At 41.9% G+C, this 144179-nt stretch overlaps 6 protein-coding genes across 11 annotated transcripts in view; 3 read left to right on the forward strand and 3 right to left on the reverse strand.

Annotated features, from left to right (window-relative positions):
- LOC123513740 (60S ribosomal protein L24-like) overlaps positions 1-9310 on the forward strand; it is a 12274-nt gene extending 2964 nt beyond the window's left edge. The window contains exons 3-7 of the mRNA XM_045271133.1: positions 7346-7431; positions 8195-8308; positions 8645-8692; positions 9008-9074; positions 9203-9310. Of these exons, the coding sequence (XP_045127068.1) occupies positions 7346-7431; positions 8195-8308; positions 8645-8692; positions 9008-9074; positions 9203-9283 (396 nt within the window). The 3' untranslated portion in view covers positions 9284-9310. The remainder of the gene's footprint in view (positions 1-7345; positions 7432-8194; positions 8309-8644; positions 8693-9007; positions 9075-9202) is intronic.
- Positions 9311-12252: 2942 nt separating this feature from the next.
- On the forward strand, positions 12253-28047 carry LOC123513467. Its single transcript, XM_045270630.1, has 13 exons — positions 12253-12295; positions 14073-14123; positions 14381-14443; positions 17067-17117; positions 17378-17435; positions 18698-18747; positions 19230-19280; positions 19539-19601; positions 21362-21412; positions 21669-21731; positions 21900-21952; positions 22127-22198; positions 27726-28047. Exons 1-13 carry the CDS (start codon positions 12253-12255, stop codon positions 27726-27728), a joined length of 672 nt encoding a protein of 223 aa, XP_045126565.1. The 3' UTR covers positions 27729-28047.
- LOC123513736 (flocculation protein FLO11-like) lies at positions 25283-51225 on the reverse strand. Of its 2 annotated transcripts, XM_045271125.1 has the most exons (17): positions 51160-51225; positions 47201-47233; positions 46877-47034; positions 44766-44924; positions 44027-44128; positions 42698-42893; positions 39615-39729; positions 39105-39323; positions 36763-36866; positions 34863-35411; positions 33717-33843; positions 33362-33488; positions 32547-32803; positions 32142-32371; positions 31807-31987; positions 30969-31293; positions 25283-30651 (listed from the first exon to the last, which is right to left on the reverse strand). In XM_045271125.1, the coding sequence occupies exons 1-17, from the start codon at positions 51170-51172 to the stop codon at positions 29923-29925; spliced, it is 3624 nt and encodes a 1207-aa protein (XP_045127060.1). In that variant the 5' UTR covers positions 51173-51225; the 3' UTR covers positions 25283-29922. The 2 variants fall into 2 exon arrangements, with proteins under 2 accessions (XP_045127060.1, XP_045127061.1); XM_045271126.1 differs by lacking the exon at positions 34863-35411.
- A 900-nt stretch (positions 51226-52125) lies between these two features.
- Positions 52126-81509, reverse strand: LOC123513469 (E3 ubiquitin-protein ligase RBBP6-like). The gene is made up of 20 exons (XM_045270631.1): positions 81368-81509; positions 76266-76432; positions 75957-76047; positions 75436-75490; positions 65934-65981; positions 64713-64801; positions 63791-63899; positions 63224-63339; positions 62912-63051; positions 62197-62326; positions 61056-61837; positions 60862-60996; positions 60590-60653; positions 59256-59366; positions 58634-58699; positions 58133-58237; positions 57569-57820; positions 57130-57213; positions 56535-56651; positions 52126-56199 (listed from the first exon to the last, which is right to left on the reverse strand). Exons 2-20 carry the CDS (start codon positions 76429-76431, stop codon positions 52515-52517), a joined length of 6345 nt encoding a protein of 2114 aa, XP_045126566.1. The 5' UTR covers position 76432; positions 81368-81509; the 3' UTR covers positions 52126-52514.
- A 49706-nt stretch (positions 81510-131215) lies between these two features.
- On the reverse strand, positions 131216-136931 carry LOC123513659 (methylthioribose-1-phosphate isomerase-like). 4 transcript variants are annotated; one of them, XM_045270958.1, is made up of 7 exons: positions 136777-136931; positions 136178-136356; positions 135185-135417; positions 134419-134627; positions 133933-134141; positions 133256-133412; positions 131216-132853 (listed from the first exon to the last, which is right to left on the reverse strand). In XM_045270958.1, exons 2-7 carry the CDS (start codon positions 136307-136309, stop codon positions 132738-132740), a joined length of 1056 nt encoding a protein of 351 aa, XP_045126893.1. In that variant the 5' UTR covers positions 136310-136356; positions 136777-136931; the 3' UTR covers positions 131216-132737. The 4 variants fall into 4 exon arrangements, with proteins under 4 accessions (XP_045126893.1, XP_045126896.1, XP_045126895.1 ...); XM_045270961.1 differs by having other exon boundaries at positions 136822-136918; XM_045270960.1 differs by having other exon boundaries at positions 136818-136902.
- A 1867-nt stretch (positions 136932-138798) lies between these two features.
- The window catches only part of LOC123513682 (probable cationic amino acid transporter), an 84221-nt gene continuing 78840 nt past the window's right edge, over positions 138799-144179 (forward strand). For both annotated transcript variants that reach the window (XM_045271026.1, XM_045271027.1), the window contains exon 1: positions 138799-138988. The gene's annotated coding sequence lies outside the window, so the exon portion shown is untranslated. The remainder of the gene's footprint in view (positions 138989-144179) is intronic.

The following is a 144179-nucleotide window of genomic DNA, read 5'->3' on the forward strand; positions in this document are numbered from 1 at the left end:
TCTTGTGTTGCTTCCAAAATAGCCAGAAAAATTGACCGGCCCTACCGCCCCGGCCAATATTTATGACGAGTACTGTATATCTATATATTTGGCTGTACGGGTACCTAAACGTCTCTTTCTATGATATACATTACATAAATACTGTGAAGGAGCCTTACCTGCAGTCAAAGTGGTCATCGCTGGGTATTGAGCCTTTATTTCCTGGGCTATTTCACCAAACACTTTCAATCGGAGCTTATGTTTGGGATAATCCACATTTTGTGGGTCCCAGAGTAATCTGTGCTCTTCTACCAGTTCGCACAAATATCTAATAAGACTCCTGGGCCACAATAATTCGTTCTCCATGATTTAAAATAGTTTTAAACACACGAGAAGAGCAAGCAGCAAATGGTGATCCAGTCGTGAGTTCCCGCGTAGCATCAGCAAGTTCACCATCAGCGGAACCCTGAAAACCGGGAACTTCCTGAGGCGGAACACAGTTTAGCCGAAGCTTGTTCCCGGAACATGGGTAAACATTTCTCGTGTGAACCGCGCTTTAAGTTCATAGTCTACCCAAACACCAAAGTTGATGCAATTGCTTAACAGGAATCTGTTGATTACCAATAAAATATGGAAGTGAGTCAGGAGCATTGTGGAAGTGTCTACAAAAACTAATTGCAACACATTTTTCAACAGAAAATGACAAGCCCCATGAAAGACTGGTCTCTTGGAGCTTGTTTACATCTCTGCATTAAGTAGTGGCCTAATTCAAAATCAGTTTTAGAGATTGGAGCTGCTAGATACAGTTTAAGATCGTCAGCAAAAAGGCAATATTTACAAGATAGATTAGAAACAACATAGTTAATGTAGACCAAGAACAGAAGAGGCCCAATCACAGATGCTTGGGGAACTCCACTTCCAACATGTACACTGCAACTTGTGAAACCTTGGACAATAACTTTCAGTGTTCTACCAGATAGATAATCGTAGAGCCACTCCAACCATGAACCTCTGATGCCAATACATTGTAACATTCTAAGGAGCAGTTGGTGATTAACTACATCAAAGGCTTTTCTATAGTCGAAAAATATGATATCAACAGAGAAGCCACGATCATAATAATAGGTAACAATCATAGGTTTATAAAAGTTGCTTGGAAACAGATTTACCAGACCTAAAGCCATACTGGTGGGGAGAGAGCTCTAACATTACGAGTGTTGCCTTTGCGTTGGCACTCCCGACTCCTTTATGGTTCTTTTATTGTATTGCCACTGTTTCCTAGTTTTTTTCTTTCCCTTGTATTCCAGAGCTGGTCAAGAGCCTCACGGTAAATTTACAATAATATGAACAGCTCACTTTGGGATGAAAAATTTTTATTCATTTTTTTTTCTGGTAGATTTTGACCTGTTTTGATTGAATATGCACTTCGTTTCCGTCGCAAATTTGTAGTTCCCCCCCTCTCCCCCAGTTCTTACGGAAACACAATTTTGCTGTAAAACGAACTAACTCTTTCTTGCTTATGTTAAATTTCGACCTGTTTTGAAGAAATATACTCTTTATTTTCAATGCAAAGCAGTAATTTGTTTATTTATTTATTTATTTATTTATTTTTTTTTTTTTATCGCCACCCCGTCTGTGGTGGATACACGAGCTTCCGGTAAAACAAAGCATTTTTTTCTGGTATATTTTTATTGGTTTTCAATGAATATACACTAACCTAACCTAAACCTAATTGTAACCTAACCTAATCTGACCTAACCCAACCGGTAAACCAACAGTTTCACCACCTTGACCTTTCTGGATGGAAAAAAAATTTTCTGGTAGATTTCGGGTTGCTTTTAATTAAAATACCACTTGTTTTTGGCGCAAATCAACTTTTTTTTTTTTTTTTTTTTTTTTTACAGCCCTGAAACATGATTTCCATAAAAAAACAACTGGTATATTAATTAAAAACAAGCTGAAATCTACCAGAAAAATTAGTTTTGTCCAGAAAAGAACCTTATTTAATCTAATCTAACCTAACCTAACAAAACCTACCTAAACCTAACCTCAATAAAAGATTCAGTTACCTTATTCGTCATCCGAGCTCTCATAAAATCTGCCGATGCCCTTGAAATAATCATAGCTACAACCTTCACACTGGGAGATCTTGCTCTAAAACACTGGATAACTGTGTTGTGGTCCCACCGTGAACTTAACCAATGGTTAGCAAAGAGAATAACCTTCCAAGGTGTAAAAATGTTCCTTTACAGTCACTTTATGCATAAGTACAGTGTTTCCTTTTAGTTTTGGGAATGTAGGAAGTGCCCATGCACCTCCCAAGTCTTTTCTCTTATAGTGCATCCAGTCCATGAAGTCCGTTCAGGGCAGGGCACATTCTGGAATTTCCATCAGTGCGACGTTGCCAGTTCGACTCCCAATTATCAGAGTAACTGTACCGACCCACCACCCATCTGTTAATATCTCTCTCTCTCTCTCTCTCTCTCTCTCTCTCTCTCTCTCTCTCTCTCTCTCTCTCTCTCTCTCTCTCTCTCTCTCTGTAATTATTATTATTATTATTATTTAGGTAGTGTGGAAAAAAGTCAAAATGAATAATAATAAATAATACTCCGGCGCCTTAGTTTTTTATCCATTTTCTCCCAAACTTTCAGAAAACCCCTTGTGTGTATATATATATATATATATATATATATATATATATATATATATATATATATATATATATATATATATATATATATACACACACACACACACATATACATAGTATATATTATATTTCATTACATTATGTTATGTGTAGGTAGTATTTATTTATTATTTATTTTCAACTTTTTTCCACACCACTTATGGGGTAAAAGTCTGGGCGCATTTTTTCTTTTCAGAGGTGTCCCCAGTAGGCCTAATCCTCTCTCAGCTGTTTAATCATTATCATCATCATCATCATCTTCCTCATCAGAACATTCTGTGATGTTAATCACAAATGACTCTACGAAATTTTCAGCTGCGATGTCTTGTTGGTCATCTTCACCTTGTATTTTTTCAGCATGTCACACTGCTTCCATCCAATTTTGTGGTGTGATGACACTCAGTGCTTCTGCCATGAGATCTTTCAGATTAGCCATTTTGAAAGAGTTCTTCTTGGCTACATAAGCCTTCACTTGTGCCCAAATGAGCTCAATCGGGTTATATTGGCAATGATATAGTAGCAACCTCAAAACGCGATGCCCCCGCCTCTTCCGCAATCTTATCGATTATGTATGTCGTGGTGACATCCACTTTCTTCGCAAGCTCTTGCAGCTGTGCTTTGGAAGAGTTTTCTTGGGGCTGGACTCCCTTCTTTATCAGCCACTCCAATAAATCTGAATTTCTCCAGGACGTTGCAGGCCTTCTTTCAAGTTTAACGGAATGATAAGAAGCATTATCCATTACGATCACCAAGTTTGGTGATATGTTTGGGAGCAGCTGCTTTCTAAACCACTCCTCAAATAGGGTCGAATTCATTTGCTTGTGATAGTCTCCGTCATTTTGGTGCTTAAAATACCAAGTCGGTGTTATTTACAAAGCCATTTTTAGTGCCAGCATGAAGTATGATCAAACGGCTACATTTTCCAGTTGGCTGTCATACTCAAGTGGCTTTGGATGACGTATCAATCCAACAGTTTGAAACTGTGTAATTTTGGTTCACCCAAGTTTCATCTAGGTATACGATGTTCTGGGAGGCCTGCTTAACTTTCTTTGTCACACAAGAACGTAGTGCGAGCTGCTGCCACATTACTCCTCTCCATAAGGAATTTGCGGCCATCAACCTTGGGATATTTAAAGCCAATCTCCTTCAAAATCTTATGCAGGGAGGATTTGCCGCCACTGAAAGAAATGTTTTCCTTAAGCTTTTCTCTAATCTTTTGTAGAGTCGGGACTTCATGCCTCTCATAAAAGGCCAGGACCGTTCTTCTTATGACACATTTATCAAAGTCATCCAGAGTCGTGACAGGTGCAGAGCATCTCCTATTCTGTGGAGATAAAAAAAAACTGTCCTTTCTGGTTATGTCCGGCCTCATTTGGAGCAGATTCGCTGAACAGTTTTTTCTGAAACGGTGGCTCTTGCAGTCCGAGCAGTTACTTTTGATGGTGGGATAAGGAATCCATTACAAGCTTTCTCTTCAAGGAAAAACTTGTTTACTTTGTACAGCATTTCCTTTCCCCTGCTATGCAGTACCTTGGACCGAGAGCGAGTAGGAGTTGTTGCTTCCATCTTGCTTGGTGACCAGGAAGGAAGTGAGCCGTGACGCCTGACCCACTTGGAATTAGTGAACCTGCTTATCTGTGAGGGTGGACCTCAAGGTAATTAAGGAGATCACTGACGGGGGTGACAGCTGAGTGTGAAAATTCTTTTCTTTACTAGCTAATCCTCTGCATATCTTGTGAATCTTAAAAGCCAGGCTTATTTTGATCAGAAGGATAACTTGTAATTTATTCAGATGTAAAAACCCACCATGCAAGACAGAAATCCGCCATGAAAACCGCCAGCCTGCCAACATCACAGTTTTCCCACCAGTGAAGATAGAAAACCGCCACATTTGGCAGGAAACCCGCTAACCTGGCAACTCTGGCCTGGCCTGACTCAACCCAGCGGAGAGAGGAAAGGAGACACCGGCCCTGCAATGTCGCCTAACGTTCCTAAGAAGACCAGGAAGTGTCTTACTCTCGAAGTGAAGCTGGGTGTTATTCACAGACAAGAGAGAGGCCAGAAAACTAATAACATTGCTTGCCACTATCTTGACTCCATCTACTGTCTACTATTTTCAAGTCAGCAGACTCTATTAAGAAGGCTGGTGAGACCTCATCTTCCTTGAAAGCTAAAAGAACCCCCTGAACTTATGACTCTACAATGGATAAAATGGAAAGCCTGTTTTTCTTCTTCTCCATGTGGGCTTTTCACAGGAATTTATGGGCTAAAGGGGATACTTGTGGAAATGTGGTACATAAGTTTTGTATGCGGTACCATGATGCGCACTTTGTTTACATTCCACAGGTTGCCGGTTAGTGTATTTTCTGTTTCACTCTCCCTCCCTTCATAAAGTTAAGATCATCAACAATATAAAGTTACATACATACATACATTAGTGTACATTATAATGACTTAAATTGAACTACCTAAATGTTTAACTTCATAATTTTTACTTTCATTAAACCTTTTACTGTACTATGATGCACTCTCGCTTTGCGTACTCTCAATGGAAGCTCAAATCAGGGGTTCAACTTGTTATAATCGGTTTGCTTAACGAAGTGTTTTTTAGGAACGTAACCCCTTCGTTAAGCGGGGGTTGCCTATATAATGACTAGAATATGATTATTATATACCAATTAAAAATTATGGAGGGCTCACACATCTACTGGAGTGATAAATCTGCTGTGTGCTCTAAGAAGGTATACTGATGTAATTTCCTTGTCTGGGTACCTTTGCCATAGCTTAAATCTTTGTTGTGTTCTGCTCGCCTCCACACAGCAGTGGCACGGCACTCTGCCGCATGAAACACCGTCACATAGGTCCCTGCTCTCCAGCATTGCTGCTCTAACACTCCCAACATGAGGCATGGATCCTGGGCTGCACTGTCTGAAGAGGTGGCTGCTGGTGTGGTGTGTGGAGAGAGGTTGTTGCTGGCGTGGTGTCTGTAGAGTTGTTGTTGCTGGCGTGGTGTCTGGAGAGAAGTTGGTGCTGGCGTGGTGTGTGGAGAGAAGTTGGTGCTGGCGTGGTGTGTGGAGAGATGTTGTTGCTGGCGTGGTGTGTGGAGAGAAGTTGGTGCTGGCGTGGTGTGTGGAGAGAAGTTGGTGCTGGCGTGGTGTGGTTGGTGCTGGCGTGGTGTGTGGAGAGAAGTTGTTGCTGACGTGGTGTGTGGAGAGAAGTTGGTGCTGGCGTGGTTTCTGGAGAGTTGGTGCTGGCCGTCCATCAACGTTTGTATAGCAGAAGCACACTTTCTTCAGTATTTTTCTTAATGTTTCAGTGCTGTCTGTGTAGGAAAGCTTATCTTTCATTTCTTCATTTCTTCATAAATCTTCTCTAGTGTGGGGATCTACTTTCTCATAAGATTCTAGCTCTTAGCTTCGCAGCACTTGTTTGTTGAACTCATCAAAAAATTTAGTCAGGGGCTTTCTGCACTGCCATTTCTTGGGAGATGCAAATCTGTTGTCTTGCTATTTTGCCTCTTAGTTGGTCTTTCCAGTGGTGGTTGTGTTGAGTTTTGTTGTGGCATTTAATTCTTTTATTTGAGGCAAAGAAGCTGGAGAAGCTGACACAGACATGAGACTAATAGGCTGCCTTGCTGTTTGGCAGACTTGGTCCTTATAGTTGTCCTCTCTGCGAGCTCCCTTTATGGCTTCGATGGAATGATGTGGGAGCACATTGTCTCTAATCAGCTGATTGATCGACTTGGCCCGCTGATTCTTGCCCCCATAGTTCGCCATCAGTCCCACCTCGCCTGCTGGCTCCTAATCCTTAGAGCCGCCACCTCTGCCTCATAGTAGATGGCAGGGTGCTGTGACCATTCATGGACCTGTCTTCACCTGTAGTTGGTTAAGACTCCATGACATACAGGGCATATAGAGCTCCTGTCGTCTGCAATGCTCGCTGCCATTGTGGAGGCTCAATTTGCATCCACAACCTCTCAAACATTACATATATCCAGCAATGTGGGGCTGATAAAACACAAACTCACAAACACCCTTACTTAAAAGAAATTTGAGTGATGGGGAATGTACCAATGGAGGTTGAAACCCCAGAGGTGGGGAAATATAAACAATAAATTCATAAAATATCTTAGTATAACCATTCTCAGCTGTACATCTTCTGAGTCATGTTTGCACCACACAGTCAGTGTCTCCACTGGTGGCAGCTGTAACACATTAGAGCTGTTGCCATGGTCATACTTCCTTCCCACAGCCTGAGCTATCCTGAGGTGAATGTCTGGCTTGATGTGAAAACTGTTACTGGTTTCAAATAAGTGATCAAGTTAATGTTTAAGATTATCTCACTATCCATTTCAGACCTTATGAGACAGTTTAAGGTGCATCTGTCCCTGCACTCATTATTCCCTCCTTACAATGAGCAGCGTCTGCTGTGTGTTGTCCATATTGTGGGAAAAATCATTTGAAAATTTCTTTACCATTAGAGAATAAGTAATGAAAATATATCAGTGTTAGGATCAATTTGCTGTGTGCATGTTGTTCAAATTGCTCAGAATAAGAAGCTCTGTATGATGATAATAGGAAATGCCACATTGAGACTGGCACAGGAGTAAAAATAATACCAGGTGACATTGACTGGTGTAGTATTATTGGTGGTGAAGGTGATGTTTTCTTCCCTCAGGTGTACGTGTTCATGAGTGCAAAATGTGAACGCGCCCACATGATGAAGAGAAACCCACGTGAAGTGAGGTGGACCATTCTCTACAGGTGAGTGGGTGTCAAAAGGTGTCTGGTGATTCAAGGGGCATCTGGTGGTGGTGCTGGTGGTAAATGGGTTTGAAAAGGTCTCTGCTGGTGATGTGGTGAGTAGGATTAAAAAGGTGTTTGGTGGTGATGTATGGGATTTAAGAAGTGTAGTGTAGTGGTGAGTGGGACTGAAAAGGTGTATGATAGTGATGAGGTGGGTTTAAGAGATGTCTGGTGGTGGTGAGATGGTTTGAAGTATTTGCTGGTGGTGAAGTGTGGTGATGGTGGTGAGTGGGTTTTAAAAGGTGGTGATGAGATGAGTTAAAAGATGTCTGCTGGTGGTTAGTTGAAGTATTGGGTGATGTAAAGGTACTGATTAGAGAAGAACTTGGTGATGAGTATGCATAGTGTGTGATGGTGACTAGTTAAAACATAATTGTAGGCTGGTTAGTACAAGGGTAATGCACTGGCCTGGCATTGCTAAGGTTGGCAGTTCAAATCTCGCTCAGGCTCATGAATTTAACCTTTTTACTGTGTGGTTACTGCTGTGGTTGGTGTGCCACAGTGGGGAGTTTGGGTCACCTATCTGATGTTCTGTTGAGTGTAAGATGTGATAGATATTGGAATTAAAACCAGTGAATTTTAACTTTCAACTTCAAATATTTATTGAGAAGAGAAGTGTTATGTTAGCCACTCATTAAATCACTTGGCTAAAATTATGTAGGTGAGTGTAAGTGCATAAGTATAGCAGTGTAGGTGTTGACCGGTGTTGTGTTACCATCAGGCGGAAGCACAAGAAGGGCATGGAGGAAGAGACGACTAAGAAACGCACTCGTCGCACTCAAAAGTACCAGAGAGCCATCGTCGGTGCTTCCCTCATCGACATTATGACTAAGAGGTGACGTCTGTTGATCCTTCTTTTTCTTTCATTATTCTCTTTTCTTCTTTTTCTTTCCTTTCTTTCTTTAATTTTTTTTATTTTTCATTCTCTCTCTCTCTCTCTCTCTCTCTCTCTCTCTCTCTCTCTCTCTCTCTCTCTCTCTCTCTCTCTCTCTCTCTCTCTCTCTCTCTCTCTCTCTCTCTCTCTCTCTCTCAGTTAAGTTCATGGACATATATGACAGGTAGAAGTGTCATGCTTCATACAGGGACTGCCATGTATAAGTTTCATGCCTGTGTGCAGCTTTCATTATTGTATAGAAATGAATTGATGGTGAGTGTTGCCTCTGTCTTGTAGGAACATGAAGCCTGAGGTGCGCAAGGCCCAGAGAGAGCAGGCAATCAGGTGAGTCTGTTGCTGTACACTCTAAGATTAGTGTTTCATTCACTGGTAAATTAGAACTCTGCTTGATTCTATATTCCCTCTTACCTGAGATTTATACTTGCAGAAGGAAGGTTTCAAGACTTTCCCAATTATGGGTAATATGTGGGAACTGGTGCCTTTTTAGCTCTTGGCCAGAACCATTCATATATAAAAAAATAAAAGAAATGAGTAAATCTTGTCTCATAGTGTAGTGTGGAGGGAGGGATGTGGTGTGGTTGGGTGTTGTAGTGGTGGTCCCCAGTGTGTATTGTTTTCTAATCCAGTGTTGTGTTTCAGAGCTGCCAAGGAGAAGAACAGGGCAGCCAAGGCAAGCAAGAAAGCCAATGCTCCTGCACCCACCAAGGTAACATTTTGTGGTGTTCTCTTCCTCACATAAAGATGAGTACATGTTTACAAATTGTTGATAGATGTTCCTCACTCGACACATGTACAAACTAACCCTTGTTGCTCATTTTCTTCACCGTTCCACAGTCCAAGAAGACCACGCAGAAGGCCCCTAAGATGCCTCGTGCTGGAAGGCCTGGACATGGAGGGCACGGCGGACGGCGCTGATTGAAATAAATATAGCTTACAAGTGTACTACTGTTTCTTATCCCTGGCAGGAAGTGTGTGTGGGGGATGAATAATGTGCATTTTGGTTAATGAGACCTTGGGGAGAGTTTAGAGTTCAAGGTAAGCATTATTTTGTTTTGTTCTGATATGGTACACTGGTGCATGGTGCCATCAATTAACATGATGAGAAGAATTACTGTTTGATTGTTATGAAACTTCATGGCTGTTTTTGTTTGACTTGCCTGCAGTCTACTGTTTTGGTGACTTGCAACCTGTTCTCATACTTTTTTGCCCTTGGCACCAACACAAGATGTCTTCCCAGGACAACACAGTGGTGAGTGATATTGAACTTTCTGATCACATCTTGAGCTTGAGTGGAATTACCGGTTGATCTACATGAAACTATTAACGGCTAATTTTATCTGACTGTTCCCTGCAGTCACTACTGTCTTGGTGACTTGTGATCTGGTCTCACACTTCTTGCTTTTCTTGCAGGAAAGCTCCCTTGGCACCAACAACACAGGAAGGCTTGCCAGGACAACAGTGGTGAGTAATGTTATTAAATTGTGTTCATTCCTTTCATTTTGATAAGAAATGAAGTTTTCGCAACTGGTAGTGAATCTATCAACATTTTCTTAATTGGTAATCATGATATCTTTGCTCATTTTTTTTTATTCTGATAAAAATACCAATAATCTGTCAATCCCCTGAATCCTGATTGACAACAACTTCTGATGCCACAAGCAGCTGCAGTGAACAGTGTGTATGTGTGACATGCTTGACATCAAATCTGTCTTTTCCAGCTGAGAGTGTGTTGAGGTGCATGCTGTCCTGCTGTCCTCTCCTACTGGTGCAGCCTGGCACAGGTAAGCTCACCAATGTGGTCTGGCTCAGGTCTCAGCTTGGTGCCGTTAATTAAGGAGGTGAGAGGAAATTCTCCCTGATATACAGGCAACCCCCCTTCACACAACGAACATTTCCTTTTACTACCATCTGCTCGTTTGACGAACACCAAACTCGCTTTAACGAAATTTTATCCAGGTAATTTTTTGGCTTGACTCCATCTACTGTCTACCATTTTCAAGTCAGCAGACTCTATTCAGAAGACTGGTGAGATCGTATCTTCCTTGCAAGCTAAAAGAACCACTTGAACTCGTGACTCTGCAATGGATGAAATGGAAAGCCTTGTGGAAATGTGGTACACAAGTTTTGTATGCGGTACAATGATGCGCCCTTTGTTTACATTCCACAGGTTGCCAGCTAGCGTGTTTCCTGCTCCACTCTGCCTCCCTTCATAAATTTAAGATCATCAACATTATAAAGTTACTTACATACATACATTATAATGACTTAGTCTTAAAAAATTAAACTGCTTAAATGTTTAACTTCATAATTTTTACTTTCATGAAACGTTTTACTGTACTATGATGTACTCTTGCTTTGTTTACTCTCAATGGAAGCTCAAGTCAGGGTTTAAACTTGCTGAACTTGGTTCGCTTAACAAAAATTCATCTAACTAAGGTTTTTTTTTTTTTTTTTTTATGAACCTAACCCTTCGTTAAGCGGGGGTTGCCTGTATATGTATTCTATATGATATAGACTAAATTATTTTCAATATCAGTGTTGCCTGAAGAGCTAGTGCTTCTTAAAAAAGACTAGCCTCAAATTCATCAACCAAATGCATACAATGTAATGGCTATAAGTAAATGTTGAAATGTTATATAGAAACATAAAAGAGTTGTAAATGTCCAAATAAACAAGATGATGTAGTTTGCTGCTGTTAGTGCATGACATCATTCCATGCATGCCATGTGGTACAATATGAGGACTTGACTATACATGCTGAACTGAATTTTGGAAATTCCACATACACTGAACTAATGAAGATGTACACATGTACATCAGTCCTTCAGCCAAACTTATGTCATGTTGTAAGCATGTGCAATATTTAAAAAATCCGCTAGTGAAGAGGCTAACATGATGAGAGGAATTACCGCTTGATTGTTATGAAACAGCTAATGGCTTATTTATGTCTGACTTGCCTTCATTCTACTGTTTTGGTGACTTGCGACATGTTCTCATACTTTTTTTTTTTTTTTTTTTTTTTGCAGGACAGCTCCCTTGGCACCAACACAAGATGGCTTGCCAGGACAACACAGTGGTGAGTGATGAACTTTCTTATTGTTTATGATTCTTTCCAAGAAGGGGAGTTTTTATAAGTTGGTCACAAGATATGCAAGTTAATCTTTTAAAAAATTAGGACGAGAAGTCTTGAAGTGCACAGGTTCGAATCCTGGCCACGGCCTGAGTGTAGGACGGACTTCCTTACTCGTAATGGTTCCCTAACGGATGGGCTTTCAGATAGGATGTCTCCTCAAGCCTGGAAATACCCATGAAAAGCCCCAATGATTAAAAAGAAAAAGGGTGGGGAGCAAGACTGATTCTGAGGTGTCCACATTTTCCATATTTTGTAATGGAGGACATAATTTTCTGATCACATCTTGAGCTTGATCATGATGAGTGGAATTACCGATTGATCTACATGAAACTATTTTGACGGCTGATTTTGTCTGACTGTTCCCTGCAGTCACTACTGTCTTGGTGACTTGTGATCTGGTCTCACACTTCTTGCTTTTCTTGCAGGAAAGCTCCCTTGGCACCAACAACACAGGAAGGCTTGCCAGGACAACAGTGGTGAGTAATGTTATTAAATTGTGTTCATTCCTTTCATTTTGATAAGAAATGAAGTTTTCGCAACTGGTAGTGAATCTATCAACATTTTCTTAATTGGTAATCATGATATCTTTGCTCATTTTTTTATTCTGATAAAAATACCAATAATCTGTCAATCCCCTGAATCCTGATTGACAACAACTTCTGATGCCACAAGCAGCTGCAGTGAACAGTGTGTATGTGTGACATGCTTGACATCAAATCTGTCTTTTCCAGCTGAGAGTGTGTTGAGGTGCATGCTGTCCTGCTGTCCTCTCCTACTGGTGCAGCCTGGCACAGGTAAGCTCACCAATGTGGTCTGGCTCAGGTCTCAGCTTGGTGCCGTTAATTAAGGAGGTGAGAGGAAATTCTCCCTGATATACAGGCAACCCCCCTTCACACAACGAACATTTCCTTTTACTACCATCTGCTCGTTTGTGAACACCAAACTCGCTTTAACGAAATTTTATCCAGGTAATTTTTTGGCTTGACTCCATCTACTGTCTACCATTTTCAAGTCAGCAGACTCTATTCAGAAGACTGGTGAGATCGTATCTTCCTTGCAAGCTAAAAGAACCACTTGAACTCGTGACTCTGCAATGGATGAAATGGAAAGCCTTGTGGAAATGTGGTACACAAGTTTTGTATGCGGTACAATGATGCGCCCTTTGTTTACATTCCACAGGTTGCCAGCTAGCGTGTTTCCTGCTCCACTCTGCCTCCCTTCATAAATTTAAGATCATCAACATTATAAAGTTACTTACATACATACATTATAATGACTTAGTCTTAAAAAATTAAACTGCTTAAATGTTTAACTTCATAATTTTACTTTCATGAAACGTTTTACTGTACTATGATGTACTCTTGCTTTGTTTACTCTCAATGGAAGCTCAAGTCAGGGTTTAAACTTGCTGAACTTGGTTCGCTTAACAAAATTCATCTAACTAAGGTTTTTTTTTTTTTTTTTTTTTATGAACCTAACCCTTCGTTAAGCGGGGTTGCCTGTATATGTATTCTATATGATATAGACTAAATTATTTTCAATATCAGTGTTGCCTGAAGAGCTAGTGCTTCTTAAAAAAGACTAGCCTCAAATTCATCAACCAAATGCATACAATGTAATGGCTATAAGTAAATGTTGAAATGTTATATAGAAACATAAAAGAGTTGTAAATGTCCAAATAAACAAGATGATGTAGTTTGCTGCTGTTAGTGCATGACATCATTCCATGCATGCCATGTGGTACAATATGAGGACTTGACTATACATGCTGAACTGAATTTTGGAAATTCCACATACACTGAACTAATGAAGATGTACACATGTACATCAGTCCTTCAGCCAAACTTATGTCATGTTGTAAGCATGTGCAATATTTAAAAAATCCGCTAGTGAAGAGGCTAACATGATGAGAGGAATTACCGCTTGATTGTTATGAAACAGCTAATGGCTTATTTATGTCTGACTTGCCTTCATTCTACTGTTTTGGTGACTTGCGACATGTTCTCATACTTTTTTTTTTTTTTTTTTTTTTGCAGGACAGCTCCCTTGGCACCAACACAAGATGGCTTGCCAGGACAACACAGTGGTGAGTGATGAACTTTCTTATTGTTTATGATTCTTTCCAAGAAGGGGAGTTTTTATAAGTTGGTCACAAGATATGCAAGTTAATCTTTTAAAAAATTAGGACGAGAAGTCTTGAAGTGCACAGGTTCGAATCCTGGCCACGGCCTGAGTGTAGGACGGACTTCCTTACTCGTAATGGTTCCCTAACGGATGGGCTTTCAGATAGGATGTCTCCTCAAGCCTGGAAATACCCATGAAAAGCCCCAATGATTAAAAAGAAAAAAGGGTGGGGGGAGCAAGACTGATTCTGAGGTGTCCACATTTTCCATATTTTGTAATGGAGGACATAATTTTCTGATCACATCTTGAGCTTGATCATGATGAGTGGAATTACCGATTGATCTACATGAAACTATTTTGACGGCTGATTTTGTCTGACTGTTCCCTGCAGTCACTACTGTCTTGGTGACTTGTGATCTGGTCTCACACTTCTTGCTTTTCTTGCAGGAAAGCTCCCTTGGCACCAACAACACAGGAAGGCTTGCCAGGACAACAGTGGTGAGTAATGTTATTAAATTGTGTTCATTCCTTTCATTTTGATAAGAAATGAAGTTTTCGCAACTGGTAGTGAATCTATCAACATTTTCTTAATTGGTAATCATGATATCTTTGCTCATTTTTTTTTATTCTGATAAAAATACCAATAATCTGTCAATCCCCTGAATCCTGATTGACAACAACTTCTGATGCCACAAGCAGCTGCAGTGAACAGTGTGTATGTGAGACATGCTTGACATCAAATCTGTCTTTTCCAGCTGAGTGTGTGTTGAGGTGCATGCTGTCCTGCTGTCCTCTCCTACTGGTGCAGCCTGGCACAGGTAAGCTCACCAATGTGGTCTGGCTCAGGTCTCAGCTTGGTGCCGTTAACCCCTTCCTTACCGCAAGACTGTTTTGTGGTACGTGCGTACCACGCGCAAAAGCGACCTTGTGGTACCGCAAGATGCCGCCGTGGTACGTGCGTACCACACCAATACATTTCCGTGTATAACCATGGCCTGAGTGTGGATTTTGCCTTTTTCATACTCCACGTGGTTCACTATAAACTAACAAACACTGGAGGCGTTATTTTTAGCCACCCCAGCGTAACAAAACCATCCCCCAAACTAGCCAATCAATATCGGAGTTAATTTTTCATGCATAAACTATAAAGCCAATCACTATTCTTTGACATATATTATTCCCACAGTCCCCCCAAGAACATCAGTTCTCTAGTATCGGCCGTGGTGAAACTGATCTATTGCCTCTAGTTAGAGATAATGGCGTCTGCTTCGTGTAGCAGCGACGAGGATTATCATAATTATGAGACAGATAGTGAGGATATACTGGAAGACTCTCCAGATGAATATGATTCAGACTATGATCCTGAAAAAGAAATAGGAGAGAGTGATAGTGACAGCAGTGTTGAAACCCTCTCGGCAAGTGAGGGGGAGCAGCCTAGTTATGACTGCCTCAGGGCCACTCTCACAAGGTGTAGTGTGTGTGGTGCTGAATTTATGATTAGTGTACAATTTATGATTATGTTTACGTTTTCTTTTATTAATAAAATGACAAAAATATGTTTAGAAAAAAGTACATAACACTGAGTTAGAAAGAAATATAATGTGTAGATCTAGCCGTGAGGCACGTGCGCACACGGGCAGGGGGCTGCGGTATAGGAGGGGAACGCTTTGTTTATATCGGGGAGTGGCTGCGGTAAGGAAGGGGTTAATTAAGGAGGTGAGAGGAATTACTCCCTGATATACAGGCAACCCCCGCTTCACACAACGAACATTTCCTTTTACTACCATCTGCTCGTGTGACGAACACCAAACTCGCTTTAACGAAATTTTATCCAGGTAATTTTTTGGCTTGACTCCATCTACTGTCTACCATTTTCAAGTCAGCAGACTCTATTCAGAAGACTGGTGAGATCGTATCTTCCTTGCAAGCTAAAAGAACCACTTGAACTCGTGACTCTGCAATGGATGAAATGGAAAGCCTTGTGGAAATGTGGTACACAAGTTTTGTATGCGGTACAATGATGCGCCCTTTGTTTACATTCCACAGGTTGCCAGCTAGTGTGTTTCCTGCTCCACTCTGCCTCCCTTCATAAATTTAAGATCAACATTATAAAGTTACTTACATACATACATACTTAGTCTTAAAAAATTAAACTGCTTAAATGTTTAACTTCATAATTTTTACTTTCATGAAACGTTTTACTGTACTATGATGTACTCTTGCTTTGTTTACTCTCAATGGAAGCTCAAGTCAGGGTTTAAACTTGCTGAACTTGGTTCGCTTAACAAAAATTCATCTAACTAAGGTTTTTTTTTTTTTTTTTTTTTTTTTTTATGAACCTAACCCCTTCGTTAAGCGGGGGTTGCCTGTATATGTATTCTATATGATATAGACTAAATTATTTTCAATATCAGTGTTGCCTGAAGAGCTAGTGCTTCTTAAAAAAGACTAGCCTCAAATTCATCAACCAAATGCATACAATGTAATGGCTATAAGTAAATGTTGAAATGTTATATAGAAACATAAAAAGAGTTGTAAATGTCCAAATAAACAAGATGATGTAGTTTGCTGCTGTTAGTGCATGACATCATTCCATGCATGCCATGTGGTACAATATGAGGACTTGACTATACATGCTGAACTGAATTTTGGAAATTCCACATACACTGAACTAATGAAGATGTACACATGTACATCAGTCCTTCAGCCAAACTTATGTCATGTTGTAAGCATGTGCAATATTTAAAAAATCCGCTAGTGAAGAGGCTAACATGATGAGAGGAATTACCGCTTGATTGTTATGAAACAGCTAATGGCTTATTTATGTCTGACTTGCCTTCATTCTACTGTTTTGGTGACTTGCGACATGTTCTCATACTTTTTTTTTTTTTTTTTTTTTTTTGCAGGACAGCTCCCTTGGCACCAACACAAGATGGCTTGCCAGGACAACACAGTGGTGAGTGATGAACTTTCTTATTGTTTATGATTCTTTCCAAGAAGGGGAGTTTTTATAAGTTGGTCACAAGATATGCAAGTTAATCTTTTAAAAAATTAGGACGAGAAGTCTTGAAGTGCACAGGTTCGAATCCTGGCCACGGCCTGAGTGTAGGACGGACTTCCTTACTCGTAATGGTTCCCTAACGGATGGGCTTTCAGATAGGATGTCTCCTCAAGCCTGGAAATACCCATGAAAAGCCCCAATGATTAAAAAGAAAAAAGGGTGGGGGGAGCAAGACTGATTCTGAGGTGTCCACATTTTCCATATTTTGTAATGGAGGACATAATTTTCTGATCACATCTTGAGCTTGATCATGATGAGTGGAATTACCGATTGATCTACATGAAACTATTTTGACGGCTGATTTTGTCTGACTGTTCCCTGCAGTCACTACTGTCTTGGTGACTTGTGATCTGGTCTCACACTTCTTGCTTTTCTTGCAGGAAAGCTCCCTTGGCACCAACAACACAGGAAGGCTTGCCAGGACAACAGTGGTGAGTAATGTTATTAAATTGTGTTCATTCCTTTCATTTTGATAAGAAATGAAGTTTTCACAACTGGTAGTGAATCTATCAACATTTTCTTAATTGGTAATCATGATATCTTTGCTCATTTTTTTATTCTGATAAAAATACCAATAATCTGTCAATCCCCTGAATCCTGATTGACAACAACTTCTGATGCCACAAGCAGCTGCAGTGAACAGTGTGTATGTGTGACATGCTTGACATCAAATCTGTCTTTTCCAGCTGAGAGTGTGTTGAGGTGCATGCTGTCCTGCTGTCCTCTCCTACTGGTGCAGCCTGGCACAGGTAAGCTCACCAATGTGGTCTGGCTCAGGTCTCAGCTTGGTGCCGTTAATTAAGGAGGTGAGAGGAAATTCTCCCTGATATACAGGCAACCCCCCTTCACACAACGAACATTTCCTTTTACTACCATCTGCTCGTTGACGAACACCAAACTCGCTTTAACGAAATTTTATCCAGGTAATTTTTTGGCTTGACTCCATCTACTGTCTACCATTTTCAAGTCAGCAGACTCTATTCAGAAGACTGGTGAGATCGTATCTTCCTTGCAAGCTAAAAGAACCACTTGAACTCGTGACTCTGCAATGGATGAAATGGAAAGCCTTGTGGAAATGTGGTACACAAGTTTTGTATGCGGTACAATGATGCGCCCTTTGTTTACATTCCACAGGTTGCCAGCTAGCGTGTTTCCTGCTCCACTCTGCCTCCCTTCATAAATTTAAGATCATCAACATTATAAAGTTACTTACATACATACATTATAATGACTTAGTCTTAAAAAATTAAACTGCTTAAATGTTTAACTTCATAATTTTTACTTTCATGAAACGTTTTACTGTACTATGATGTACTCTTGCTTTGTTTACTCTCAATGGAAGCTCAAGTCAGGGTTTAAACTTGCTGAACTTGGTTCGCTTAACAAAAATTCATCTAACTAAGGTTTTTTTTTTTTTTTTTTTTTTTTTTTTTATGAACCTAACCCCTTCGTTAAGCGGGGGTTGCCTGTATATGTATTCTATATGATATAGACTAAATTATTTTCAATATCAGTGTTGCCTGAAGAGCTAGTGCTTCTTAAAAAAGACTAGCCTCAAATTCATCAACCAAATGCATACAATGTAATGGCTATAAGTAAATGTTGAAATGTTATATAGAAACATAAAAAGAGTTGTAAATGTCCAAATAAACAAGATGATGTAGTTTGCTGCTGTTAGTGCATGACATCATTCCATGCATGCCATGTGGTACAATATGAGGACTTGACTATACATGCTGAACTGAATTTTGGAAATTCCACATACACTGAACTAATGAAGATGTACACATGTACATCAGTCCTTCAGCCAAACTTATGTCATGTTGTAAGCATGTGCAATATTTAAAAAATCCGCTAGTGAAGAGGCTAACATGATGAGAGGAATTACCGCTTGATTGTTATGAAACAGCTAATGGCTTATTTATGTCTGACTTGCCTTCATTCTACTGTTTTGGTGACTTGCGACATGTTCTCATACTTTTTTTTTTTTTTTTTTTTTTTTTTTTTTCAGGACAGCTCCCTTGGCACCAACACAAGATGGCTTGCCAGGACAACACAGTGGTGAGTGATGAACTTTCTTATTGTTTATGATTCTTTCCAAGAAGGGGAGTTTTTATAAGTTGGTCACAAGATATGCAAGTTAATCTTTTAAAAAATTAGGACGAGAAGTCTTGAAGTGCACAGGTTCGAATCCTGGCCACGGCCTGAGTGTAGGACGGACTTCCTTACTCGTAATGGTTCCCTAACGGATGGGCTTTCAGATAGGATGTCTCCTCAAGCCTGGAAATACCCATGAAAAGCCCCAATGATTAAAAAGAAAAAGGGTGGGGAGCAAGACTGATTCTGAGGTGTCCACATTTTCCATATTTTGTAATGGAGGACATAATTTTCTGATCACATCTTGAGCTTGATCATGATGAGTGGAATTACCGATTGATCTACATGAAACTATTTTGACGGCTGATTTTGTCTGACTGTTCCCTGCAGTCACTACTGTCTTGGTGACTTGTGATCTGGTCTCACACTTCTTGCTTTTCTTGCAGGAAAGCTCCCTTGGCACCAACAACACAGGAAGGCTTGCCAGGACAACAGTGGTGAGTAATGTTATTAAATTGTGTTCATTCCTTTCATTTTGATAAGAAATGAAGTTTTCACAACTGGTAGTGAATCTATCAACATTTTCTAAATTGGTAATCATGATATCTTTACTCATTTTTTTTTTATTCTGATGAAAGTACCAATAATCTGTCAATCCCCTGAATCCTGATTGACAACAACTTCTGATGCCACAAGCAGCTGCAGTGAACAGTGTGTGTGTGTGACATGCTTGACATCAAATCTGTCTTTTCCAGCTGAGTGTGTGTTGAGGTGCATGCTGTCCTGCTGTCCTCTCCTACTGGTGCAGCCTGGCACAGGTAAGCTGTGGTCTGGCTCAGGTCTCAGCTTGGTGCCGTTAATTAAGGAGGTGAGAGGAAATTCTCCCTGATATACAGGCAACCCCCCTTCACACAACGAACATTTCCTTTTACTACCATCTGCTCGTTTGACGAACACCAAACTCGCTTTAACGAAATTTTATCCAGGTAATTTTTTGGCTTGACTCCATCTACTGTCTACCATTTTCAAGTCAGCAGACTCTATTCAGAACACTGGTGAGATCGTATCTTCCTTGCAAGCTAAAAGAACCACTTGAACTCATGACTCTGCAATGGATGAAATGGAAAGCCTTGTGGAAATGTGGTACACAAGTTTTGTATGCGGTACAATGATGCGCCCTTTGTTTACATTCCACAGGTTGCCAGCTAGCGTGTTTCCTGCTCCACTCTGCCTCCCTTCTTAAATTTAAGATCATCAACATTATAAAGTTACTTACATACATACATTATAATGACTTAGTCTTAAAAAATTAAACTGCTTAAATGTTTAACTTCATAATTTTTACTTTCATGAAACGTTTTACTGTACTATGATGTACTCTTACTTTGTTTACTCTCAATGGAAGCTCAAGTCAGCGTTTAACTTGTTGAACTTGGTTCGCTTAACAAAAATTCATCTAACTAAGCCCTTCGTTAAGCGGGGGTTGCCTGTATATGTATTCTATATGATATAGACTATATTATTTTCAATATTAGTGTTGCCTGAAGAGCTAGTGCTTCTTAAAAAAGACTAGCCTCAAATTCATCAACCAAATGCATACAATGTAATGGCTATAAGTAAATGTTGAAATGTTATATAGAAACATAAAAAGAGTTGTAAATGTCCAAATAAACAAGATGATGTAGTTTGCTGCTGTTAGTGCTATGCTAGATGGCATGACATCATTCCATGCATGCCATGTGGTACAATATGAGGACTTGACTATACATGCTGAACTGAATTTTGGAAATTCCACATACACTGAACTAATGAAGATGTACACATGTACAACATCAGTCCTTCAGCCAAACTTGTGTCATGTTGTAAGCATGTGCAATATTTAAAAAATCCGCTAGTGAAGAGGTCAAACATGATGAGAGGAATTACCGCTTGATTGTTATGAAACAGCTAATGGCTTATTTATGTCTGACTTGCCTTCATTCTACTGTTTTGGTGACTTGCGACATGTTCTCATATTTTTTTTTTTTTTTTTTTTTTTTTTTTTTTTGCAGGACAGCTCCCTTGGCACCAACACAAGATGGCTTGCCAGGACATCACAGTGGTGAGTGATGAACTTTCTTATTGTTTATGATTCTTTCCAAGAAGGGGAGTTTTTATAAGTTGGTCACAAGATATGCAAGTTAATCTTTAAAAAATTAGGACGAGAAGTCTTGAAGTGCACAGGTTCGAATCCTGGCCACGGCCTGAGTGTAGGACGGACTTCCTTACTCGTAATGGTTCCCTAACGGATGGGCTTTCAGATAGGATGTCTCCTCAAGCCTGGAAATTTCCATGAAAAGCCCCAATGATTAAAAAGAAAAAAGGGTGGGAGGAGCAAGACTGATTCTGAGGTGTCCACATTTTCCATATTTTGTAATGGAGGACAATTTTCTGATCACATCTTGAGCTTGATCATGATGAGTGGAATTACCGATTGATCTACATGAAACTATTGACGGCTGATTTTGTCTGACTGTTCCCTGCAGTCACTACTGTCTTGGTGACTTGTGATCTGGTCTCACACTTGCTTTTCTTGCAGGAAAGCTCCCTTGGCACCAACAACACAGGAAGGCTTGCCAGGACAACAGTGGTGAGTAATGTTATTAAATTGTGTTCATTCCTTTCATTTTGATAAGAAATGAAGTTTTCACAACTGGTAGTGAATCTATCAACATTTTCTAAATTGGTAATCATGATATCTTTACTCATTTTTTTTATTCTGATGAAAGTACCAATAATCTGTCAATCCCCTGAATCCTGATCGACAACAATTTCTGATGCCACAAGCAGCTGCAGTGAACAGTGTGTGTGTGTGACATGCTTGACATCAAATCTGTCTTTTCCAGCTGAGTGTGTGTTGAGGTGCATGCTGTCCTGCTGTCCTCTCCTACTGGTGCAGCCTGGCACAGGTAAGCTCACCAATGTTGTCTGGCTCAGGTGCCATTACTTAAGATGAGAGGAATTACCGCTTGATATACTTGAAACTATTCATGGCTTATTTTGTCTGACTGTTGCTTGCAGTCACTACTGTCTTGGTGACTTGTGACCTGCTCTCATTCTTCTTGCTTTTCTCGCAGGAAGGCCCCCTCAGCACCAATGTTACACAAAGGTTTGGCAGGAGTGCACTGTGGTGAGTGATGTCATACTTAAATGACATTTTGAATGTACAAGTTTTCATCAGCAGCAGTTGCAGTAGTAATTTTAGTAGTTAGTATTTTTCAGTTTGTTTTTATGTGACCTTTTTGTCCCCCTTTCTCAGTGTGTGATGGACCATTTTTGTCAGCAGTACTTACTGTTCCCACAGATGGACACTGCTGAACTGCGCCCTCGACCTGTCTGCCTACACAGAGGACACCTGACTTCATGCATGTTCCAGGTGAGATGCAGAAAGTCACCTTTGCTTCTGTGTTCACCTGGGAGGAAGACTGCCTGATGGGACTTGTATCTGAATTGGTGGGAAGACTGCCTGATGGGACTTGTATCTGAATTGGTGTGGTACTCTATACAGTATCCCACCATGCTATATTATATACAGTATCACACCTTCCCTTACTGATATCTTTCTCCATCTTTTGTGAGTCATGAGCTGTCAAGTGTACTTGTTCAGGGAAAAGAAATCCAGAAGTGGTAATTATATAAGCATTTATTTCATGGACTTGATATTTTTGTTGTAAGAAAATTCTCTCTCTCTCTCTCTCTCTCTCTCTCCACAGGATGTCCCCCACAGTATGTTTACATACCACAGTTGATACCATAGCCTCCCCCTCTTCATAATCTTTCATCCATCCACTCACCACTTTTCATCTTTGTGCTGTTATCACAGGATCAGCTGGTTGTGCCTCACTAGGACACAATTTAGAGGCCAAAGATCCACAATGTTAAGAGTCTGCATCGGTCTTGTCTTGTATCCCAGCTCTATCGGTAGTGTATGGCATGAAGAATTGTGGGTTTAAAGTGTGAGCATGGAAAATAAATTAATAAAGTGACATGCAAGTTTCCATTATTCCTTGTACTAAGATGGACTGTGGCAAGAATGAGAGGTCAAAAAAGAGAGGATGGCATGATAAAATATTGATTGGCCCCACCATAGGAATAACTAAACTGAAGCAAAACTGTTTGATAACAAAACAAACTGGTCATAATGATTTGAGGAAAGGCTGTGGTAAATAAGAAATTAAAAAGAGTTTGATACCACTGCCAAAGAATGAAAGAATTCAGATGGAGAAAAAAAAAACCCCTACTACTACTGCCTCCTATACACTAATAAATGTATTCAACTATTCACTACAACACTTCAGACACTTGCCACAGCAAGATGGTGGCATCACACAGCTTACACAGCACCAGCCAGGACTTGCTGCACTGCCACACCATCAAACACACTTTTTCCTTTGTTGCCAACCACAAATCTGGAATAAGGCAGGTTTAAGTAACAAAATTATAGCTTGCACATTTACAAGTAACATGCTACTTTCTAGCATAAGATAAGTGTTTTCTCAATACTATCATGTCAATAATGAAAAGATAGTTCAATTCATGGCTAGTGGTCTCTTACCTCCCTCACATGTACTTTGTTGATCAAACAAAGAATGACTAGAGGAATATTTGGCCATTCTTTATTTGACCAGTAATTTACATGAGTGAGGTGATTAGAAAAAGAAATTATGAATCCAATTATCTTTTCACGAGCTTCATTAGCATTATCACATGAGATATTATGGAGATAAAATACATATGATATACTTCCACAAGAGAGCCAAGTACCAAATTGTTCCTGTTGTTGCAGGACAATACTCACCTTGAACATGGATCAGATTGTTCTTAAATCTTACAGAGCATGTAACTCCTTCACTGCTGCCTCTCCTCACATTCCTGGCAGCTGCTTTACTCTCCCAGCCTTCCTTCCCTCTGCCCTCTCATGACAAGGATGAATAAAAGGATGCACTAAAGATGGGGATGAAAGCCCATTATTTCATTTCACATGACTAGTCTGCAGATCAAGGTGTTAAACTGTAACAATTATCTGGAAAATGTACACTGATAAACAAAAAAATAATCAAATACACACATGAACACAAATAAATAAGTTAATGAATAAAGACATGACAACCTAGCAATATTGAATTGTATAACAACTGGTTCCAGATTATTATGTGTATATCAGTGTGGCTGTTGGTTTGATGACAGCAGTGTGTGTGTGTGTGTGTGTGTGTGTGTGTGTGTGTGTGTGTGTGTGTGTGCACTTGCATGCACATGTGTGTTTCTGGAATGAATGAAGTGTTACCACTGAACTGGGAATAAATGACATGATGTAATTAATCAATGACTTGCAGTTTGAGAATCCTTTACACTGAACACTTGCAACCCACACACACACACACACACACAGTGTGTTGTGGTCTCAGTCCTACCCGAAGATCGGTCTATGAGCTCTGAGCTCGCTCCGTAATGGGGAAGACTGGCTGGGTGACCAGCAGGTGACCGAGGTGAAAAAATTACAAACACACACACACACACACACACACACACACACACACACACACACACACCTCCAAAAGAAAAAAAATTTACACCACAGAATCAAATCAATGAATAAACAAACAAACAGATTAATGAACATCATTATACAGCAGCATCGTTCCTAGGTTTCCTGTGGAAATGTAGACATCCTGACAGTCATGCAGTTAGGAGTATTGCCTCTGTGTTTACAGATGCTGATTAGGTGCACAGCAGGACTCGGAAGCCCACCCACTCTTCCTCCTCCTCAGTACTCATCCTTGTCAACAAAGCACTGCACCTTGTCTGAACTACCTCAGTCTTATAAAGATAGACAATCTATAATATTACTGCTCTTAGTTTAGTGTTGGCATGACTGGCATCCTTCTCCTCCGTATCCCATAGTGAGACAGCACAACTGTACCTTGCCCAAATTACCTCAGCCTTATAGAGAGATAGATAATCCATAGTAATATTGCTTTTAGTTTAGTATCAACATGAAAATGTGTATGTTTATGAGCTGCCTTCAGCTAACCAACTTGCCTCTTGCAATCTTCACAACCACAGATAAAGGATTCTCAAAGTGTGTCAAAGACGACTCCTTTACGGAGAAATGACTGGTCTTATGAGACTGTTCCCATGAGTGTCTGATGCATGACATGACATGATGTACTGCAACACCGGTAACACTATTGTCACTGAGATTCTCCTAGCAGCACAGCCGAGTGACATGGCTGGCAAACACCTAGGGGCGTCCAGTAGGGCCGGGTGAGGGTGTTGTTCCAGCCTGCCACTGCCCACCCTGGCTTTGTGTACAGTGAGAGGTGCCACAGAGCACGTGGGTTGGGTCTCGGGTACTGCCAGTGCAACACAACTCAATCATCTCAATAAAACAAAATTAATAAGTAGATAAACACAAAAAGAAAACAAATAAATGAACAATAATAATAATAAAAAAAAACAATAATAATAATAATAATAATAATAATTCCAGTACAAATACAGTAATATAAAAGATCCCTTACACCTATGAAGGATTCTTCTTCCAGTATTATTCCAAAAAAGTAAGGCAGCTTGCTTGACATTACAGGTCATGGAGCAATATAATAGCACTGATAAAGAGTGTACAGTCCAGCAGGCGGCCGAGGTAGCCACCCAGTGACACTGTCCTCCCGGAGACAAGCATACACAGACTGACCTCTGCCTGCCACTCCCCTCACTCATTATGATGCACACCACTCTCTGGCCAGTACATCCACTTCACAACACTGTCCTACCTTAGTAACTCCCATGGTGTACACTGTCTCATTATATTCATGGACAGACTGTATCTCCTCATTCCTCCTATGCAAAATTTACTATGTTCCTCTCAAACTCTACACCCAAACCAAACTTTGTGGTCTTGTGTTCTTGCAAGCAATGTAATAGAGAGAGAGAGAGAGAGAGAGAGAGAGAGAGAGAGAGAGAGAGAGAGAGAGAGAGAGAGAGAGACTACCTTAATTTTGAAACCATGATCTACTGTTAAAGTTACATGAATTCAAAGTTTCATGCTCCTCCACAATGTTTAATAAAGTCAAATATTTGTTTCCTGACCTGCCATGTCATACATGTGTGGAATCTTTTTAAATGGTGTGCATCATAATTTCTGGAAGAGGATGGTCAGGCAGCATCTGTGTCTGTCCCGTCTGGTAACATGGTTCTGGTCAAATGACAAGTGGTGGGTTTATGGGACACTGTGCTCTGGGTCAGCCTTGCTCTGACACATGCACACACACACACACAAAAACACAGATTAGATTTCTGATAAAGAGAACTGGAAGTAAATTGTCACACACACACACACACACACACACACACACACACACACCACTGGTGGTGGTGGTGGTATAAAGCTGAAAATTTAATGACTGGTAGATCAAACGTGTGTAAATACAGACACACACGCATATACACACACACACACACAGGTCACACTGGGCACCATGTCGGAGCAAAGCGACAAGTATCACAGCAGCAAGCAGTGTCCCACAGGCCACATACAGTACAGGGGTCACAAGATACCCGCACAGGAGGTCAAACACACACTGTCCTCCTTGCACTCCCACACTGAAGGGATCCGTAGAACACATCTCATCAGCTGGAGCTTGTGTGACTAGAAAAGCATTGTACTAATAGTTCATGGCAAGAAAAGCAAATTGCAGCACTGGTTTGTCTTGCACCTTCCAGTCACATCCTCTCTCATCTGTCAGTCCATGCAGCAAGTGGTGAAGGGCAGCACCACCTCACTCTCTCTTGCACCAACCAGAACATGTTGTGATGGTGAAGCCACACACAACTTTTGAGCCATCCTGTTTGGACATTACTCATTTAAAAAAAAAGCAAAATAGCTTTTCATCAATTTCCCTACTGTCTAACATTTGTCCAAAGGTGCAAATGAGTATTTCCATGAGAGGAGATTATAAGAGACAGTGTTCACCTCCTCACCCTTTGCTGTGGTTCTGCCATCTGCCAGGCATCATTCCTGCACAAATCCTAAAGACAACCTTCCAAGCAACAGTCCTGAGTCAAGCTGGGAGAGATGGACAACCTTGACCACCATAATGAATCTTCCCAGCTTGGCACAGAAGTGATAAGAGTGACACCACTGCAGTATGAATACCTTCCTGCACTCAATGCTGTTTATCCATTGATGTAAAGCATGTTTGGAAACACTGAATGTGGAGCAGAAACAGCATGGTGAGAAAACTTAGGCCCACTACAAGGTCAGTATTCCAGTGGTGTTCACATGCCCAGACACATAAACTGCCACACACACTAGGACAAGGTTGACAGGTTGAAACAGGCAGACATGTTTTAATACATGGACTGCCATATGCAGGCCTGATGGCTTCCTACACCAACCCTTGTGTTCTTGATGTTCCATCCTGACCAAGGAGTGGTAATAGTGGTGGTGGTGGTGGCAGCCCTTGCATCTAAGACAGGTGACACTCCACAGCCAAGCTTGCTGGCAGAGGGCATGCACACCCCTGCCTGGTGGATTTTGTTAGAGGCTGGTGTGGTGAGTCAGCAGTGAGTGGTGCCCTTTGTGACAACAAGGCAAGCAGGCCCAATAATAACAACCTTCCCACCTCCTTCCTCAATACAAAAGAAGAATATACATCCTAGTTTGTGTGCAACAGAATAATAAAAACAATACAACAAAATTCATACACATATATACACCTAAAACAATCCTTTCACTATGTATGTATGTATGAATGACTTAAAATAACAATACAGTCTTAGATCATGTTGTTGTCAGTACTAAGCTGCCACTATGACTAACACAGCACATTGAAAACATATGGTGACTATCCATGACTAGAGAATACTTGGCCTCCACATGACACACATGCTTCTCTCCACAGTAAGAATGACACATCATGACAGCGGCGGCAGCAGCAGTGACACCATACTGGGCCCACACACAAGAGAGGGAAAGCTGCGCTGCTAAGGGTCAAGTTGTGCCCACGTGACATGGGAATGCCTGCTTTGTGGCCGCCACTCGCTGGGAGCCACTCTCTCTCTCTCACTCGTCGGATTGGGACAACTACACTCATCAAAATAAACAATCCTCAATTTGGTCATCCACTTCCACCACCCGGCTGTGTTATCCGTTAGTTAAATCAACAGCTGAAGAGTTTTGAGCTGCACTACCCCAAGATGAGATCAATAAAGCGTTCATTTTCATCAGAATGTTCTTTATCCCTGTGATGAGAGCATCTTCACCAGGAGGCTGCTGAGAGGTTCAATCCTGTGTTGAGTGACGGGAGAGGAGTGCTCATTGAGGTCTTGTGATATAAATATTGAGACTTTTACACATGAAAATCTTGTGACATGACAAAGGAGCCATAGAGATGCAGTGGTGCAGGGAACTGTCTGCTGGACAATACTGAGATCACAGTCACAAAAATATGGAACCTTCCTTCGTCGGAAATATATCTTGATTTTTGTTACACTTATAGAGGGCAATTTCTTATCTCCTAAGAATATGAGTACTTTACATAGCTTTGCCTCATGTGTTTCTCTTTTAATATATAGAGTATATATAGAATATATATATATATATATATATGCACTTTCTAATCCCACAACTGAAGATTACTGTCTAATTGATGCATGGTTTGCTAACTAAGAAAATATTACCAATGACATCAATGCTTACTTTCAAAATTTATTAACTTTTGATGAATTCTGCCAAAAATCTTCACTACAGTAAATCTACTAAAAATACACATTCTATGAACTAACTAACTGCCAATGAATTTCTATCATAACTAAATGAATACTTGCTTTCACAGACCAAAGATATAATGAAGTTATTACCTGTAAGTCTCCATTACTACAATTTACTTACTTTTACCAACCAAAAGACCCAATGAACTGTCCTATATCTGCCTACCTAACTCTATATCTCGGATACCTTGCCCTCCTCCTTCCCCAGGAACATAAAAGCTTCCTCCTCCTGTTCTGGCAAATGGCTTCTCAAAATACTGATGAAATGATGATAGTTTTTTATGATCTAATTCTATCACAAAGGGAAGGAATGCTTGTGAGTGCATGTCTGTGCCTTCCAATGATAGCAGGCAGGGGTAGAGAGAGATGGATGAACTCAGGCTTAATTTTCAAGGTCTCAAACACATTATAATCTTGGTCTACCCATCTGTCTAAACACCAGACTGGCATCTACACACACACACACACACACACACACACACACACACACACACATACACACACACAAGCATTCCTAAAGTACAAATAAACAAAAAGATCACGTCTTTGTATTGACTAATTGTGAATACGAATCATGATGTCTTAGTGTCATGAGTACTGAATGACTGAAAGGGTCCGAGGAGGCAGCACCTTACTCAAATCATAATTGTGGCATGTACTGTACACATACATAGCAGCTTATCCATTCAGACACAACTTAACGAGAACCAAAGCCATGCAGTGAAGCAGACAGTTCCCTACTATGCATTCTCTCAGCTAACAGGAAAACCACATTCCTCAACTCAACTTTGGCAGAGATTCAAGCTTCAATTATCACTAGTGGTCAGTTTGTTTTGACAAAACCCGCCTGTAACACCAGCTGGCCTCTCTGTGAGTCACACTAGTCATACTCTGAGACTCACCATGACCTTTCTTGTTAAAGACAGACCAGAATGTTGAGATCAAACGCATCCAAACAAATAAATGTCAAGCAGTGAATGAATGTGTGAGTGAGTGGTGCAGAATGTGGTGTGCCTGTGTCCCTGTGATGGTGGTATGGTGTGGTGTGGTGTGGTGTAGTGTGGGGAGCTTCAGTTGTGCTGGCACTGGGCTGGCAGGGTGGTGGTGTAGTGTGGTAGTATGGTGTGGTGTGGTGTGGCCTCAGTGTGGCTGGCAGGGGGTTGGCAGGGTGAGGTCCATGAACACTGAGGACAGCAGGGCTGAAGCGTAGTGCTGAATAGCTCTTGGTGCCGGCCGCAAGGGGAGGCACAGGGATGAGGAGGAGGAGGAGGAAGAGGAGGAGGAGGGAGGGAGTAGGTAGAGAGGCAGTGAAGAGGGAGGACCAGCGGGTCAGGAGGCGGTGGTGCGGGGGGTGTGGGGACGAGCAACTGGCAGGGATGACGGCCGTAGAGGTCCACCACCACCACTGCTGCCACTGCCACCACCACCAGCATTGCCCTGTCTACCACCCTCAGACTGGTTCCCAGAGCAGCTGCCCGACAGACTGCCAGAGAGTGATGACTGGCTGGACTCAGAAAGCTCTGCCTCATCCCGGCCAGTGGTGTCACCCGCCTCGCCGCCCTCCGTGGAGTCCACCGACAGCGTGGAGACATCCAGTGCCGTGGAGTTGAGGTCAGCAGAGGCCATGGACACAGCTGTGTCCAGCAGTGTGTGCAGGTGTGGCAGCGACTGCTTCTGGCAAGCCACCGGCGTGCCCTCTGAACCGTCGCTGGAGTGCTCTCCACTGCTCTGCTCCTCCTCCCGAACCACTGCTGCTGCCACCACTGCCTGGCCACCACGCTGCACCACACCCTGCTGCTCCCGCTGCCCGGAGGGGGACTTGACGATGGAGGTGGTGAGGGCACAGATAGAGTGTGTGAGGGAGGTCACAGACTCGCTCAGCGGTACAGACACCGAAGCTATGCTTTGGGAGGGTGGAGAGCTGGCCCCACCTGGTGACCTCTCTTGACCTGACCCGCTGGACTGAGACATGGTCAGCAAAGACTGGGAGCCAGGCAGGTTGCAGAATGCATTCATCACTTGTGTCACCATTGAGAGGGAGTCCTGCAGCTGCCCCACCTGAGGGAAGACACTGGCGATGGTAAAATACACCACACACTCACTCCTGTATCTATCCACATCATCACAGGCTGGACCAGACAAACCATCACTCACACACACACACACATACACACACACACTTAGCCTCATCAACCCTGTGTGGAAAAGGATAGTCTTCTGGACCACCCCACAACACTACAGGAGCTCACACATGCCACAGCTGTCTCCATTATGACTCCTGTGAGAAAATGGACCACCACTGATAAGATAAAATTGGAAAAGAAATAACTCACTCTCTCTCTCTCTCTCTCTCTCTCTCTCTCTCTCTCTCTCTCCTGGCCTTGCAATGCAGCACAAAACTGAGTAAGCTCTTTCACACTCTCCTCTGAGTACTTCTTGCCTGCCCCAGGGACAGCCACAGCAGGCGGGGCAGCTGCAGTCCCTGCCTGTGCTCCCTCCCTGCTGCTGTTGTCCATGGGGGTGAGGGGGGTGAGGGGTGTCATTGGGGTTGAGGGGGTGTTGAGGCCACCATCCCTCTTACTGGCCTGCAGCTTCTGTATCTCTCGCCACAGGGTACGGATCGCCTCCAGCTGCATGTGTCTCAGCCGCCGCTCCCGTTCCAGCGCCTCCTCCGTGCTGCGCAGCTTCTCCGTCAGGTGTCTGGTGGGGAGGTGCAGGGGAAGTGTGTGAGGGTTGCCTTTATTAATGCTTACTTATTGCTCATCTTTTGGCACCAAACAGACCCAGACCCCCATATTTTAAACTAGTTACTACTAACTCTTTGACTTTACATGGATCATAAAGCTCTACAGCTTAACACTAAATTATGCCACTGAGCAGCAAAGAACATGTTACTGCTGACACCAAAGCAACAGGGCTCAACAGTCAGTCACATGTGAACACACAACACCTCTTACTACTTCCCTGCTATCTACTTCTGTACATCAGACAGACAAAAAGTTCTACACATGAACACTGAACCATGCTATTCAGCAGCTGAAAACATGGTACTGCTGACACAAAACCAACTGAAATCACCAGTCAGTCAGATCTTTCACCATCACACACTCAGGGCGCTACCGATGAACACATAACAATCTAATTCAGCATGAAGAAAGACGATGCTGGTGACACACAAGACCAGCAGTGCCAGGCAAGCAAGAGGAGCCTCACTTGATGTGCTGCTCAGCGCGGGAGTGCCTGATGTCGTCTCTGATCCTGGCAGCATGTGGGTCATAATTGCGTGTCTGGTAACCTCGCCAGTGCTTCTGCAGCGTGATGGCTGCTTGCTGCTTGGTCATGCCTGAACTGCTGCTGCCACTGCTGCTGTTGCTGGAGCGCCTGCGGCCATTCTCTGTAGAGACAAGGACACTGGAAATCCTGCTTTTCACTCACACAATGTCATTTTACTTTCACTCATGATGTAATTTTATACCGTTTGTATGAAAAACAATGGTGCTAATTTACTTTTGTAAATAATTCACACTCAAGAGATCAGACCAACTCACTGTCATCCAGAGTCCTGGCTTGGGCACCACTCTTGTACTTCTCTGGATCGTAGGTGTGGGCCACATGGGGAAGCTCTCGGCCTCTCTTCTCCGTCTGTTTACGCTCGGCAGCAATGCTCTTGATGGTCTGCAGCTTGGAGGCCGACATCTCTGAGTCTGTGTTGTCTGAGTCTGCGTCTGAACAGCCGTGGTGAGGCGATGGCACCTTCTTCCTTGAGTTGCCTTGCCTTCTGTCAGGGTGAGGAGCATGAGAGCACTGAGGTGAAGTACTGAGTCTGGTGAAAGTAACAATACACAGGTTTGATGCTTTATGCTGATGCCTGAGAGCTAAGAGACACTGAATACTGTAATGGTGGTGGTAATGAGGGTGATGGTAGACACTGAATACCACCTGGGCACCCTTACCTTGACACTGGCTCCACAGACAATGACCTTACATATCTGGGAGCAGGTCGTGGGGAAGGCTTGGGTCGTGGAAGGGTGGAAGGGCCCCCACTGACACCAGCAGGGGTGGCAGTGGGGCGCTGGCTGCGGGATGGAGAGCCTTTGGGCATATCCATGTTGGCAGAGGTTGTGGGGGCAGGACTTTTCATGGGAGAGGCCCGGGGACGAGTGGCTGAAGATGACCGAACAGCGGCTGGCGTTGCTGATACTCCTGCTTGCTAAAATGACAAGAGAAGCTGTGTTGGCTGCTATGTGAAGGCAGAAAGAGCAACTGCATGAACAGTACTGATTGCAGCTGTGATTAAAAGAACACTATTCATTCTGTGAAGGCTAAGAGAATAGCTTCAAGAACAGTGTCAGTGAGGGCAGAAAGAGAAGTGCTGATTGCAAGAGGATTGAGAGTGCAGCTGAAATGAAAAGAACAATACAGATTTCAAAGTGAAGTGCGCAACTGTAATTGAGAGAACACTATAGATACAAAAAAAAACTTAAGAAAGAAATACCCAAAACAACACTAAATGAAGGAAAACTGGTGCATTAGTTCACAAGCTTAGCCAATCAACAAAAACTGCTGTAGCACATATGCTGTATTTACCTAGTTGTATGTTACAGGGTTCGAGCAGGGCTCATAGTGACCTGTCTCCATATCTACATTTGTCTAACTTCTCCTTAAATTTGTGCACACTTTCTGCTGTTACAATCTCTTCACTTAATTCATTCCAGATGTCTACTGTCCTATGTGTGTGTTTGCTGGTGTGAAGTACAGCAATTATTACCCTTGGGGAAGCCTGGGGCTGCGGGGAAGGCTGCACTCTGCTGGACGGAGGAGGGCGAGGGGAGCTGCACGCCGCATTGGGCCGACCCATGTTGGCATTCTGCTGGCTGTGGGGCCGTCCCGACGACCTGAAACACACTTGTCTGTCACTGTCCTGGCCAACAACTGACTGCTGCATCAATATTCCTCACTGTCACTGGCCCCAACCTAACCTAATGCTACAGTTTATGTGAAGCAGTGAAGCTCAACCCCACAACTATCAGGGAATGATATAGGTATTTGAGATGTGGTGTACTCCAGTGTAGCTAGACATGGCCAGCACTGCACAGTGATAAACAGCACACAGCGACACTCACCCTGAAGGCGGCACTGTGCTGTGGCTTTGTGCGGGCTGAGAGGCAACAGCGGCCTGGAACTCTGGACTCATGATGCTCTCTGGTGCTGGAACAAACTTACTGGACCCAACCAGCTGACTACTCACCTCTGCAAAGGTCAACACTCTCATCACCACTTCCCTCACCCACCATCACCTCTTTCATATTCAACATTATAAAAGTTCATCATGAAATGTTATTCGACACATATTTACATATCCACTACCCTAAAAAGTAACTTGCATGCTTTGCTTTTATATACAACGTCTAATACTTAATAATAAAGTATTAATCAACTCTCAAAATTTCAAACTATATATTTGCCATCCTACAAAATTAACTTGGCTGCTAAACAGACATTAATGTTTACTGAATCAAGAAAAATTTCTGACTTATCATTCCATCTAGTATATTAGACTTTGATCACACTGAACTAAGTCATATTCAAGATTCTAATAAAAAATAACTCAACACTAAAAATTCAAATCTATACATTTACTATTCTCCAAACTTAATTTGAGTGCTAGACAGACATTGATATTTACTAACTAAAAAAAATTAAAAATAAAATAAAAAATACTAACTTTCCATTGAACTGGAACACTAAACTATGACAATCAGACTGAACTAAACTACACCACAGACAGTCAGGAAAAATAGCATGTGTAGCTGAAGTCAGAATGATTAGTAAGGAGACACTACAACACGCCAAGACTGGCTGGCTCTACAAGACTCAACACCCACACCAAGACTCGTTGGCTGCGAGAATTGTGGCTGAGAGGCGGTGCAATGCATGGATAAGACAAAATGGTGAAGACTAAATGCTAATGATGAGAAGAGTGTCATACAAGCCACAGGAAAACTCCACTCTCTACACTACTACAAGGGCTGCCACCAGATTCAGTATAGGGGAAGGCTGTCAGTACTGGTGGTAATATTGGTAGTGGTGGTGGTTGGGAGGGGTCAGGACTCAGAAAGGACTGAGAAAGTGGCACATATTATTATGTCTTGATGGGGAAAGTGTGAGAGAGTGGAGCATTCTGTATGGAGGAGGTGGTAGTGGTGGTGGTGGTGGTGATGAGAGGCAGAGGATGAGGTGGTGAGCTGGTGAGGTGACAGACGCACTACCTTGGTTGGCCACATCCTCCACAGCCAGGTCATTCTCAGCCCCAAACAGGCTGGTGGGGCGTGGGTGGCCATGGGAAGGGTGGGCCACACGCTCCCCCCACACCTCGGCCTCCCCGTTGGTGAGGTGACCCAGGTCCAGGCTGCGGGTCATCAGGTCCGTGGGGTCAGGCTGGGCCAGACACCGTGCCAGCTGCTTGGGGTCCTGGCTCTGGGTCATGGGGTCAAAGTCTGCCCGCTTGAAGTCCTCCTCCCCCATGGACTGACTCATGGGGTCAATACCTAATGAGCGGGACATCTGCTCGGCCCCCAGGCTGCGGGACATGAGGTCTGTGTGGCCGCGGGGTGTGGGGCCGGCCAGCTGGGACAGGATGGCAGGATCCATGCTCTGGGTCATGAGGCTGGGAGTCTCTGGGGTGCGCAGGTCCCCGCCATACAGGGTGTTGGACAGCTCCACATGGTAGGAGCGTGCCGTGCTGGACTCCCGCACTGAGGCAGAGTGGGAGTGGGTGCGGCGGTGGCACTCCCGGGCAGGGGCAGGCCGGGTGGGGGCTGTGGGGGGAAGGGGGAGGGGGCAGGTGCTACAGTCCTTACAGGGAGTGTGCCATTGCTCTCTCTTTCTCTCACTTCAACCCTCTCTTCTTACTACAGACTAACAAATCTTACACTTGAATCATTACCTCCATTATCAATCATTCTTCTCCAGTTATACTCTCCTTCCACCCTCCACCTCTTCACACTAATACAGGCTCAATTTTACCATTGCCACAATCATTACTATTCAAAACTCTGGGATACATAAGTCTATCATCAAGTGCCTAAACTTCACAATACACACCATAACTGACAACAAAATACATAGTGATGCACAGAAAGGTATATATAGGGGCAGACCAACGATACATTCATGAGATGTATATAAAATTAATGTCTTGAAGGACTTAATTAGTACATTCATACATTAATTACATCTGTTAAGTAATGGGGAAAGCCAATATTTTGTATAGCTAGTGATATGGTTAAGAAACAAATTCTTGTCTCCTAGAACTAGATTAGGGAAAGTAAACACAACTAGTTATTGTTCCCTGAAACTTAAGGGTAGAAAGAAACACACTATTTGTCCTATACTTAGATTAAGGATAGTTTACACAGATAGTTATAATGTCCCTAACACTTAATGGCCAGAAAAAAAACACGGTCTTTCTATAATTAGCAGATTAGGGAAAGTTTACAGCTAGTTATACATTCCCTAAAAATTGTCCTTCTCTAACTTAGCAGATTTGGGAAATTTACAGCTATCAAGTACCCAAAAACCTGCAATAAGAAGTTTAAATGAGTGAATGAATGTCAGGAGCACAGTGTTACAATGAGGCCAGACAAGTCCTGTCACTAGATATCCATGTGGAGTGAGGCATACGTGACACAGGTTTTGTGACGGCATGCCGGCAGCTGGCTGATGAGTGTCGGTCATGACGGGTGACAGGGGGGAGGCAGTGAGTGGCAAGGGGAGCAAAAGCTTGGTCACAAAACACAATCCAAACACTTTAGTTGGGGCAGCAAACATTCTTTCTAAGGGAACACTGGGATCAAATACTTCAAAATAACACCACTGGGAGGAAAAATAATACTGAGCCAATGCACTCTGATGCCAAAAATTTGAGAGAAAAGAACAACAGGAAAATACCAAACTTCTGATGTTTTCTTTTGGTATTGGGTGTTGTTTCAATAAAAGGACTCAGTTCAGTGACTGCAAAAAGGAAATCTGGCAAAATATCTGTGCTCAAAAAGACTCCAAGACTGTGAAATGCATCAATCAAGCTTGGAAGGCAAGCAGTAACAGGAGGAAGATAGTGGTGGTGGTAGTGGTGGTGATGGTAGTGGAGGGTGCCATGCTGTGCCTTACCAGTGTTGCGGCGCAGGGAGGTGGAGCGGACGGCACTCCTCCTGTGCAGTGCCGGGGAGTCATGGTGGCTGCTGGACCTGCTGCCACGCCCACTCGATGGCTCACTGATGACACACACACACACACATACAAACACGGAGACAATAAATTAATACTGTACAATAAAACAACACCTTTTATGATCAATGGCTACAAGAAGGGAGAAAAAAAAAAGGTACATTAGAAAAGACCAACTATCAAAAAAAATTATGGATAAAAATTACCAATGTTACTATACAGTATATACTGTTGAACCTTGATAGCTCGGACCCCGATAACTCAGATTTTGTGATAAGTCGGCCTCAGACCAACCCAGGGACTAAAGTCTGAGTTGAACTGCTTCCGCCCCCTTTTTTTTTTTTTTCACTTTCCTGTATTTTGTTTTCTATTGACATTATCAACAATCTAACTCCAAATGAAAATTGCATTTTAATTATAGTTTAAAATGATACTAAACAAATGTCAATCAGACTTTATATTGATTTTGTGAAAATTTTTGAAGTGTAAAAAAACACTTCAAAATATTCGCTCCAAATTATTTTCATAACTTTGTCTTTGTTTTGTTATTTGTATTCATCTGATTGAAATTAAATTTTCACACATGATTGTGTATACAATAGTGACTTTCTGGAGCATGACAAGATGATAATGCATTAGATTCCTGCTTCTCTAGATGATATCATTAACTCCTACATGAGGGTTGGGAAGGTGCCATCAGCAGTGTCAGGGCAATCTGCTGTTTTACTACTCGATACTCTCTGAGTCATTATTAGTGTGTTGAAGTGAGATGATGATACAGTGAAGTATTTATTACTCAGCTGGTCCAGCTTTATACCTCTGTCTCAACATAATCTTTTGTAACAGTGTTATTCTGAGAGTTGTGTGATGTGTAGTTGTGATGATGAAGGTAGTGAGAAGAAACAGTGTTTGAAAAGATAATAGTAGCCTTAGGATGTAGAGAGATAGTGGATAAGGGTGGAAGTGAGGCATGGGGTGAAGCAAGCCTCTTGGATGGGAGATAACATGCATGCATGACATATGAGGAGAGAGGGGAGGCAAGGATTCAGGGGGGTGGGGAGAGAACACTGGTGAGGAGGGGAAAGGGATAAGGGGAGAGGGGAGGGAAGGATTCAAGGTCCACAATTCTCCCAATGATAAATTTGTATGTTTTTTTTCTTGTTGTCTTCACTTCTTAAAGTTTCTGATTCTAATCCTATCAATTTATGCCTGTAAGAACATCCTTTCTGATCCCTGGCCACTTACTGTGTAGGACGTGAGTCAGGCTACAATGCAACCTCACAAGATATTTAAAAATGGGTTCCTGGTTGGAAAGGTATTCTATTATCAAAAAGCAAACTACACCATCTGGTAAATTAAGGTCTGAAGGTTTAGGAAAGACAATTGCAATCCCAAAATTTTAAATCTCCTCCAACTTTTTTTTTTTTTTTTGTGTGTGTGGGGGGGTGAGCCCCCGGGGGGCATTCGTATAAGTTTAACATTCGCATTTGTTGGACCAACCTTTTTCCCCCCTATTAGTCCAAGTTGCCGACGGTCAACAGTAATGTAATTTCCTTTAGACAGGTAGCATAAATCTCCCTTCCTCACTCACCACACACAATTGACCTAATCACTGTTACATGTCCATTTCTTTCCCTCACAGAATCCAACAGCTGTCTGCCTGTGTCTCACCCATACAGACACTCACACAGACAGCCAACACCCTCATAACACCATACAATATAGCTAACTTGGACACAACAATTCTCTCTCAAACAAACACACACAGAGCAACAATCAAAACAGCTAAACCTAAACTCACTCTATTACCTATTTCTTCACCCAAAGACACACAAATAGACAGAAAAACAACAGCCACATAGCAGTTCACCACATGTCCTGCCCACTAACTAAACACAATAAATCTTACAACACAAAACAACTAAACCTATATTGACTCCTTCCATCTCCCTTTTCATCACCCACAGACACACTGACACACAAACAGACAGACAAACAATAGCCACACAGCATAACACACCAGTTCACCTCATGTCCTGTCCAATGACGAAACACAATAAACCTAACAACACAACAAAACTAAACCTATACTGACTCCCTCTATCTCCTTTTTGTCACGCACAGACACACTGACACACAAACAGACAAACAATAGCCACACAACATAACACCTAGCTCACCTAATGTCCTGCCCACTGACAAAATTAACCAAAACTAAGGCCATTTTTTACACAGAATCAATTACCAGTTTCTCACCAACACAGACACACAAACAGCACCCTCACCTCACGTCCTGCCCGTTCACAGCATGGCGCAGGTCATGTTGGTGTTGCTTGGCCAGTTGAAGGATCTTGGCCAGTTTGTCATCATCATCAGGCAGGTCAGCACCACCCCAGCCTCCCCCTGCCAGGCACACTCCAGAGAGGTACTGCACCAAAGCTGTGTGTTCCCCTATCTGGAAGCCTCGCCCCTTCCCCTGAGAGTACAGCCATTCCGCCTTCAAGCTGCCGAGGAAAGACACATTATGCACACACACATATATGCACACACCCTCACTCACTCACACATGAAGGTAGATAGATGGTTGATTTTTCACACACACACACACACACACACACACACACACACACACACACACACACACACACACACACACACAGATAAGACAATTTATTACTGACCACAATTTAAGTACTGATACAAAATAATAAAAATAAAATAAAATAGAAAAAAATAAAAAAAATAAAAAAAATAACATACAAAACACAAAGGTCAACTCAGAGGTCAAAACTTACCTCTCCTTTGGCGTGACCTTATAACCATCAAGGACCTTCAGGTTAAGGCACCAGTTGATGACATAAGGTCGGTAGTCAAATGCCAGCAGGGGTCCCACAGGTTGACCCGTCTCATCTGCAGGTTAAACAAATCAGGGTCACAATAGTACACACCTTTACTCTTGATGGACTTGATAAATAAATAAGTAAATAACAGTAAGAAATGAATCAATAATCATGTTTTTTTTTTTTCCCGCAATCTGATGTGTGTGTGTGTGTGTGTGTGTGTGTGTGTGTGTGTGTGTGTGTGTGTGTGTGTGTGTGTGTGTGTGTGTGTGTAATTCACCTCGGTCGCATGCTGGTCACCCAGCCAGTCTTCCCCATTACGGAGCGAGCTCAGAGCTCATAGACCGATCTTCGGGTAGGACTGAGACCACAACACACTCCACACACCGGGAAAGCGAGGCCACAACCCCTCGAGTTACATCCCGTACCTATTTACTGCTAGGTGAACAGGGGCCACACTTTAAGAGGCTTGCCCATTTGCCTCGCCGCTTACCAGGACTCGAACCCAGGCCTCTCGAATGTGAGTCGAGCGTGCTAACCACTACACTACGCACACCGGTGTGTGTGTGTGTGTGTGTGTGTGTGTGTGTGTGTGTGTGTGTGTGTGTGTGTGTGTGTGTGTGTGTGTGTGTGTGTGTGTTTACCTAGTTGTACCTAGTTTTACCTAGTTGTATGTTACAGGGTTCGAGCAGGGCTCATAGTGACCTGTCTCCATATCTACATTTGTCTAACTTCTCCTTAAATTTGCACACACTTTCTGCTGTTACAATCTCTTCACTTAATCCATTCCAGATGTCTACTGTCCTATATGGAAAACTGAACTTCTTGATATTCCTATGACACTGACTTTTCATGATTTTCTTGGAATGTCCTCTTGTTTGTCTCTCTCCCTGCTCTGTCAGTGTTACCAGGTCTTGTCTATCTATCTTCTCCATACGGTTTACTAACTTATACATCATTATTAAGTCTCCTCTTTCCCATCTAACCTTCAAAGTTGGTAGCTCCATCTCCTTTAGTCTTTCTTCATATGGAAGATCTTTTATTTCAGGGACCATCTTTGTAGCAGCCCTTTGTATCCTTTCTAGTTTCTTGATATCTTTCTGCTTATATGGTAACCATACCACTGCTGCATATCTTTTCATCATACTTTTATCCATGTAATTGAATGCTATCCTGATGTTTGTTAGTAGCTTGTATGTTGAAGCAAATAATCCATTTATATGTCTTTCTGGAGTTAGGGTGTCTTGTATAATCACTCCCAGGTCTTTCTCTTCTCTTCGTTTCATTATAATTTCTTCTCCCATTTTATATTCCCATGTAGGTCTTCTATTACTTTTACCCATTTCCATTACATGGCATTTCTTAGTATTAAATTCTAATTTCCACTTCTGGCTCATCTCCAGATCTTATCAATATCTTTCTGTAATTCCATACAATCATTTTGTTTTTTTATAACTCTCAAAAGCTTGGCATCATCTGCAAACAAATTTATGTAGCTACTCACACCCTCTTGTATATCATTGACATATATTTGGAACATTATTGGTGCCAACAGCGAACCCTGTGGTACGCCACTTGTTACAATGCTCCAACTTGATGGTGTATCTCTTATCACTGTCCTCATTTCCCTATCTGTTAAGTAATCTGTCATCCAATTTAAGAGATTTCACTTAATTCTGCCCATGTGTTCTATTTTCCATAGAAGTCTTCTGTGTGGTACTCTGTCAAAAGCCTTTTCAATGTCTAGATACATTGCATCCACCCATCCATCTCTTCCTTGTACTTCATCTATTACTCTTGTATAAAAGCTTAGTAAATTTGTTATACATGATCTTCCTTTTCTAAAACCAAATCAGGAGTTATTAATTATTTCATTTCTCTCCAGATATTCCAACCATTTTTCTTTGATCTCACCCACCACACTAGTTAGTGACACTGGTCTATAATTTAGAGGCTCAGTCATTTTTCCTTCTTTGTATAATGGGACTATATTGGCTCTTTTCCATTCCTTTGGTACCTTCCCTTCTCTTAAAGAGTTGTTACTTACATCTCAAATTGGTTCTACCAGTTGCTCACTATACTCCCTTAGTGTCCATCCTGACACTCCATCTGGTCCCAGTGCCTTTCTCACATCCACCTTTTCTAGCAATTATCCAATCTTTTTTTATTTTTTACCACAATGTCTCTTAATCCTTCCTGTGCCGCTGGGTTGATTTAAAGCTCTCATTCATAAGTTCACTCATTTCTTCCGATGTTTTGTGCATCGTATTCCCCTTATTCAACTTAGTAATGGTCTCTGTTTGTCATTTTACCATTTATATACTTATAAAAAAGCTTGGGTTCTTTTTCACATCTCTTCACTACATCCTTTTCAAAGTTTCTCTCCTCCTCCCTTCTTATTCTAATGTATTCATTTCGTGCCTCTTTATACTGCTTCCTATTTATTTCATTACGTTGCCTTCTTAATTTTTTCCATGCTGCATCCTTGCACTTTTTAGCTTTTGCACATATAGCATTATACCAAGTGTGTTTGCTCTTTTTTACTCTATATTCAGGAACATATCTCTTTACCCCCTCATTATACTTGTCTAGAAATATATCATACTTTCCTTGAATTGTCTTTCCATGCATAATTTCTTTCCAATCAATATTACCAAAATAACTCTTTAATCCCCCAAAATTTGATTTAGCGTGGTTCCGGCTCTTGTGTTTGTGTCCCTCATTATATTCCAAAATTTGCTGATCCTCTAATTCAATTTCTAGGACCACATGATCACTTTTTCATATTGGAGTATGATATTTGATGTCTGGACATGGCTCCATTTTTTTTGTAAATACCAAATCCAGCATTGATGGATCATCTTCCCCTCTATATCTTGTATAATCTTTCACCCATTGATCCATTGTGTTTACCATTACCAATTGTAGCACATCATCCCCCAACATGTGTGTGTGCGTGTGTGTGTGTGTGTGTGTTTTCCAAATCTCCCAGTGGCCTCCAGTGTCCCCCCGTGTATCCCCAGCATCCCCTGCCTCACCGGTGGGCTGCAGGGGATCCAGGCAGGGGTTGTTGAGGATGGTGACCTGCTCTAGATGGTTGAGGTGTGACAGGGTGGACAGGTCATTGAGGTCTGTGAGGGAGTTGTCTGACAGGGTGAGGATGATGAGGCTGGGTGGCAGGTACTTGTTGCAGCGGTACAGGGTGCTGATGCGATTCCGGTGCAAGAACAATTCCTGCAACACAAGGAAAGGCATAAGAACACAAGGATATACAGACACGTGCATCTATCCTTTGGCTAATTCTATTGGCTCTGTAAGGAGAATAGCAACTGAGTGGGCCTTATTTCTTTATAGTTTTGTTGCCCTTGGCCAGTCCTCCTCTTACATAAAAAAAAGTACATATCACAGAGTTTTAGTGTAAAAAAAACAGCAACACAAGAGAGACAAATAAGAACACAAAGACATACAAACATAAGCATCCAAGTACACATATCCTAGTTTTGGCAAGGAAAAAACTGCAAGAAAAGGATACAGGTATAAGAACACAAGGATATAAACACATGCATTAAAGTACATGTATCCTAGTTTTGGTAGAAAAAAACTCCTGCAACACAAGGAAACAAAGACACTAACATTAAAGAACACATATCCTAGCTTTGGTGTACAAATAACTGCAACACAAGAAGAAAAATTACAAACACATGCATTAAAACACATATTTCCTAAGTTCGGTGTAAAGAAAACGGCAACACAAGAGAGACATCAAGGAAATATAGATACAAACATTAGAAAAACAAATATCCTAATTCTGGTGTAGTAAAAACTGCAACACAAGGAGAAAAAATAATACAAACACAAACATTAAAGTACTCGTATCCTATGTTTGATGTAAAAAGAACACCTGAAACATATGAAAACACAAACCAACAAGCATTACCTATCTAGAATTCAGCATTGTCATTATTTGTCACTCAGCAAACAATGTGATTCACTCATACATCCTAACAGCAAGTCTTAAATTTCTGGAACCCTCACAGTCTCAGACAAACAAACAAACCAGCATTACAAAACCTCTCCAGTATATCACTAATAACAGCAGGCTTTAAAGATTTAGGTCCTTTGTATAAACCAACACACACACTAAGTAAACACACATTTGTCCCAGATTTTTGGCTAACTGTATTAATCTTTTAGGGAACTGGCAATCAAGTGGACCTTCTTTTTATATTTTCTGTTGCCCTTGGCTGGTTTTCCCTCTTGCATTAAAAAAAATAATAAAAAAACAAATAAATAAAAATAAATAAATAAAATAATATACAAAAAACATAACTCCATACCACACAAGCATACGTAAACACTCTCCATACCTTAAGACTCTTCAGCATTGAGAGATCGTTGACGTGAGAGATAGAGTTCCCCGACAGATTAAGATGCTCCAGTGTTCGGTTGTAACTCAGACCCTCTATTGTCTGGAGAGAAGAAGAAAAAAAAAACGTTTATGAGTTTTTTTTCCAGGTTTTAATATGAGAGAGAGAGAGAGAGAGAGAGAGAGAGAGAGAGAGAGAGAGAGAGAGAGAGAGAGAGAGAGAGAGAGAGAGAGAGAGAGAGAGAGAGAGAGAGAGAGAGAGAGAGAGAGAGAGAGAGAGAGAGACAGAGAAAAAGAGTGAGAAAGAAAGAGTGAGAAAGAGAGAAAGAGTGAGAAAGAGAGAAAGAATGAGAAAGAGAAGGAAAGGAGGTATGAAAAGCATGGAGATGAGATGGGGTAAAGAGGGATGAGGAGGGAGGTATGAAGGGGCCGAGTATGAAGGCAGGCTTATAATACAAGTCAGAGGCAGATCAGCTTTACCCAATGACAGCTGCTATGAACAAGGGACGGCAGCTGTCACTTTTGTTGGATATAACGGTAAGAAAACTGTCTCATCAAGCAAGGATTCGACTGCACCCATCAGGAGAGACATAAGAGGAAGTTTATGAATGCAGTGAAGGAAGAAATAGCAGAGAAGTGACAATAAGAAGAGGAAGAAGTAATGAAGAGTAAGAGTGGTAAGAGAAGATACATTACAAAGAGAGTTAGTTATTTAGTTAGTGGGTTAGTTAGTTAGTTACCTTGATCTTGTTTCCCGCTAGGTTGAGATGGATGAGGTGGATGAGCTCCCGCAGACCCTCCACCTGTACTATGTTGTTGTTTGGAAGGTTGAGGACACGCAGGGAGTACATCCGAGCGAACCAGTACATCCTCACTAGCTGGTTGTTGGCGATGGACAGCTGCAGACACAACACAACACAGCACTGTATTACCAACTGTCAACATCACAGCAACACAAATAGACAAGCAGATACAACACAACAGAACACTGTATTACCAACTGTCCACATCACAGCAACACACACAGACAACCTGACACATGACACAAACCAGCACTGTATTACCAACTGTCAACATCACAGCAACACAAACAGACAAGCAGATACAACACAACAGAACACTGTATTACCAACTGTCCACATCACAGCAACACACAGACAACCCGACACATGACAACACTGTATTACCAACTGTCCACATCAAAGCAACACAAACTGACAAGAAGATACAACACAACAGAACACTGTACTACCAACTGTCCACATCACAGCAACACACACAGACAAGCAGACACATGACACAACACAGCACTGTATTACCAACTGTTCACATAAAAGCAACACACACAGACAAGCAAACACATGACACAACACTGTATTACCAATTGCCCACAAGCAAAAGAAACACACAAATGCTGAATAAAAGAACTCATTTTACAAACATCTACAGACATTAGAGGATGCAACACTGTATTACCAACTGCCCACATCAAAGCATCAGAAACACACAAATTCCCTGCCTGATTCTATGTTTCTGTTTTTTATGACCTGAAATCATTTAAGTGGGACATCTATAGACATTTCTTTACCCCATTTTTTTGACTAACTCTCTCGGATCTGCTCGGGGACTGGCATCCAAGTGGAGCTTTTATTTAACTGTTTTAGTTGCTCATAGCCAGATTTCCACTATTACATGGAAAAAAAAAGATGAATAAAACAACTCTTATTATACAGGCTCAGAAGAATGACTATTCCTTGCATAATGAGAGAGGGAAGGGTGTATATTATCAAGCTTCACCCACTCCATTGTAGCTGGCCAAGTTAGAGACACACATGAGCAAATCAACCCTTATTTCACAGACATAGAAGGGTGAGTGTTCCTTGCATACTGAGAAGACTGCTGATCAAGAGTGTCGTTTATCAAGCCTCACTCGTCCCCAACTCCCAATAGATGTACAGATAGAGGAGGCACAAAAATCTGAGCAAAATCCTTATGTACAAAACTGAAAAGAGGTGACTGTTCCCTGCACACCAAGAGTAACACTTAGACAATTGAAGTCCATTCATCCAAGGAATCCAGGCCGAAACTGCTAGTTTGGTTGGCAGCCCTGCCCACCCCTGCCGCCACTAAACCTTCCCAACACTTAAATTTTCTTCAAGTATATTTATTTTTCTTCAGTTAATTCAATAGATATACAAGTTTATAGCTTGAAGAAAAATAAATGTACTTGAAGAAAATTTGTGTCGGGAAGGTTTAGTGGCGGCGGGGGTGGCAGGGCTGCCAACCGAACTAGCAGTTTCGGCCTGGATTCTTTGGATGAACGGACTTTAGTCACATAATTCCCTGCATACTGAAAGACTGCAAACTAAAGTGATATCTCCCAATCCTCACCCACTATAGTTTGCATTCACTGTCCAGATACAAACATATGAGCAAACCAACCCTTATTTCACTCACACAGACAGGTAATTCTTCCCTGCATATTATGAGGTATATATCAAGAACACCTCTCAGCCTTATCCTGTCTAGATCACAGCTGTCTACATATAAATGCAGCAAAACAACCCTTATTTCAGACACTCAGGACTAATTCTTCCCTGCATACAAGGAGCTATATATTAGGAAAAATACACAGGGGAAAACAACCCTTATTTCACACACTCAAAGGGTTAATTGTTCCCTGCATACTTAGACAAGTACATCAGGAACATCTCTCGGCCTTACCCTCTCCAGTTCACAACAGCTGTCCAAATAGAAATGCAGCAAAAACAGCCCTTATTTTGCAATCAGAGGGATAACTGTTCCCTGTATACTTAGATGTGTACACAATAGAATCATCTCTCAGCCTTACCCTCTCCAGTTCGCCATAGCTGTCCAGGTTGGAGAGGTTCTGCAGTGAGTTGTTGTCGAGGACGAGTGCTGTGGCGTAGGCTTGGTTGGCCGGCGCCTTCTCCAGCCTCTTGAGTCTCCGCCCACACAGATCCAGCACCACCTCTGAGTCCGCCACACCTGCCACCAAACCCACCACACCTTTACCACACACTCACAACTATGCTACACCTAATATTTGTATTATCATTGATTTTTTTTTTTTTTTTTAAGGATATTCAGCATGAAAATTCAACATAATCTCCAAGAAAACTCGATACAATTAGCATCAGCAATTTAAACTCACCTGTGTCATCTTGTCCTTCTTCCTTTTCCTCTCCTGAAATGCAGAAGGAAACATGATACATAGTTCACAAGTGTCCTGAAGTTTCCTGGCCATTCATGACTCATTTTCACCTCACCTCTCACTCACAACACAGAGGAGAGGTGAAGACAGAAGGAGAAAGAGACTGAGATGACTGAAGTGAGGAGAAAGAGTGACTGATGTGGTGTGGCCATGTCAGGAAGGGAGAGGAGTGTGGGAAGGAAAAAGAGAAGAAGAACTGAGAAAAGACTTATGAAGACAGAGAGCAAAGAAATAACAAGAAAGATGATAGGAGAAATAGAAAAAGACATGAGAGAAGGTTTATCAAGCTAGTGAGAGAAGAAATAACACGAGATAGAGAATCAGCGATGACAGGAGAAATATAAGAATAGAAAGAGGGTTTATGGAGGCAATTAAAGAAGAAATAAAAGGAGAGGTTCAAGATAAAAGGAGAAAGATAGGAAGAACTGAATGAGGGTTTACTCATTACTGCATGGATGAAATAAAGGAAGAAATAAGAAGAATAAGGAGGGAAGTCTCGGAGGAACAGTGTAGATTTGTTGAAGGAAAAAGCACTAACAATGCAATCTTTATGTTGAGAAAAATGGCTTAGAGTGTGATAGAGAAACAAAGAGTTTTCTTTATTGACTAAGAGAAAGCTTTTGATAGGGTCAGACATGCAGACTTAATGGAAATATTCAAAAGCACTGGGGTGAACGGAAATAAAAGTTGAAATTCTAAAGAATCTATATTGGCCACAAAAGGCATGTATAAGGGTTCCTGAAAAAGAAAAAAATACAATGGGAGAAAATCAAAAGAGGAGTCAGGCAAGAGTGCATATTGTAACAGATCTGTTTTCATCATATAGTCTAGAGAGATTATAAAGCAGAACATCTGAGAAGATGATGATATAAGTATTACAGGATGAAATATAAATAACGTAAGCCTTAGGTCAGCACCATGTGGTCAGCATACCTTAGGTCCTACAGTAGACTGACCACACAGGGCTGATAGCAGACACTAAACAAAAATTACATCTATTGTTAAACAGAGTAAAAGAAAGTAAAATCAAAGGTTTACAATTAATGTGAAGAAAACAAAGAGGATGACAATGTCTAAGAATGCACCAATACTGAGAATGGAGATGCAATGTTGGGAACAAATGATAGAGAGAGGATGGAGAAATGTAATGATTTGAGAAGTGTTGTGACTGAGGATGTAAACTTTGGCACAGAAATTAAAAGGAGAATAGGAATAGCAAAGAATGCCTTCTGTAATATGAGGAACCTGTTGACAAAAAGCAAGCTATCAATAAAAACAGGAAAAAGTTCAATAAAAATTAATACGTGGCTGACAATATTATAGGGCGTGGAAAGTTGGATCATATCAATGACAATAAGGAAGAAGCAAGAGGTGATGGAGATGTGGCTCTGGAGAAGAATGATTAAGATTCCAAGGAGGGCAAAAAGGACGAACAAAGAAGTATTGGGGATGGTGGGTGAGAGGAAAGGGGCAGTGAGACTGAGACAGTTAAGGTTTTTCAGCCATATAATGAGAAGAGAGGGGCTGGAGAATCTGATGACGGGAGCGATGGAGGGTAAAAAAGGAAGAAGGTTGTACCTGTACCATATTTCTTACTCTCTCTCTCTCTCTCTCTCTCTCTCTCTCTCTCTCACAAGAATGAAATACATGCATGGATTATTGGAGCTGGCATCTGTGAATATGATGTGCGGACAGTTCCTCAGAGCTATGAGAGACAGGATAAGATGGAAGTCAATGGTTGCCCATGTCCAGGAGGATATGCCGGTGGTAAGGTACGGTAAGGTAAGAAGTAGGAAATAATAGAAGAGGTGGAGATAACAGGAGAAAGAGAGAAAGAACTGAAAGAAGGTTTATGAAGGAAAAAAATGAGATGAGGTGAATACTCTCTTGCATCAGTGAGGAAATGAGAGTATGAGGTAGGAGATGAGTAAATGTCTCAATGGCACATCAATGCTGAGGAGAAATAATGAGTAACTGAGTTTGTATGAAGAATTGATGAGTAACCTTGTATAATGAGTACTGTAAAGTAATAATGAGTGACTAAGCCAAAAGATGAGTAAATTTTTGGGTGCTATAGAGAAATCATGAGTACCTGAATATGTGTGAAGAATTGTTGAGTAACTTTGCATCACTTTCAGATGCTAGAGAAATGATGAGTGACTGACATAAAAGATGAGTAAATTCTTAGATGCTGTAGAGAATCAAGAATTTACATTACTTCAACAAAACCAAGAAAAGAGAATGTGAATGAGATGAACAAGATGAATAATAAAACTTTTGTCCATCAAAATTTCAGAACAGAAAACAAATAGGATAAAATATAGTCAGTTTGCAGTTCCAGCCAACCAAGGAATCTCTGATGTGACTCATGTTTTTTTCTGGTGAGAAATATAGTGAACTCATTAAATGGAAAAAAAAAAAAAAAAAAAAAAAAGGTATATATCATTTCCATCACAAATTAATATCTTTTTGAGTTATGACTTTTTTCAACTCCAACTTATGCCAACTTCTCATTCCCAACAATCTTGGGTCCCGACCTGTGAGAAATCAGGGTTTTTTGGCAGAGCAGCATTAAACTGAGTAATATGCATTGCAAAAAGAGGTCGGAAATCAGCAAAATCACATAAAAAATATCTTAAAATACTTTCATGGTGGCAGCAGCAGCTGTGACTGTTACTTTGTTATTGTTGAGCAGCACTGCGAACAATTCGCTACTCCTGGATTTGGAACCGTTGCAAATGTTTAGCCCCGACATTACATCCCAAGGGTTACTAACCAAACTCAACATTATAGCCTCAATTTAATGCACATAAAAAAAATCATTGGTTGAGAGAAACTATAAATTGTCCCAAAAAAACGATTACAAGGCCTTCTAATAATGTTGGGTTTGGTTAGTAACCCCAGCTAGAAGGTTTTAATGCTGGAGTTTGTTTAGTAACCCCTGGGGGGGATGCAGAGGGGTGCAGCCTCCCACACCCTCCCCAGCTAGGCTATATAATGTTAGATTTGGTTAGTTAGCTTTTGGGTTTTTTGCTAAATGTAGTGGATACAGCCAGAAATGTAGTGAATCATTGGCAACGCTGGTCAACAATAACAACGCAATGCTCACCACTGCCACCATCAAAAAATTTTTGTAATTTTTTTGCAACTTTGTTGATTTCCAATCTCTTTTGCAACGCACATTAATCAAATTAAAAACCTGCTTTCCCACAGGTTCCCCGAGATCACTGGAAATGAGAGGCAGGCATAAGTTGGAGTTGAAAGAAGTCATAACTAAAAAAATATCAATTTCTGACAGAAACGACGTGTACCATCAATCAATTCACTACATTTCTCACCAAAAGAACAAGAGTCACTTCACAGATTCCATGGTTGGCTCAAACTGCAAATTGACTGAAAAGAATGTGGATGAGGTGAACAAGATGAATGAAACTCTTTGTGCATTTAAACTTCACAACACAAAATTAACTGGAAAAAATACATAAATAACATTAAACAAAATCAAAGTAATAAATGCAACAAAATATCAAAACGAAACAAAACAAACAATACCCACTACGCAACCACCACCACCATCACCACCACCAACAAAATAACAATAAAAACACCAACAAAAATAACAAACAAATAACAAAAAAACATAGCACCACAACAAACAAACAAAACAAGGTAAAAATAACCACAAACACCACCACCACTACCGCTCCTACATTGAAAAAAAACAACAAAGTAAGGCAAGGAAACAAAACAATAACAAAACAACCACTACTACCACGACTACCACCACCACCACCACTGCTACCACAACTACCACCATTCCTGTCGCCAGTGCACTCATAAAAGCCGCTAATATTCCCCCAGGCGCTGCGGGAGAGGTCAAATAAAGAGAGGACACACACCCGAGGAAGCCATCACGTCCTGACCAGCCAATGTTTTGATGCTCTCTTAAAATCAATGATCTATAGAAACATATTTTGATTTATATGTTTTCTCTAAGGTTATAAAAATGTTTGCTAAATTTTTCTGAGTGTTTTTGTATATTTAGATTTAGTGATTAGTTCATAATTGTTGTTTTTGTATTTTTGTTATTTTATTTATTTTTTAATACTTTGAAATTTCAGGTCTTTCTTAGGCTATAAAAGTGTTTGTTAATTTTTTTACAGTACGTTTTGTAATTTTTGGTGTTGTGGGAATGCCTGGAATTGCGTTTTTCAAAATATTTGTTAATAGGTTGCTGCCAGATTTAATTACTTTTTATTGCACTGTTTTATACTTCTACCTGTTTCTTCTTTTTATTTTTTGTTTTTTTCTCTCTCCATAAAAAAAAAAAAAACAAGAATGAATACGCATGTTTAATTGATGTATGTATACTTTTGTCGTTAGAAAACTTTCTTTTATACTCCTTTTAAACTTGTCTGTTTGCGATCTTTTACTTACGTATACTATGTGCTATAGATACACACGTGCCATGTGTGAATATTATTCCTATACGCAGCTTCTTTCCCTTTTCCTCTGCACCATCCTGCTATTACCTGTACTCTGCCTGTACCACCTTCTAGGGTACCAATCCTACCATAGTAGTAGGCTGGTACACTGTAACCTGCCTTTAGACTACGATCGTGTAGGCCTACCCTTTTAGTACACACAGTACCATGCATGTACCATTGCATCACACAATACCTTGCTTTCTGCACCAGTACCACTGTAATTGTTAAAACACTGCCTGCCTGCACTGGTACCACACAACAATGACTGCACCCTTATTGTAGGTTGTACCTGTACCATATTTTTTACTCTCTCTCTCTCTCTCTCACACACACACACACACACACACACACATGCAATGTAAAATGAAACAGTTTGGACATAGTACATTCACTATTCAGTTTATTCATTTCAGTTTCTTCAAGTTTTCACTGTTCTAACAATGATTTATAAAATACTACAGTTTTTTGATGATGTGAACAAAATAATTATGCATCATACAATCATACATAAAAGGTACAATATTAATAACAAAAAAGACTTTCTATTGTTTGCCACCGTTAAGTTGTCTATCCGTTTGACCAACTAAATGCCACAATCCCACAATTATAGTATAAATATATTAACTGTTTCAAAATATGTCCACCCTCTTCCAAATATAAATATCAACTTCATTTGCAACATAAACACAACGTGAAGTGAAAACTTTTTTGACATTTTCTTTGGCATTTTCTTTCCCCATTTCTTTCTATTTCTATATTTCATAGAACTATTTTTGCTTCTCAGACTTTTTTCTCTTCTCCTTTTTCTTCTTCTTTTTCTTTTCCTTTTTCCTTTTCTTGTGTTTGCTCTTTGATTCACCATCACTGGAATCACTGTTCACTGCCCTCTTTTTCTTCTTCTTTCTCCTCTTTTTCCTCACCACCTCCTCGTCCTCACTGCTGCTGCTGCTAGTGCTACTGCTGCTGGAGGAGCTGCTGCTACTGTTAGTGGAGCTTATGCTGAGGGACCTCTTTCTCTTCTTGCGCTTCTTCCCTTTCTCCTTCGTCCGGCCCTCCTTGTGGTGCTTGCTGGGCGTGGGAGAGGGCACACGTATGGGAGAGTACTTCCTCTTCCTCTCCTCAGGCTCGATGCCCTCCTCCTCCCTCTCCACCATATCCTTGCTGTGCTGGGAGGAGAGGGATGTGTGGGAGGAGTGGGATGTGTGGGAGGACTGGGATGTGTGGGAGGTGTTGGGTCCATGAGAGGATTGGGGTGCATGGGAGGAGTCAGGTGCATGGGAGGTATTAGGTGCATGGAAGGGTGCATGGGAGGAGTGGGGCACATGGGAGGAGTGGGATGTGTGGGATGCATGGAAGGAGTGTGGTGCATGGGAGTGGGATGTGTGGGATGTATGGGAAGAGTGAGATGCATGGGAGGAGTACCTTTCCCTCATGTTGTGGCTTTCCTCACCTATACTGGGTGGCAGATCCACCACCGCATTTTCTCTCTCCTCCACTTTTTCTTCCAGTGGGGAGACATCTGGTGGAGGGTCTGCTGTGGAATCTGTAGGAGGCTGAGGTGGGGAGGCTGAGCTTGTCTCTGAAGTAAAGACATTGGTCTCTGTTGTAGCTGCCTCAGGTGCTGGGCTGTGGCTGGTGGTGCTGGCCTCCACAGTGCTGGCAGCAGGAAGGGTCTCTATGGGGCTTGGCTCAGTGAATGATTCATCGCCGTCTGTGGCAGGTGGCACCGTGTCTGGCTTGACTCTTTTGCACTCTGTGGAGTCTTCAGAACACTCTCTCTTCAGTCCTCTCTGCTCTTCCTCCACTTTTGTGTCACTGACAGGTTCTGCAGTGGTGGGTGGCTTCAGTTCTTCTTTGACCTCTTCCTGTGTTTCACTCTGTTTCTCAGCAACAGGGCTGACATCCACCTCTGTGGCTTGTGGTGCAGCACTTGGCTGAACATTCTGCTTCTCCTTCTCGGGCTCTGTGTGAGGCAGGTCCTCCTTCTCACTCTTTCTTCTGCTCCTGCCAGCATCATGCAGGTCATAAGGACTAGAGGCACCCTTGTCACTCCTGGCAGAATGTTTGTCAGACTTGGACTCGCTGTCTAAGTGACGCTTTGGCTTGCCACTGCCTTTCCTCTCCTCCTGCCTCTCTGGACTAGATGCATCGGCCCTGCCTCCTCGTGGCCGGCCTATCTGGGACTCCGTCTTTGAGGAGATGGTTATTTGAATAGACGGACCTCTTCTCTTGGCCTCCCGCAGCTCTGCACGGTCCCAGTCTGGCGTGGGACTCCTCTCCTCGTCTCTCTGCTTCTGTGCCTCCAGGAACACCTTGCGACATGCCAGACCTCTGCTAGAGAACAAGGCATTTTCTGCACGCTTCAGGATGTCAACAGTTACCTTCCTCTCCTCCTCTGGTTCGCTCTTCTCTGCCGGCACACTGGGACTGTGGGATGCCTCCTCATCTCTCTCCCACTTTGACAGCTGAGGCAGAGGCAGGGGTGAGGACACCTTCTCTGACACAGCATCCATCTCCGGGACAGACTCTGATGGCGGGAGGTCGGGATTCTCTGGTGCAGTTTCTGTGGTTTCTGATTCCATGGTGAACTGTGCATCAGCAGGCTCTGTGTCTGTCTGTTTGTTGGTCTCCTCAGGATGTTCCTCTGTGTCTTCCATGTCCTTCTTTGCATCACTGTAGTGGCCTTTTACTTTCTTCTTTTTATCCCTCTTCTTTCTCTTCTTCTTGTCCTCTCCCTCATCTCCTGAAAGTTCTGCTTGGGACGGTTCTGTGGAGGCTTGTGATGCTCTTCTCTTCTCCTTCTTTTTCTTCTTTCTATCATGCTTTCTCTTCTCTAGTTTCCCATCTTCCTCTTTGCTATCCTTCCCACTCTCCTTGTTGCCGTGACTCTCAAACTTGTCTTCCTTCTGTCTGTCTTTTCTCTTCTCTTCCTTTTCATTGCTTCGCCCTCTCTCTTCCTTTTCTTGAGAGTTTCCTTTATGTCTATCACTCTTTCCTCTATCATCCTTCTCCCTCTCAGATTTGGAGTCTGTTCTGTCCCATCTGGAACTATGGATTCTCTCCCCATCTCTATCTCTCCTATCTCTCTCTTTTTTGCTGTCATCTTTTCCATATCTGTCTCCATCACCCTTTTCTCTCCTGTCATGGTCTCTTTCCCTCTTCTGGGACTCCCTCCTATCCAGGTCTTTCTTTTCTCCGTCCCGGTCCCTTCTGTCAGAGTCCCGGGACCTCTTGTCGCTGTCCTTGTGCCTCCGGTCACTGGCATCTCTGTCTCTCCTGTACGAATCCTTCTTGCTTCCCTCTCCACTATCTCTATCTCTCTTGTGGTCATCCTTCCTGTCAATGTCTCTGTCTCTTCTATCTGTGCCATCCTTCTCTCTCTTATCTGTTTCCTTGTCTCTTCTTTCTGCCTCCTTATCCCTTCTCTCCATATCCTTATCCTTTCTTTCCAAGTCTTTCTCCCTCCTGTCACTGTCTTTATCTCTTTTGTCCATGTCTTTCTCTCGTCTGTCACCACTCTTGTCCCTTTTCTCCATGTCTTCTTTCCTGTCACCATCTTTATCCCTCTTCTCCATGTCTTTATCTCTCCTATCCATTTCCTTATCTCTCCTGTCCAAATCTCTGTCTCTTCGGTCCCTCACTGGGGATTTCCTGAAGGTTTTCCCTGGGGAGTCATGGGACTTGGTGCTGTAAGGTGCAGGGTCATCCTGGAGCTCTCTGTGGCGTGACCCAGCCTTGTATCTTGAGTCATGTTCATCCTGCCGCTTTCCTTCATGCCGCCCCAGCCTGGCATCTCCCTTGTCCTTCCTAAGGGGATCCAGATTTCTGCGAGGCTCGCTGTCCTTCCTGGGCCCCTCGTCTCTCCTACCCTCGTCCTTCCGCTGTGGGTTGAAGCGCTTGAAGTCCTCGAAGCGGTCAGTGTCGGAAGACCTGTGTGGCTCGTCAAATTCCCCAAGCAGTTTGAAGTTTCTCCGCCTGGATTCCTCCTCCTCGAAGTTCCTCCTCTCCATGTCGGGGTACCTGGCCCACTCGTCCTCTACGCCCTTGCGCCCTGCCGCCTCACCGAGCCGCCGCAGGGTCTCCGGACGATCCCGCCTCATCCTGGGATCCTCGTACTCCCGTGGCAGGTCGTGCATCTCCCCATAAAACCTCCTCTCAGGCTCCAAGGGCAGCCGTGCACCACGGTCCATCCAGGGGTTGGAGTCCTTGTCGTAGTCATAGCGTATGTTCCTCTCCCAGTGAGCAGGTGGGTTGGCCAAGCCCCGGCGAGGCTCCTCTGTGGGCGGCTGGTTCCTGTCATATGGATACCGGGCCTCCTGGCTGTGCTGGTCGTAGCCAAAGTCATCTGTCTGCCTCATGCCACCTCGCTCTCTGCCACGCCTGTTGCGGCCGCCCTTGCCACGCCCATCACCAAACTCCCCATGGAAGTTATCGTGGGATGGTTGGTTGTACCTGCAAGGATAATTATGATAATATTTCCATTGTTCAGACAGCACTTCCTGCTGCAGCCACACCTACATGCCGCATCTCTGTGCCACACTGCTTACAGTGAGGTTGCAGGCCAAGCCTTGGGAACCTTCAGACATGGGTTGTTTGCTCCTCTATACCACCAATTAATTACTATATGCAACCTTTACCTAAATCTCACCTAAAGCCAAACACCAACACTAACATCTGTTCCCTGCAAGCATAACACCCACACTAACATACTGTTCCAAACACACAGTATTGTGGTAGTCCTATGCATCAGTGTGTGCTGGCCAAACAACAGGGCTGGCAAGACTCACCAGGCGTGTGGGTCCCAGGATGCTCCAGGTGCAGGGTAGGAGGGGTACTCCTCTGCTGGCAGGGATGAGGCAGGGTACCTCTCAAACTCCCTGGGACCACTGAACTCCATGTGGGGCCTGTCAACATGATCTGCTGTACAACTCACACACTCACCCACACTCACCAGCACCAAAAGAGATCAAGTTTCTGTGTTTTGTTTTCATATTCTTTGTAAAACATTCCTATTCAAGTTGAAACAAACATATTTAAAAAATTTGTAGTCACATGAGATCAACAAATATCATGTATATTACCCGCTGTACCACACACTCAACACTCAACAGTCTCCATAAGTATAAAAGATCATCAAAAATTTTCTTTTACGGCTGTTTTGTTACACACAGCAAGTCCCTTCATGAATTAAGAAGAAAATAAAGACTTAAAAGAATGAGCCAAGCATGATATAGGACAAAAGATACAGACTGAATGAGTGAAGTCTGAGGATGTGAGGTGGCAAGGTGTGGGTTTGTGGTGGAAAGGTGTGGGTTTGTGTGTGGGTTTGTGTGGTGGGGGAAGGAGCAAGGAGTGCAGAAATAGAGGTAAAGGATAACACACCTGATGGGTGACCTGGACTGCACGGGAAGCAATGGCCGTACTTGTAAGGGGGAGGACTTTATGCGCTGGCTGGGGCTTGGTGTCCTGTGTGACGGAACACACCTTCATGTCAACCACTGCTTATATCACATCACACACACACAAATATCTTGACCTTGAATTCAACAACCTTCAACCTACTCTCTTTTTAACTTAACATTAATAATAATAATAATAATAATAATAATAATAATAATAATAATAATAATAAAAACAGGGAGGGAGGGAGGGAGGGAGGGAGGGAGGGAGGGAGGGAGGAGGAGGAGCAATACAAGGGATAACCAAACAGCAACATCTCTAAGTTATTTGCAAACCATTTCTAAGAAGCTACAGGATGAACAAACCCAACATTACAGGAAGAGGAGGAGGAGGAGGAGCAGTGTGTGACAAGAGTACCTACCTGCTGAGAGAGAGGGAATGGTTGGAGAGGGAGCGTTCCCGGGTGAAGGAGGGGGAGCGCTGGGAGTGGTAGTTGTTGTGGCCGCGTGGAGGAGACCGACTCCATCGGTGCCTGATGGGGGAGTGTGGTGACCGAGTGCCGGGACCTATCAGCCGACTACGGGAGCACGACCTCGAAGGGGACCGCGACCGAGAACGAGTCCACGACCGACGGGAAGACCGGCCCCTCGAGTGGTAGCGGTGAGGGGGCGACCTGGACAGGAAGGGACGGGAAGATAGAGTGCTGTATAAAGTGTTAAGTGTTAGGGAGAGTTTTGCATTTCTTATGATGATCTGAACTGTGGAAAGGAAAGAGTTGTGTGAAAAGTAATATTATTTGTTGAGGCAAACTTGTATAATTTTTTAGGGTGATTTGAGTGGGTGAAAAGGAGAGTAAGTGTGAGATGAGTAAAGTAAAATTAATATCTGATGGTGCACACACACTCAGTGACACCAAGAAAGTGAGGAAAGAATCAAGACTACAACAATTCATCTCTCTCTCTCTCTCACACACACACACACACACCTAGAGCGTGGGGACCTGGATCTGCTCTTCCTGGCCCGGCGTGCCCTCTGCTCATCCTTCTCCTGCAGGTGCTTGTTGAACAGTGTGAGGGGGTCAGCAATGGGCCTGCAACACAACATTTCCTTTTGTTTACACTCACCAATAGAGTGAAGACTAGTAATTGTTTGGTATCATAATGTATACAATCAGTAATAAGTCAAAACTATCATTTATCTATTTTACTGATCATTTATTTCTACCTATCTATCATTTACTTGATCTGTGTAGCTTGGCATCACAACACAGAGAACTCACAAATACAATGAAATAGCAAGTCAGTCAAAGTAACAGAGCAACTAATAGTCAACACCTAATCCGTTCATATCAATCATTCATCTAGCAACTCGGTACCTAATGACGAAGACTACGTATTTTTGCTCCTTGTATGTATTCAATTCTATCCACTTATCATTTATTTGATTGATCTGTGTCGTCTAAGGCGTACAACACACAGTGACTCACTCAAAGGGCATGACGTGTGGTGGCTGATACATGCCGGGGGGCTTGATGTATGATGGGGGAGGCACTCTGGAAGGAGAGAGGGGCATGGTTAGCTCACAAGAGGCATGGTACAGAAATGTCACTATTTGTCATCATAAACTTGCAAATCATATTCACAGGTATGGAAGCATTTTGTGAACAATATGTGTCACCTTAACGTTAAACCTTTCCAAGTACACTGAGGGAAATTTCTTGCGATGAAAGTAAAAAAGGAGAGGAACAAGAAAGTCACAGCCAACATACATCTAACCAAGTTGCATGATTTGGAGAAGTAAACAAAATAAATAAATAAATAAATAAATAAATAAAAAAAAAAAATATATATATATATATATATATATATATATATATATATATATATATATATATATATATATATAAAAGAAGCAGCATAATATCAATCCTTACAAGCTGGAAAAGATAAACAGGATGAATAGAATAAGACTAAGATGTTGAGAGAGTCTTTGATATGAACAGGAGACCAGTGACAAGAGGCACCTATCCTTGAGAAAGCCAGACAGAGAACATGCCAGGCAAGAGCAGACCATGACACACAACGGTTGTGCAGAGAAACACAACTCACGAGAGATCTGGGGACCCTGTGGGGAGGCGGGAGGCTGAAGGAGGATGGGGCTGCTCGCTAACACGTGCCAGGGAGGTGCTGGGATGAGCTGAAGCTGTGCTGAATGATCCACTACCAAGAGATTAAAGCTACATCAATGCAAGTTTATACTCCATTAATCCAGTTTGCAGGGAAGCAGTCTTCCTCCATTATCCAAAATGCAAAATGATACATGTATTATAGTTTTTTCTTTGTTATTTGCTTCTCTCCAGCCAACAAAGTACAGTAGTGGATATGTAATACTCTATCTGTGCTTCCATATTACCTTCCTGTGCTCAAGTCAGTGGTCTGTCATGAGGAATGTGATGCAAAAAGAAATTTTTTTCCTCAGAGATAGCTGATGTGTTGATGGGTTGAGTGATACAAGGCATGAGACCAACAAGTAAAGAGGTGAGAAAGGAAATGAACACAAGGAAAGAGTACAAGATGACAAGGGAAGGAAGGAAAGGAAGGAAAAGAACACCAGAAGAAAACAAGAAGTGAGGAGGGAAAGGAGGAAAGAAATTAAATGAACATGAGAGAATAAGAAGAGAGGAGGGGAAGAAGGAAGGGAAGGAAATAAACACAAGACTGGTCACCTGGAGAGATATCTGACTTGTCTAACAATACTCTGCAGCTCAACACTACAATATCAATTCACCCATGGGCTCCAAGGCAGTGAAGGTCCTGCCAGACGACACAAACAACAGAACAATGACCTTTGTGGTGTTGTCAAGGTGTTGTGTGGCAAGGCATGGGAAACTCTGCCATAAGCACCATGAGCAGTAAAAATCCTCATCTTTTCTTCTGTACTATTGATAAAAAAAATTCTAATCTGATAAATACATGATAAAAAGTACCAAACTGGTTATTAAGACTATTAAAAAAAAAAAAAAAAAAGTGGTAAAGTGGCACAGTTTTGCATTTGAATATAAAGTTATAGGTTTCTCAATAGTACCTTCCTCCAATGCCTGTTTCTCTGTCTCCACTAGATGCAGCTGTGTGAAGGGCTGGCTATGTCCTGTACACCCATAAGTCACTCACCCAACACTGCATCACTACCAGCTCATCCTTGCTATGATCTGCCCACCCAGTACTCTCACTACACAGCAAACTCCCTTCTCACTCTCTTATCTCCACTCATAAACACTCTTAACTCTATCACTTTCTGCCATTCTCTCCCCACACCCAGACCACTCTGTTGTGTTCTGCCCGCTTAGTGAGGCTGGCCACATAAGCCTATACAGAACAGGTATGTGTGCTTTTATGTGCTTCAGATTAAGGCTATTTAACATTACAGTATCAGTATTACTAACCCAGGTGGGAAGAGGTGGTACTGTGAGGCAGCTTGGGCCACGGGGACTGTGTGAGTGGGAGGCACTGAAATGATGAAAAACATATCAACAAACTTCACAGACCAGATAACCAGCAACACAGCATAATAATAATATTGATACATGATTAATCACTGCTTACACTATACACTCATCATGTGCAAAATTTCAGGTTTCTTCAGCAAAATGGTTGACATGATGATGTACAAAATTTGCTTCCACAAGGCAATGGTGAGTTGCAGGGGTGGCTTTACCTGAGGACACAAAAGGAGGGACTTGGTAGAACTGGTCTTTGGGCGGTGACTGCATGAAGGTAGTGGTCGGCGGCGGCACGCGTGGGTTGAACGGAAGGATGTCATATCTGCCGCTGGACACTTCACTCTCCCTCTGTCTCTGTCTCTGTCTCTGTCTCTGTCCCTGTCCCTGTCTCTATCTCTGTCCCTGCTCCTGCTCCTACTCCTGCCCCTGCTTCTGCTCCTGCTCCTACTCCTGCTCCTCAGTGGCTCTTGCTGCACCTTGCCACCTGACCACAGGTCCTCCGCCTCCCCTGCCACGCCACCCTTCACCTCTGGCACCAGAGAGTGAATGTCCCGCAGCAGTTCCTTCTCAGCACTGTTGCTCTTCCCCTCCTGGCTCTTGTGAGAGTGCTTCCTGTCCTTCTTCTTCTTCCCCTCCTTGCCCTCCTTCTCCTCTTCAGACTCATGGCGGCTGGCCTTCCGCTTCTTCTTCTTTTTGCTCTTGCGCTGCTTCACCTCTCCCTCCATGCTGGGCTCAGCCAGGATGGATTCGGGCTGCTGCAGCTGCTCCTGCTGCTGCTCCTGCTCCTGTTGTTCCTGGTCCTGTTCCTGCACCTCATGACTGTCCTCGGGGTATGGCTCTGGCTCCAAGACCTCCTTGCTGGGCTCCTCCACCTCCTCAGACTCAGGGAAGGTCTCTGACAGCTCCACACCACTGCTAATCTCCACTGAGGCATTCTCCTTGTCTGAGTCTGCATCGCCGTTCTCCTGCAGGTCACTTGCAGGGCAGGATGAGGGTGTGCCGCTTGGGTGGGAGGAGGCCTGTGACTGCTGCTGCTGCTGCTGCTGCTGGTCCACTGGTTTGATGGAGGTAGCCGGGCTGGAGCATCTGAGGGGGCTCCTTGGCGGGGTGGTGATGTTCATGTTGGCCATGTATGGTGGGATGGATGACAGTGGCTCAGATGCACTCTTGTCATTCTTCTCACTCCCCAGCCTGAAACACAGCAAAGTTTGGTCACTTGAACATAGGAGAGTGGACTGAATGTTTAGTGGTTGTGGTGACGTGAGATATCTGTTGATCTAACATTCATACAAATGTGTGGATGTAATTCTGCTGAAGACATTAGCCTCAGGAATGCATACTAGCTCAAAGTCTTACTTCCATAAATGAAGCAAAAGCACAAATCCTTTCCAAGAAATATATTAATCTATTCATCTTAAGCACTTTAGCCAGTGATCAAACAGATCACTGGCTTTAGTGTGTACTGCAGTGACTGGCAAGGAACCATCACCAACACAAGTGACAGGGTGCACCAGACAACATGCAGCTGAGGAAGAGAGGCAGCCACTCACCATCCACTGGTGTACTGCTTGGTCTTGATGCGCAGGTAGCGATTGGGGATGAGGGTATCTGGACTGATGCCATCCTCCTGACAGATGGGGCACCGTGTCTCCTCAGACTCTACCAAGTGATTCCTGATGCCTGAAACCAACAAGTTTTAGACACTCCACACACCACAAGAGGAGTGATTAAACATGTACATGAGAGACAACTATGTGTCCTTGGATGTGTGCTAAGCTAAGGAAAAGAAAAACACAACATTTATGTATAATAGAGAAGATGGAAGAAAGAGCAAGAGGAAGATAGAGAAAAAAGTACTTGCACACATGACTTTAAGATATTCAGCAACTAAAAAAAACCTCAGGCATACACCTTGCTCCTGACAACCAAAAGGCATGTAACTCCCTTCTTGCTCCAGACACACCCACCAGGCATTCAACTCTCTCCTTGTTTCTGACATACTCACCAGGCACATAACCCCCTTCTTCTTGCTCCAGACACACCCACCAGGCAAACAATTCTTTCCTTGTTCCTGACACACTCACCAGGCACATAACCCCCTTCTTCTTGCTCCAGACACACCCACCAGGCAAACAATTCTCTCCTTGTTCCTGATACAATCACCAGGTACATAACTCCCTCCAAGCTCCAGACACACCCATCAAACTGCAACACTCTCATCATAAGAAGCTTCAACACTTTCAATAAAAAAGCACCAATACTTACAGTCATCACAGAAGGCAGCAGCACAGCAGGGAATGAGCACAGCATCCCTAAGCAACTCCTTACACAGCAGACACACAATGTCCTCAGGGGGTGGCGGTCGATCTGGAGGGGGAAGCTGCTTTTCCTGAGACATCTCCTCCCTGGCAAGGAACACAAAGGTAGCATGGTAAGGAATTAAATCTTGTATGTCTCTCTTTCAGCAACAAAGAGGTGGAGAAGGTAACTTGACTCCAGTACAGAATGCAAGCTAAGGTGTGGACCAAGGGACACAAGAGGTACACAAGGCAACACAGAGGCAAGAATAGCACTCACATGTCCACCAGTCGCACAAACTTCCCCGATGAGTTGATCATGACACCGGGAATGCTCGGGTCGCTCACCTCCACCAGGAACTTGGACGGGATGCCAGTGCTCTTACGTAAGTCTTGCTGCAGTGGAGGGAACGGCCAAACATCAGTGGTGCAAATTTACTCAAACACCAGGAAACTTACTCCAATGCCAGGAAACTTACTCAAACACAAGGAAACTTTACTCAAACACTAAGAAACTTAAACACTCACATCTAACTCAAACACAAGGAAACTTTGCTAAACACCATGAAATTTACTTGAACAAACCTCACATTAATAGTCATGGTGGAACAACTTATGAAAACTTACTTAGACATTAATAGCTTCCTTTTCTGTTAAGAGTGGGACTAGCAAAGATCAACAAAACAATGTGAAGAAATAAGACCCCACAGAGAATTACCCAAAATTGGAGGATTAGCATTTTGCAGCTTAAAAAATAGCAGTTTGTAATTCTTGACATTAATAACACTGGGATGAAGTTGCTAAGGTGTCACAGTAATAGCAATACTGGACACTTATAGAAACGTACATGATTGAGAGGACACATGTTGACCCAGTGGCCACTCTGATGACACTTGTAGCACTTGTAGTCTAGAGGAACAGAACCCATCATCTTGCTGACGCGAATCTTGGCGTACCTGTTGGCGAGATTATTTCAGTTACCTGGCAGAATATTCTTCTTTCTTTTTAATATATGAAGAGAAATCTGGCCAAGGGTAACAAAAATGATTAAACAAAAAAGGCCCACTTAAATGCCAGTCCACAAGCAGATCCTTGCAAACTTATCTTCATGACTACACCACATTTACTGCATTAGTCACACTTCCATACCTGTACTGCTCATCACTGTACCTTATTTTTTCACTGGTCACTTCCATACCTGTGCTCATTCATCACTACAATTTATTTTCACTAATCATTTCCATACACACACTCATTCATCACTGCACCTCATCTATTTCACAAGAGCATAAGAACACAAGGCAGGCTAGTTGCAAAAAGTGATCAGGTCTACATGTGGTGATCTCTCTATAAGACATGCCAACCTATTTCCACCTGTCATTCCCATCCATTACTTTATCTTCCTGGTAACTCAGTATTAACTTGATTACTTAATCTATATCATTCATATTCCTATCTCCTTTATAAATCCAACTTTCTCTATCTAGAACTCATTACTTCTTGTCAGTTACCAAAATACTGATTAATTACCATACACTGAGCAAGGAAGTACATTATTTCAAAGGTATAGCAACGACTAACCAAGAAAAGACTAAAAAACCAAGTCACTGCAGCCAAGAAAGCTTTAACACGAAGACAAGAGGAATATATTGATGGTGACAACAGGTGGAGACAGACAGGCATGCTTTACACAGGGGCAATATTGCCATGGATCAACCTGGTGGCTTCTTGCAGCTTCCCAAATTTTCTTACTACAAGGAGCCACTCACTTGGAAGGGTGGTAGGCCATTGTTGACTGGGCCACCATTGCATTGATCTTGTCATCCTCACTGCCATCCATGCGCGTCAGATCTGTCAGCTGGGGAACATTGCAGCTTGGTAAGTAAAGGCAATGCACTGAAACACAGTCAGTCATGATTTGAGGATAAAAACATACTCGACATGATATAAGGAAGGATTGCAGCTTCAGGAGTCATGATACAGTAAAAGGAAACAAAGGATTAAAATGCAAGGATAGAAATGAAAGGGTTATGGATGCCGGTAAAATAACAGCCAAGAACGTAGATGCAAGAAAAGGAAAGAAGGGATTGTAGGTGCAGAAAAAAAAGGCAAGAGTGCAGAAGCAGGAAAAGAAAAGGAAGAGTTACATGCTCAAAAAAGGAAAGCAATGATTACTGAATGACAAGACATGATTGCAGGAAGGATGGCAGGACTGAGGCATAATACAGAAGGAAAGAAAGGGTTTCAGAAGCAGGATAAAAAAAAGCAAGGATTAAAGACTCAAGGAAGGAAAGCAAGAATTACAGCTGCAAGAAAAGGAAAGATGACGACAATGACAATTCATGATGTGAAGATTGTAGGATTGAGCCATGATACAGATGGAAAAGAATTACAGCTATATAAAAAGAAAATAACAGAAGAATGACAAGAGATGATGAGGAAGGACAGCAGGATCAAGAACCATGATATAGGAAAAGGAAAAGAGGATGACATCCTTGCCTCAATGTTTTCCTTACACACTGATCACATTCATGGGACAACCTCAGTCTTCTTTCCTCATAATGAAAGTAAACAATGCATACTCTTCCCTTACATGTTCAAGGTTCAAGCAAAATTTAGTACCTTAAGTTTATTGATCATATTTTTCTATTGCAATATGAGAAGATAAGAAAAACTTGAATATAATGTATCATAAATGCAGTTAATGGAACCTTTAAATCTTATAAAATAGAGAAAAAAAAAAAAAATAGAAAATTTAGATACCAAAATTTAGTGAAAAAATAAACAAAATAGAATAAAAAATACATAAGAATAAATAGCTGAATTATACATATACTGAGTCCAAAATAAAGTAAGGAATGAAGACAAGAACAGTATGGCTGAAGGCTTCAAACACAAGTGAGTTAGGGAGACAAACAATATCACAAATTACATGAACAACACTAGACTCAACGGATTGAACAAGAACAGCAAACACATAAGGTTCCTACCTCCTGAATCTTTCTGTCAACTTTGGCAGCCTCAGCAGCATCTTCTGTCTGTTGGTAGAAGACAACCAGTAGAAACTTACTCCCCCCTCCCCTTTCACACTACACGCATTCTGCTCTTCTTCAACTTCCCTCCTGGAAATACTACAGGCATGACATTTCTCTTACACCGAACATACAACACTGTGGTGCCACTCGGCCTGCTACAGGAAGCCAAACTGGACACATTTGGAGGGAAGGATCTCTTGCACTGTGGTGGCCAGGGCAAGACAAAGAGCAGATGATTACTTACCAACTAAAAGTGTGTGTGTGTGTGTGTGTGTGTGTGTGTGTGTGTGTGTGTTTTGACATCAGTCAAAGAAGAATTTACAGTGTGGCCAAAACAAATTTTGTTCCTGTATAAGAAATGAGTGAAACCCAAGTGGCCAAGAAGTGTGATACAATATTTTCTACTATCTGATATTTGTTGAAGTGTTCTCTCTCTTGACTTACTGTGGGATCAACATACAGGAAAAAGCCTGACAAGGTGGTGTTATTGTGCTGACTCATAACTTTCAGCACACCAGTGAATCAGAGCAACGCAACACGCACATCAAGAACACTTGTCTACTTGTCTCTGGCCACGGGTCAGCGCACATGCCAGTCTTCAAGCCGCAGCAGCAGCAGCAGCTGAATGTCTTTATTTCCCTCCCTGAATCAGTAAATGATGCAAAAACAGGACAGTGGGGAACACTAATGCTGTCTTTACTTTACTCTGAACTTTGGCAATGCACAACACCAGCAATGACATTATATACACACACCTGGTGCCATTTGGGGTACTTTCCTGATTTACTGTGTTATAGTGAAAACAGACACTGCTGACAAAATCCAAATATATATCTAGATGAATGCAAATGGATGATGCAAATAGTCGTGTAATGCAGTCTGTCAGTCCGTAGGTGATGCCTGCTGCTCGGCATTCCCCAGGGGAAGCCTGTGCCAGGCTGCCACACCTCCACTCACTGCCACCCAACAATTGCTATACAATGTTGGAAAAAATAATCACCCAAAACAATAATCATGACAAAAACAAAAATAAAATTATGTGGCAAGACAAACAAATGTAGTCCATGTACTTTTCTTTAGTCATGACAGTAAAATGGTGATAAAAATTACTTGTTAACCTATTCCTGCACCACATTGACAGGCTCAACACTGAATGCATCTCTAAAAATCCCACTAGCCACCTTACGGATGAGCAATCCTCTGTGCCAATCACTTGTGCCCACTGCAGCACACTGTAGGACAGCACTCTGCCAGACCAGGCCAGGCCGGGGTGCCTTGGCATGGCATTACAGTCTGGATGCACAACACACACCACCACAGCTTTTGTCACTTTAATACTCAGTAGCTCAAATTACTAAAACATACTTAGAATCAACTCAAATCAAATACATTTTTATCCACTTACATCACAAGAAGTGTGATGATTTTCAAGCACAAAAGGAGCCAGTAGAAGCTGTGGTGGTGACATTTACGCATCATCAAATCTCGACACCACACTCAACACATTTAACACCATGAAATCTGCATAAAAAGTTGACACTGCATGCACTTTTGGGTCACTCTTGTTGTCCTGAATGTTATTCTTTTTATAGAGGTATTTGCAATACTACAAGTATGGTGAGCAGCCTGCCTCTTCAGTGTGACACTTCCATCACACTCAAACATTTCTCGACCATCATTAACACAAACACCAACTGTTATGCTACTAATTAAACAATGAGTTTATTCTTTGCATTCCAAATGCCTGAAAATTATACTTTGCAAACTAAGGAGTCACATAGCTATTATAATTGCTTATTCTACATGAAAAGCATAGTATCTTGCATCAGTCTCATTTAACTGTAGTTCTGTGGTACACCTCACCCTACAGTACTATGCTAAATAACACCCTAAAATTTAGTGGTACACCTCATCCTCAAGTGTGGTGCATCTACACCCTCCAGTAAACCCAAAACCTAAAGTGAGCCGAGATTTTTTTAACCAGGGGCATCCATTTCAGGATGTACAGGTGACAAAAGTTACACTCAGCTCCCTGACACCTGCAAGGGCTTGTGTGGCTTGCCAGTGATTGGTCTGCTGTCACATGATGATGCTGTCTCTTCTAGTCCCTATATATATATATATATATATATATATATATATATATATATATATATATATATATATATATATATATATATATATATATTTTTTTTTTTTTTTCTTTCCTGAGATTTTCTGGAAAGGCATCCCATCCCAGTACTTTTTGCAAGCCCACTTCATTAAACACCTGGAAGTAAGGAAATGGTCCCAGACACTGTTTCCAGAATAATAGCATTACAGGTCTGAGGGTAAAAAGATAACAAATTTAAATTATCACCATTCATCCTGGTGTTGCTTGTCAACCTTGCATTCAAACATGATTTTGTTAAAACACATACATTTTTGTGGCTCTAGAGTCCATTAGGAACAGCATTTGTTGGGGACAGCTACAGAATACATAGTGGTTGCTGACTTGTCAGGCAAAAAAAACAAACCATGATGACAGCAACTATTCCTGTCATAGCTATCATTTGTGCCATGCTCAATTGCTCAAGACAGCAGCAGCATCTGTTGAAGTGTGCACCTCCTTATGTGCTTGTTTTAGTGTCTTCCCTAGGTCCTGAGGAGATGGTGGCACAGATATGTTGTATGAAAACTGTCACATTGCAAATACAGCAAGACAAAGACGTCCAGTCTAATCTTTGGCATTTCCACTACACCTCAAACAGCCATTGCATCATGATCACTCAGTCAGAGCATTTACATTTTGGAGGGGCTGTATTAACTTGGCTCATAATAAAACTGAATTAGGTACATTGCCTGAACACATAGCAAGTGCCTTATGGCAGGCAGTCCAGCAACACTAAGCCATACACCTATGGCTGGCCAAATATCTTCTTCCTTGGGTAAAGAAGAGTCAGGAGCTCCTCTGCATCCTTCACAGCCACCATGCAGGAAACAATGTCAAGGATTACTTCCTTACTTTCACACAGACCACAGAACCAAGCTTCACAAATCACACCAACATCTACTATAAGAAACATGAACACTAAATTATCACTCTGGTACACCTAATGATACACACCTTCCCCTTACAATGCTGGTTTGTCACACTCTCAAATGAATATATTGATGTTAACCTCAACACATTTATTACTAGAGTACATCTAGAACACAAGGAAATAAGGGAAGCTGCAAGAAACCATCAGGCCTACCCGTGGCAGTCCCTGTATGACACACATTTACTTATTTCCACCTATCATCCCCATCCAGAAATTACTTGGCACTAATAACTTGATTACTAAGTTCATTCTATTTATCTATTACTATATTTGAGTACCAATTACTTCCCATATCTTTCTCAATCCTAAATTTTTTTCAAGGTTCGATCCATTAATTCTTGTTCTATCCTCATTACTGATCCTGAGAATTTTTACATTATCCTTATTATATCCCCCATACCATTAGACTTGCTACACACCTCCCACAATGCTGGTGTGTCCCCCAGTCTGAGCTGAATACATGTGTTAACCCCCAGTCTGCACACAACTCCTGGAGCACACTGATGCAGCTAACTCCATCACCACTCAGCTCTGTCTCAGGTGCCGCACAGAACAGGTACAATTCATTACATGCCAAGTTACAAAACCACTTTTATGACAAAATCATGCTGTAGTTGTATTTTCATTCATAACAATTTGTAAACACAATCACCTGCGCACAATTTTCAGTCTACAAATATCTCTATAGAAACTTGTGCTTTACACTTGAAGTAAACAAATACTAGTACAACTGCACTACATCTTGACTGCTGTCTCCCTCTCCCTCAATATTCCATTGAATAATTTCTCAACACAGAATATAAACATTTGAAAAGAAAGCCAAACAAATACTTTGACATCAAATACTGTTCAGTCACTTTTGGTACAGGTTCAACCTCATAGAGAATGGCAAGCTATGCCAACATAACAATGAACATAACAACACTAATGCTAAAATAAAGAATGAATCACAAGTGAGGGTGCCTCCTTCACAACACCCTCTCCCCATACAAGCCAGCTGCACAAGGAAGACACACCAGGTTCATATTCAAATCTGCCTTTAATGTGGTAAAACAATATAACAACAGAGCAACAATGCAACATAAAGGCATCTTCATATGCTTCTCCTACCACAAATTATTGCTGCTACAATAATCCTGTTTACCCTCATTCATTTACTATATACTGAAAAAGTTTCCAGTATAACATACAAATCTACATGCAGCTTTTTTCCAACTGTTGTCCACTTTCATAATATATTTACTTTTACAAAAATCAATTTTACAAAGTTTTTTTTTCAATAACTGCAATTGATCTTCCTCAATGACTATGCACAGGCAAGCATTACATAGTTATTTACATGTTCAGGCAAATCATCAGTGTGAATATCAATCAACAGCAACAATGGTGCCAAAAACAAGCCTCTTGGCACCTGACTGGTCACTTCTCTCCACTCTAACTGTTCATCTCTTACCATTGCTCACATTTCTTTGTTTTCTCTGAGCAGTCTGCCATCCACTGCCCAGTTGTTCCTCTCGTCTCCTGGTACTCTCCACCCTCCTTGATACTGTTCTATGTAGGATTTTCTCACGCACTTTATTCTAACACTCAGGGCAGAGATTGTGTTAGGATATCTAATACTCAAGTTTGGATAAAAGATATGTGTGTGTGTGTGTGTGTGTGTGTGTGTGTGTGTGTGTGTGTGTGTGTGTGTGTGTGCACTAGAGCCTTTTCCAAAGAAAATGTTTTCACAAGTGTATTTATAATTTAAGGCATAAATCAGCAGCAAACACAATTTGTTCCCACATTTGAAGTGGCTAAAGTGTGGTGGAACCTCCTGTTACTGACAAAGTTTTTGAAGTTTCAATAACTTATTCAGTTGTGTCACGACTAGCACAAGTCTTGAAGCCTCAGTTCAGGAGGCACAGCTTGCCGGACTCCATTCATCTGCACACACCACACAAATCTTTGATTGAGAGATGTCCTCGGCAGGACAGAACAGAGGGATGATGGCGGCAGCGGCGGCACCACTTTGGATGTCAGGACATGACAACCATCACCACCTGGGACTACTTTTGGGTCTGTACTCCTGGCCACTGCACAACTTGGTGTGAGGACCACACGCTGTCCATTCTTAATATAATCATTACTAAGCATATGAACATTTACGTCTCTGATACCTGTCTCCACAACAATGACTCCCCTGACCAACACATCACACTGCCAGCCTACACCACTCCTGCTGCCACTGCCCTGTCAACCTATCACTCCAGTACTCATCCACCTCCTCTATCAATGTTTCTGGTGGTTTCACTTGCACATTCTACCCTTTAATTCTAATTTACCCCTCTTCACAAACTTAATCTCATTATGTTCAAACTACCTCATACATTCTAATCAAGTATTCATCAGTCAGAAATTAAAGCTCAATATGTGCAACCCATTGCATTAATTTCATTCCAGCTCCTTCTCCCCCCCTCTCTCTCTCTCTCTCTCTCTCTTCCAAATACTGTTTTTAACATGTACTAATCACCTCACAAACTTTACATCTGTGCTTTCAGCATCCTCAGCACACCAAAGCTCATTCCACAACAATTATTTGTCTTAAATGTTTCACTTATCCTGAGGTCCACACAGGCACACAACCCACCCATCCTGCAGTCACTAATCTGGTTGCATCACTAATCTAGCATTAATCTAGATGGAGAAAATTTCAAGTCAAGGTTGCTGCCCAAGGACTTATGGCATCACTTGTAAACACAGGCAAGACATTACAACTTGCTTTGCTCCATTTATCACATTCTAACCTCCTCTCTTTTTTTTTTTTTTTTTTTCCTCCAGCCATGGTTCCTATAAATAAAAGAAGTGTTTGCCCTTGTGAAGAGTACTAACACTCCACATAAAGATATGTTTGAACTTCTGATGAAAAAATCAACATATGAAAAAATAATAATAAATTGATAAAAATAAATTAAAACATTTTTTCACTCTGACAGGAAAGAGCCACCAATTCAAGAAGGGATAGGACAAGAAGTCTGACTGAGAATATAATTCATGAATGTGGGCAAAATTGTGATTCATTATGATTTCCTGTCATACATCTTGTTCAATCCTTTCTTATTTGGATGACAGGTTTAGAAGGGCAGCAGCTGTTTATCACCACAGTGATACAACAGCCAGAAAGGACACTTGAGGTAAATGAATAGAGATGGATAGGAAGTGTGTGGCAAACTTAAAAATTAAAGATTTATGCTTGACTATCAAAAGCTTTTGATATGTCAAAGGCCACAGCAGAGAGAGAATGACCTAAGATTCAGTATGGAAGTTAGATCAGCACTGGACTGTCCTCCATTGAATCCATACTGAGGATCAAAGAGAAAGCTCTGAATTGACAGATGCTTTAGAATCTTCCTCCTCTTTTGAAAGAGTTTAAGTCATAGGCAGGTGGAAATACAGACACAGGTAGAGAGTTCCAGAGTTTACCAGTGTAGGGAATGAAGGAGTGAAGATACTGGTTAACTCTTGCATTAGGAAGATGGACAGAATAGGGATGAGAAGAAGTAGAGAGTCTTGTGCAGCGAGGCCGCAGGAGGGGGAAGGCATGCAGTTAGCAAGTTCAGAAGAGCAGACAGCATGAAAACAGCGGTAGAAGACAGATAAAGATGCAACATTGCGGCGGTGACTTAAAGAATCAAGACAGTCAGTTAGAGGAGAAGAGTTGATAAGACGAAAAGCTTTAGATTCCACCTTGTTTAGTAAAGCTGTGTGTGGATCCCCCAGACATGAGAGCCATACTCCATACACGGGCGGATAAGGCCCTTGTACAGAGCAAGCAGCTGGGAGGGAGAGAAAATGGACGAAGACGCCATAGGACACCTAACTTCTTGGAAGCTGATTTAGCAAGAGTAGAGATGTGAAATTTCCAGTTTAGATTTTTAGTGAAGGATAGACCGAGTGTGTTTAATGTAGAGGAGAGGGAAGTTGAGTGTTATTGAAGAAGAGAGGATAGTTGTCTGGAAGGTTATGTCGAGTAGATAGTTGTAGAAATTGAGTTTTTGAGGCATTGAACAAAACCAGGTTTTCTCTGCCCCAATCAGAAACAAGTGAAAGATCAGAAGTTAGGCGTCCTATAGCATCTCGCCTTGAGTCATTTAATTGTTGTTGGGTTGGGCGTCTGTTGAACGCTGTTGAATAATGCAGGGTGGTATCATCAGCATAGGAGTGGATAGGGCATTGAGTCAGATTTAGGAGATCATTGATGAATAATAGAAAGAGAGTGGGTGATAGGACAGAACCCTGTGGAACACCACTGTTGATAGTTTTAGGGAAGAACAGTGACCGTCTACTACAGCAGCAATAGAACGATCGGAAAGGAAACTGGAGATGAAGGTACAGAGAGAAGGATAGAATCCGTAGGAGGGTAGTTTAGAAATTAAAGATTTGTGCCAGACTCTATCGAAGGCTTTCGATATGTCAAGGCCGACAGCAAAGGTTTCACCGAAGTCCCTAAAAGAGGATGACCAAGATTCAGTTAGGAAAGTAAGAAGATCACCAGTAGATCTGCCTTTACGGAAACCATACTGGCAATCAGAGAGAAGGTTGTGAGCTCTGTCTGTCTGTCTGTCTGTCTGTCGAGGACAGACTCCAAAGGTTTTTAGAAACAAAGGTACAGGTCAGTAGTTTGAAGGATTGGTGCAATAGCATTTCTTAGGAACTGATTGAAAAGGAAAACTTTAGCAAAACTGAAGGGTGGATGTAGACAGACAGCAATGGGGTGCTTGACCAAACAAGGAGCAAGCACTGAAGTACTAACTCACATACAACTGCCACACATGACTCACTGACCAAGGCCCACATTTGCCTTCACCTTGTAACATATATGGGATTTATTTCTAAATATTTTAGAGTAATAAAGTGAATCTCCTAAGTAATCAAGTACAGTAACAAAATTATCAAGAACATATGAAGACAATGCAAAAAGCCAGTTGGCCCACAAATCACCTTAAAATAATATGGGAAGCTACAAGAAGCCATAAAGTTTCCCTAGTAGCAGTCCTTATACAAATTATACCTACCAATGTGTTTCTACCTATCATCTTCACTCACTAATTTGACTTATCTTTAAAAGATCATTAAATGACTCAGCACAAGCCTCATTATTGAATCTATCCTATTCTTCTGCCACTATTTGACAACCAATTCCTTCCTCTCTCTCTTTAGATCCTGATCTTTTTCATATAACTTCACCAAGCTTGAAGTTGCCCAATCCTAATTACTGACCCTAAGAATTTTACTTATTCTCTGCTATGTCCTCTGTACCACTTTAAGAGCTCTTTCAGATCCCAACACCTTAAATCAGTTACAAGTAAGACTTGATCTGGAATCTTAGACACAGAACTGCCCTGTCCTGAGTACTTTACACAACCAGCAATAGTAGAATGTTCTCTAACTCAAAGTGTCACTGTGCTTCATGTTGCCAACTGTATAATGATTTAACAATACTATCTCCCCATAATAAGCTGCCAAAAACTTATGAAAGTATATGAATGAGTCACTTCTCCCTAAAAGGACCTGGAGCAGAAGCAGACTAATGGCAAGGTAAGAAATTAATTATCGGCCAATGATGTACACGGATAAACAATAATCAGTGAGTGTACCCCAGAACTATGCAAGACTCACTCGCTCACCACTGTGGCTCGTATGACTCCTTACACTAAATGAAACACGCCCTTGGCCATGCACACTCCTCGCACAAGTTTTGCTCAAGTGGTTCAAGATGGACCAAAAGTTCGACCAAATAGCACACACCTCAGGTTAAAGTTTTATTGGCTAGAACATACAAAAAACATACAGGGATAGATAATGCTGCATAAACATGTCGAAAAGTTAATGCATCATAAGACAAAATAGAGAGATTAGCAATAAATCCAGGTGCAATATTATGCTTGATAACTTGGAATCAGTCACCACAGCTACACATGGAGACTCTGAACCTGTCGTCTGCTAAGGTAGAAGGTGCAGTGGTACAGCTCGGGGGAAAAACACCCAAAAAAATAAATAAATAGATAAATAAACAATAATAGCAATAATAAACAAATAAAATAATGTACAGCAGACCCCAGTGGAGGAGACAAGACTGCCTTTCCATCCCTACCACAACTACATATATTGAACACACGTGCCTAAAAGTACTGAATGTGCAGGAGGCTTCATACCATCCCAGCTCAACGGCCCGCCCACGAGGCTCGGCCAGGCCACTCAGGCGAAGCTGGCCGGACCCGACAGGCACCAGTACGGCACTCATGAAATGTATGCATCCATCTTAAAAACTACAGGTATATATGTTACCGGACAGGAGATAAATAAAGCTGCAAAGGTGATCCTCTCTTACATACGTTCATCAGGTTTGAAGGGATGGATAGTAGCAGGGCTGTGGATTCCTTCCCGTCCCTGCCAAACAAACAAAAACATTAGTAACACTATCAGGCATGTTACCTTATTAAATAGACATTCTAACAAAGATGTGCATATTATTACAGATATTTGTATTCATTCTAGTGCCAACCAGACAGTGAGAACACAACTAATTACTTTCAAAAACAGGATATACTGGTAAAAGGAAGTCAAGAGTAAAGTAATGAGAGCAGCACTGTGTAGTAACCAGTCACATCACTCACCCTTGCACACACCCTGGTTGATGATGCACAACCTTAACCACAAATCAGAGCTGAGTAAACCACAATGAAATAATACAAAACACTTTAAAATTACAAGTCCTACACTGGGAACTGAACTGAACAGGCTGCATGGACCAGTCTTTGTTAAGTGTACATGATGCAAGCCACACAACACTGGTGTGGTCATGCAGCATGTTTAGTTGAGCTCTAAGGCAACAACGAGTGAGGTCTGTCCTTACCATGGCTTCTTCATTTGCATGGGATCAGTTGGTACTCTTGCCACAATAAGCGACGAGTTCTTGGGGATCAAAGTCTTTTCATTGGTGTATACTGAAACAAACACATACACAAACACAGTTATATTAAAGCATCACTGCAGAAAATATCTTCACATACCTAAATACATGTAAACATTATCCTAATATAAATTACACATTATCCAATACACACACACAGAGAGAGAGAGAGAGAGAGAGAGAGAGAGAGAGAGAGAGAGAGAGAGAGAGAGAGAGAGAGAGAGAGAGAGAGAGAGAGAGAACATGACTTACCCTCTTTGGTCTCAGCATTGGTGATCTGCAGGTCATAGGGCTGACCACGGCCAAGCCTCTTCTGCTGGATGATGGCCTCCTTCAGGTCCTCCAGGCTGATGCTGACGCCGTCCACTGGCAGAGTGTCGTACTCCACCGCCGACTTGAACTTGTAGTGCACAGACATCCTGCAAATACCACTCATCTCAATACACCTCAACACCACCACCACTCCTGCAGACCCACACACCTGCTGACTATTCAAATAATGTTACAGCTTTCCTAACCTAACCTAACTTCAAAACGGGGAGAATAACAGGACTAGAGTGACCTTGGAGACATTTTCCCCAATACCTCACAAACTAACAGATGGAGACATTATACAAGCATTTCCCAGCATTCATACACTGCCCCATCCTGTGTTCACATCATCTCCTGTCTTACACCTTCCAGGTGCCTTGTCTCACACTGAAAGACTGCAGCCGGTCCTGACGATCTTCAGTACTGGGGTGTGGAGTCCTCTGTACAATACCCAGCAATGATCAATATACAGTAATTGCCTGCGTATCTGGATCGCCACTATCCGGAATACGCTACTATCTGGAGTTACCCCCAGGCGAATTCAAACCTACCGCACGCTTGATCACTTGATCCTGTTAGGTGACAGCACTTAATCCCATACCCTCCCGCTTTCACCCGTCAACAGCTTGAGTAATGGCAACACTATTCGGCAAGTTTGTAGCGTTCTTCGTCATTCCAGCATGCCTGAAGTGTAGGTACGTCCCACCACCAATTACTGCTGTGTGTACGTCCAACCATCCCTTGTACTGTTTATGTACCATTTTTTGTTCCCGATTATACATTTGATGTGCTTTCACACATTGTCTTCTTACCCATTTGGGTCATGTACGTACATGTTTTTCTCAATTTATAAGGGGTAAGGAGAGGAAATACCGCATATCCAGCAGGGCCTTGGCTGCTATTATCCGGATACACGGGCAATTACTGTACACCAGCCTGTCCTCCTGCCCACTGCTGGTGTTCTCAGGCACACATCCCACTACTGACTTGCTTACTGCCTCAACTGCTTTTGGCTTCATACCACAATGTCACTGTGATTGCTTTGCTGTTGTTCCCATCTGCTTCTTATCACACTTTTTGACTTTGCAGCAGCTAGATTTTGCTTCTGCTGCTTTTTAGGTCTGGGGTAGGTTTTGTCTTCTGCCAGCCTGCCTGTGTCAACTTACACTACTCTGTGCCTTGCTGGTTCTGCCAGCTTTAGTGTATCCTGCCAGCTTATATCACCACCACCTTCCCTGCTCTCCACTGATTTGGGCTACAATTTTGTGTTATACGTATTTGTTTTTTTTGTCACATTTGTCTGCCTTTGTGACTGGCTTCAGCATACTGAAGTACTCTTTCATGCATTTTTTCCAGGCATCCCTTACTGAGTTCCTCACAGGCTGATTTTGATACTCTTACCAAAAACAGCAAATATGCTGTGTAACACATATGTGGGGTTTTGTCGTGTGGTAACGCATGGTTCAGTTACAGTAACTTAATGTGTTTTGTGCTGCATCACCTATATGTCCATGATGATAAGGCTCACTTGATGGAATTCCAAGTGATGTGTGTGTTAGTATGTTGCTCTATGGTATGAAATTATGGAATGCCATAAGCTCCCTTGAATTTTTCATTCAACTGGCAAGAGCCGTTCCTTTAATGGCGCATTAGAAAATCATTCACTCATTTGCCATAAGTGTTTGGCCAATGACAATATATATGTGTGGCGGCCGCAACAGTCAACTGGTTAACCACAAGTACAGACAGACAGTGGCAGAAGAGCACAGCGGATACAAATTCAGATACCAAGAGTTTGTTGTGCAGTTTCATCAACAAAACAACTTGAGTGTGTGTCTCAGGACAACATGGTGGTCAGCTGACATCAGCCCAGTGCTTAACACTCATTACTGCCACTAACCCTTCTGGAGGAGGAAGAGGTGCATCAACCACACTATGGACCTTCACTTCATATCAAGGTATATTGTTCAGTCAGGTCAAGTGCAGCAGTGTCCTTAAGCCTCACATCCCATCTCCCCTGGTTAGGTTAGGTTAGTGTCCTTAAAGGGTTCCCTGCATTACAATATTAGCCAAAAAGCGAGGCCTAGCTGTTGTGGCTGGGCAATATATAAGTATTTCCTTCAATTCCTATGAGGCCCTATGTTGCATCTGCCAAGCATCTCACCTCATCACCGTCAGTCTGGCCGGCCTGTGGGAACAGACGTGGCTGGCGGCTCTATGTGCTCAGTGTATAGGCTAATGCTATCAACCTGTGGCAATGTTTTTACAAATGTTTCATTCTCACCCAGGGAACACTTGGGGCATCATCTGAACACCAACAATCTATCACCAGCTTGTACAAAATAAATAAAAAATATATAGACTCAGTAGAACATCTCTCTCTCTCTCTCTCTCTCTCTCTCTTTCAAGTCCACAGGGTGAGCCAATATTGAAGAAAAATTGATATTTGATATGATATGAGACAGACATTTTCTTGAAGATCTCACAAACTAGGTGAAAAAACTTGAGAAATAGCAAAATCTTTTCTCTATCACTTCTAAATGCTACATCTCTCCACATCAAACCATACAACACAACAAGACATGATAGGAGAGACAAACATTTTCCTTGATATCTCACAAATCATTTTTTTACTATTTCCTTCCAAACCTTCACAATGTATATACAATATAAAGTGATGGAAAAATCACTAACTCTCTACTTGCAACAGACCTGGGGACCTGTTGGAATTCAGGGTTTTTGGGTGGGGTGAGGTAAAGGAGAGCAGTTTCCAGGCAGTAAATTATCAGAATTACTAAAAATATGGCAGATTATACAAAGCACGGTAGTAAAAGTTAGGTTAGATGGGATGGGATGGGTTGGGTTAGGGCAGAATATGCATATCCTGTTAGTTAGTTATTTTCTCCCCAATGGTAGTGACATTTTCCAACATGGCATGAAATTTTTTGGTCAATTTGCAGTTTCAACCAACCATGGAATCTCTGCTGTGACTCATGTTTTTCTGGTAAGAAATATTGTGAAATGATTGATGGTATATGTCACTTCCATTGCAAATGAATACTTCATGAGTTATGACTTTTTCCAGCTCTAACTTATGCCTACCTCTCATCCCCAGCCATCTTGAGGGACCTGTGGGAAATCAAGGCTTTTGGGTGGGGCAGCATTAAATTGAATAATGTGCATTGCAAAAGAGGTCGAAAACAAAGTCACAAAAACATCTCTGAAAATACTTTGCTGATGGCAGAGACCATTGCTTTATTATTATTCAATAGTGTTGCCACCTACATTTCCATTTGTATCCACTACACAACATCCCTCAAGGGTTAAAAACCAAAGCCATTGCCCCCCCCACTAGGTTATAAGGTTGGGTTCGTTTAGACTCCCTTGGGAACGGGTGTAGCAGATACAGCAGGAAATGAAACATTGGCAGCGCAGCTCAAAATCAACAAAGCAACAGTTGCCGCCGCTGCATCCAGCTGCTGCCTCCACCATCAAAGTATTTTCAGAGACTATTATGTGACTTTGCTTATTTCTGATCTCTTTTGTTAACACACACTACTCCATTAAATTTACTCCCAGGAAAATACTTGCTTCCATCTCATCCTGCCCAAAAAACCCTGCATTCCCACAGGTCACAGGCTTTTTTTCTTTTCTTTTTTTTTCCCCTGGCCTATAGCACCTATAGATAACTTGAAGAGTATTGGAAGCACTGTTAAGCTTCTACCCATTGGTGGTACAGGCAACTTTATATATAATGGTACCCATATAAGGCCCCATATCACTACCCAAGCACATCATTGGATGGGTATCATGGTGACATGTAGGTAACTTTAAACCACTTGACAAATGGCAAACTATCAAGATGATACACGGTGGGATCTGAACCTACACGTGGACGTCTGCCCGATCCCATGCTCACCACCTTATCTACTATGCCATCCACTAAGCTTATTGGGAGTAGAAAGTTAGTGGCATTTTTCTAACACTTCATATTGTACATGTATACACAATGGTTTTTGTGAAGGTCTGGAAGGAAGTAAACAAACAACACGGTACCTTTACAAATAATGGCATGACCAATCAAAAACACACAGGAGAACCTTTCATCTATCTCTCCCATATGTTGCATCTCTCAAAGTTTACAGAGTGGGTCAAAATATTGAAAAATGTAACATATATCACAACAAACCCACAAAAAGAGCAGCACGATGGAAGACAGATACCTTCCCTAATATCTCACTAAAAATAATACTTGAAAGAAAAAATTAAATAAATAAATGGAAATTACATATTATCATACATGATTACTCATACCGACAAAAATTTAAACTGTATCAATAATAGTAGAAATTAAATTAGAAAATAAATAAGTAATGATACGTGACAGTGACCAGGATGCAAGAATATTTACTATGGTGGCAGGGGTACTAGGTCCACCACAAACTAGGGTCAGATTGCCACCAAACTTGGACCATAATAGTAAACCAATTCGGAACACACCTAAACATCAACACACACAACAGAAGGTAAGCACTAAGAGTCTAAAACAATACAATTCACGCGTCCAGGATATGGTGTTGCAATTCATCATAATGGCGCAACAACAGCAAGGTTATAGATAAAGACAATAACACTTCAAGATACGATATTTGAAAACTGAAAAGTATAATTAATCTCAGGTGTGGAATTTGGATCAGCAGTTCAAGTTGGAGTAAGCGAAGGGTCAAGTTTATAATAAAAATGTCAGCGTTGGTCGTCCCAAATGGTCCTGTTTGAAGTAACCATACGAAATGTAAATAAATAATATAATCAAAAGCAACTAAGTAGTAAGACTGTTTGATGTGAACATGATAGCTGTACTGGTAATAGTAGTAGTAACAAAATGTCACTTAAGAACCAAAGACCAGGAAAACAGACAAATATTTTTTTTTATACAAATGGCGTAACTTTCACTTGGAATGTGTGGCATCGCATTTCTTCATTTATCCCCCAAACAGGGCTCCTCTCAGCTCTATGGTGTGTGTCTAATCTATCTAGGTTACCTGGAGGCTGCGTGGTGAAGCGGAGGTGGGAATTACATGAGCGGGACACCCAAAAGACAACAATAACAAAAGTTGTGAGGAGCCGCTGCTGCTCGCTGAGGGACAAGATGGCTGACTGTAAAATGGTGGAGGGCTTATATTGTCGACATTTGTTGCATCACACAGGATTTAAGTATCTTTGGAGAAATGGATAGACAAATTAGAATTATAAAAATAAAAGGTAAGATATTTATGTTCAAAAGCAAGAGTTCTTGTTGTATCAGTGCTGTAGTAATGCTGGTGGTGGTGATATTCCGCGCTTACCAGCTGCTCTTTATTACGCTCTTTACCAAGGGGCAAGAAGATAAGCTCAACCTCCTTGATTTTTGCACATTATTTCTTGTTACTTATATCTTGTGAGTATGTTGAGCTTTTATGTACAATGCTGATGTGAGTTGTGATCAATCTGGCCTGGCCTGACACACCGTCAGCTCGGCCTGGGCAGGCAGCTGCAGGGCCAGGCGTGCGTCTGAGTTGTGCACTCGGGGCAGGCAGTGGACGGGGTTCATGGGCAGGTCAGCCAGCCTCCTCGCAGCGCTCTCCGTCAGAGTGGCAACAGTGGGCGGAAACTTGCGTGCAGGGCGCGGCAGGGGCGGCACATTGGGCCTGGTGAAGAGCCCCCGGGTAGCCAGGGGCACTGCAGAGCGGAGTCGCCACTTCGCTGCAACAGAAGATTCGGCTCGCAGCTCGCGACCGGCACCGCCAGTCTCAGAGAAAACGGGCGCTGGATGGGGGCACTCCATGGCACTGGACGTGGCAACGACGGAATGGGAGGGCATGCTGGGGAGGAGGTACGGGTGCACGAAAGTTTGGAACAGCTTAGGGAACAGTCTTGTAGGCACCCATGACACGTAAGTAGGCAGTGTGGGAAGGTCCTGCCCTGCGGCGCGGAGACGTCTGGTTCCCGAGACCTCCTCCTCGTGATTCAGGACGTCGCGCTGCAAGTGAAAGAATGCATTAATGAAGACAACGGCTGTCGGGCAGGACTGTGATATTCCTGCTGTAAGTTATGGCTTGATTTTGGTAAAAGACTCATCCTATAGACCACAAGGAAAAGATGCTGATGAATAAAGACATTCCAACAGAAAGAAACAAAATAGAAATAATAATAAACTATAACAAACACGGAAAGACAAACAACAAAAGGAAAACATAATTACACGCACACCAGAGGAAAGATCAATTATAAGACAACTGCAGTCCGGAATTATCCGTAATACGCCAAGCCTCAGGTCCTGCAGTTGCCGATTTGGAAGGTTTAAACTGTAATGATTATATATATATATATATATATATATATATATATATATATATATATATATATATATAGGAAAAAAATAATAACAAAACACAGAAAACAAAAGTAGAGCGACAAGAAATAAAAGTCCTTACAACCACCAAAGACAGAAAACATTCAAACAAGAACAACAACAAGAAGAGAATAAGGAAGCACAGAGCTGCAGGGTGGCCACACATCCCTGCTGGCACCGCCGGGACACAGGGACGAGGGGGCAGCTGCGGGAAGTGATGTGAGGTCAGGTCAGGTCACAGCGTTGGTGGAGGGAGAGGTGCGTCAGGTGATATCGCCAGGAGGAGGAGGAGGAGATGATTGGGGGATGAGGAGCAGGGGGCGGAGCTGCAGTTCACACCTAGGGTGACAAGAGTAGGTGTCAAAAGTAAGGTAGCACTGAAGATATCATTCCATCTCCTGGCTTGAAAGAGAGCACACGTTCCTCTCCAACACCCGAAGTCTTGCCGCCTCACCTTCTGCAGCAGCACCTGCCTCCTGTAGTCCAAGAGAGTCGGCTTCCTCCACTCCTGTACCTGAGGCTGGAGAGACAAGGCGCTTCTCCAACATTCCTTCACTTCTGCAGCTGAGGCCGGAGAGACAAGAGGTATCCAGGAGAGAAGTTGGAGGTACTGCCTTACTCTCCTCCAGTTCCAAGAGAGAAGAGAAGCTTTCCTCGCCGCAGTATCCCTCCTGAAGCGAGAGGAGGCGGTGACTCTGTGAGTGGTCCTTCCTTGGTGTGTTTGTTGTGGTTCGCGCGAGTCGTGTCCTGCGAGATGGATATGGTGGCTGTGGTGGTCGGTGGCATGCTGGTGTGTCTGCTGCTGCTGTTCATGTTCGCCAGGGTGTGCTGTCAGGTGAGTGCTGTGTCTGTCTGTTATCTTTTTTTGTGCGTGTGTGAATGTTTTGGCTTTTTATTTCTGTTTCTCTCCTTTCTTTCCTTCATATTCATATTTTGTGTCTTCTAGTTCGTCTTTCCTCTGGTGTGCGTGTGATTATATTTTCCTTTTGTTATTTGCTTTTTCGTGTTTTTTTTATTATTATTATTTTTGTTTCTGTTGGGTTGTCATTATTCATGAACATCTTTTACTTAATTGTTGTGGTCTGGGTTGAATCTTTTACCACACACGAGCCATGCATATCTTACAGCAGGAATATCACAGCCTTACCTGATCACCATTGTCTTCACTAACGCATTCTTTCTCCCGCAGCGCGATATCCTGAATCACGAGGAGGAGGAGAGGCGGAAGAGGTGGCGGTCTCGGGAACCAGCCGTCTCCATGCCACATGACCTTCCCACTCTGCCTACTTACGTGCCGTGGGCGCCCGCAAGACTGTTCCCTAAGCTGTTCCAAGCCTCCGTGCACCCGTACCTCCTCCCCAGCATGCCCTTCCATTCCGTCGTTGCCACGTCCAGTACCAGGAATGACATGGAGTGCCCCCGTCCGGCGCCCATTTCATCTGAGAGTTGTGGTGCCTCTCGCAAGCCCAAGTCTTCTGTCGCAGCAAAGTGCCGGCTCCGCGCCGCAGTGCCCCTGGCTGACCGAGACCTCTCTACCAGGCCAACCGTGCCGCCCCTGCCGCGCCCTGCACGTAAGTTCCCGCCCACTGGAGCCACTCTGACGGAGAGCGCTGTGAGGATGATGGCTCACCTGCCACGCGTGCACATCTCAGGCACACGCCCGGCCCTGCAGCTACCCACCCAGGCCGAGCTGACGGTGCGTCAGGCCAGGACGAGGGCGTGGGTGCTCTCTCAGATTGAGATGCAGGCGGAGGTGGAGATGGTGCCTGCTTTGGCGCCCTCAGCGCTGGGCTGTGAGACATGTTGCCGTGAAGGACTGCAGCTGCTGAAGGAATGGGTAAGTGTCCTCATTGTTTCGTTCATCATTGTACACTTGAGCACATTGTACCTGACAGTTGACGCTTGCCTCTACATGAACGACAACAACAACATGTGCACGCCAAAAAATCCATTATCAGAGATGTTTGTTCGTAACTAATGTGTTTCGTTTTTCCTTCCCACAGACCAATGAGTGTGGACACCTCCAGCCTCAGCACCCCCAGCAGGAGACGGCGGTGCAGCCGCAGGAAGAGGAGGAGGCGGAGAAGAAGGATGCAGTAGAAGAGCAGAGTACCGCGATGTAGAGAGTATGGGTGATGGCTGTGGAGAGGAGTGGCTGTGATCACGAAGGCTGTGTTGCTGTCTTTCTGCCCCAGTATACGCATGTCATTCATTCACTCACTCACGTCTACTAAGTCTTTGGCTGTGACGATGTGTGTTTATGTCAGGTTTATTCATTCCGTGTGTTGTGGTGTTCTCGAGTGTTAAGGGTTGGTGTGCCTTGATTGACGAGAGTTGTGATAGCATTGCAATGACTGTGCCTTCTGGTGCATGTACAGTGTTCCGTGTGTCGGGTTTTGTAATGCAAGTGTTGGTTGATGTCACTACACGGTTTTTATCGAGTTTAGTTGTTTATTCCTCGCCGAGATATAAATTCATAGAAATATTTTATTAGTAGTTTTATCAATTGTATTTATATATTGATTTTATATGGTGTATATAGATTTTTTTTTACCTGTTTTTCTTATGTTTGTACTTTTACGTAATGTATGTCTGAGTATACATATTTTTGTTTATAGTATTTTACAACATATTTGTAGACCTTTTCATTGTTATTCCTAGTAGTGTAATATATTTCGTGAGTTTAATACGCCCCAGTGTTAATGAATCGTGAAAGAGTCATCACTCCCTGTGCTGTGATATCCAAGTTTTAGGACGCTACTACAAATAAAGATCAGTCCCTGTCTTTAATTTTTATTCACCACCACAAACACCATTCCCTTAATATACAAAATAGTTTTCTCTCTCTCTCTCTCTCTCTCTCTCTCTCTCTTGTCAGAATCTCTCTCTCATGACATTACACCATGACCAGTACATCACATGAATACCACGATACATTTCCACTACGTACCACATGCAGCCACCGCACTCAGCCAGAATTCTGAAACGCTTTGCTCTCTTGCCATCGTTAGTTTCAAAGGCTCTGGTTGAAGATCTCGAGTCTTTATGGTTCTGGTGATAAATTGGCAAGTAAATTAAAAGGAGAAACTGTCTTGAAAACTGAGGTAGTCGTCTCTGTGGCCTCGGAAAGTCGTCGTGGTGAGAGAGCAAGGCATTTCTGGATACGGGCGCACTGTCACTATAGAGCACATTACCACTGCTTTATATTTGTTACGTGACCACCGCTGCACCACCACATCACCACATTACCAATATGACACAATCCTGCTGCATAACATCATTCCGCTACACATCACCACACCACATAATCCCTACTCCACATCACGTCACGTCACGTTTGGTTTGATATTAGATAAGTGAACGTATCCCGTAGAGAAGGAAAGAAATAAAGACAAAAACTAAAAGAACACTGTGGTGTGTGTTCCGACATTCAGTAAAGGAGAATAACGAGAAAAGAAACACAGTATGAATACGAAACATGATATAGTAATAATATTAACAACAACTGCAACAACCATACTAATTATAATACTAAAATAATAATGACGATAATAATGATAATAATAATGATAATAGTAATACTAATAATAATAACAACAACAACAGCAATAATAATAATAGTAAAATAATAATAATGATAATAATAATAATAATAATAATAATAATAATAATAATAATAATAATAATAGTGATGATAATAATAGCAATAATAATAGTATTAATAATAATAATAATAATAATAATTTTTGTTATTATAATAATGAAAATAATAATAATAATAGTAATAATAATAATAATAATAATAATAATGATAATAATAATAATAATAATAATAATGATGATGATGATAATATTGATAATAACAATAATACAGTTTGGACCAACCAAATCCTGAATTCCGTAATCCGGTAAATTTTATAATCCTGCATAATTTTGATTTGAGGGAATATTCGTAATTTGAATTTCCCGGAATAATGCAAGCTTGCCGGAAGGCCGCCATGACGCGGCGGTGCATGTGTTCCCTTGTATCCTTCAGCATGCATATTGACTTGTACAGCAATCATGTATCATATTGAAACAATGCTACAGTTATAATACAGGCTAACTAAGACTGTGCAGGCTGTTTTAGGTTGCTTACTTAAGGACCACCTGCAGTCCGGAAATATCCGTAATACGCCAAGCCTTAGGTCAGGCAGGCGGCAGTTGCCGATTTGGAAGGTTCAACCTGTAATAATAATAACAACGATGCCAGTAATGTCAATTATAAAAAAAAAAAAAGGAAAAAAAATAATAACAAAACACAGAAAACAAAAGTAGAGCGACAAGAAATAAAAGTCCTTACAACCACCAAAGACAGAAAACATTCAAACAAGAACAACAACAAGAAGAGAATAAGGAAGCACAGAGCTGCAGGGTGGCAGTGATGTGAGGTCAGGTCAGGTCACAGCGTTGGTGGAGGGAGAGGTGCGTCAGGTGATATCGCCAGGAGGAGGAGGAGGAGGAGATGATTGGGGGATGAGGAGCAGGGGGCGGAGCTGCAGTTCACACCTAGGGTGACAAGAGTAGGTGTCAAAAGTAAGGTAGCACTGAAGATATTATTCCATCTCCTGGCTTGAAAGAGAGCACACGTTCCTCTCCAACACCCGAAGTCTTGCCGCCTCACCTTCTGCAGCAGCACCTGCCTCCTGTAGTCCAAGAGAGTCGGCTTCCTCCACTCCTGTACCTGAGGCTGGAGAGACAAGGCGCTTCTCCAACATTCCTTCACTTCTGCAGCTGAGGCCGGAGAGACAAGAGGTATCCAGGAGAGAAGTTGGAGGTACTGCCTTACTCTCCTCCAGTTCCAAGAGAGAAGAGAAGCTTTCCTCGCCGCAGTATCCCTCCTGAAGCGAGAGGAGGCGGTGACTCTGTGAGTGGTCCTTCCTTGGTGTGTTTGTTGTGGTTCGCGCGAGTCGTGTCCTGCGAGATGGATATGGTGGCTGTGGTGGTCGGTGGCATGCTGGTGTGTCTGCTGCTGCTGTTCATGTTCGCCAGGGTGTGCTGTCAGGTGAGTGCTGTGTCTGTCTGTTATCTTTTTTTGTGCGTGTGTGAATGTTTTGGCTTTTTATTTCTGTTTCTCTCCTTTCTTTCCTTCATATTCATATTTTGTGTCTTCTAGTTCGTCTTTCCTCTGGTGTGCGTGTGATTATATTTTCCTTTTGTTATTTGCTTTTTCGTGTTTTTTTTTATTATTATTATTTTTGTTTCTGTTGGAATGTCATTATTCATGAACATCTTTTACTTAATTGTTGTGGTCTGGGTTGAATCTTTTACCACACACGAGCCATGCATATCTTACAGCAGGAATATCACAGCCTTACCTGATCACCATTGTCTTCACTAACGCATTCTTTCTCCCGCAGCGCGATATCCTGAATCACGAGGAGGAGGAGAGGCGGAAGAGGTGGCGGTCTCGGGAACCAGCCGTCTCCATGCCACATGACCTTCCCACTCTGCCTACTTACGTGCCGTGGGCGCCCGCAAGACTGTTCCCTAAGCTGTTCCAAGCCTCCGTGCACCCGTACCTCCTCCCCAGCATGCCCTTCCATTCCGTCGTTGCCACGTCCAGTACCAGGAATGACATGGAGTGTCCCCGTCCGGCGCCCATTTCATCTGAGAGTTGCGGTGCCCCTCGCAAGCCCAAGTCTTCTGTCGCAGCGAAGTGCCGGCTCCGCGCCGCAGTGCCCCTGGCTGACCGAGACCTCTCTACCAGGCCAACCGTGCAGCCCCTGCCGCGCCCTGGACGTAAGTTCCCGCCCACTGGAGCCACTCTAACGGAGAGCGCTGTGAGGACGATGGCTCACCTGCCCCTGGCTACCGTCCACCGCCTGCCCCGCGTGCACATCTCAGGCACACGCCCGGCCTTGCAGCTACCCACCCAGGCCGAGCTGACGGTGCGTCAGGCCAGGACGAGGGCGTGGGTGCTCTCTCAGATTGAGTTGCAGGCGGAGGTGGAGATGGTGCCTGCTGTGGCGCCCTCAGCGCTGGGCTGTGAGACATGTTGCCGTGAAGGACTGCAGCTGCTGAAGGAATGGGTAAGTGTCCTCATTGTTTCGTTCATCATAGTGCACTTGAGCACATTGTACCTGACAGTTGACGCTTGCCTCTACATGAACGACAACAACAACATGTGCACGCCAAAAAATCCATTATTACAGATGTTTGTTCGTAACTAATGTGTTTCGTTTTTCCTTCCCACAGACTAATGAGTGTGGAAACCTCCAGTCTCAGCACCCCCAGCAGGAGACGGCGGTGCAGCCGCAGGAAGAGGAGGAGGCGGAGAAGAAGGATGCAGTAGAAGAGCAGAGTACCGCGATGTAGAGAGTATGGGTGATGGCTGTGGAGAGGAGTGGCTGTGATCACGAAGGCTGTGTTGCTGTGTCCTGATGCCCCAGTATACGCATGTCATTCACTCACTCACTCACGTCTACTAAGTCTTTGGCTGTGACGATGTGTGTTTATGTCAGGTTTATTCATTCCGTGTGTTGTGGTGTTCTCGAGTGTTAAGGGTTGGTGTGCCTTGATTGACGAGAGTTGTGATAGCATTGCAATGACTGTGCCTTCTGGTGCATGTACAGTGTTCCGTGTGTCGGGTTTTGTAATGCAAGTGTTGGTTGATGTCACTACACGGTTTTTATCGAGTTTAGTTGTTTATTCCTCGCCGAGATGTAAATTGTTAGAAATATTTTATTGGTAGTTTTTCAATTGTATTTATATATTAATTTTATATGGTGTATATAGATTTTTTTTTTTACCTGTTTTTCTTATGTTTGTACTTTTACGTAATGTATGTCTGAGTATACATATTTTTGTTTATAGTATTTTACAACATATTTGTAGACCTTTTCATTGTTATTCCTAGTAGTGTAATATATTTCGTGAGTTTAATACGCCCCAGTGTTAATGAATCGTGAAAGAGTCATCACTCCCTGTGCTGTGATATCCAAGTTTTAGGACGCTACTACAAATAAAGATCAGTCCCTGTCTTTAATTTTTATTCACCACCACAAACACCATTCCCTTAATATACAAAATAGTTCTCTCTCTCTCTCTCTCTCTCTCTCTCTCTCTCTCTCTCTCTCTCTCTCTGTTACACCATGACCAGTACATCACATGAAAACCGCGATGCATTTCCACTACGTACCACATGCAGCCACCGCACTCAGCCAGAATTCTGAAACGCTTTGCTCTCTTGCCATCGTTAGTTTCCAAAGGCTCTGGTTGAAGATCTCGAGTCTTTATGGTTCTGGTGATAAATTGGCAAGTAAATTAAAAGGAGAAACTGTCTTGAAAACTGAGGTAGTCGTCTCTGTGGCCTCGGAAAGTCGTCGTGGTGAGAGAGCAAGGCATTTCTGGATACGGGCGCACTGTCACTATAGAGCACATTACCACTGCTTTATATTTGTTACGTGACCACCGCTGCACCACCACATCACCACATTACCAATATGACACAATCCTGCTGCATAACATCATTCCGCTACACATCACCACACCACATAATCCCTACTCCACATCACGTCACGTCACGTTTGGTTTGATATTAGATAAGTGAACGTATCCCGTAGAGAAGGAAAGAAATAAAGACAAAAACTAAAAGAACACTGTGGTGTGTGTTCCGACATTCAGTAAAGGAGAATAACGAGAAAAGAAACACAGTATGAATACGAAACATGATATAGTAATAATATTAACAACAACTGCAACAACCATACTAATTATAATACTAAAATAATAATGACGATTATAATGATAATAATAATAATAATAATAATAAAAGATGATAATAGTAATACTAATAATAATAACAGCAACAACAGCACTATTAATAATAATAATAGTAAATTAATAATGATAATAAAAATAATAACAATAATAGTGATGATAACAATAACAATAGTATTAGTAATAATAATAATGTTAATAATTTCTTTATTATAATAATGAAAATAATAATAATAATAAAAATAATAATAATAATAAAAATAATAATAACAATAATAATGATTATTAATATTGTTATTATTATTATTACAATTATGGTAACAATAGTAATGATAATAATAATAATAGTAATAATAACAATGATGATGATAAAAATAACAATAATAATAATACAGTTTGGACCAACCAAATCCTGAATTCCGTAATCCGGTAAATTTTATAATCCTGCATAATTTTGATTTGAGGGAATATTCGTAATTTGAATTTCCCGGAATAATGCAAGCTTGCCGGAAGGCCGCCATGACGCGGCGGTGCATGTGTTCCCTTGTATCCTTCAGCATGCATATTGACTTGTACAGCAATCATGTATCATATTGAAACAATGCTACAGTTATAATACAGGCTAACTAAGACTGTGCAGGCTGTTTTAGGTTGCTTACTTAAGGACCACCTGCAGTCCGGAAATATCCGTAATACGCCAAGCCTCAGGTCAGGCAGGCGGCAGTTTTCCGATTTGGAATGTTCAACCTGTAATAATAATAACAACGACGCCAGTAATGTCAATTATAAAAAAAAAAAGGAAAAAAATAATAACAAAACACAGAAAACAACAGTAGAGCGACAAGAAATAAAAGTCCTTACAACCACCAAAGACAGAAAACATTCAAACAAGAACAACAACAAGAAGAGAATAAGGAAGCACAGAGCTGCAGGGTGGCAGTGATGTGAGGTCAGGTCAGGTCACAGCGTTGGTGGAGGGAGAGGTGCGTCAGGTGATATCGCCAGGAGGAGGAGGAGGAGGAGATGATTGGGGGATGAGGAGCAGGGGGCGGAGCTGCAGTTCACACCTAGGGTGACAAGAGTAGGTGTCAAAAGTAAGGTAGCACTGAAGATATTATTCCATCTCCTGGCTTGAAAGAGAGCACACGTTCCTCTCCAACACCCGAAGTCTTGCCGCCTCACCTTCTGCAGCAGCACCTGCCTCCTGTAGTCCAAGAGAGTCGGCTTCCTCCACTCCTGTACCTGAGGCTGGAGAGACAAGGCGCTTCTCCAACATTCCTTCACTTCTGCAGCTGAGGCCGGAGAGACAAGAGGTATCCAGGAGAGAAGTTGGAGGTACTGCCTTACTCTCCTCCAGTTCCAAGAGAGAGAGAAGCTTTCCTCGCCGCAGTATCCCTCCTGAAGCGAGAGGAGGCGGTGACTCTGTGAGTGGTCCTTCCTTGGTGTGTTTGTTGTGGTTCGCGCGAGTCGTGTCCTGCGAGATGGATATGGTGGCTGTGGTGGTCGGTGGCATGCTGGTGTGTCTGCTGCTGCTGTTCATGTTCGCCAGGGTGTGCTGTCAGGTGAGTGCTGTGTCTGTCTGTTATCTTTTTGTGCGTGTGTGAATGTTTTGGCTTTTTATTTCTGTTTCTCTCCTTTCTTTCCTTCATATTCATATTTTGTGTCTTCTAGTTCGTCTTTCCTCTGGTGTGCGTGTGATTATATTTTCCTTTTGTTATTTGCTTTTCGTGTTTTTTTATTATTATTATTTTTGTTTCTGTTGGAGTGTCATTATTCATGAACATCTTTTACTTAATTGTTGTGGTCTGGGTTGAATCTTTTACCACACACGAGCCATGCATATCTTACAGCAGGAATATCACAGCCTTACCTGATCACCATTGTCTTCACTAACGCATTCTTTCTCCCGCAGCGCGATATCCTGAATCACGAGGAGGAGGAGAGGCGGAAGAGGTGGCGGTCTCGGGAACCAGCCGTCTCCATGCCACATGACCTTCCCACTCTGCCTACTTACGTGCCGTGGGCGCCCGCAAGACTGTTCCCTAAGCTGTTCCAAGCCTCCGTGCACCCGTACCTCCTCCCCCAGCATGCCCTTCCATTCCGTCGTTGCCACGTCCAGTACCAGGAATGACATGGAGTGCCCCCGTCCGGCGCCCATTTCATCTGAGAGTTGCGGTGCCCCTCGCAAGCCCAAGTCTTCTGTCGCAGCGAAGTGCCGGCTCCGCGCCGCAGTGCCCCTGGCTGACCGAGACCTCTCTACCAGGCCAACCGTGCCGCCCCTGCCGCGCCCTGCACGTAAGTTCCCGCCCACTGGAGCCACTCTGACGGAGAGCGCTGTGAGGATGATGGCTCACCTGCCCCTGGCTCCCGTCCACCGCCTGCCCCGCGTGCACATCTCAGGCACACGCCCGGCCTTGCAGCTACCCACCCAGGCCGAGCTGACGGTGCGTCAGGCCAGGACGAGGGCGTGGGTGCTCTCTCAGATTGAGTTGCAGGCGGAGGTGGAGATGGTGCCTGCTGTGGCGCCCTCAGCGCTGGGCTGTGAGACATGTTGCCGTGAAGGACTGCAGCTGCTGAAGGAATGGGTAAGTGTCCTCATTGTTTCGTTCATCATAGTGCACTTGAGCACATTGTACCTGACAGTTGACGCTTGCCTCTACATGAACGACAACAACAACATGTGCACGCCAAAAAATCCATTATTACAGATGTTTGTTCGTAACTAATGTGTTTCGTTTTTCCTTCCCACAGACTAATGCGTGTGGAAACCTCCAGCCTCAGCACCCCCAGCAGGAGACGGCGGTGCAGCCGCAGGAAGAGGAGGAGGCGGAGAAGAAGGATGCAGTAGAAGAGCAGAGTACCGCGATGTAGAGAGTATGGGTGATGGCTGTGGAGAGGAGTGGCTGTGATCACGAAGGCTGTGTTGCTGTGTCCTGATGCCCCAGTATACGCATGTCATTCACTCACTCACTCACGTCTACTAAGTCTTTGGCTGTGACGATGTGTGTTTATGTCAGGTTTATTCATTCCGTGTGTTGTGGTGTTCTCGAGTGTTAAGGGTTGGTGTGCCTTGATTGACGAGAGTTGTGATAGCATTGCAATGACTGTGCCTTCTGGTGCATGTACAGTGTTCCGTGTGTCGGGTTTTGTAATGCAAGTGTTGGTTGATGTCACTACACGGTTTTTATCGAGTTTATTTGTTTATTCCTCGCCGAGATGTAAATTGTTAGAAATATTTTATTGGTAGTTTTTTCAATTGTATTTATATATTAATTTTATATGGTGTATATAGATTTTTTTCTTTTTTACCTGTTTTTCTTATGTTTGTACTTTTACGTAATGTATGTCTGAGTATACATATTTTTGTTTATAGTATTTTACAACATATTTGTAGACCTTTTCATTGTTATTCCTAGTAGTGTAATATATTTCGTGAGTTTAATACGCCCCAGTGTTAATGAATCGTGAAAGAGTCATCACTCCCTGTGCTGTGATATCCAAGTTTTAGGACGCTACTACAAATAAAGATCAGTCCCTGTCTTTAATTTTTATTCACCACCACAAACACCATTCCTTAATATACAAAATAGTTCTCTCTCTCTCTCTCTCTCTCTCTCTCTCTCTCTCTCTCTCTCTCTCTCTCTCTCTGTTACACATGACCAGTACATCACATGAAAACCGCGATGCATTTCCACTACGTACCACATGCAGCCACCGCACTCAGCCAGAATTCTGAAACGCTTTGCTCTCTTGCCATCGTTAGTTTCCAAAGGCTCTGGTTGAAGATCTCGAGTCTTTATGGTTCTGGTGATAAATTGGCAAGTAAATTAAAAGGAGAAACTGTCTTGAAAACTGAGGTAGTCGTCTCTGTGGCCTCGGAAAGTCGTCGTGGTGAGAGAGCAAGGCATTTCTGGATACGGGCGCACTGTCACTATAGAGCACATTACCACTGCTTTATATTTGTTACGTGACCACCGCTGCACCACCACATCACCACATTACCAATATGACACAATCCTGCTGCATAACATCATTCCGCTACACATCACCACACCACATAATCCCTACTCCACATCACGTCACGTCACGTTTGGTTTGATATTAGATAAGTGAACGTATCCCGTAGAGAAGGAAAGAAATAAAGACAAAACTAAAAGAACACTGTGGTGTGTGTTCCGACATTCAGTAAAGGAGAATAACGAGAAAAGAAACACAGTATGAATACGAAACATGATATTGTAATAATTTTAACAACAACTGCAACAACCATACTAATTATAATACTAAAATAATAATGACGATACTAATAATGATAATAATAATGATAATAATAAAAGATGATAATAGTAATAAATAATAATAACAACAACAACAGCAATATTAATAATAATAATAGTAAAATAATAATGATAATAAAAATAATAACAATAATAGTGATGATAATAATAATAATAATAATAGTATAATAATAATAATGTTAATAATTTCTTTATTATAATAATGAAAATAATAATAATAATAAAAGTAATAATAACAATAATAATAATAATGAAAATAATAATAATTTGTTATTATTAATTACAATAATAATAACAATAGTAATGATAATAATGATAATAATAATAATGATAATAATGATGATGATAATATTGATAATAACAATAATATAGTTTGGACCAACCAAATCCTGAATTCCGTAATCCGGCAAATTTTATAATCCTGCATAATTTTGATTTGAGGGAATATTCGTAATTTGAATTTCCCGGAATAATGCAAGCTTGCCGGAAGGCCGCCATGACGCGGCGGTGCATGTGTTCCCTTGTATCCTTCAGCATGCATATTGACTTGTACAGCAATCATGTATCATATTGAAACAATGCTACAGTTATAATACAGGCTAACTAAGACTGTGCAGGCTGTTTTAGGTTGCTTACTTAAGGACCACCTGCAGTCCGGAAATATCCGTAATACACCAAGCCTCAGGTCAGGCAGGCGGCAGTTGCCGATTTGGAAGGTTCAACCTGTAATAATAATAACAACGACGCCAGTAATGTCAATTATAAAAAAAAAAGAAAAAGAAAAAAATAATAACAAGAACACAGAAAACAAAAGTAGAGCGACAAGAAATAAAAGTCCTTACAACCACCAAAGACAGAAAACATTCAAACAAGAACAACAACAAGAAGAGAATAAGGAAGCACAGAGCTGCAGGGTGGCAGTGATGTGAGGTCAGGTCAGGTCACAGCGTTGGTGGAGGAGAGGTGCGTCAGGTGATATCGCCAGGAGGAGGAGGAGGAGGAGATGATTGGGGGATGAGGAGCAGGGGGCGGAGCTGCAGTTCACACCTAGGGTGACAAGAGTAGGTGTCAAAAGTAAGGTAGCACTGAAGATATTATTCCATCTCCTGGCTTGAAAGAGAGCACACGTTCCTCTCCAACACCCGAAGTCTTGCCGCCTCACCTTCTGCAGCAGCACCTGCCTCCTGTAGTCCAAGAGAGTCGGCTTCCTCCACTCCTGTACCTGAGGCTGGAGAGACAAGGCGCTTCTCCAACATTCCTTCACTTCTGCAGCTGAGGCCGGAGAGACAAGAGGTATCCAGGAGAGAAGTTGGAGGTACTGCCTTACTCTCCTCCAGTTCCAAGAGAGAAGAGAAGCTTTCCTCGCCGCAGTATCCCTCCTGAAGCGAGAGGAGGCGGTGACTCTGTGAGTGGTCCTTCCTTGGTGTGTTTGTTGTGGTTCGCGCGAGTCGTGTCCTGCGAGATGGATATGGTGGCTGTGGTGGTCGGTGGCATGCTGGTGTGTCTGCTGCTGCTGTTCATGTTCGCCAGGGTGTGCTGTCAGGTGAGTGCTGTGTCTGTCTGGCTGTCTGTCTGGCTGTCTGTCTGTTATCTTTTTTTGTGAGTGTGAATGTTTTGGCTTTTTATTTCTGTTTCTCTCCTTTCTTTCCTTCATATTCATATTTTGTGTCTTCTAGTTCGTCTTTCCTCTGGTGTGCGTGTGATTATATTTTCCTTTTGTTATTTGCTTTTTCGTGTTTTTTTTATTATTATTATTTTTGTTTCTGTTGGAGTGTCATTATTCATGAACATCTTTTACTTAATTGTTGTGGTCTGGGTTGAATCTTTTACCACACACGAGCCATGCATATCTTACAGCAGGAATATCACAGCCTTACCTGATCACCATTGTCTTCACTAACGCATTCTTTCTCCCGCAGCGCGATATCCTGAATCACGAGGAGGAGGAGAGGCGGAAGAGGTGGCGGTCTCGGGAACCAGCCGTCTCCATGCCACATGACCTTCCCACTCTGCCTACTTACGTGCCGTGGGCGCCCGCAAGACTGTTCCCTAAGCTGTTCCAAGCCTCCGTGCACCCGTACCTCCTCCCCCAGCATGCCCTTCCATTCCGTCGTTGCCACGTCCAGTACCAGGAATGACATGGAGTGCCCCCGTCCGGCGCCCATTTCATCTGAGAGTTGCGGTGCCCCCTCGCAAGCCCAAGTCTTCTGTCGCAGCGAAGTGCCGGCTCCGCGCCGCAGTGCCCCTGGCTGACCGAGACCTCTCTACCAGGCCAACCGTGCCGCCCCTGCCGCGCCCTGCACGTAAGTTCCCGCCCACTGGAGCCACTCTGACGGAGAGCGCTGTGAGGATGATGGCTCACCTGCCCCTGGCTCCCGTCCACCGCCTGCCCGCGTGCACATCTCAGGCACACGCCCGGCCTTGCAGCTACCCACCCAGGCCGAGCTGACGGTGCGTCAGGCCAGGACGAGGGCGTGGGTGCTCTCTCAGATTGAGTTGCAGGCGGAGGTGGAGATGGTGCCTGCTGTGGCGCCCTCAGCGCTGGGCTGTGAGACATGTTGCCGTGAAGGACTGCAGCTGCTGAAGGAATGGGTAAGTGTCCTCATTGTTTCGTTCATCATAGTGCACTTGAGCACATTGTACCTGACAGTTGACGCTTGCCTCTACATGAACGACAACAACAACATGTGCACGCCAAAAAATCCATTATTACAGATGTTTGTTCGTAACTAATGTGTTTCGTTTTCCTTCCCACAGACTAATGCGTGTGAAACCTCCAGCCTCAGCACCCCCAGCAGGAGACGGCGGTGCAGCCGCAGGAAGAGGAGGAGGCGGAGAAGAAGGATGCAGTAGAAGAGCAGAGTACCGCGATGTAGAGAGTATGGGTGATGGCTGTGGAGAGGAGTGGCTGTGATCACGAAGGCTGTGTTGCTGTGTCCTGATGCCCCAGTATACGCATGTCATTCACTCACTCACTCACGTCTACTAAGTCTTTGGCTGTGACGATGTGTGTTTATGTCAGGTTTATTCATTCCGTGTGTTGTGGTGTTCTCGAGTGTTAAGGGTTGGTGTGCCTTGATTGACAAGAGTTGTGATAGCATTGCAATGACTGTGCCTTCTGGTGCATGTACAGTGTTCCGTGTGTCGGGTTTTGTAATGCAAGTGTTGGTTGATGTCACTACACGGTTTTTATCGAGTTTATTTGTTTATTCCTCGCCGAGATGTAAATTGTTAGAAATATTTTAGTTTTTTCAATTGTATTTATATATTAATTTTATATGGTGTATATAGATTTTTTCTTTTTTACCTGTTTTTCTTATGTTTGTACTTTTACGTAATGTATGTCTGAGTATACATATTTTTGTTTATAGTATTTTACAACATATTTGTAGACCTTTTCATTGTTATTCCTAGTAGTGTAATATATTTCGTGAGTTTAATACGCCCCAGTGTTAATGAATCGTGAAAGAGTCATCACTCCCTGTGCTGTGATATCCAAGTTTTAGGACGCTACTACAAATAAAGATCAGTCCCTGTCTTTAATTTTTATTCACCACCACAAACACCATTCCTTAATATACAAAATAGTTCTCTCTCTCTCTCTCTCTCTCTCTCTCTCTCTCTCTCTCTCTCTCTCTCTCTCTCTCACCATGACCAGTACATCACATGAAAACCGCGATGCATTTCCACTACGTACCACATGCAGCCACCGCACTCAGCCAGAATTCTGAAACGCTTTGCTCTCTTGCCATCGTTAGTTTCCAAAGGCTCTGGTTGAAGATCTCGAGTCTTTATGGTTCTGGTGATAAATTGGCAAGTAAATTAAAAGGAGAAACTGTCTTGAAAACTGAGGTAGTCGTCTCTGTGGCCTCGGAAAGTCGTCGTGGTGAGAGAGCAAGGCATTTCTGGATACGGGCGCACTGTCACTATAGAGCACATTACCACTGCTTTATATTTGTTACGTGACCACCGCTGCACCACCACATCACCACATTACCAATATGACACAATCCTGCTGCATAACATCATTCCCGCTACACATCACCACACCACATAATCCCTACTCCACATCACGTCACGTCACGTTTGGTTTGATATTAGATAAGTGAACGTATCCCGTAGAGAAGGAAAGAAATAAAGACAAAAACTAAAAGAACACTGTGGTGTGTGTTCCGACATTCAGTAAAGGAGAATAACGAGAAAAGAAACACAGTATGAATACGAAACATGATATTGTAATAATATTAACAACAACTGCAACAACCATACTAATTATAATACTAAAATAATAATGACGATACTAATGATAATAATAATAATAATGATAATAAAAGATGATAATAGTAATATTAATAATAATAACAACAACAACAGCAATATTAATAATAATAATAGTAAAATAATAATGATAATAAAATAATAACAATAATAGTGATGATAACAATAACAATAATAATAGTATTAGTAATAAATTCGGAATTCGGGAGGGGGATAGATAGTTTGGGGGAAAGAAGGGTATAGTATTTGGAGGGGAGAAGAGCAGGGGGGAAAAGATTGGTGAAAGGAAATATAGTCTTAGAATAATAGTTGACGGGCAAACCGTCTTGCTCTTTCATATTTGTATTTTGATGTTATGTATTATGATTTATCGCTCTGTTGCTTAATGGATTATGATGCAGCTGTTTGAATAGGAGTGCTAGTAGCTATTTGGAGTTTTCATGTGAATGAGTATACTGCTTGTGGTTCTGGGTTATTAAGTATTTTTATTGTCTTTCTGAACCATGAGTGATTATTATTGTTATTTAGGTTTTCTCTTATTAGGGTTGTGTATATTGTGTCTTGAAGTGTTGATTCTAGTTTTTCTTTTGTTTTCGAAGCTTGTTTGTATAGTGTTGTGTTTATAGGTTTTGTGTTGGTAATTTCATGAAGTTCTTGGGAAGTGTAGGTGTAGGGATATCTGTCATTGAGTGCGAATCTCAAAGCTTTGTTTTGCGTTGTTTGTAGTTTTGATAGCGCTTTTCTTGAAAGTGGTAGTATTGGGTATGCAGGGTAGACTAGGATGGGTAGTACACATGTCTTAACTAAATGAAGTTTTAGTTTTGTGTCAAGTTTTTCGAATCTTTTGATTGTTTGTAGTGCTAATTCAGCTTTTTCTTGTTTTGAATTATTTGTTTGTTGTATCCTCTGTTGTTAATATGAAGTCCGAGTATGTTTGCTGTTTGGGCGTATGGAATTATGTTGTTGTTAACTGATACTTGTATAGTTTTATGTATGGCGATGGGTAAAATTGTGAATTTATTTGTATTTGTTTGTATTTTCCAGATGTTTTCAAAATTGTTAATTTTCATTATTTCTGTTTCTACCTTTTTTGTTAGATATTTCTTGTTTTTTCCTGGTTGGCATATGACTTGTGTGATGTCATCTGCGTATGCAATATTAGTACAGTGTGGGCCGGGTTCCGGAATGTCGGCAGTATATATGTTGAAAAGTGTTGGGGATAAGTTGCTTCCTTGTGGTACGCCGCTTAATAATGGGAATGGTTGTCCTTCAAGTGTGGAAAGAATTATTTTTCCTGATCTGTTGTCTAGGAATGAGCTTAATAGTTTGATGTATATAGGGTGGAAATGTTGTTTTGTTAGTTTGTATTTTAATCCGTTATGCCAGACTTTATCAAATGCTTTTGAGATGTCTCTTGTAACAATTGTGCAGATCTTATTTTGTGTGAGAGAGTTTGCTACTGTTTCTGTTAAAGTTGCTATAGCTGTGTTAGTGGATCTGTGTTGTCGAAAGCCATGTTGTGAAGTAGGTAAAAGGTTATGGTATTCTAAATGTGATTTAAGTCTGTTATTGATTATTTTTTCAAATAATTTTCCTGGGACCTCTAATAGTGAGATTGGTCGGTAGTTTGAAGGATCTGTTGGTGATTTCTTAGGTTTAGGTATTAGTTTTATATTGGAGTGTTTATATAAATCAGGAAAGTAACCCATTGATAAGGAGATATTAAATAGTTCTGATAACTTTTTTATTGTTACTGCTGGTAGGTTTAAGAGAATAGTTTTATTTATTTTTGAGTGTCCCGGTGTATTGTTCTTTAGAGTTTTTATTGTGTTTTGTAGTGTTTCTGGGGTGATTTCTTGTACTAGTGGGTCAGCATGGTTTAAACGTGATAGGTCTCCATTAGGATAAGGTGTGAATAGTTCTTGTTCAGTATTTATGTAGGTATTGATTGTTATGTCTGTGTTTTGGTTGAATTTTAAATTTTCTTCTGGAGTTATTCTGAATGTTTTACTCCATATGTCTCTAAAAATTATTTCTTTTTCTGCCTCATCGTAAACTTTTTTTGTTATTGTGTATTATATATGGTGTATATGGAATGTGATTTCCTTTGTATTTCTTTATATGCTTCCAGAATGACTTGGGTTCCTTAATTAGATATGTCAGTCTTTTTATTTTGTTTTCCCAGTTTTTGTTTTGTTGGCTGTAGCATTCTTCCTTTATAGCTCTTTGTAATATTTTTAGAGTTCTGTATTTGTGAGCAGTCCACCCGTATTGGTTACATGTGTTTATTAAATTTTTCGCCCAGAATTGTAGGTTTTTTATTGTATTATTTATTATTGACTTTTGTTCTGTTTTTTTGTGTTGTATTTGGTATATGGTTGTGCATCGCTTTCGTGATAACCTTAGTCCAGGTTATTAGAGTTTGGTTTATTTCTTGTGTAGACATGTTTGGATTTGTGTTTAATGAGTTAGTGTTTTCCCAGATCTCTTGTTTGAATTTGTCCCAGTCTGCAAGTTTAAAATTGGGTATTGGCTTGATATGTGATTTTATGGCTTGGGTGGTGATAGTTATAATAATAGGAAGATGATCAGAGGATGTGATGGGGCCTTGTTTTATTTCTAGGTTGTGGAATACTTTGTTGTTCCCGAGAATAATATCTGGTGTGGTGGAGCTTGTTTGGCTTATGAAAGTCGGGAAATGTGGACCAAGGTGAACGATTTTATTATAATCTATAAGGTTTTTTATAGCTTTTCCTACGTTGTTTGAATTGTTGTAGTTTAAGATGGGATGGTGCGCATTTAGATCGCCTATTATGTAAGAAGGTGTGTTTTGTGATGCTATTCTATGGAAGTCAGGAAAAGGAAGGAAAGGTCTCCGAGGTGGAAGGTATGTGGTAGCTATATTGATTGTTCCAGTGTTGGTGATTATTGATACCTGTAGAATGTCTGTGTCAAAATTGTCCGTTATTTTGTGTTTTAGGGAGGTTTTTATTAGTAGTGCTGATCCATCTTGTAGTTCGTTGGACGTATTGATTGTGTAAGTTGTATAACCTGAAATTTTTATAGTGTCGTTGTTTTTTAACCCAGTGCTGTTGAGTAAAATTATGTGTGGATTGTGTTGGAGGTATGTGTTAGTAAGTGTGACTCTATTTGTCTTCCATGAGTGTACGTTGTGTTGCATGATGTTGATAGTGTCCATATTGTGGTGTATTATGGAATGGATGTGGACTATGAATATTTTAGTATTTGAGTGCTGAGTGGGTGCTTAGTTAGAGAGAGTTTTGCCTTTTGTGCTGTTTACGTCCTTTTGCAGGTGGAGTTTTTTCTTGGTGAAGTCCATTACGTATTTTCCTGAATATTGAGTCTTCTTCTGTTGTCCATACATCAGTGAGATCAATATCGTTGGTTTTTAGCAAGTGATATATTTCCTCTTCATCGTACGCTGTTGAGGTGAATATGAATTTGTACTTCCCTTGTTCTATGCCTTCTATGATGTATTTATGGTATAGAGTTCCTTTTGGCCATCCAGTGCTCTTTTTTGTTATAATATGTAGTCCTATGCCTTTTCCACTTATTTTTGTTGGCTTTGTAACTTCATGTTCCTTTCTTCTTCGACTTCTACTTCTTCTAATTCTTCTTCCTCATCAGTAGGGTTGTCTTCTTCTTGTACATTTAGTTTTGCTTGTGCTGGTGCTGACGCTGCCAGGCTTAGGATTTCTTTTGACGGTGGGTTTTTTGGCATGATTATTTGAGGTATGTTGTTTAATTTAAATACTTTATTGAGTTCATCGTGGTATGTTCCTGGATTTGCAAGATTGATAATGTGGGAGTGAATGATGCATGTAAGAATGGTTGATGCTGTATCTTTCTTGAACATGTCGGGTGCAGAAAGAAGTGTATTGTTACTGCTGTTGGTTTTTACAGCTTGACTATAGTTAACAATGTTTTTCTTTTGTTTCCTTTTGGTTTCTTTGATTTCTTTTCTTTTGGGACATTTATTGGCCAGAGTTCTGTGAGGTCCTGAGCAGTTTAGGCATTTTTTCACGTCTGTGTTGCAGTTTTTCCAGGTGTGTTCTTTACTGCCGCATTCAGAACACAATGTATGGTCTTTCGGGTGGGGGCAATTGTTAGTTGTGTGGTCTTCCAGGGCGTAGCAGCGCATGCATGTATTGATAGGGATAAATTCATCTATTTTGATGTTATGCGAAGGGATGCTCATGTGAAAAGCTAGTAGTCCTTTGTCAGTGGCAGTCTTTGCTGTTCCTGTTTCTTTTAAACATATTTTAAGTATTTTTGTTCTCGGGATCCTGAACACGCTTTCTATACCACCAGTCATCCAGTTATTATTCTTTAGTAGTTCTTCTTTGATATCGGTCTCGGTGTGTGAGAGAATGAAATCGTCTACGTTGAAAAGTATGATGGTTCTTTTTGCACGAAGCTCTGGTGGTATAATGGGATCGAAATCGTTCTCTTTTAGTGATGTGTAACATGCTGTTTGGAAAATCTTGTCCACTTCATCGTCAGACCGAGTTATCACGACATAAGAGTCGGGGGTAGGGATGATCTTCGTCGCGTATACAAGGTTTTCTGATAGGATCCTGAGGAGAATTAATTTTATATCATTGTTGGGTCGTGGGTGTTTGATCCTTACCCGGGCCATGGTAACATTTGTTTGGAGTATGGAAGTTGTACACGAAAAAAGACAAGGTCCTACAAGGGGGCCGAAGCCCGACACACAAACACAGCTAAGAAAGAATATGAAGGAGCCTACCTAAGCGAGACAATTTGTTGGCCCAGTTGCTAACAACTGTCGCAACCAACTTGTCCCGCGCCTACTCCTGACCAAGTTTTTGGCCGACCCTTCCGGTGGGCTTAAGGCAGCCCTCTAAGGGCCCCCCTTGGCAAGCCGCGGGGTTCACCTTCACCACACCGGGGGACGCTAAGGCCGAAAGGAAATACAGTCAGAGAAAAAAGTCTCTGCACAAGGGCGGAATCTCAGCCAAGAGGGAGATTCCCGGTACACTTGTGCAGATGCGGCCAGTGGTAGTCAGCCGTAATCCAGGGACAGTTCAGTGGTCCAGGCAGCTCCCTCACTTGCGCGTTGCACACCCACACTAGCCAGGAGCCACAGCCCTTCAGCCAGTGACAACTAGCAGGAGGTGTGTGACGAAGGCGCAGTCGGCAGACAGAGCAGCTCAGCGGCGAGCGAATCGGCGAGCTGTTGTCTGCAGAGGTAGTTGTTGCTTCTATGGCTGCCACAGGACGAGGGCTTGGGTGCTCTCTCAGATTGTGGTGGGGGTGGTGCCTGCTGTGGCGCTCTCAGCGCTGGGCTGTGAGAAATGTTGCCGTGAAAGACTGCAGCTGCTGAAGGAATGGGTAAGTGTCCTCATTGTTTCGTTCATCATTGTACACTTGAGCACATTGTACCTGGCAGTTGACGCTTGCCTCTGCATGAACGACAACAACAACATGTGCCCGCCAAAGGATCCATTATCACAGATGTTTGTTCGTAACTAATGTGTTTCGTTTTTTTCTTCCCACAGACCAATGAGTGTGGACACCTCCATCCTCAGCACCCCCAGTAGGAGACGGCGGTGCAGCTGCAGGAAGAGGAGGAGGCGGAGAACAAGGATGCAGTAGAAGAGCAGAGAACAGCTATGTAGAGAGTATGGATGGAGACAGTGCTGTGTGATGGCTGTGGAGAGGAGTGGCTGTGAACATGAAGGTTGTGTCGCTGTGTCTTGCTGCCCCAGTATACGCATGTCATTCACTCACTCACGTCTACTAAGTCTTTGGCTGTGACGATGTGTGTTCATGTCAGGTTTATTCATTCCGTGTGTTGTGGTGTTCTCGAGAGTTTACGGGTTGGTGTGCCTTGATTGACGAGAGTTGTGATAGCATTGCAATGACTGTGCCTTCTGGTGCATGTACAGTTCACTGTCTATCGGGTTTTGTAATGCAAGTGTTGGTTGATGTCAATACACGACTTTTATCGAGTTTAATTGTTTATTCCTCGCCGAGATGTAAATTGTTAGAAATATTTTATTGGTAGTTTTTTCAATTGTATTTATATATTAATTTTATATGGTGTATATAGATTTTTTTCTTTTTTACCTGTTTTTCTTATGTTTGTACTTTTACGTAATGTATGTCTGAGTATACATATTTTTGTTTATAGTATTTTACAACATATTTGTAGACCTTTTCATTGTTATTCCTAGTAGTGTAATATATTTCGTGAGTTTAATACGCCCCAGTGTTAATGAATCGTGAAAGAGTCATCACTCCCTGTGCTGTGATATCCAAGTTTTAGGACGCTACTACAAATAAAGATCAGTCCCTGTCTTTAATTTTTATTCACCACCACAAACACCATTCCCTTAATATACAAAATAGTTCTCTCTCTCTCTCTCTCTCTCTCTCTCTCTCTCTCTCTCTCTCTGCTACACCGTGACCAGTACATCACATGAAAACCACGATGCATTTCCACTACGTACCACATGCAGCCACCGCACTCAGCCAGAATTCTGAAACGCTTTGCTCTCTTGCCATCGTTAGTTTCCAAAGGCTCTGGTTGAAGATCTCGAGTCTTTATGGTTCTGGTGATAAATTGGCAAGTAAATTAAAAGGAGAAACTGTCTTGAAAACTGAGGTAGTCGTCTCTGTGGCCTCGGAAAGTCGTCGTGGTGAGAGAGCAAGGCATTTCTGGATACGGGCGCACTGTCACTATAGAGCACATTACCACTGCTTTATATTTGTTACGTGACCACCGCTGCACCACCACATCACCACATTACCAATATGACACAATCCTGCTGCATAACATCATTCCGCTACACATCACCACACCACATAATCCCTACTCCACATCACGTCACGTCACGTTTGGTTTGATATTAGATAAGTGAACGTATCCGTAGAGAAGGAAAGAAATAAAGACAAAACTAAAAGAACACTGTGGTGTGTGTTCCGACATTCAGTAAAGGAGAATAACGAGAAAAGAAACACAGTATGAATACGAAACATGATATTGTAATAATATTAACAACAACTGCAACAACCATACTAATTATAATACTAAAATAATAATGATAATAAATGATAATAATAATATAATAATAATAATAATAAGATATAATAATAATAATAATAATAATAATAAATAATAATAATAATAGTAATATAATAATAATAATAATAATAATAAAAATAATAATAATAATAATAATAATAATAATATAATAATAAAATAATAATAATAATAGTAATAATAATAATAATAATAATAATAATAAAATAATAATAATAATAATAATAATAATAATATAATAATAATAATAATAATAATAATAATAATAATAATAATAATAATAATAATAATAATAATAATAATAATAATAATATATAATAATTATAATAATGGTAACAATAATAATAATAATAATAATAATAATAATAATAATAATAATAATGATAATAATGATAATAATAATAATAATAAATAATAATGATGATGATAAAATTGATAATAATAATAATAGTTTGGACCAACCAAATCCTGAATTCCGTAATCCGGTAAATTTTATAATCCTGCATAATTTTGATTTGAGGAATATTCGTAATTTGAATTTCCCGGAATAATGCAAGCTTGCCGGAAGGCCGCCATGACGCGGCGGTGCATGTGTTCCCTTGTATCCTTCAGCATGCATATTGACTTGTACAGCAATCATGTATCATATTGAAACAATGCTACAGTTATAATACAGGCTAACTAAGACTGTGCAGGCTGTTTTAGGTTGCTTACTTAAGGACCACCTGCAGTCCGGAAATATCCGTAATACGCCAAGCCTCAGGTCAGGCAGGCGGCAGTTGCCGATTTGGAAGGTTCAACCTGTAATAATAATAACAACGATGCCAGTAATGTCAATTATAAAAAAAAAAAAAAAAAAAATAATAACAAAACACAGAAAACAAAAGTAGAGCGACAAGAAATAAAAGTCCTTACAACCACCAAAGACAGAAAACATTCAAACAAGAACAACAACAAGAAGAGAATAAGGAAGCACAGAGCTGCAGGGTGGCAGTGATGTGAGGTCAGGTCAGGTCACAGCGTTGGTGGAGGGAGAGGTGCGTCAGGTGATATCGCCAGGAGGAGGAGGAGGAGGAGATGATTGGGGGATGAGGAGCAGGGGGCGGAGCTGCAGTTCACACCTAGGGTGACAAGAGTAGGTGTCAAAAGTAAGGTAGCACTGAAGATATTATTCCATCTCCTGGCTTGAAAGAGAGCACACGTTCCTCTCCAACACCCGAAGTCTTGCCGCCTCACCTTCTGCAGCAGCACCTGCCTCCTGTAGTCCAAGAGAGTCGGCTTCCTCCACTCCTGTACCTGAGGCTGGAGAGACAAGGCGCTTCTCCAACATTCCTTCACTTCTGCAGCTGAGGCCGGAGAGACAAGAGGTATCCAGGAGAGAAGTTGGAGGTACTGCCTTACTCTCCTCCAGTTCCAAGAGAGAAGAGAAGCTTTCCTCGCCGCAGTATCCCTCCTGAAGCGAGAGGAGGCGGTGACTCTGTGAGTGGTCCTTCCTTGGTGTGTTTGTTGTGGTTCGCGCGAGTCGTGTCCTGCGAGATGGATATGGTGGCTGTGGTGGTCGGTGGCATGCTGGTGTGTCTGCTGCTGCTGTTCATGTTCGCCAGGGTGTGCTGTCAGGTGAGTGCTGTGTCTGTCTGTTATCTTTTTTTGTGCGTGTGTGAATGTTTTGGCTTTTTATTTCTGTTTCTCTCCTTTCTTTCCTTCATATTCATATTTTGTGTCTTCTAGTTCGTCTTTCCTCTGGTGTGCGTGTGATTATATTTTCCTTTTGTTATTTGCTTTTTCGTGTTTTTTTTTATTATTGTTATTATTTTTGTTTCTGTTGGAATGTCATTATTCATGAACATCTTTTACTTAATTGTTGTGGTCTGGGTTGAGTCTTTTACCACACACGAGCCATGCATATCTTACAGCAGGAATATCACAGCCTTACCTGATCACCATTGTCTTCACTAACGCATTCTTTCTCCCGCAGCGCGATATCCTGAATCACGAGGAGGAGGAGAGGCGGAAGAGGTGGCGGTCTCGGGAACCAGCCGTCTCCATGCCACATGACCTTCCCACTCTGCCTACTTACGTGCCGTGGGCGCCCGCAAGACTGTTCCCTAAGCTGTTCCAAGCCTCCGTGCACCCGTACCTCCTCCCAGCATGCCCTTCCATTCCGTCGTTGCCACGTCCAGTACCAGGAATGACATGGAGTGCCCCGTCCGGCGCCCATTTCATCTGAGAGTTGCGGTGCCCTCGCAAGCCCAAGTCTTCTGTCGCAGCGAAGTGCCGGCTCCGCGCCGCAGTGCCCTGGCTGACCGAGACCTCTCTACCAGGCCAACCGTGCCGCCCCTGCCGCGCCCTGCACGTAAGTTCCCGCCCACTGGAGCCACTCTGACGGAGAGCGCTGTGAGGATGATGGCTCACCTGCCCTGGCTCCCGTCCACCGCCTGCCCCGCGTGCACATCTCAGGCACACGCCCGGCCTTGCAGCTACCCACCCAGGCCGAGCTGACGGTGCGTCAGGCCAGGACGAGGGCGTGGGTGCTCTCTCAGATTGAGTTGCAGGCGGAGGTGGAGATGGTGCCTGCTGTGGCGCCCTCAGCGCTGGGCTGTGAGACATGTTGCCGTGAAGGACTGCAGCTGCTGAAGGAATGGGTAAGTGTCCTCATTGTTTCGTTCATCATAGTGCACTTGAGCACATTGTACCTGACAGTTGACGCTTGCCTCTACATGAACGACAACAACAACATGTGCACGCCAAAAAATCCATTATCACAGATGTTTGTTCGTAACTAATGTGTTTCGTTTTTCCTTCCCACAGACTAATGAGTGTGGACACCTCCAGCCTCAGCACCCCCAGCAGGAGACGGCGGTGCAGCCGCAGGAAGAGGAGGAGGCGGAGAAGAAGGATGCAGTAGAAGAGCAGAGTACCGCGATGTAGAGAGTATGGGTGATGGCTGTGGAGAGGAGTGGCTGTGATCACGAAGGCTGTGTTGCTGTGTCCTGATGCCCCAGTATACGCATGTCATTCACTCACTCACTCACGTCTACTAAGTCTTTGGCTGTGACGATGTGTGTTTATGTCAGGTTTATTCATTCCGTGTGTTGTGGTGTTCTCGAGTGTTAAGGGTTGGTGTGCCTTGATTGACGAGAGTTGTGATAGCATTGCAATGACTGTGCCTTCTGGTGCATGTACAGTGTTCCGTGTGTCGGGTTTTGTAATGCAAGTGTTGGTTGATGTCACTACACGGTTTTTATCGAGTTTATTTGTTTATTCCTCGCCGAGATGTAAATTGTTAGAAATATTTTATTGGTAGTTTTTTCAATTGTATTTATATATTAATTTTATATGGTGTATATAGATTTTTTTCTTTTTTACCTGTTTTTCTTATGTTTGTACTTTTACGTAATGTATGTCTGAGTATACATATTTTTGTTTATAGTATTTTACAACATATTTGTAGACCTTTTCATTGTTATTCCTAGTAGTGTAATATATTTCGTGAGTTTAATACGCCCCAGTGTTAATGAATCGTGGAAGAGTCATCACTCCCTGTGCTGTGATATCCAAGTTTTAGGACGCTACTACAAATAAAGATCAGTCCCTGTCTTTAATTTTTATTCACCACCACAAACACCATTCCCTTAATATACAAAATAGTTCTCTCTCTCTCTCTCTCTCTCTCTCTCTCTCTCTCTCTCTCTCTCTCTCTCTCTCTTACACCATGACCAGTACATCACATGAAAACCACGATGCATTTCCACTACGTACCACATGCAGCCACCGCACTCAGCCAGAATTCTGAAACGCTTTGCTCTCTTGCCATCGTTAGTTTCCAAAGGCTCTGGTTGAAGATCTCGAGTCTTTATGGTTCTGGTGATAAATTGGCAAGTAAATTAAAAGGAGAAACTGTCTTGAAAACTGAGGTAGTCGTCTCTGTGGCCTCGGAAAGTCGTCGTGGTGAGAGAGCAAGGCATTTCTGGATACGGGCGCACTGTCACTATAGAGCACATTACCACTGCTTTATATTTGTTACGTGACCACCGCTGCACCACCACATCACCACATTACCAATATGACACAATCCTGCTGCATAACATCATTCCTACTACACATCACCACACCACATAATCCCTACTCCACATCACGTCACGTCACGTTTGGTTTGATATTAGATAAGTGAACGTATCCGTAGAGAAGGAAAGAAATAAAGACAAAAACTAAAAGAACACTGTGGTGTGTGTTCCGACATTCAGTAAAGGAGAATAACGAGAAAAGAAACACAGTATGAATACGAAACATGATATTGTAATAATATTAACAACAACTGCAACAACCATACTAATTATAATACTAAAATAATAATGACGATTATAATGATAATAATAATGATAATAAAAGATGATAATAGTAATATTAATAATAATAACAACAACAACAGCAATATTAATAATAATAATAGTAAAATAATAATGATAATAAAAATAATAACAATAATAGTGATGATAACAATAACAATAATAATAGTATTAGTAATAATAATAATATTAATAATTTCTTTATTATAATAATGAAAATAATAATAATAATAGTAATAATAATAGTAATAATAAAAATAATAACAATAATAATAATTGTTAATATTGTTATTATTATTATTACAACTATGGTAACAATAGTAATGATAATAATAATAATGATAATAATAATATGATAATAATAATAATAATAATAATAATAATAATAACAATGATGATGATAAAAATAACAATAATAATAATACAGTTTGGACCAACCAAATCCTGAATTCCGTAATCCGGTAAATTTTATAATCCTGCATAATTTTGATTTGAGGGAATATTCGTAATTTGAATTTCCCGGAATAATGCAAGCTTGCCGGAAGGCCGCCATGACGCGGCGGTGCATGTGTTCCCTTGTATCCTTCAGCATGCATATTGACTTGTACAGCAATCATGTATCATATTGAAACAATGCTACAGTTATAATACAGGCTAACTAAGACTGTGCAGGCTGTTTTAGGTTGCTTACTTAAGGACCACCTGCAGTCCGGAAATATCCGTAATACGCCAAGCCTCAGGTCAGGCAGGCGGCAGTTTTCCGATTTGGAATGTTCAACCTGTAATAATAATAACAACGATGCCAGTAATGTCAATTATAAAAAAAAAAAAAAAAAAAAAATAATAACAAAACACAGAAAACAAAAGTAGAGCGACAAGAAATAAAAGTCCTTACAACCACCAAAGACAGAAAACATTCAAACAAGAACAACAACAAGAAGAGAATAAGGAAGCACAGAGCTGCAGGGTGGCAGTGATGTGAGGTCAGGTCAGGTCACAGCGTTGGTGGAGGAGAGGTGCGTCAGGTGATATCGCCAGGAGGAGGAGGAGGAGGAGATGATTGGGGGATGAGGAGCAGGGGGCGGAGCTGCAGTTCACACCTAGGGTGACAAGAGTAGGTGTCAAAAGTAAGGTAGCACTGAAGATATTATTCCATCTCCTGGCTTGAAAGAGAGCACACGTTCCTCTCCAACACCCGAAGTCTTGCCGCCTCACCTTCTGCAGCAGCACCTGCCTCCTGTAGTCCAAGAGAGTCGGCTTCCTCCACTCCTGTACCTGAGGCTGGAGAGACAAGGCGCTTCTCCAACATTCCTTCACTTCTGCAGCTGAGGCCGGAGAGACAAGAGGTATCCAGGAGAGAAGTTGGAGGTACTGCCTTACTCTCCTCCAGTTCCAAGAGAGAAGAGAAGCTTTCCTCGCCGCAGTATCCCTCCTGAAGCGAGAGGAGGCGGTGACTCTGTGAGTGGTCCTTCCTTGGTGTGTTTGTTGTGGTTCGCGCGAGTCGTGTCCTGCGAGATGGATATGGTGGCTGTGGTGGTCGGTGGCATGCTGGTGTGTCTGCTGCTGCTGTTCATGTTCGCCAGGGTGTGCTGTCAGGTGAGTGCTGTGTCTGTCTGTTATCTTTTTTTTGTGCGTGTGTGAATGTTTTGGCTTTTTATTTCTGTTTCTCTCCTTTCTTTCCTTCATATTCATATTTTGTGTCTTCTAGTTCGTCTTTCCTCTGGTGTGCGTGTGATTATATTTTCCTTTTGTTATTTGCTTTTTTCGTGTTTTTTTTATTATTATTATTTTTGTTTCTGTTGGAGTGTCATTATTCATGAACATCTTTTACTTAATTGTTGTGGTCTGGGTTGAATCTTTTACCACACACGAGCCATGCATATCTTACAGCAGGAATATCACAGCCTTACCTGATCACCATTGTCTTCACTAACGCATTCTTTCTCCCGCAGCGCGATATCCTGAATCACGAGGAGGAGGAGAGGCGGAAGAGGTGGCGGTCTCGGGAACCAGCCGTCTCCATGCCACATGACCTTCCCACTCTGCCTACTTACGTGCCGTGGGCGCCCGCAAGACTGTTCCCTAAGCTGTTCCAAGCCTCCGTGCACCCGTACCTCCTCCCCAGCATGCCCTTCCATTCCGTCGTTGCCACGTCCAGTACCAGGAATGACATGGAGTGCCCCCGTCCGGCGCCCATTTCATCTGAGAGTTGCGGTGCCCCTCGCAAGCCCAAGTCTTCTGTCGCAGCGAAGTGCCGGCTCCGCGCCGCAGTGCCCCTGGCTGACCGAGACCTCTCTACCAGGCCAACCGTGCCGCCCCTGCCGCGCCCTGCACGTAAGTTCCCGCCCACTGGAGCCACTCTGACGGAGAGCGCTGTGAGGATGATGGCTCACCTGCCCTGGCTCCCGTCCACCGCCTGCCCCGCGTGCACATCTCAGGCACACGCCCGGCCTTGCAGCTACCCACCCAGGCCGAGCTGACGGTGCGTCAGGCCAGGACGAGGGCGTGGGTGCTCTCTCAGATTGAGTTGCAGGCGGAGGTGGAGATGGTGCCTGCTGTGGCGCCCTCAGCGCTGGGCTGTGAGACATGTTGCCGTGAAGGACTGCAGCTGCTGAAGGAATGGGTAAGTGTCCTCATTGTTTCGTTCATCATAGTGCACTTGAGCACATTGTACCTGACAGTTGACGCTTGCCTCTACATGAACGACAACAACAACATGTGCACGCCAAAAAAATCCATTATTACAGATGTTTGTTCGTAACTAATGTGTTTCGTTTTTCCTTCCCACAGACTAATGCGTGTGGAAACCTCCAGCCTCAGCACCCCCAGCAGGAGACGGCGGTGCAGCCGCAGGAAGAGGAGGAGGCGGAGAAGAAGGATGCAGTAGAAGAGCAGAGTACCGCGATGTAGAGAGTATGGGTGATGGCTGTGGAGAGGAGTGGCTGTGATCACGAAGGCTGTGTTGCTGTGTCCTGATGCCCCAGTATACGCATGTCATTCACTCACTCACTCACGTCTACTAAGTCTTTGGCTGTGACGATGTGTGTTTATGTCAGGTTTATTCATTCCGTGTGTTGTGGTGTTCTCGAGTGTTAAGGGTTGGTGTGCCTTGATTGACGAGAGTTGTGATAGCATTGCAATGACTGTGCCTTCTGGTGCATGTACAGTGTTCCGTGTGTCGGGTTTTGTAATGCAAGTGTTGGTTGATGTCACTACACGGTTTTTATCGAGTTTATTTGTTTATTCCTCGCCGAGATGTAAATTGTTAGAAATATTTTATTGGTAGTTTTTTCAATTGTATTTATATATTAATTTTATATGGTGTATATAGATTTTTCTTTTTACCTGTTTTTCTTATGTTTGTACTTTTACGTAATGTATGTCTGAGTATACATATTTTTGTTTATAGTATTTTACAACATATTTGTAGACCTTTTCATTGTTATTCCTAGTAGTGTAATATATTTCGTGAGTTTAATACGCCCCAGTGTTAATGAATCGTGAAAGAGTCATCACTCCCTGTGCTGTGATATCCAAGTTTTAGGACGCTACTACAAATAAAGATCAGTCCCTGTCTTTAATTTTTATTCACCACCACAAGCACCATTCCCTTAATATACAAAATAGTTCTCTCTCTCTCTCTCTCTCTCTCTCTCTCTCTCTCTGCTACACCGTGACCAGTACATCACATGAAAACCGCGATGCATTTCCACTACGTACCACATGCAGCCACCGCACTCAGCCAGAATTCTGAAACGCTTTGCTCTCTTGCCATCGTTAGTTTCCAAAGGCTCTGGTTGAAGATCTCGAGTCTTTATGGTTCTGGTGATAAATTGGCAAGTAAATTAAAAGGAGAAACTGTCTTGAAAACTGAGGTAGTCGTCTCTGTGGCCTCGGAAAGTCGTCGTGGTGAGAGAGCAAGGCATTTCTGGATACGGGCGCACTGTCACTATAGAGCACATTACCACTGCTTTATATTTGTTACGTGACCACCGCTGCACCACCACATCACCACATTACCAATATGACACAATCCTGCTGCATAACATCATTCCCGCTACACATCACCACACCACATAATCCCTACTCCACATCACGTCACGTCACGTTTGGTTTGATATTAGATAAGTGAACGTATCCCGTAGAGAAGGAAAGAAATAAAGACAAAACTAAAAGAACACTGTGGTGTGTGTTCCGACATTCAGTAAAGGAGAATAACGAGAAAAGAAACACAGTATGAATACGAAACATGATATAGTAATAATATTAACAACAACTGCAACAACCATACTAATTATAATACTAAAATAATAATGACGATACTAATGATAATAATAATAATAATGATAATAAAAGATGATAATAGTAATATTAATAATAATAACAACAACAACAGCAATATTAATAATAATAATAGTAAAATAATAATGATAATAAAAATAATAACAATAATAGTGATGATAACAATAACAATAATAATAGTATTAGTAATAATAATAATATTAATAATTTCTTTATTATAATAATGAAAATAATAATAATAATAGTAATAATAATAGTAATAATAAAAATAATAATAACAATAATAATAATTGTTAATATTGTTATTATTATTATTACAACTATGGTAACAATAGTAATGATAATAATAATAATGATAATAATGATAATAATAATAATAATAATAATAATAATAATAATAATAACAATGATGATGATAAAAATAACAATAATAATAATACAGTTTGGACCAACCAAATCCTGAATTCCGTAATCCGGTAAATTTTATAATCCTGCATAATTTTGATTTGAGGGAATATTCGTAATTTGAATTTCCCGGAATAATGCAAGCTTGCCGGAAGGCCGCCATGACGCGGCGGTGCATGTGTTCCCTTGTATCCTTCAGCATGCATATTGACTTGTACAGCAATCATGTATCATATTGAAACAATGCTACAGTTATAATGCAGGCTAGCTAAGACTGTGCAGGCTGTTTTAGGTTGCTTACTTAAGGACCACCTGCAGTCCGGAAATATCCGTAATACGCCAAGCCTCAGGTCAGGCAGGCGGCAGTTTTCCGATTTGGAAGGTTCAACCTGTAATAATAATAACAACGATGCCAGTAATGTCAATTATAAAAAAAAAAAAAAAAGGAAAAAATAATAACAAAACACAGAAAACAAAAGTAGAGCGACAAGAAATAAAAGTCCTTACAACCACCAAAGACAGAAAACATTCAAACAAGAACAACAACAAGAAGAGAATAAGGAAGCACAGAGCTGCAGGGTGGCAGTGATGTGAGGTCAGGTCAGGTCACAGCGTTGGTGGAGGGAGAGGTGCGTCAGGTGATATCGCCAGGAGGAGGAGGAGGAGGAGATGATTGGGGGATGAGGAGCAGGGGGCGGAGCTGCAGTTCACACCTAGGGTGACAAGAGTAGGTGTCAAAAGTAAGGTAGCACTGAAGATATTATTCCATCTCCTGGCTTGAAAGAGAGCACACGTTCCTCTCCAACACCCGAAGTCTTGCCGCCTCACCTTCTGCAGCAGCACCTGCCTCCTGTAGTCCAAGAGAGTCGGCTTCCTCCACTCCTGTACCTGAGGCTGGAGAGACAAGGCGCTTCTCCAACATTCCTTCACTTCTGCAGCTGAGGCCGGAGAGACAAGAGGTATCCAGGAGAGAAGTTGGAGGTACTGCCTTACTCTCCTCCAGTTCCAAGAGAGAAGAGAAGCTTTCCTCGCCGCAGTATCCCTCCTGAAGCGAGAGGAGGCGGTGACTCTGTGAGTGGTCCTTCCTTGGTGTGTTTGTTGTGGTTCGCGCGAGTCGTGTCCTGCGAGATGGATATGGTGGCTGTGGTGGTCGGTGGCATGCTGGTGTGTCTGCTGCTGCTGTTCATGTTCGCCAGGGTGTGCTGTCAGGTGAGTGCTGTGTCTGTCTGTTATCTTTTTTTGTGCGTGTGTGAATGTTTTGGCTTTTTATTTCTGTTTCTCTCCTTTCTTTCCTTCATATTCATATTTTGTGTCTTCTAGTTCGTCTTTCCTCTGGTGTGCGTGTGATTATATTTTCCTTTTGTTATTTGCTTTTCGTGTTTTTTTATTATTATTATTTTTGTTTCTGTTGGAGTGTCATTATTCATGAACATCTTTTACTTAATTGTTGTGGTCTGGGTTGAATCTTTTACCACACACGAGCCATGCATATCTTACAGCAGGAATATCACAGCCTTACCTGATCACCATTGTCTTCACTAACGCATTCTTTCTCCCGCAGCGCGATATCCTGAATCACGAGGAGGAGGAGAGGCGGAAGAGGTGGCGGTCTCGGGAACCAGCCGTCTCCATGCCACATGACCTTCCCACTCTGCCTACTTACGTGCCGTGGGCGCCCGCAAGACTGTTCCCTAAGCTGTTCCAAGCCTCCGTGCACCCGTACCTCCTCCCCCAGCATGCCCTTCCATTCCGTCGTTGCCACGTCCAGTACCAGGAATGACATGGAGTGCCCCCGTCCGGCGCCCATTTCATCTGAGAGTTGCGGTGCCCCCTCGCAAGCCCAAGTCTTCTGTCGCAGCGAAGTGCCGGCTCCGCGCCGCAGTGCCCCTGGCTGACCGAGACCTCTCTACCAGGCCAACCGTGCCGCCCCTGCCGCGCCCTGCACGTAAGTTCCCGCCCACTGGAGCCACTCTGACGGAGAGCGCTGTGAGGATGATGGCTCACCTGCCCCTGGCTCCCGTCCACCGCCTGCCCCGCGTGCACATCTCAGGCACACGCCCGGCCTTGCAGCTACCCACCCAGGCCGAGCTGACGGTGCGTCAGGCCAGGACGAGGGCGTGGGTGCTCTCTCAGATTGAGTTGCAGGCGGAGGTGGAGATGGTGCCTGCTGTGGCGCCCTCAGCGCTGGGCTGTGAGACATGTTGCCGTGAAGGACTGCAGCTGCTGAAGGAATGGGTAAGTGTCCTCATTGTTTCGTTCATCATAGTGCACTTGAGCACATTGTACCTGACAGTTGACGCTTGCCTCTACATGAACGACAACAACAACATGTGCACGCCAAAAAATCCATTATTACAGATGTTTGTTCGTAACTAATGTGTTTCGTTTTTCCTTCCCACAGACTAATGAGTGTGGAAACCTCCAGTCTCAGCACCCCCAGCAGGAGACGGCGGTGCAGCCGCAGGAAGAGGAGGAGGCGGAGAAGAAGGATGCAGTAGAAGAGCAGAGTACCGCGATGTAGAGAGTATGGGTGATGGCTGTGGAGAGGAGTGGCTGTGATCACGAAGGCTGTGTTGCTGTGTCCTGATGCCCCAGTATACGCATGTCATTCACTCACTCACTCACGTCTACTAAGTCTTTGGCTGTGACGATGTGTGTTTATGTCAGGTTTATTCATTCCGTGTGTTGTGGTGTTCTCGAGTGTTAAGGGTTGGTGTGCCTTGATTGACGAGAGTTGTGATAGCATTGCAATGACTGTGCCTTCTGGTGCATGTACAGTGTTCCGTGTGTCGGGTTTTGTAATGCAAGTGTTGGTTGATGTCACTACACGGTTTTTATCGAGTTTATTTGTTTATTCCTCGCCGAGATGTAAATTGTTAGAAATATTTTATTGGTAGTTTTTTCAATTGTATTTATATATTAATTTTATATGGTGTATATAGATTTTTTTTTTACCTGTTTTTCTTATGTTTGTACTTTTACGTAATGTATGTCTGAGTATACATATTTTTGTTTATAGTATTTTACAACATATTTGTAGACCTTTTCATTGTTATTCCTAGTAGTGTAATATATTTCGTGAGTTTAATACGCCCCAGTGTTAATGAATCGTGAAAGAGTCATCACTCCCTGTGCTGTGATATCCAAGTTTTAGGACGCTACTACAAATAAAGATCAGTCCCTGTCTTTAATTTTTATTCACCACCACAAACACCATTCCCTTAATATACAAAATAGTTCTCTCTCTCTCTCTCTCTCTCTCTCTCTCTCTCTCTCTCTCTCTCTGTTACACCATGACCAGTACATCACATGAAAACCGCGATGCATTTCCACTACGTACCACATGCAGCCACCGCACTCAGCCAGAATTCTGAAACGCTTTGCTCTCTTGCCATCGTTAGTTTCAAAGGCTCTTGTTGAAGATCTCGAGTCTTTATGGTTCTGGTGATAAATTGGCAAGTAAATTAAAAGGAGAAACTGTCTTGAAAACTGAGGTAGTCGTCTCTGTGGCTTCGGAAAGTCGTCGTGGTGAGAGAGCAAGGCATTTCTGGATACGGGCGCACTGTCACTATAGAGCACATTACCACTGCTTTATATTTGTTACGTGACCACCGCTGCACCACCACATCACCACATTACCAATATGACACAATCCTGCTGCATAACATCATTCCCGCTACACATCACCACACCACATAATCCCTACTCCACATCACGTCACGTCACGTTTGGTTTGATATTAGATAAGTGAACGTATCCCGTAGAGAAGGAAAGAAATAAAGACAAAAACTAAAAGAACACTGTGGTGTGTGTTCCGACATTCAGTAAAGGAGAATAACGAGAAAAGAAACACAGTATGAATACGAAACATGATATTGTAATAATATTAACAACAACTGCAACAACCATACTAATTATAATACTAAAATAATAATGACGATAACAATGATAATGATAATAGTAATACTAATAATAATAACAACAACAACAGCAATGATAATAATAATAGTAAAATAATAATAATAATAGTAAAATAATAATCATAATAAAATAATAATAATAATAATAGTGATGATAATAATAGCAATGATAATAGTATTAATGATAATGATGATAATAATAATAATAATAATAATAATAATTGTTATTATAATAATGAAAATAATAATAATAATAGTAATAATAATAACAATAATTATTATTATTGTTTTTATCATTATTATTATTACTATTATGGTAACAATAGTAATGATTATAATGATAATAATAATAATATTATTATTAATAATAATGATGATGATAATAATAACAATAATAATAATACAGTTTGGACCAACCAAATCCTGAATTCCGTAATCCGGCAAATTTTATAATCCTGCATAATTTTGATTTGAGGAATATTCGTAATTTGAATTTCCCGGAATAATGCAAGCTTGCCGGAAGGCCGCCATGACGCGGCGGTGCATGTGTTCCCTTGTATCCTTCAGCATGCATATTGACTTGTACAGCAATCATGTATCATATTGAAACAATGCTACAGTTATAATGCAGGCTAACTAAGACTGTGCAGGCTGTTTTAGGTTGCTTACTTAAGGACCACCTGCAGTCCGGAAATATCCGTAACACGCCAAGTCTCAAGTCAGGCAGGCGGCAGTTGCCGAGTTGGAAGGTTCAACCTGTAATAATAATAACAACGACGCCAGTAATGTCAATTATATAAAAAAAACGAAAAAAGAAAAGGCTAAAAATAATAACAAGAACACAGAAAACAAGGATGGATGTCCTGCCCCGCGTGCACATCTCAGGCACACGCCTGGCACTGCAGCTACCCACCCAGTCCGAGCTGACGGTGCGTCAGGCCAGGACGAGGGCGTGGGTCCTCTCTCAGATTGAGATGCAGGCGGAGGTGGAGATGGTACCTGCTGTGGCGCCCTCAGCGCTGGGCTGTGAGACATGTTGCCGTGAAGGACTGCAGCCGCTGAAGGAATGGGTAAGTGTCCTCTTTGTTTCTTTCATCATTGTACACTTGAGCACATTGTACCTGACAGTTGACGCTTGCCTCTACATGAACGACAACAACAACATGTGCCCGCCAAAGAATTCATTATCAGAGATATTTGTTCGTAACTAATGTGTTTCGTTTTTCCTTCCCACAGACCAATGAGTGTGGACACCTCCAGCCTCAGCACCCCCAGCAGGAGACGGCGGTGCAGCTGCAGGAAGAGGAGGAGGCGGAGAAGAAGGATGCAGTAGAGGAGCAGAGTACCGCGATGTAGAGAGTATGGATGAAGGCAGTGTTGTATGATGGCTGTGGAAAGGAGTGGCTGTGATCACGAAGGCTGTGTTGCTGTGTCTTGCTGCCCCAGTATACGCATATCATTCATTCACTCACTCACGTCTACTAAGTCTTTGGCTGTGACGATGTGTGTTCATGTCAGGTTTATTCATTCCGTGTGTTGTGGTGTTCTCGAGTGTTAAGGGTTGGTGTGCCTTGATTGACGAGAGTTGTGATAGCATTGCAATGACTGTGCCTTCTGGTGCATGTACAGTGTTCCGTGTGTCGGGTTTTGTAATGCAAGTGTTGGTTGATGTCACTACACGGTTTTTATCGAGTTTAGTTATTTATTCCTCGTTTAAGTATGAATTGATGGAGTTCTAATTGTAGTTTTATCTATTGTATATATATATATATATATATATATATATATATATATATATATATATATATATATATATATATATATATATATATATATATATATATATATATATATATATATATATATATATATATATATATATATATATATATATATATATATATATATATATATATATATATATATATATATATATATATATATATATATATATATATATATATATATATATATATTTCAACTGGTGTATATGAATATTTTTTTTTCCTGTATTTATCATGTGTGTACTTTTATATATGTATGTCTGTGTTTATATGATTTTTATTCTTAGTATTTTATAACTAATTTGTAGACCTTTCCATGGTTCTTCCTAATGCTGCAATATTTTTTGTGTGTTTTAATACGAACATGAATCGTACAAGACTCCTTATTCCCTGTGCTGTCATATCCAAATTTTAGGACGCAACTATAAATAAAGATCAGTCTCTGTTTTCATTTTTTATTCACCACCACAAACACCACTCTTAATATACAAAATAGTTCTCTCTCTCTCTCTCTCTCTCTCTCTCTCTCTCTCTCTCTCTCTCTCTCTCTCTCTCTCTCTCTCTCTCTCTCTCTCTCTCTCTCTTATTTTCATTATTCCTATACTTTTTATTATCATCATTTTATCTTTTTTATTATTATTATTATAATTATTATCATTATTATTATTAGTAGTAGGTATTGTTATCAGTATCATGGAAAGAAATGTCAAATGATTCATGCATTAATAAAAGTAATATTAAATGAATACTTAAGTAAACTAAATAGACGAAGCATTAGTTTTCTTTATATTTGCTATCAAATTGTTTATTTATTATTATTTATAATTTCAATTTTATTTATTTTATTTTATTTATTTTTTTTTTGTGTGTGTGTGGTTGCAGTGAGAAGTGAATAATATTTGCATATTGTTGTGACTCAAAACAGTGTTGAGAAGGTTCGTAATGAGAGCAAAGCGTTTGAGAATATTGAAGTAGTTATAGTGTTATGTTGTTGAGATATAGAGTGAGAGACCTATCCTAAGCTAACCTAACCTAAGACCTATCCTATCTTAACGTTACCTAACCTAGCCAATCGCAACGTTGCCTATCCTAATCTATCCTAGCGCTACCTAACATAACCTATCGTATTCCTATCCTAACGCTACCTAACCTAACCTATCCTATACTAACGCTACCTAACCTAACCTATCCTATCCTAATGCTACCTAACCTAACCTATCCTATCCTATCCTAACGCTACCCTACCTTACCTATCCTATCCTAACGCTACCTAACCTAACCTATCATATCCTAACGCTACCTAACCTAACCTATCCTATCCTAACGCTACCTAACCTAACCTATCATATCCTATCCTAACGCTACCTAACCTAACCTATCCTATCCTAATGCTACCTAACCTAACCTATCGTATCCTATCCTAACGCTACCTAACCTAACCTATCCTATCCTAACGCTACCTAACCTAACCTATCCTATCCTAATGCTACCTAACCTAACCTATCGTATCCTATCCTAACGCTACCTAACCTAACCTGTCTTGTCCTAACGCTACCTAACCTAACCTATCCTAACCTAACCTGCCTAACCCTGTTCCTGTCCTGGCGCCTACCCTGGCCTATCCTGTCCTAACGCCACCTCCCTAACCTATCGTGTCCTGTCCTGGCGCCACCTGGCCTAACCTATCCTATCCTGGCGCTGCCTGGCCCAACCTGTCCTGTCCTAATGCTACCTAACCTAACCTATCCTATCCTAACGCTACCTAACCTAATCTATCCTATCCTAACGCTACCTAACCTAACCTATTCTATCCTAACGCTACCTAACCTAACCTATCCTATCCTAACTCTGCCTAACCTAACCTGTCCTATCCTAACGCTACCTAACCTAACCTGTCCTATCCTGTCCTAATGCTACCTAACCTAACCTATCCTATCCTAACGCTGCCTAACCCTAATCTATCCTATCCTAACGCTGCCTAACCCAACCTATTCTATCCTAACGCTACCTAACCTAACCTATCCTATCCTAACGCTACCTAACCTAACCTATCCTATCCTAACGCTACCTAACCTAACCTATCTTATCCTAACGCTACCTAACCTAACCTATCCTATCCTAACACTACCTAACCTAACCTATCCTATCCTAACACTACCTAACCTAACCTATCCTATCCTAACGCTACCTAACCTAACCTATCTTATCCTAACGCTACCTAACCTAACCTATCGTATCCTATCCTAGCGCTACCTAACCTAACCTATCTTATCCTAACGCTACCTAACCTAACCTATCTTATCCTAACGCTACCTAACCTAACCTATCGTATCCTATCCTAGCGCTACCTAACCTAACCTATCCTATCCTAACGCTACCTAACCTAACCTATCCTATCCTATCCTAATGCTACCTAACCTAACCTATCCTATCCTAACGCTACCTAACCTAATCTATCCTATCCTAACGCTACCTAACCTAACCTATCCTATCCTAACGCTACCTAACCTAACCTATCCTATCCTAACTCTACCTAACCTAACCTATCCTATCCTAACGCTACCTAACCTAACCTATTCTATCCTAACGCTACCTAACCTAACCTATTCTATCCTAACGCTACCTAACCTAACCTATCGTATCCTATCCTAATGCTACCCTACCTTACCTATCCTATCCTAACGCTACCTAACCTAACCTATCCTATCCTATCCTAACGCTACCTGACCTAATCTGAGGTAGTGTAGAGACTCTGAGTATCAGAGCCACTCCAGACACACGTGACACACGAGTATTGTGAAGGCCATGGCCTGCACATACTGGAGCAGGCTGACCACTAGGCAGGAACCACACAGGCGGCCCCCGCCCCCGCACCTGCCACCCCGCGCGGCTTCCTTCCCCTTCTTAGAGGGGGACGGAATGGATGGCTGCAAGACAGCGTCCTCCCGTCCCCCCACAGGGGACCTCCCACGGGGCTCTTCCCTCCTGTGGTGAAGCTGGGCCTGGGGAGCGACTCACCTCTTGCCATCTCCGAGATCACGGTGGATGATCTCTGGGGTCAGGCTGGTAAGGGCTTCGCCAACCTGAGGAGTATGGGCCCTTTCCTGCCAGGGCCGGGTCTGTGAAGCGGCCCACCTCTGGCCATCCCCAAGGTCACGGTGTATGACCTCAGGGGTCAGGCCTGGTCATGGTCTCGCCAGCCTGAGGAGTGTGGCCCCTTTCCTGCCAGGGCCGGATCTGGGGAGCGCCCCACCTATGGCCCTCCCCGAGGTCTATCAGCGTCACCTTGGGGGTGAGGCCACAGTACGTCACCTCGGGGATCAGGGTGGGGTTTGTGTACACAGCATATGGAGGCAGGCTGATCTTGGTTTGGCCAGCCTGGGGGGGCAGGCTGGCATGCTCCTCGGTTTTTGCTAGTTCATTTTGATCCTCCTGTGGTTGCCTTGGTTCTTCCAGGAGCCTTCCGCTGTAATACACGGCGACTGCTGCATCCTCAGCCTGGCCTGCCTTGAGGCTGAAGAAGAGGGAAGAGCAGCGCCCAATACGGTTTGCTTTGAGACCCGCCAGCAAGTCGGCCAGCGAGATCTCACGACGGGCCACGAGAGACTCTCCCGCCAGGAAGTCCACTCTGACGGGGGTGGCACCGTCTTTCTTGGCGACCCTGCCAATGGGTACCAAGATACGGGCAGACCGGTGCTGGCCTGCCACGTCCCCCACGCTGGGAAGCTGAAGCTCCCCAGCAGACGCCGGCCTCTCTTACTCCTGCTGCGGGGCAGACAGAGGGTGAGGTGGTCGGCGCCGCCACACTTGCCCACCACCTCCAGGTGGGCACACACTTTCAGAGAGCTGCAAGACTGGCCCATCGATTTGTCTTCTTCTTTTACTTTCTTCAAACTGATATATATTAAAATGTTTCCTCGGAGCAGTTTTGTCAAAATATGTTCAAACAGGATGACGCCCTCACTCACTCACTCACTCACTCACTCACAGACTATAGTTGTCTCTGTGGCCTCAGAAAGTCGGGAGAGCAAGGCATTTCTGGATACGGTCACTATGAGCACATTACCACTGCTTTACAGTTGTTCCGTGACCACCGCTACACTATCACATCACCACATTACCAATATGACACAATCCTGCTACATAACAATATTCCCGCTACACATCACCACAGCATATAATCCCTACTCCACATCACGTCACGTCACCATTACCATACACAAGAGCAATCACCTCCACCACATCACACGTCACTACACCTCATAGCAACAGTAACAACAAGGCAAATCATCGCTAATCTATCTACACAAGGCAAGTAGATAACAGTACAGGAAGTTGATGTTGGTAGGGGGGAATCGGTAGCACCCGTGGGACCTCCTGACCAAACCTCACCCACACCTCATCTCGTTCTGTAGTCTTCACCCTCAACTGTTCTCATGATCTCACCTCCCGTTGCTAATTATAGGTTCTCCCATCCCTTACCCTCTCTGTGCCACTATAGTATGTTCCATCTATGAAGTCCTTTCTACTAGTAGGTGTGGCACATTCCAGAATTCCCATGAGTCTAGGGTTGCCATTTCGACCACCAATTATCAGATTAAAATTGTCTCCCTGACTGCCTATCCGCAACCTCTCTCTCTCTCTCTCTCTCTCTCTCTCTCTCTCTCTCTCTCTCTCTATATAGTATATATGATTTATATTTTACTTATTTAGTATTTATTTATTATTTATTTTCTGATTTCTCCACACCATCTATATAAGGTTAAAAAAAAAAAAAAAGTCGGGATTGCAGTTTCCACCTTGCTTGCCAGCCAAAGAGGAAGCGAGGCGTGAGCGTGACACTTGACCTGACTCCAATCGGGTGAGGGACCCCAGAGGGACACGCTGACCATCATCGCATTGTAGCAACATCTAAAAAAAAAAATAAAAAAAACCTCTGCCACATGCCATAGAATTGATATAAATCGTTGTTATGATCGTAAACATCGACACTCACTGTACTATATAACCTCCTTTACTATATGCAGCATACATAATACAGAACTTTTACGTAGCACATGGATGGGAAATGAAAGAGATACGCATGTAAGAAGATTGATTTGGCAGTATAGCTAAAGGTAAACGACGTAACTTGCTCCACCCTGAACGGACTTCATAGATGGAACCGACTATAACATAATATACCTATATGATATACACTCCATTTCCTTCTACTTCTCCGTATTCATTCCCACCCCCATTCTCTCGTGTCCTTTTTCCCTAATTTATTCTCCTCCTCCTCCTCTTCCATTATTTCTCCTCTTCTTTCCTTGTCTCTCACTTTTGCGGTTACTTGTATTTTATGTTCTACTACTACTACCACTACTGCTACTATAATAATAATAATAATAATAATAATAATAATAATAATAATAATAATAATAATGCTTGAGCACTGTACAGTCGGCTCCTTACTTGATAAGATAGTTTTCCTACCCATAATTCAAACAAAATTGACTTGTCATCTTTTTTTTTTCAAAATAACTCAGCTAAGATGCCTCTGGTGCTTTCTTTATCTTCACACCCACCTCCACACTCCAAAGTCTCTCTCTCTCTCTCTCTCTCTCTCTCTCTCTCTCTCTCTCTCTGGCAGTTAAGAGTTAAACACCAATTATAATTGTACAGCTTTGTGACTGGTCTATTCCCCCACAAGCGCGGCACACACACACACACGGCAGTTAACTTAGTAGGCGCGTAGTGTTAACACCGCATCACCACGCCATACCGTACACAACCACCACCACCACACGCAAACACCAGATACGATGACACCACACAACCACCATGGAGACATCACCATCACCACCAACTGCAACTGGTGACCACCACACCACACCACAGCACCACCATTACCACCACCACCACAGTACCATCACACACAATCACCAGACACCATCACATTCCGCAGCACCACCACACCATACCAAACCGCCACCTAATCTAATCAACATTACGTAACCTGACTGAACCTGAACTAACTTAACATGCATCAACGAAACCTGTACATTTACTCAACCTAACTCAACTGGATCTAAGGTAATTTAAGTAAGCCTATATAACTTCAGCGAATTAACGTAACCTTATCTAAGTGCATGTGCACGTACCCGAAACACACATTATATACAATGATATGAAATGTAATCTGTATGTGAAATACACGGGATAAACAGTAAATTAGGAGAATGAATTTGATTTGATTTATTTTGGTATAAGCGAATTTGTTAATATCTGCATTGTTGTGTGGATCGAGATAGATAGATGAATAGATAAGCAGGTAGTTTGATAGTTAGATAGATAGAGAAGTGGACAGATAGATAACTGATAAATGGATAGATGGATAGGTAACACTTGAATTCTTGCCAATCCAGGCCATGGCCAATTTCTCAGTTGCAATACCTGGTAGCTTCAGTTTTCTTTTGATTGGTTCAACCACCTTAAAAACTAAGCTTTCAATTAAACTAACCCCCACTTGCCCTCTCCTTCCCGGTCCATGACCTGCCCCTCCCCGTGATCAGCAGAGGCTCACCATGCCAGTTCCCTCTCCACTACCATCCTTTCTGCAACAATCCCTAAACACAACACAATCCGAGGAAATGCAATGCTGCCCCCTCACCACCACCACCACCAGTCTTCCCGTGCCCTAAACATCTAAAAGCTACGTGTGTGTTGTGTGTGTGTTATACTGTCTTGTGCAGAGAGAGGTGGGGGGGGGGGACTTGTGAAGGACGTATATGACAAGCATGGAGGTGGGAAAGAGGGAGAAAGGGACGGACGGGAAGGTGGGTGTGATGGCAGGCAGGCAGGCCAGCATGGCTACGTACTGCCATGAAAGTAATATGACATGTCACTTTTGTTTTAAATATAGTTATGAAAACTGCTTCATTGAATAAAGAGCCAACATACATACTCAAGTACATACATGTATATATGTACTTACGTATACGTATACACGCAAGTACATACATGTACATATACGTATACACGCGAGTATTGTGAGTATTCGTGATGATTCTGGCAAATTAATCTTATTGTTGCCAAACACGTCCCGTCCCGTACAAAGTAGTCGCCACTCGCCGTGGTCTGGCCCCCCGCGGACGAGTGACGTGTGTGCTGCGCTGCTGCTGCACTGGCCGCGCTGTGTTGTCAGCCTGGCGGTACAAGGCACCGGTGGTAATGAGAGGCAGTGACACTGAGTGGTGAAGACGAAGATATTAATGATGGTGATATTAACGAAGAGGATAGTTTTGTAGCCTTTCATTAATCAGAGGTTAGCTATTTACACACCGTTGAGGACAAAAAGGACAGTGGTGTGGGTGCCTGCTGGTGACACGAACGGACAGCCACCACCAAACAGTCTGACTAACGTAAGTAATATATTGGCATAGCTCTTTATTTCATGGTGCTGCAATGTCATAACCTAACGTTGGTAATCTCCAGGACAATATCAGTGAACTAACACATGCAGATACTAAAAAATCCCAATCAATAGGTTGACAAACCGATCCCCCTGATCAGCCGCCTCTCTCTCAGCCATTATCTGTCTCATCTCTCACTCATTACTGGCCAGACAGGTCATAAAGTGGAGCCATACGCCTAATCTTTCATATCCGTTGTTGAAATATATCCGCAGTTGAATGATTTGTGTGTTAAGGAGACCCAGTGTGGGGAAAGCAGGCCCAGATGTAACGTCATCACCGGCTCCCGCCCAAATAATCTGCCGGTCCCTGCTTCCTGCTTGTCGACTTCAGTAACATTTGACTCAGTTAATTTATTTCGAGTCACAAGTACCTTTTAAGGGTTTCTAATGATAGTTCGTCGTGTTTTACTTGTCTTTCATGCTTGAGTTGAGCGAAATACGGTTATCTAGAGGGAGTTTGTGACTTAAATGAAAGGCGAAAAAACGTTAAAAATTTTACCCCGGCTGTCAATTATTTTTTATTTGAGGCTGTAGCAAAGTGTTGTGTTTTCAAAAGATCGTTTATGATCGTTAATGTGTGTGTCGCTCCTGATAAGGTAAATGTGTGGACTTTAACAGTGATTTATACCGCCGTTAAAATGTTATAAAGTGGCACTTTTGAAAATATTTTATTCTTATTTCAGTGTACTGATAAGTTTTAATATGTTGTAAAGGTAGTTCATATTTTTTAAAGTGTTATCGTTCGTGTTGAATAAGATTGGTAGGCTACAGAATTGTTTTTAAGTAAGTCGATGTTATAACACTTTTATTTATAGTGTTTTAAAATATTTTCATTATTGCTCATCCTGGCAATTTTCTTATATTTTAGAAATTAGTTTTGATTGGTGACAAGCCAGAATTTTTATAGCATTCGTGTCTAGCTGCCTTTTTGGGAATTCTCATTTTCAAAATGATTTGCGTAACGTATATGTGTGACATTATCAAGGTGGAACCCCATCCTCTGGACCCAGGCCGACATCTCGCTCCTGGCTAGAGGGTGTGTGTGTGTGTGTGTGTGTGTGTGTGTGTGTGTTGCTTTGTCTTTCCATATCAATGGGGAAGCCTATCGGCTGGATCTATCCAGACCAATTATGAGGAGGGTGGTGGAGAGGGAGATGACGTGGTGACGCTTAATTACCAAGAGTGACAGGACATGGGCCAGGAAGGGTAGGTCAAGTGGGTAGAGCCGAAAGGCTTAGTTTTTTTTAGGTGGAAAGCTCAAACTGAACCCTTCACCTGCTGGTGTAAGAGGAGGAAGAGGAGGAGCCTCAATACTTAACTCTCCATCCAGTTCCTCACTATTTTGCGTAAAAAATTAGTGTTTTCTAAGTGTTTTGATGTGTTTCTAGGTTCAAGTGTGTAGATAGGGGCCACATTCAGAATGAAGAAAAGGAAAGATGTAGGGTGAGTAAAAAAAAAAAAAAAAAGTGGAATAGGATAGGAGGAACAAAGCCAAGTCTAGGTTGGGGTCGTGGCGTGGCGAGGTGTGCTGCTCGCAGTCGTCAAGAGCTGCAGCTGTGGCAGGCAGTTATGAATGATTGCTTTAGGGATGCAAGACGCAGGTATATTATTGTTTATCCTACACTCCCATATATTTTCAGAGCCAGAGACTGAAACAAGGTCAGAATTAATCACCAAAATCGATAAATAATCCTAAAATGTTTTTAAATAAGACAATGGTTATCATCCTCGTTCGGACCACCCATCGGGCCATCGTAACGGCAGTGGACCAGACCAACACGGCTCCCACACCCTCTTTCCTCCTCCGTTCCAACTCGTCAGTATTTCCTTTAATTTTTAGTTTTTCCGGGAATTTCCAGCTGTTTTCCACACAAAATACCAAAATTGTAGTAGTAGGAAAAGAATATGCTGAATGGAATTGTGAGAGAGGATGTGTTGGTAGTGATAGTAGTTGTAACGGTAACAGTATACCAACATTATTGTTATTATTATTATTATTATTATTATTATTATTATTATTATTATTATCATTATCATCATCATCATCAATTAGTGTGTTTCACTGTTTGATCTGCTGCAGTCTGACGAGACAGCCAGACGTTACCCTACGGAATGAGCTCAGAGTTCATTATTTCCGATCTTCGGATAGGCCTGAGACCAGGCACACACCACACACCGGTGTGTGTGTGTGTGTGTGATTCAAATACAGTCATATGATGGCCTCTCAATCAGCCGCTAGCTTACAGAGGGCTCAGGGCCAGTTCATAATGACTTATCTTTGTCGTGTACAACAACAACAACAACAACAACTACTACTACTACTACTACTACTACTACTACTACTACTACTACTACTGATAAGAGTAACATTGATAATCCTATCTTTTTTTTGGTGTGTGTGTGTGTGTGTGTGTGTACACTATATACACTGTCCTGAATGGATGAGAGAGAGAGAGAGAGAGAGAGAGAGAGAGAGAGAGGAAGGATAGGGGTTAGATGGAGGTGATAAGGATAGGCATGAGAAGTGTATAAACAAGAGGGGAGTAATGTGGAGGCAGACATGGAGTGGGGTGGGATTAAGGAAGGTGTGGCTTAATATACATCATGAGTTCTGGCCAATGATAACCTGTTGGAATTCTCTGAGTTGCCATGCACTCTAGGTAAAGGTAATGGTAGGAGGGCTGCTTTATCCAGTAGGAAGTTGTTTGTACACACCACATTGCAGAGAGAGATCTTTCATAAGCAGTAGTTGTTGTGAATATCATAATATTACTGAATATTTTCACACTGATAATTTTGGGTCATGAAAAATCTTATCTTTCAAAGTCAACCTAATTTCATGTCAATTAAAAAAAAAGGGATAATTACTAGACTTTATTAAATCTTCTCAAACATTTTTAAAACTCTTGAAAATATGTTCAATGCCTATTTCATCTTGTTCAAACAATAAAAAATTTGTTTTTCAAATATCCATCTGAGTGATACAATATAAAATCATATTCTATAATAATATATAAATCCATTTCTATCTAAATCTTATAATCCAAATAGAATAGACACCATCTAACTTTACTTGTGGAAGACACTGGTAACTGAGCAACTTACATATTTAGATGGTGGTAAGATAAGTTGTACAAAAGCAATTATTTGTACAATGCTAGATGGTGTCAAACTGTAGTTGTATGTAACAAGGGCAATCACGAACACTTGTGTGGACATTTGAGAACCCACACATAACAACAATGGATTCCCAGCAATCTTGACACCTCACTGCTCATACAGAGACCTGGACATAAACCAAGATACCTTTAAAATCCTTATTCATAAAAGGCCACCGGGACACATAACACTGAAAACCCTTAATCTATAAATGGAAGAACAAAAAAATCATTCAGTAAATTATAAGAGATTAGAAACCCTTTATCTATATATGGAAGCAGAACATCAAAACATTGTCAGTAAATTATAAGATTGGAAACCTTTAATCTCTATATGGAAGCACAACATCAAACCATTGTCAGTAAATTATAAGAGATTGGAAACCCTTAATCTATAAATGAAAGCAGAATACAAAAAATGATCAGTAAATTATATAACTGTAGCTACTTTAAAACTCCTCAATGATATGTACTTCCCATAAACACTATTACACTCACTCCACTAAGGCACACAAATTTTTCCCTTCCCCCACTCTAGTTAATAAAATAGTTTAAACGTGTACTCCGTTATATACCGTTACATTTCTTTATTGACTAGTAATAGGAAGCAGGTAACAGAGACATGGTGATCATAAGTTCGTAATATGTCACGGCTGTTTACTTTTGTACTATTTGATTCAAGGTTTCTTCTCGTTTATTGTTTAGATATATAACTCCCTCTTTCCGTTTTCTTAGCTGCTTCTTTTCCCTCAACTTCTAAAACTAGCTGCACTGTCAACACATGTACTATGGGTGAAAAAAACATGTTAGTGTCAATGAATCCCACAAAAATTTAGTCAGCAGCTGGTTTTCATTTTTTGTTCAGTACAGTCCTAATGTTCCTGAAGCATATTTATTTTGCCATAGTACATAAGTTAGGGGATGGAGATAGAGACATAAAGCTGAGGTAGGTACTTATGTGGGGAGGTGGATGCTAGAGATGGATCCACTAGGCAGGAGATAGAGAGGTTTTATAAATGAAAAGGAAGACATGTGGGTGGTGAATGTACCAGAAGATGCAAGACACAAAATAAAGTAGAAACAAATGATCTAAAATGAATTCAAAGAGGAATACCCCAACCATAACCATGTGAATGCTTCTTTTGTTATTATTCCTCAAAATGTTTCAATGATTTATTCCACCCATTTAGTCTTACACATGTTGCCCTATCATCTCTATCCACTCATGCCTTGCTCAGAGTGGCAGAAGGAGGGACAATGACCTCTGTTTCTGTCACAACCCCTCCAGTGATGAGATCTGCAGGTGTGATGTCAAAGCCAGGGTTCCAGCAAGCTATACCTGATGAGGGAAGCAAAGTGTTCAGTAATGCTGTCATGGCCTTTTCTTCTTCAAATTCAAAGTAATAAGAAGATCTAAAGAAAAATGTTGTCAAAAATTGTACTTAAGAGGTTCTGCACCACTCGGTCAAAAGGAACAGTACCTGACTATTTTGCTTTTATGTAAGAAGGGAAATCTGGCCAAGGGTGACAAAAATGATTAAACAAAAAGGTCTACTTAGATGCCAATCCCTGAGCACGTCCAAGAGTTAGCCAAAAGAAACTTTAGGTAAAAGAAAGATAGAAATAAGTACAGAAACAGGTAGGGAGTTCCAGAGTTTACCCAAGTCGAAGCATTTCATAACAGTTTACACTTAGCCACATCAGTACTTCCATATATGACATTCCTGTCTGCAAAACTCACCAGGAGCAGCAATTCTGGTTCCTGCCACATCAGTTATTTCCTTATGTGAACGCTCCTCTATAGGGATGTCTGCTCCCCCACTCAGGGTCTGGTCGATGGAGGTGGTGGGGGAACAAACGAAGAATGGGATTCCATGGTGCTTGGCGACAACTGCTAGCTGCGTGAAAATAGAGATTAATATATGAATAAATCAATAAGGGTGATATTTAATTGAGATATAGAAACATTACAGATACAATTACTCCTATTTATGTCCTTAAGTAATGATTAACAATTGGAGGTATGTAAACAGATGAAAATTAAAGCCACTAATTCTTTCTTACACAATGGGGTGCAGAAAATCACAAATGAAATTTACACCTACCCCTGGTTGCTAGTTATAGGAAGCCAGGACACAAATAAAAATAGTAATCTTCATGAATAGAATAAAAACATGCAGCAAAGGACAGTCAAGATAATCCAAAACTTACTGGTGACATTTTCTTTTTACATAGGTGTAAGGACTTCACGTTTTTAGTGTACTGACAAGTTCAATCAAAGGCCAAAGCTTTATGTAGCCAGTTTACCCGACCCTTCATACTAGTGTTTATGTTTCCATGCTTCACAGTGGGGTATCACACACAGAAGCTTCATAACATAAAATTGTTTACAGCTTTGCCACATTCCACATCCCTCACCTGGTATGTCCCAATCTTGTTAGCAGTGTCCCAGTTCCCTGCTACCCTGTCAGCACCTACAATCACAGCATCAATGCCCTTCTCCTTCATGAGTGCTGCAGCTGCGCTGTCACATATGAGGGTGCCAGGCAGACCCTCGGCAACCAGCTCAAAGGCAGTCAGTCGAGACCCCTGGTTGTAAGGGCGTGTCTCTGTGCAGTACACATGCTCTGTGGACAAACGTATGTATCATTCTTTTCTATTCCAATGAAGCTTTAACCCTTGAACTGATGAATATAGAGGAGAAAAGCCATCACTAAGATGGTTCTCCTTCACATGATTTCATACTGTAAAGTTTGTGCTTAATAATGCCTCTTTTGTAATCAGTGGCTGAGATATTCCTGAAGTCAATACATATGCAGAGAGTGACAGAGAGTATACAGATATGACAAGTTGTGAGTAAGATGAGAAGTTCCATAAATCTGCCGTGACCTCGGCACAACTCACCAAGGCGACCAGCCTCCTGCAGGGCCCTCACCACCCCAAGGGCAGTGCCATATCCTGCTGTGGCCAGAGACCCTGTGTTGCAGTGAGTCAGGAGCCGAGCCTTGCGACCCCCAGCAATGTGGTTCAGGACGGCTGCTGCACCAAGTTTGCCAATCTTCACATTAGTTGTCACATCGTCCTCCAAGAGCTTCTCACACCAACCAATCACTCTGGGGGTTGGAAATCAGAAAGATGTTCTTTAATAGTGCTATCCTCATCAGCTACTCTTAGGGCGGGTGAAGCACGATTAGATTATGTTTAGATTTGGTTAGGTTAGGATAGATTGAATTCAGTGATATAACCTAACTTAACCTATTCTATCCCAGCCAGGTAAGAGATCAAGTTGCTTGTTCCTCATTGTAATAAAAGTGACAGCTTGCTTCTTTTCTGCAAAATTTCTGTAAACTTAGAATAATTTGCCTGAATCCTTCGTTTCTACTGTTTCTGTAGGTCTTGTGGTTACGTCCCATATTAGTTTGATTGAACTGTTTACTGGCATTCTGAAGGAGCCACACAAGCCATCCCTATGCCACCAACTAGGAAATTGTCTTGCAGTCTTGGTTGGTAGCTTCACATGGTTCTGGATGATGCCTAACTCTCTTAGACCTGGTAGGGAACTAACATCTTTGTGGGCCTATTTGCTTAATAGTTTTTGTTGCCCTTGGCCAGACTTCACTTCTTACATTAAAAAGGCAGGAATCTAGCTGAGTTATGAAGAAACACTCACTCCTCCACAATTTCCTCCGCTGACTTCCCTTCATTCTTTAAGTTCTTGGTGAAGGAAGTTAATTTCTTGGCTGCCGTCTCCATGTTGACAGCAGTCGGTCTGGCAGTGACAAGGTACTTGAGTTTCTGCAGCACCAGTGACACTACTTCTGAGGCATTGCTGTACCTGCCGTGGGCCAGCTCTGTGGCGAGGCTCAGACACCCAACAATGGCTATGGCTGGGGCACCTCGGACCTGTGATGATTGAAAGAAAGAAATTGCAAGGTGAAGAAAATAAATCGGTGAGGGTGACAGCCGTGTGCCTGTCTTGCCACTAAATGTTTTCTTCAGCCTAGTAGAGAAGACCTAAGAAATGAAGCTACAATGTCTACAGAAGTAATTCAAAGAGTTTGTAGAATATGACATAACTACTTCCAGGGATAACTGTACAGAATTGAAAGATCTTGCCATTCATTAATATCTTCCTTTCGTCAAATACTGTAGACCTAAGAAATGATGCCACAGTCTAGAGAAATATTTCAAAGTTAGTTGAATATGACATTACTTGCAAGTATACCTGTACAGTGAGCCTAAAAAAGATAGAGTCATAGAATTTAAAGATCTTGCCCCTAATTAATGTTTTCCCTCAGTCCAGTACAGTGGATCTATGAAATGATAGCACAAAGTCTACAGGAATATTTTAAGGTTAGTAGAATATGACATTACTCCCATGGGATAGCTGTGCAGTGTTCCTTATAGGTAATGTCACAATATCTTGAAATACATTTTAACCAACTGACTGACATTGCTGGTAATAGATCTCAGTGTGTATACTTCCCTAATCCAAAACAGCAGCCCCAGGATGTCAGGCCACATAATTAATGAAACATTCTGAATCATTTGTAGAATATGAGATCTTTTATAAAACAAATTAATTACTTTAATAAACATGACTGTCTTGATAAACTAACAACATCAAATTCATAAGCTAATATTATTTCAACCTGCATATCACCTGCATTTTGTTGATGGCCACCCAGCCGTCCTCCACACTCGTGACATCAATGTACTCCTCCTTTAGGGGCAGCAGCAGCTGGTCGAGGATGGTGAGCTTCCTGCCCCCCCACTTGATGGCCTCCAGGGTCATGGTGCCGCAGTGCCAGGAGTGCCAAGCTTGTCCTTCACCTTCTCAAGCTGCACGTGTGGAAATATTGCACTAATTTTCACAAAAAAAGGGACTATCATGGAAATCTAAGCCGACTAATTTCCAAACACCATTTCTTTAGCGTTTTATTGATCTATTAGCGTCTATAATCTACGAGGTGGGGGAAGGTTAGGGAAAAACTTATGAAAAGAATGGGAGCAGTGCTTCTCCATTTTAACCAAGACATAATTATATCATTTATGACAAAAACGAAGCAAGCCAACAGACAACGAGGGCAACTTGTTACCTAATCAATAACACAACCACAACTACCTATTGTAGAGGACAAACATAACACACCAGGATGAACCTAACGAAGACATCTTTTGCTGTAATATAAAACACCGTCATTAAACGAGACATACCTGCAGTTAGTTAACAGAGAAAAGTGTACGAAACACAGTACTCACCTCACCTTTAATCAGCGAACGAGATCAACACTTGTACCCACCTACCGGCCGATTTTTTTATTATCGCCTGGGCACAGCCGTCATCATCAGCACCTGACAAGTGTTGGCGCGCTCAGCTGACCAATCACGGGCAGCCCAAGGTTTTGGCGGCAATGGACAGCAGATACAAAACGAAGACTGAAGGATGGGATAAAAAAGGAAGAAAGAAATAAACTGAATTGTTTTTTTTCCTTCTAATATGAAATATTTATCGGCTCCTAAAGCAACGCACGAATCTTTGAAGGTAGGTTTAGACAGCACTGTTTTTACCCAGTTGCTTCCAGCCAACGGAGCAGCGGGTACGGGCACCGAGTTCCTCGATCTTCATTTGTCCCGACAATGTGGCGTCACCAACAATGGTGATCCGGCTCATCCGGCAATTCAGCAAAACTTGGCTGCATTTCACTTCAGGCAGCCGTGACTTGCTCAGTGTTAATTCCTCCTTACCATTGTCCACAAAAAAGAAGGGGATTAAAAGCAGTGGGTCCTTGGAGTTCCCTTCTAACTATTTTATATTCAAATTATTTTGGGACCAGCACCTCAGTGGGCAATTTTTTTATCTCAAATTTTGTTGCCCTTGGCCCGGTCTTCCCTCCATAAGAAAAAAAAAAGGTAATGGTGGGTCCCCAGACAGGTCTTGGTGATGGCACCTGAATCGCCCACTAGCTTATAATTTCAAATTCTAATCAATGTAATGCTTTGGATTTGATTTTAGAACAATGATAAATGTCTGGGAGTGGTTAATGGTAAAGGAAAGATGTGAGGGATAAAAATGAATGGATTGAAAATTCATGAAATTAGACCAAAATAGTCGGAGAGTTATGTTGGACAGTGGCACACCACAAATTCTGAGAGGCGCCATCACAAAGGCAACACTTGAAGGTCTACACATTTACATCTCAGAGAAGGAATGCCAGTTAGGATTAAAAATAGCAATGGCAATAAAGAATAGGGATAATAAATAGAAATTGGAATAATACTAGCTGGGAAGACCTACCGTGCTAGTATAAGAATCCAGTATAGCCAAGTGAATAATATATATATATATATATATATATATATATATATATATATATATATATATATATATATATATATATATATATATATATATATATATATATATATATATATATATATATATATATATATATATATATATATATATATATATATATATATATATATATATATATATATATATATATATATATATATATATATATATATATATATATATATATATATATATATATATATATATATATATATATATATATATATATATATATATATATATATATATATATATATATATATATCTGTGTGTGTGTATATATATATATATATATATATATATATATATATATATATATATATATATATATATATATATATATATATATATATATATATATGTATGTATGTATGTATGTATTGATTATAGGTAATCAAAGTGAGAGCATAAAGAAATTGATAAAATCAGACAACGGAATGGGAGAAAACATTAGGTACAATTAAAGAAATTACTGGTCTCACATTATCCATGAAACTGTGATAGTAAGTATGTACCTATAAACACACTAATAATAGTAATAATAATAACAATAATAATAGTAATAAGAATAATGATAATAATAATTAATAATGATAATAGCAATAATAGTTCACAGGCTTGGTATTTCAATTTTTTTCTGCATGTTCTACACACGAAATGTTGCGCCTTGGGATGCGCACACGTAAAAGGCTGACTCGCCAGTATTCTCGCAGCTCAAGGATTTCGCATGACAGCGGCAAACAGCGGCGCGGTGGCGATGGTGGTGGTGCGTGGTGGCGTGCGCGTGGGACCTGTGGAAGCATCGCCAGCGAGACGGGGAGACTGGAGAGGGAGATGAGGGAGAGGAAGGGGGGAGGGAGAGGTGCACGAGAAGGAGGATAGCTGAGGGGGTGAGGGGCTGACTGGGACAGGGGACAGGGAGGAAGAGAGGCAGTGTGTGGCGAGGTGTGGCGGCTGGAGCACGTCTGTGAGAGCCGAGCGGGACCGGAGTGTCAGTCAGTCAGTCAGTGCTGCTCACTCCTTCCCTTCTTCCAGTCACGAGGGGAAAAACACAGGGAGGGAACTTTTTGTCCTGCATTTGCCTGTCATCTTCCTCCCGCTCCCCGCCTCGCAAAGGTAAATAGACGACTTGCCTTGTCATAACCTTCTTTATTGTCTCTTAGTTTTGTTAGTACAGCCAGTTAATCAGCCAGTTTTGAGTGTATAGCACCAGTTTCACCCTTCTCCGTCAGTATGCAAGCTATTCATCACATCAACGAGTAATCATGTCGTCCTTACGTGACTCATAGTAACGTGCGTTTTTTTATAGTAAACTATTTGATATATGAATACTGCACAATGATACTCCTACATTTCTTCATTTATCTTCTCTTTATTCTCTGTAATTCTCCTTACTATCGTCATACCCCCCAAAAAATATTAGTCTCCCTATCAGTGGTGGTATTCGTTGATTGTTCACCTTCACTCGCTTTACTCCATAGTTTTGTCTCTTCCAGTATCGCGTTGTAGAGAGCCAAACAGCCTGGCGGGAACATAGAGGCCTGTTGCTGTTTGGAATCCCTTTTAATCCATCTATCTGTCAACAGAAGGTTAACTATTATTATTATTAATTTTTGCCTCTCGTTTCATGCGTTAATGGATATATGTTTTTTAACACAATGTGGGAGAGGGATGAGGGACAAACTGACCGTGTTTTATTACTGCAGTTGATTAGATTTGTTAAAGGCTGTGTGAATGTTGTTTTTATTAATTAGACAGACAGGAGACAAATGAGTGCGAGAGATGAAGGAAAGGCTAGGAATTCAAACAAAGATGAGAGATTGATAGGAATAATCTAATAATTTGATATTTAGGCAAACAAAAGAGAATAAATGGTAAAAAGAAATGTGGAGTCTAAAGATAATTTATCGATGAAATATTTGACATGAATAAATAAAAAAAAATTATATGCAGATGAGAAAAACACTGAAAAATATGTTAATAAAAAAAAACATATAAAGGTGAAGAATATCAAGTAAAAGACCAATAAAAAAGTAGAAACATAATAAAACTTCTACTCTATATAAGAAAATATCCGTATTACTTCAGCAATCCATTTCGTTATACATAGCACCACTTATGTCGTCGTAAGAATGGGGAAAACAAGATAGAAAACCGTACGTACTCGAATTAAGAAGCTGTGTACGATAATTTCTGTGAGGTACGACGGCGGTAAAGCAGAAACTGAAAAGGGGGCGTTGCGATTTGATTTGATAGCATTCTCGTCATTTCGTCCCCGAGTGTTTGATGTTCCATTTTTATCTTGACGTTTTATGCATTTATGTGTTTATTTTTCATGCAGATAGCAGCGTTCAAACACCAAATTGACGGAAAAATGAATGTAATTATATTTATTAACTTTTTTTATGTTAATCTTCAGTCAGGAATGGAAAGATAAAGTAATATGTATTTTTATTATGAGAGAGAGAGAGAGAGAGAGAGAGAGAGAGAGAGAGAGAGAGAGAGAGAGATTGTTTCTCATAATGTCTTGTCAGGAAATAGACTACGTTTTCTTACATCAAGCTTGTCGCAGTAATAACTTTTAGCTCCTTGAAGACACGTGGAGACAGAAATACTGACTCTCTCTCTCTCTCTCTCTCTCTCTCTCTCTCTCTCTCTCTGACTGGTCCACTTACTCGCGTCCTGCTTTTCAACGTGATAAACTAATGTATTTCTGCCATTTATTCAAAGGATAAGAAATTTCTAACTCTTTCCAATGGTAGACACAATAATGTTCTCTTCAGTATCTATCTATAACTTTTTGTGCTCTCTCTCTCTCTCTCTCTCTCTCTCTCTCTCTCTCTCATTTCTTTTCTATGCCATGTTTTGTCACGATTTCATGGTATTTTTGTCATCTAAGGACGCGTGAATGTGGTAACGCTGCTAATGACTCTCTCTCTCTCTCTCTCTCTCTCTCTCTCTCTCTCTCTCTCTCTCTCTCTCTCTCTCTCTCTCTCTCTCTCCTGTTATTTTTTGTAATGTAAACAAAAGAACAAAGTAATTTTCTCTTATTTCTTCCCCTCTTATGTCTTCACGCATACAATTTCAACAGTGCTGTGAAAGTTGGCAAGGGACGCTCGTATTAGCGAGTGTAAGTCTTCAAGAAAAACAAAGTAATATCCTATAGTAATGTCGATTTATGTATATATTCATGTATTTATTTTTATTTCTATTTCTATTTATGCATTTATTTATTTATTTATTTATTTATTTACTTATTTTTATGCCAGGAATAAAAGTTCATTTGCCTTACATTTCAAAACCAAATACTCATTCGTGTCTTGCTTTCAAACGTAACGAATGAGCTTTTCTTTTCTTTTTTTTTCACCACTCAGCCACAGGATACAGAATTATTGAAGGAAAGCAGTGGTATCCTACAACTAAAGTAAGTTTGAAACACATTTGTAGAATTAGATTGAAATACGTAAACTAACCAGAGAGAGAGAGAGAGAGAGAGAGAGAGAGAGAGAGAGAGAGAGAGAGAGAGAGAGAGAGAGAGAGAGAGAGAGAGAGAGAGAGAGAGAGAGAGAGAGAGAGACTGGGACAAGGACAGTAATTCAACTTTGTTTTATCTTTTCCCTTTCCTCTATATATCACTAAAAGCTTTCTCTAGCGCATAAGAGAGAGAGAGAGAGAGAGAGAGAGAGAGAGAGAGAGAGAGAGAGAGAGAGAGGGTGTGAGACTAGTATATTAATTTAGACTTAATTGGGGCGATAATTTGCACACTTTATTGGCTGGATTGACAATAATAGGGGAAATATGAGGTTAGGAGTAGGCGGCGGTGGCAGTGGCAGTGGCGGTGGTGGTGGTGGTGGTGGCGGCTGCAGGTGCAATGGGCGACTAACACCAATTAATGGGTTCAGGTAGATCAGGCGAGAGATTCACTGATAATATGAACCGCTTCGAAACTGTGAAACAAAGTACGTTTATTTTTTACTTTTTACCAGAGAGAGAGAGAGAGAGAGAGAGAGAGAGAGAGAGAGAGAGAGAGAGAGAGAGAGATTAACTAGACGACTATGTAATGAAAAGTAAAACCTTTGAATGTGAAAACCCATAAAATCTTGAAAAAAGCTAAATTGAGAGAGAGAGAGAGAGAGAGAGAGAGAGAGAGAGAGAGAGAGAGAGAGATTACATCTATAGATACTTTTGATATATATATATATATATATATATATATATATATATATATATATATATATATATATATATATATATATATATATATATATATATATATATATATATATATATATATATATATATATATATATATATATATATATATATACTTAAGATCACGTCACACCTGGTCTTAATTACATTGGGCGTCACGTGACAATGGAGGTAAATTGAGTGACTGGCGGTGAATACTTCTGTCAAGACGCTGTGCTGATGAAATGAACCCAGGGAAAATATTGATAGCTTGAAGGAAAGGTGTCACTGTTAACGCTCTCTCTCTCTCTCTCTCTCTCTCTCTCTCTCTCTCTCTCTCTCTCTCTCTCTCTCTCTCTCTCTCTCTCTCTCTCTCTCTCTCTCTCTCTCTCTCTCTCTCTCTCTCTCTCTCTCTCTCTCTCTCTCTGCAATATCATTTGTGGCGAGTTTTGCGTGTATTCAAGATATATAATTTCTTTTCAAGTTTTGTTTTCCTCAATTTTAAATGTTTTTTTTTGTATCTTTTTCCTTTTTCTATTTTCCTTTTCTTATATATTTTTCAAGATTTGAGTATTATTTAAAACATAACATCTGTTTAATGAAAGACGAAATTTTCCTTTATAAAATCACAACTTTTCCTTACAGTATTTCTCTTTCTCTCAGATTTAAATGCCTTTAAGAAATCGTTTTATTTATATATTTCATGATGTAATGCGTTCATATTTTCCCGGATGTCACTGTTCTGTTGATTGCACGGTGACAGGTAGAATTCACTGCTTTCCCTGCTACACAAGCCTTTCACAGCACCAATAGCAATGCATGGAGTCTTTACAAGCATCTACGAGAAAAGAATGAAAAAGAAAAAAAAATAGACATTGCCATTTCTAGTCAGTAAAACATTTGGGAAGAGTATAAAAAAAAAATATTGCAATTTCTAGTCAGTAAAACATTTGGAGGAGCATAAAAAAAGTATAGGTCTTGGAAATTCTAGCTATTAAACGTTTGTAGGTGAGCATAGAACAAGGAAAGATATAGAGTGGTTAGCAATTAAGGAAGAAAAATGCACCAAATACCAGTGGAAGTTATAATACAAACATGCAACCTGGCGATTCGTGACATTGCATGGCTGGGGAAGGCTGCAAAACGCTTTTAATCTGAAGAGCATGAGGGATGTTCCGAATTCACCGTAGACAATGTAACTCAACTGTAGGGGGAGAGAAAATGATAAAGTGCATGCATACATAAAATTATTATTCTGCTTTGTAATCCAGCTTAGCCATGGACAGATAAAGGGTTCACGTATTGTTTGTCATCCCCTCCCTAGAATCATGATAGAGGATAACTGAGCAAGCAGAGTAACAAAGAACAGCTTTAAACCCTTCAGTGCTGCGACGCGTTTCCATATTCATTCTGCTTACTATATGGTGATTCTATACAGCTTTAGAAACTTATGTGGGGATTAAAAATAGTGAAGATTCTGGCCATTAATCTTCTGACCTCCATAAACCCTTCCTAGTGTAAATAAAATCGTCTAATCATTACCAAACTCACGGTAAAAAATGCGTCCCAGTACTGAAGGGGTTAATATGTTACCGTTCCCCTTAACAGCCTTCAGTACTAGGACGCATTTCTATCTTTGTGTCCCAGTACTGAAGGGGTTAATATGTTACCGTTCTCCTTAACAGCCTTCAGTACTGGGACGCATTTCTACCTTCAGTTTTTTCGTAGGATTAGACGATTTTATTTACATTAGGAAGTGTCCTGCCTGAATTTGTTACTTTTGTCCAGAATCACAAGTTGATAGTCCTAGGGAAAATTAGATAGGGAAATGAAGTGAAATAGGAAGATAGCAGTGGCCAGAGTAAATGTTTCCTTTGCCCTGACTCGCAAGATAACATACTCAGGGAAAATGAAATATGAAAAGGAAGAGGAAATAAGTTAGCAGAAGGGGCAGAGAGCAGAGTATAGCCTTAATATGTTACTTCTTTCCCAGACTCACAAATAAGTAGGCCTATGGAAAATGAGACAGAAGACTTCTTAGCCTAAACAGCCAAGGGGTGAATTTGATATGAGGGTAACCTGAACTTGCCTTCTTTTGTAAGTTTCTTAAGTTAAT

This window comes from Portunus trituberculatus, chromosome 36, assembly GCF_017591435.1.
Source record: "Portunus trituberculatus isolate SZX2019 chromosome 36, ASM1759143v1, whole genome shotgun sequence".
NCBI classification, from domain to species: domain Eukaryota; kingdom Metazoa; phylum Arthropoda; class Malacostraca; order Decapoda; family Portunidae; genus Portunus; species Portunus trituberculatus.

Coding starts and splice junctions, on each gene's coding strand:
- LOC123513467 (XM_045270630.1), top strand. CDS start 12,253: ATGCTGTCCTGCTGTCCTCTCCTACTGGTGCAGCCTGGCACAG. Junction 14,444..17,066: donor ACTGGTGCAGCCTGGCACAG/GTAAGCTCACCA, acceptor CTTTTCTTGCAG/GAAAGCTCCCTTGGCACCAA. Junction 21,953..22,126: donor TTTGGCAGGAGTGCACTGTG/GTGAGTGATGTC, acceptor CTGTTCCCACAG/ATGGACACTGCTGAACTGCG.
- LOC123513736 (XM_045271125.1), bottom strand. Junction 33,489..33,716: donor AGCACAGTGCCGCCTTCAGG/GTGAGTGTCGCT, acceptor AGTGTGTTTCAG/GTCGTCGGGACGGCCCCACA. Junction 30,652..30,968: donor GTGCTGCATTGCAAGGCCAG/GAGAGAGAGAGA, acceptor GTCTTCCCTCAG/GTGGGGCAGCTGCAGGACTC.
- LOC123513469 (XM_045270631.1), bottom strand. CDS start 76,431: ATGTCTGTGCACTACAAGTTCAAGTCGGCGGTGGAGTACGACACTCTG. Junction 63,900..64,712: donor ATGGCCTACCACCCTTCCAA/GTGAGTGGCTCC, acceptor TCTCGCCAACAG/GTACGCCAAGATTCGCGTCA. Junction 61,838..62,196: donor AAGCAGTACACCAGTGGATG/GTGAGTGGCTGC, acceptor GCTGTGTTTCAG/GCTGGGGAGTGAGAAGAATG.
- LOC123513659 (XM_045270958.1), bottom strand. CDS start 136,309: ATGACCCTGGAGGCCATCAAGTGGGGGGGCAGGAAGCTCACCATCCTC. Junction 134,628..135,184: donor GCGGAGGAAATTGTGGAGGA/GTGAGTGTTTCT, acceptor TCCAACCCCCAG/AGTGATTGGTTGGTGTGAGA. Junction 133,413..133,932: donor ACAAGATTGGGACATACCAG/GTGAGGGATGTG, acceptor ATTTTCACGCAG/CTAGCAGTTGTCGCCAAGCA.